Source organism: Oryza glaberrima, chromosome 9, assembly GCF_000147395.1.
Source record: "Oryza glaberrima chromosome 9, OglaRS2, whole genome shotgun sequence".
NCBI classification, from domain to species: Eukaryota; Viridiplantae; Streptophyta; class Magnoliopsida; order Poales; family Poaceae; genus Oryza; species Oryza glaberrima.
In genome coordinates, this window is record NC_068334.1 from 15,350,764 (window position 1) to 15,461,445 (window position 110,682).

The window sequence follows — 110,682 nt, forward strand, 5'->3', positions numbered from 1 at the left end:
AGGAAGAAGCGGCGGCGACCTTCGGCTTGACGACGGCGACGGTGTTCCGGCGGTCTACGGTGACGACGGAGGGGCGGACGAGGTCGGCGACGGCTTGGCGACCACGACAGCGGCCTCCCCAAGCGACGGCGACGACTGGAGCGACGGCGGCGCACGGCTGGAGCGGCGGCGACGACGGCGGCGCAAGGGCTCACGGCGCTAGGGCTCTACGGACGACGAGAGGCGAAGGCGAGGGTGGCGACGGGTAGCGAAGACACCGGGGATCCTTTTATAGGGGCAAGGACACGGCGGCGAAGGCCCACGGCGGCCGGCGACGAGAAGGAAAGTCTAGGGTTCGGAGGAGAGAGATGAATCCGATTCAAGATCGAATCCACGAATTTCCAAAGCGATTTAGATGAAGATTCCAAAAGGGAAGGTAGAGTGGATCACGGGGATCCTTTCCCCTCAATCAATTTCACCGGAACGGAAAGGGCGGCCGGATTTGGAATGGCGGCGGCGGCGCGGCGCGGCTAGGGTTTCGTCGGGAGGAAGACGACGACCCTGATAGGCGGGCCCCACCTGTCAGCGGGCGGACGCGCGCGCGAGCGGCGGCTGCGGGCCGGCTTGGGCCGAGGAGGAGAGAGAGAAGGTTTTGGGCCGACTTTCGGCCCAAAGCCAAAAGAGACTTTTTAAAACCTTTTCCAATTTAAATTATTCATGAAATGCAATTCCATTTATTAAAAATACTTCCTTAGCTCAAATAAATCCCAGAAAAATCTAGGAATTATAGAATTAAGCAAAGTATTTAATGAAATTTTATCTGGCCCCATTTTATATTGGAATTTATTATTTAAAAATTAGATCTTCTCTTCTAGGCTTTTAAAATAAATTCTAGTAGTTCCAATTAAACAACAATTTATATATTTGAGATTTTTAGGGTGTGACACCCTCCCCCTCCTCCTCCTCCTCCTCCCTCTATGCGCGCCCCAGCCTCCTCGACATGGAGCGTGGCCGTGCAGCCCGCCGCACCAACGTCGACGCGTTCCTCGCCTCTCTCGGCATCGACCCGGGCGAGCTCACCAGCCTCGAGCTCCCCGCCACCATCGATGTCATGCGCGAGAGCGTCGAGTTCCTACACTCCCTCAAGCGCGTCGAGTTCCTGCACTCCCTCGGCCTCTCCGCACGACGTGACGATGGAGGGGATATCTACCCCCGCCGGCCGCACGCCGCTCCTGCCCCCGCCGCCCGCGACTCCTCCCCCGCCGCTCCTGCCCCCGCCTCCGCGCCTCTCGGCCTTGTCAGCAGCAGTGGCATCGTCCTCCACCGTCGTTGCCCTCCTCACGAAGGCCTCGGTGGCTGACGCTGTTGAGATTATAGGCATATAATGATTTAATCTATTCCATAAATAAATCATGACATTACAGATGAAAACTAGCATGAACGCATCATTAGATCTACACATGTAAACCACACAGTATAACATGAACAGATCAAATATGCGCAACATATTGAACACGTACCGAGGTGGCGGAAAGACCGGCTGCTCGGTCGAAACTTTTCGCAGGTGTCTACGAAGGCACGTAGCACGCGAGCGAAGAGGAAGACAAGCCGTCGCGGACGAACAGGGAGCAGTCGCGCAAAGCGCTTTCCAAAAACCTTATTGCCGCCTTCTCCCGGTGTAGGACGTCGAAGGCAGAGGTTCCGGAGACCTGCTCTCCCGATCACAGGTGCACACCGGCGAGCGGGATGGAGTAATCTACGAGCAACGGCGCAGCACAGAGTAGGAGGCAAACCCTAGATTGATTTCGCGTGTGTTGCGTGAAGACGGCGGATCGGTTTATATAAAGAAGGGTCGCTTGATCAGGGCGCCCGCACGATCTCCACTGCGCGTAACCCAACCGGATAAGTCGCGCGTAACTTATCCGGACTCCACGCCGTTTGTACGCACCGGATTTTTCAGAACGTTTCCAAAACAAAAACGAATCCGAATTTGCAGCAAAACAAAACTGCAAAAGGAGGCTGCATCTGTGCAAGGTGAGGAACCAATTTTGGCGGACCATTCGACGCGTACGTCGTGCACGCGCGCCGCCTGCCTGGCCCAGCCAGGCCAGGCGAGGCGAGCGAGCACGCGCGTGTGTTCCCCCTCTTCTCTCCACCACACATGCTTCAAGTGGCTAGGAGGGCATCCTCCCTTTTAAGGAGGTCCCTCTCCTAGAATAAGCAAGGTGGTAATAAACTCCACATGCATGCCATCCCATGAGGTGGGCTTTTGTGATTTTTCAAAGAATTAATCTTCGAGTGGGCTAAGGCCCATTCATTAATTCCAACAATCCCCCACCAAATCTCAAAATCCCACTGAGATTTGCCTTTTCCAATGTACTGTTTATATACCAGCGGTTCGATGGAGACCGATTAAGGTTGAATATCCACCTAGGACTCCAAGCTAGACTTACTCACCTTGAACCATAGACTATGCCTTGAATTGCAAGTCTTGTGCAAGTAAGTTTCACTCAGAGTCTTATCTGATACTAGACCGTCTGTAGACTACCCCTCGGGTGGAGCGTATAAGTCATACTCTTAGGTCTATAGTAAGCTTCCTAGAAGATTCACCCAAAATCTCCATGGATTGCGACCAACAGTCAAGCTCACAAAGGTGAGTTCTTTCAAGAATGCTCTGCAGGACAACATCTTCGCTAATTAAAGCCAACAGAACTCATTAAGGCATAGCCAACCTGCCTTGCAGCTCACGAGAGTACATGCATCTTCACTTAGAGAGGGTATAGATTGGTACTCTCCTCTAATTTACTAATGGTTTGTTCTTCCCAGATTCTAATTCACGGGATCTCCGATCACATAGACTGGGTTACCACCATAGTATAACTCACATGGGTCTCAAACCCATCTCCTTCGGTACATTGTCTATCACATTTCGTGATAGTCCCTTCGTGAAGGGATCTGCCAGGTTTCTAGCTGTTTGGATGTAATCCAACGTTATAACTCCGGAGTTTCTTAATTTCCTGACAGACTTCAATCATCTTTTCACATGTCTAGACGATTTCATATTATCCTTAGAACTATTCACTTTGACAATTACCGTTTGATTGTCACAGTTCATAAGGATAGACGGCACCGGTTTTTCAACAATAGGCAGATCCATTAATAGATCATGCAGCCATTCTGCCTCAACAGTAGCAGTATCCAGTGCCGTCAGCTCTGCTTCCATGGTTGACCTCGTCAAAATGGTCTGTTTGCAAGACCTCCATAAAACAGCACCACCACCCAGTGTGAAGACATATTCACTAGTGGCTTTGATCTCATCCACATCAGAGATCCAGTTAGAATCACTATAACCCTCCAGTACCGCAGGATACCCAGTATAGTGAAGCCCCAATTCCACAGTACCTTTCAGATAGTGCATTACTCGCTCAAGCGCACGCCTGTGATCATCTCCCGAATTAGAGGTAAATTGGCTCAACTTGCTCACAGCAAAGGAGATATCAGGCCTAGTTGCACTAGCCAGGTACATCAACGAGCCAATAATTTGGGAGTATTCCAGTTGATTCCTAGCAATTCTCTTGTTCTTGCGAAGCAACAAGCTAGGATCATAAGGTGTTGGAGAAGGCTTACTATCAATGTAGCCAAAGCGATTCAAGATCTTCTCCACATAATGGGACTGCAAGAGTGTAATCCCATTCTCACCTCTAATTAGCTTAATGTTTAAGATAACATCAGCTACTCCCAAATCCTTCATATCAAAATTTTGAGACAAGAATGATTTAACCTCATTTATCACCTCAAAGTTTATCCCAAATATCAGTATGTCATCAACATACAAGCATAAAATAACTCCCTCACCACCACCATGGCAATAGTACACACATTTATCTGCCTCATTGAATGCGAAGCCTGCAGATGTCAATGTTTTGTCAAATTTCTCATGCCATTGCTTAGGAGCTTGTTTCAGACCATACAAAGACTTCAACAATTTGCGCACCTTGCCTTCTTGACCTTCAACTACAAACCCATCAGGCTGATCCATATAGATCTCCTCATCCAGCTCTCCATTAAGAAAAGCTGTCTTAACGTTCATTTGATGAACGAGAAGACCATGTGAAGCTGCTAGGGAAAGTAGCATACGAATTGTGGTCAATCTAGCAACAGGTGAGTAAGTGTCAAAGAAATCTTCGCCTTCTTTCTAAGTATAGCCCTTAGCAACAAGCCGAGCCTTGTACTTTTCAATAGTACCGTCAGGCCTAAGCTTCTTTTTGAACACCCACTTGCATCCCACAGGTTTACACCCATAGGGTCGCTCTGTCACCTCCCAAGTCCCGTTAGCGATAATAGAATCCATTTCACTACGGACAGCCTCCTTCCAGTAGTCTGCATCAGGAGATGCATATGCTTCTGAAATTGACTTAGGAGTGTCATCCACGAGGTACACAGTGAAATCATCACCAAAAGACTTAGCCATCCTTTGTCTCTTACTCCTTCGAGGAGCTTCACTGTCATCCTCCTCAGTGACATGTTCATGTGTATGTTCAGTTTGTTCTGGTGGTGTGATTGAACTGGGAATTATTTCAGATGGTTGGCTCGAACTACTATGTGTATCCTTCATTGGGAAAAAGCTCTCAAAGAAGGTAGCATCACGAGACTCCATAATTGTACCAACATGCATATCAGGTACCTCAGATTTAACTATTAAAAATCTATAGGCAATGCTGTGATAAGCATATCCCAGAAAGACACAGTCCATAGTCTTAGGTCCAAGTTTGCGCTTCTTCGTTATTGGTACATTGACTTTTGCCAAGCACCCCCATGTGCGCAAGTAAGAAAGTGATGGTTTTCTCCCAATCCATATCTCATATGGTGTTTTGTCCTTATTTCTGTTAGGAACTTTGTTTAACACATGATTCGAGGTCAACAATGCCTCCCCCTACCATGCCTTAGGTAGTCCCGCAGTGTCCAACATGGCATTCACCAAGTCAGTCAGTGTGCGGTTCTTCCTTTCAGCAATCCCATTAGACTCGGGAGAATAGGGAGGCGTCCTCTCATATATGATGCCATGTTCCTCATAGAATAAGTCAAACTCGTTTGAGAAAAACTCTCCACCACGATCAGACCTAAGTCTTTTTATCTTTCTGTCAAGTTGATTTTCAACTTCTGCCTTATAAATTTTAAAATAGTCTAGAGCTTCGTCTTTCGTTTTTAACAAGTACACATAGCAAAATCTAGTAGCATCATCAATCAAAGTCATGAAATATCGTTTTCCACCCTTTGTCAATACCCCATTCATTTCACAAAGATCTGAATGTAGGAGTTCTAGTGGTGCCAAGTTTCTTTCCTCGGCAGCCTTGTGAGACTTGCGAGGTTGCTTCGATTGCACACAACAATGACACTTAGAACCTTTGACAATGGAAAACTTAGGAATTAAACACATGCTAGAAAGCCGAGACATCAAGCCAAAATTAATATGACATAAACATGAGTGCCAAACATTAGCCTCATCATCCACACTGCCACAAATATGGTTCACAGACTTATTGCAGAAATCAGAAAGGGAAAAGCGGAACAGGCCTCCGCACTCATAACATTTACCAATAAAATATCCATGTTTAGACACGACTACTTTATTAGACTCAAAAACCAACTTAAATCCGTCTCTAGTCAGACGGGAGCCACTAACAAGATTCCTGTCGATAGAAGGGACATGCTGCACGTTCTTCAGCTGCACGATCTTTCCCGAAGTAAACTTCAGATCTACCGTGCCAACACCATGAACAGAAGCATGTGACCCATTCCCCATTAGGACGGTGGAACCCCGTGCGACCTGATAAGAAGAAAACAATGAGATGTCAGCACAAACATGTACATTGGCCCCAGTATCAACCCACCAATTAGTAGACTGATTAACTGAAAAAACAGTAGGTAAATTACCATACCCGCTTCCATCTCCAGTGTTACCAATGGTCACATTAGCAGACTTAGAAGTCTGCCCTGCAGGTGCCTTCATCCCCTTGCGTTGTGGACACTTCCTAGCCAGATGACCAAGTTGGCCACACACAAAGCATGTCCTCTCATCCTGATTAGGATTGTTGTTGTTGTTCTTCTGCTTCTTGAAGTTGGTGGTCTGGTGAGCTTTGTATTTCCCTTTGCTCTTGTTCTGGGCCCTATGCACAACATTAGCACTGGACTGCCCACCATCGCCCTTAGACGCGGCATCTTTTTCCCGAGCTTTCTCCTCAACATCAAGAGACACTATCAACCCCTCAACGGAATATTCCTGTCTCTTGTGTTTGAGTGCAGTACCGAAACTTTTCCAAGATGGAGGTAGTTTCGCAATAATGCACCCGACCACAAATTTGTCGGGTAAGACAGACTTAAGGAGTTCGAGTTCCTTAGCCATGGTTTGTATCTCATGAGCCTGTTCGACTACAGAACGGTTGTCAGCCATCTTGTAGTCATGAAACTGCTCCATGATAATACAGATCATTGCTAGCATCAGTAGCACTGAATTTAGTATTCAGTGCATCCCACAACTCCTTAGCGTCGGTCATATGCATATACACCTCGACCAGACGATCGCCAAGAACGCTAAGAATGCATCCCACAAAGAGAGTAGTGGCTTCCTCGAATTGCTTTTGCTGTTCAGCAGTAAGAACTCTTTCAGGTTTGCCAGTACTCACCCAAAAGCATTTCATAGCTGTCAGCCACAGAGTGACCCTGATCTGCCATCTCTTAAAATGCACACCGGTGAATTTATCCGGCCTCAGTGCATCGGCAAAACCAGCCATAGTAAAATCACAGTGCCTATAATAAGGTTTTTGGATTTTTGAGATTATAGGCATATAATGATTTAATCTATTCCATAAATAAATTATGACATTACAGATGAAAACTAGCATGAACGCATCATTAGATCTACACATGTAAACTACACAGTATAACATGAACAGATCAAATATGCGCAACATATTGAACATGTACCAAGGTGGCGGAAAGACCGGCTGCTCGGTCGAAACTTTTCACAGGCGTCTACGAAGGCACGCAGCACGCGAGCGAAGAGGAAGACGAGCCGTCGCGGACGAATAGGGAGCAGTCGCGCAAAGCGCTTCCCAAAAACCTTATTGCCGCCTTCTCCCGGTGCAGGACGTCGAAGGCAGAGGTTCCGGAGACCTGCTCTCCCGATCGCAGGTGCACGCCGGCGAGCGGGATGGAGTAATCTACGAGCGACAGCGTAGCACAGAGTAGGAGGCAAACCCTAGATTGATTTCGCGTGTGTTGCGTGAAGACGGCGGGTCGGTTTATATAGAGAAGGGTCGCTTGATCAGGGCGCCCGCACGATCTCCACTGCGCGTAACTGAACCGGATAAGTCGCGCGTAACTTATCCGGACTACACGCCGTTTGCACGCACCGGATTTTTCAGAACGTTTCCAAAACAAAAACGAATCTGAATTTGCAGCAAAACAAAACTGCAAAAGGAGGCTGCATCTGCGCAAGGTGAGGAACCAATTTTGGCGGACCATTCGACGCGTACGTCGTTCACGCGCGCCGCCTGCCCTGCCCTGCCCTGTGAGGCGAGGCGAGCGAGCGCATATGTTCCCCCTCTTCTCTCCACCACACATGCTTCAAGTGGCTAGGAGGACATCCTCCCTTTTAAGGAGGTCCCCTCTCCTAGAATAAGTAAGGTGGTACTAAACTCCACATGCATGCCATCCCATGAGGTGGGCTTTTGTGATTTTCCAAAGAATTAATCTCGAGTGGGCTAAGGCCCATTCAATAATTCCAACAGACGCTGCGGCTGGTGCCCGTCGCCACTCCGCCGGCCGCCGCCCCTTTTCCACCCGGCCTTGCACGCGTGTATCGTTGTCGGGTGCGGCGACGTAGGTGGAGGCGGAGGCTGACGTTGCGGCTGGTGCCCACCGCCCCTTCTCCGCCCAGCCTCGCGCCTGTGCGTCGTCGTCGTCGTCGTCGGGTGCGGCGGTGGAGCTTGGTCGTCGACACGCCCCGCCTCGCCAGCACAGAGAAGACAGAGAGAGGAGGAAGAGAGAGAAAGGGGGAAAAGAGAGGTGACGACGTGTCACCTGACATGTGGGTCCCACGCGGGTCCCACGCGGGTCCCACGCTTATTCAGCTGCCACCTAGATCAAAACCGGGGTCAAAACCACTGAAGAACCTCGGGTGACCGGTTTTGTATAGTTAAGGGACCCCGCATATCTGGTTTTGTGGTAACCCGATGACAAGTTGAGGGACCTTCGGTGTACTTTTTCCAAAAGAAAACGAGGGCCTGCGCCGCTGCGCGGCTGCTCGCCTGCTCCTGTGCTCCAGCCTCCACCGACTCTTCACTTACTCGTATGAGGCGCGTGTGCGTGGTCGTCGTCGAGGAAACGACCGGTAAAACGGAGCGCGTCGCGTGCGTGGGCCGTGGTGACACCCGCTGACCCGCCTGCACGAGGCGCACGTTGCGGGCACGCTATGCGCACCGCAGCCACCGCTGCTATGCGACGCCGGCCTAGGCAAGGCGCTCGCCGCCCGCCCGCAACTGAAAAAATGAAAAAAAAGAACGAGTCGCGACGGCATTGCGGCCTCCGCCAGCCCGCGCGCCTCTCCCAGCTTTTTTGCCCGGACGCGGGAGTACAAGTGTAGTACAGGTCGTGCCCCTGTACTGCCTCGGCTGCCCGCCTGATTGTACTGCTGCTGATGCTCCCGTTGATAGGGCACGCTTTGCCCGCTAATTACATGTGAGCCACGGCCCACAGCCTCGGCGTCGATGCCATCTATTAGCACTAGCACTAGTATTTTATAGTATCCATCTGGTTTGGCGTTTCTTGCCACTTGCCCATGATTCCCACTCCTACGTCCTCTTGCCAGTTGCCACAGCATGATGACCAATGCAGCAGCAGCACTCGAGGAAGGAGAGCCGGACGGGGCAATGCGCCGGCGAGCGGCCGAAAAGGAGGGGGAAGGTAAGGTACGTAAGCGTTGGATAGTGGCGGTTTTGACCCAGACTCGTTCCAAACATGACGCACGCGAGCTTGTTTGTAGGGCCTTAAGCTAGGAGGCGAAGCATCTGTCGGACAAGTCATAAACATAAAACAACCACTAAACAATCAGGTGAGTCGATCACCAACCATGATTATCAGATTATCTAGGATAAAGTGGAGTGAGTATAACTTATCTAGTAGTTTTTTTTTATGGAACTAACTCATCCGGGTTAAGTCATAAACTTGACACGAGTGCTCGTATTTATTGCTTATTAGTTTTTAGTGGTAGGCAGCGTACCCGTCGACAGTGTACCCGTCGACAGTGAGATATCAGTGGTTACTTTATCAATTTCAAGATATGTCCGTCCAATCTTTTAAAGGTGCTCATAGAGATATGGTGTGCGTATGTGTTTTCATAGAGACGAGGCTCATAAGGGTAGCGTGTGTATATGTTCGTAGAGATGAGGCTCATAAGGGTAGGGGTATGCGTGTGTGTTTATAGAGATGAGTGTACCCGTGTCATGAACGCATGCGTTTGTACTATGTTTCTAAAACAAAATTATGGGATAAAATACTATACCTACATGTTGCTTCCACCTATAAACTTTTCACTTATTCAAAGCATCATGTTTCATGCCATACGGTTGCAAATTACTAAATTAGGCAGCGGGAAGCCACCTCTTAAGCTAGTCAGACGATCACCTCAACAGAGCCAGCTCCTCTGCTTTTAGGGGCTGAAGGTAGAGGCGTAGGGTAAAATGATCCTGCTACTACAGTAGGGACAGTAATTTGTAGTTAATTACTATAGGTACAGTACAAAACACAGTAAATACAGTGTTCCCGAATATTGTTTATGATGTACCTAGTATACTGTAGTGATCGATCTCATTCATTCGCTGTAAATCGGACAACTGAGAATATCCCAAAGTAATGGCACTGTACGTCTCTCTGACTTCATTATGTGAAGTCAGTGGATCCCAATCCCTGCTCAACCGACTACCGCCGATATTTGAAAAAAAAAATAGCTAGCCAATAAAAACACTATTAATTGTTTGGACTCAATGATATCGCTGGCTCCATTACTTGAGTTATACATAATTATATAGGAATCAACATCGGATATACAGATAACTTGCTTTGACATGAATTATTGACATATGGGCTACTATCAAGTAGAAACGCATGTTAGTGATAAAAGGCCCCCTTTAAATCAAAGGAAAAATCATAGAAATTCTAAAGGATTTTATCCTATGAAAAATAATTCTATAGAGGTATCCTTTGAAACGGAGAATTATTTTTCTATCAATTTATTTGAAATTTCTATGGAATATACCTTACTAGAGCAATTTTGGAGAAAAATAAGCATGAGGTGAGTCCTCTTCATGTGTGCTAATTAAACGATGGTTTGAAGACTTTCCTTTGTTTCACAATCCCACATAAATTTAATAAATATGGCATTTTATTCCTACGTTTTTTCTATTTCTCTATTATCATAAGTAAACATGAATTTTGTGTCATGATTATTCATCTTCAAGATAGTGCTTCTCAACTCAGAAGCAGAGGACATGATAAAGCAGAATATTTAAGTTGGAATATACCGGTTATTACTATTCAGAAACTTCTAAAATAAATCTTACAAAAATACCTGCCGTGCTGGGAAACCCAACCTCCAGTCCAGTGGCGCGAACGTAAATACAACCAAACCCAGCACCCAAAATCCAAACCTCGCAACGAAGGCCGCTCCTTCAAAATCCCACCGGTCTCTTTCGCCGGAATCCTCATCCCTCCTCCCCTTCTCCGTCCAAACTACCCGCCCCCGCTCCCAATCCGGCGAGATCACCAAACCCCTCTCGCCGCCTCCGCCGCCGCCGCCGCCGCAGCAGCAGTCACTCCGCCGGAGCACCATGATGCACATGACCTTCTACTGGGGGAAGGACGTGACGATCCTGTTCGACGGCTGGCGGACGGCCACGTGGACCGGGTACCTCCTCTCCCTCGTCGCGCTCCTCCTCGCCTCCGCCTTCTACCAGTACCTCGAGGCGTTCCGGATCCGCGTCAAGCTCCTCGCGGGCGCCAAGCCGGCCTCCATCCCGCCCCCGGCGTCCTCCGACGCCGCGCGGGCCCCGCTCCTCCTCCCCTCGTCCGCCGCCGGACGCTGGCCGGCGCGGCTGGCGACGGCCGGGCTGTTCGGGGTGAACTCCGGCCTGGGCTACCTCCTCATGCTCGCCGTCATGTCGTTCAACGGCGGGGTGTTCGTCGCCGTGGTCGTCGGGCTCGCGGCGGGCTACTTGGCGTTCCGCAGCAGCGACGGCGAGGACCTCGTCGTGGTCGACAACCCCTGCGCCTGCGCCTAGGGTTTGGCTTTGCGGCTGCCCCCAGGTGTGGCTCCTCTGTTTGGTTTCCCGATCTTGTATGACAAGTAGAAATAAATCTGTGTACAAATTCAATTGCGTGACAGGGGGATTCCGGTGTTTGTGTAATTTGGGGGGAAATTGCAGAGTACAAAATGAGAAAGCTGCTACTTTTGTGTTTCCAACCAATTGATGCATTGATGCCTTTGTGAATGAGGAATGGATAAAGATGACTTAGATCAAATTGAGGAATAATCAACTCTAGAATGGACAGAGCTTTCTCTCTCTGAGCTGCAACGAATCTAAGAAGTATCATCAGTTGAAATATGATAAGCATAGGCATATCTTTTCTGAAGAACTGAAAATTGACAATATGAGGAGCCTAGATTCGATCACGGAAAGAAAATTCTCCCTTTTCTCGCTCTTCTTGAATGAAATGATGCTGTCCCTGTGACTGAATGCAGAGACAGTATGAGAATGGGTAAACTGTAGTTTGGATCATGTAAGAGCATGATCTTGCCTTGTTTATAGTTTTGCTCATGATTTATTGGCAATTTGGCCTTATGGGTTCCTTCTTGTTCAGTGATCGATATGAACTTATTAGTGAAAAGTTCAAAACACTAATGGGTACTGATCATGTAGCCATGCACTCAATTTATTCAGAGCTTGGAGTGAAAGTTAAGATATGTGCTTTTTCATGATTCATCACATTTTGGCTCGCATGGTGATATTTTAGCATAATCTTAAGCTAAGATGATGAAATGAGTAGGTCGACGCTTGATTGATCCTAGGCAGTTGGCAACCTCCAATCATGTGGACAGCGCATGTTGCTGCAGCAAGTACTTGTTCAATAGGTGTATTGTATTTCCTCATCTGTGGCATGAAGCCATGAACTATGTACAAGTAGTGGTATCGGTTGCTTTCGGTTGCCCTCGTGAGAGATGCTCAACTTTGTGACTTTGTCTTGCAACTAGACCTTTTCTAGTTGACGGTGATGTGAAGTAATAATGGGCGTCTCGCCTTATCCATTTCAGGGGAAAAAACTGTTGCATTGCCTAGATTAAGCTTTCACACACATTTTAAAGTCGCCCAAATGGTGTTGTTTGTTTGGCTGCTTGAACTTGAAGCTGCAATTGATATGTATAACTTTTTAGGTATTGTTGTTATGGATCGGACTGTGTCAAACACTTCGTTGGCAGGAATAGTCTCATGTGCTTCTTTTTTGAAGGAAGGTCTCATGTGCTTCTGTGCATGTTTGTTTATCTGTGCTGTCACTGGGCTCTGCTCTGGCTCCTAAAGCAGGTTTAACGCAAGAGCAAGTTCTTTCTTCTCTGATACTACTCCATCGTAAACTTCAGTGATAGTAGCAGCACTATTATCAATTGGATTGACACGCCCCTTGTCTCTTGCTCCAGTAGTGAGTTATACCTTTTGTTCAGATCTGACTTGTGAGAAATGGTGATCACCCTTCATATCGTCATTGCTTCTTGTAGGGTTACCGATTTGTTCACAGTTAACGCAATCTAGACTGAAGTCTCGTTCGCCAAAAGATATCGCCGTTCTGAAGGCCTGAAACTCGCATCTGTAGCTTATTTTTCCAGAGGGCGCATGTTTGGCTAGTCGCTCATGCGCAGACTCGGAACTTTGCCAAAAACTTGGTTGCAAACTTGGGCTGCTTGGTGGATGTCAGGGAAGGCGAAATTCTGTGGCTGGCCTGGCCTGGCCTTGTACTAGTCTGTTCGGCACTTCAGCCTGATAACGTTATGGGCTTTGACAGATCTGGCCTTGCAAATATAAGCCCGCACACCGGGCCTGGCGTCATTGCGTGAGTACATTCATGCGTTGCGGTTTGGTTGGTCAGTTTTGACCTTTCTTATGGTCCTTAAGTCGCAATATTAAACATTAAAATGATTGATAGTAGTAAGTACTGGACTACTAATAGTTGTTTTTTAGTGTTACTTAGCAAATGGCCGATTCATTGTGTACACTGATCCAATCGTGTTTTAGTTTACCTTTGTTTCTGCTGAACAAACACACCATAATTAGCAATTGTGCAAGTTGGCAACAAGCCAACAACGAGAGGTTGAACGGAAGAAGCAACACAGAATAAACGATAAAAGAAAAAAATGACCAAACATCAAGGAGACTAGGGGAGAGGGTTTCTTGACACATTATTTCTGCAAAACATATACAGTCACGCATTGAATTTACAAGTTTATTACTAGTTACACGGCGAGAAATGGAAGAAAAAAAAATACAATATCACGACAGATACGCGCGCAAAGCTTTCATTGCCATCAGAGCTCGAGTAGCTCAGCGGATGTAGTAGTGCGAGTTGCACCTCAGCACCGTGCGCGCCACCGCCGCGGGCACGACGGCCGCCGACCTCGCCGGCGCCGCGCCGATAGCGCCGCCCCGCGACTTCGCCGGCGCGGGCTCCAGCGCCGCCGCCTCGGCGACGAGCCGCCTCATCATCTCGGCGTAGTACTCCCTGAGCCGCGCCAGAGCGCGCCGCGACCTCAGCAGCAGCAGCCAAAGGAAGAACGTCCTGCGCCGCCGTGGCGCGCCACCGCCCGCGCCCGCGCCCGCGCCGAGCCGCGCCACCGCCATCTTCGGCCGCCACCGGCGCGCGCGGGCGCCGCGGCCGGACACTCGGAATATCATGCCGCCGCTGATGCGAAAGGGATTATCTCTCCGTGACAGGAATGTGTCGAAGAGACCGACGACGACGGTTTGATATGGTAGGTGCGCCACGCCTTAATGCAGAGATGGATCGGCTAAAACGGCGAAACGGCTTGGCAAAATAGGCAAATACCGTGTGGTTGGCAAGTTCACCAAACAGACTGGTCCGTGGAGTTGGTAGAGCGAACAGCGTCGAGCCGAACGCTGACTGCTGCAGTTGGCTGATTCAAGCGGCGGCAACTAGCACTAACAAACCTTAATTTCTTTTAATACATTAATGCTTATTACTATGCTCAACGCACACTTACCTTTTATAAAGCCACACACACATACCTAATTCCTATGAGTACTTCTGAAAGATTTGGTCAGTATATTTTTAGATCGATAAAGTTACTACGGCAAGGATATGAGCACTTTTGAAAGACTAAGCCGGCATATCTTAAGATTAACAAAACTACCATGAACGTCTCGCTACTGACGAATATATCACCTACATTGAAATATTCCCTTCAAATGTTGACAAAATACTTTAATACTTGAACTCAGGTAGACAAAATTTCACTATAACTCCATAAGAAATTCAACCAGTTAAGTTATGCTCACTTTACAACAAACCTTAACATATAGTTCAGCAGTTAAAACTTGGTAGTCGTGCAAAGTTTGCAGTAAAGCATACTCTCTTCGTCCTAAGAAAAACCAACCTAGTACTAGGATGTGACACTTCTAATACAACGAATTTGGACATACTCTTCTTTTTTTATTAAACAAAAAAGTATGCCTTGCGTCACTTTCATGAAAACATGTACAACTCTGAGTTCTGAAGGACATTGAGGAGCTTCTTTAATTTGGGATTTTGAAGAACGTGAACGTCAAACGTGTAGTTTAAATCGAGGTCATTTTATTTTTGGTTAAGGCTGACACTGGCTGATATCATGAATATGTCAGCTGTGAGCTGACACGAAACACACGTTAATGGAAGTTAGCACTTTGAAAGCGATTAGGGAAGAAAGCATTTGCATGGATCCTGTTCTGTGCGGTGACCAGCTCACACCCGCACCAATGGCAATGCATGATCGATGATCATACAGTTGAGGATCCATTATGGTGTAAAGGTGATCAGTCACTGCATAGGATCCTATCTGCGTCCACGTTTCAATAAACACTGGCTCAATGTTTTCAGGTAACTTGTTTTGATTCGACTAGAGTATGTTTACTTCCTGAATGTGTCGGCACTTGGTCGATCGCTGAGTTGAATGTTCATGAACGCTAGTAATAAATGGCTAATAGCGTAACAAATTATCCTCTGTTCATTGTGATTAGGATCAGCAGTAATCGTTACTATGAACGTTGGTACGACTACAGTGTACGAGCTACAGAAATGTGTTTCAGTGTATTGTTGTCACAGCGGAGACACAGAAATGCATCTGACTTTTGACGGTATATCTCCTTTAGTTTTTCGCAGGTCAACGTACACGACACAAATTAAAGATTGGATAGTGACATAGTGTACGACAGAGCTGAGCACCTTACACAGCAAAGCAAAGTCAGTCTTCAGATTACAACTGCAAGCAGAGGCGCAAAACTTCCATATGAAATGCCAAGTTCTTTTTTTTTTTTTAGAAACAAGTGCCGTGTTTAGTTCCCTCTAAATTCCCAACTTTCCATCATATCACGTCACATCGAAAACTTTCCTACACATATAAACCGATAATGCTATTGGTCGGTCGACCGACGGGGGAGTAAAAAATCGGGCGCTCCCCCTGCGGCCCCATCCCCACGCACAGTGATACCATTGGCCCCACCACAATATCTGTCCCCACCTACAACAAATCAACCATATATTTTGGAAACCCTATATTAAGGGAATTTAGTTTATTTTTTGTTCCACCAAAAATGTTGTACCTAGTATACTCACAATGTTTCACTATGTATAGACCTAATGTTGCAGTGAACTGAAATATTCCATTGCAACAAAAAAAACCCACATATTTTGGAACCCCCTATTAAGGGAATTCGTTTTATTTTTTGTTCCACCGAAAAATGTTTCATCTAGTGTATTTATAATGTTTCATTATGTATGAACCAAATGTTGCAGTGAACTGAAACAATCTTTCGCTATTTGCTGAAACATTGTTTTTATATAAGGTGAAACAACACCCGATTTAAACGAGTGAAACATTTTCGATCTACTTAGTGAAACAATTCCGATATACCTACTGGAACATCGTGCAACATTTAAAAATAATTCAATAATAAGCTAAAAAAATTTTCGTCGGAATATATCCATGTGTGGTCTTGTTTTGAAGATTTAATTGCTACGAATTTAATGGTGCAATCGGATCATTATTTAGATAAGTAGTTTAAGAGAAAAATCAGTTTAAAATAGTTTTTGCACGTAAATCGAGCGCTGACGTCATGCTAACATCAGCTCCCGATTTTAATCGGCTCCCATCGGGCACCCGACGGGAAGTCACGTCTGCTCTTAGGAAGTCTTCATCAGGGAAATACATTTCGCACCCTAGCGCTCAAACTTTCTTGTTCTTGCAGCATTCTCCACGCTTGTCTCGCTAGGAGGTTAAATAATTTAAATCCTTTAACCCCATCCCTCCCATTTCTTGGTTCTGGTGGTTTGCCTCCGACGGACTCATGGAATGAGTAAACGATTGAATGGGATTCGTTTCGGCAATGAAATCAAGTGCTGGACCCCTTTTCTCTCTTATTGAATTAACTAATTCATTTCCTTTTGACTTTTGTTGGATTTTTGGATATTTTTTTTGTTGATTTGGCATTATTCAACAAGAATAAAAGAAAATTTTCGATAAATTCCTTTTTTTTAATTATGAGAACCAATCCTACTACTTCTCATCCCGGGGTTTCTACAATTGAAGAAAAAAGTACAGGGCATATCGATCAAATTATTGGACCCGTGCTGGATGCCACTTTTCCCCTAAATAAGGAAAAAATGTGCTAATCTCAAAGTGACAATTCAAGCAGTTTACCTCGGCTGTTCATGGCATATCCCCTCAGGATATCATATATATCACTGTTCGAAATATCAGAGTTGTGCACGCAGAGATCCTTGCGTTTAGTAGGCTTTATCTTGCCTAACAACCAACTGCCAAACAGTTGTTTCATGAAAAAGGAACATTATCATGGCAAAGCAACGTGAATTCAGAATAACCATCGTCGCATTAATCAGAATCTTCAAAAGCAAGCTCAAAGTGATGCCCTGGCACAACGAGCCAAAAAAATTATACAACGGATTAGCAATCCGCCGCTTTAGTCCACTCAGCCATCTCTCCCCGTTCCAAATCGAAAGGTTTCCATGATATGACAGAGGCAAGAAATAACGATTGCAAAAAATCCTTCCTTTTTCTTTCAAAAGTTCAAAAAAATTATATTGCCAATTCCATGGTATCAAAAATATACCAAAAGAAAGAAGAGAAAGTCTTGATTCCAGAGGGAGACAACCGTCTCTCTGGACTGCACTCTTATACTCGACAGCTCTATGTGGACTTTCCAACCCCCCCCCCCGCCCCCCCACTCTGCACCGTGGTCTTAGCTCTCACACTGAGAAACCCACTCTTTCCCCAGAAGACTGTCTTCCTCGACTATACATTCTCCTACCCCAAACGCTCTAACCTAGATAGGGATTAGTTTTCGATAACACTAGGCAAGAACAGGTTAGAGACTTGAACTTCATCGGACAAGAAGGTGCTGGTTGTGGTTTGATTCCCAGAAAAACTACGGGTACTGGTCTCAATGGGAAAGAGCCCTAATTCGATATGTCGTTTCTAGAGTATCAGCAAGTGGTAAGCGGATTACAAGTAAGCGGAGAAGGTTTGAATTGACTAGCTTGATCCCTACTATTAACAAGGAAGAAGTAAGCAAGCAAGAAAGAAAGTAAGTTCAGTCTCTTATTTCGAAGTTCGCTGTGCTCTTATTCAATAGACATTCTGCTGGAACTCACCTTTATCTTTAGATATGATGATGAATATTATTTAGAGACTCCTCTAAAATAAAAGAAATACTTTACAAGAAAATAAAAATTATGTTTATACAGACGGAATTCGGTCTATCCTTTATTGAATATCATTGGGCCTGCCTCCTATCTATCAACTTATTACTCTCCTTTGTTCTCTGGTAAGCTCTCGCATTGCCTTAAAACAAGCATTCTTTCGTGTTCAAAGAAGGTTTGTGGCCAAAGGAAAGTTCCAGATCTTCCAGTCCCCCGGTCTGTCTAATCGTTGGGCGGCTATGTCCCAATCTCAATGTCGATTTGAGTGCACTACTACCAAGGCTTTCCAAACCAATTCCCGAATAATACACTGAGCATTGACTTTCTTGCTTTAACTAACCTGACGCCATGCCCTTTTGCTCTAGGCTCTACTCCTTGTCATTGATTTCTAGCTAGCTTTCCCACTCGCATAAAAGGAATGAATCGAGGGTATTTACTTGCATTTCTTTGTCCTACTTGGGCCCAGGTACTGCATTTCCTTAGTTGGATCCGCTCTTTCTCTCTCATGCAGTTGTTGCTTCCGGCTATTTATTCAGTCGTCAATCAGCATTGATCCGGGTAGTTAGTCTGTCTCTCTCTTTTTTCCCGTCCTTCTCTATCTATGAAATTCCTAATTAAGGGCTTTCCAATATCTAAATGTTCATGCAAAGCAACAAACGAAATGCAAGAACTGTCACGTAGAAGTCACACAGTATGCTGATCGTTCTGAAATGAGAAAAAGTATGGGATTGAATAAGAGATTCATACATAGATATCTAAACTCATGGAAGGACATATCGAATTAGGGCTCTTTCCCATTGAGACCACTACCCGTAGTTTTGAATAGATTGAATAGGAATGAATGAGAGCAATAGAAAAGCACATCAATGGAATTTCTTGAAGAAAATAGATAAAATGCAATGGAATTACAGAACAAAACAGTGATGATTGATGCATATGGTCCAGAAAAAGCTCTGGGACTTTCGGAGGAGAATGGCTTGTTAGCACGATGGTTTGAAGGACTTGTTTAAGAAACATGGAATGGATTCGGGACGAACCTAAGCTAATTGCCTTGATTACTTCGGCTCCCATCGGGCGCCCAACGGGAAGTCACGTCCCACATAAACTACCAACTTTTTCTCCAAACTACAAACTTTCTCTCAACTTTCTAACTTTTCCACCATCTAAACACAACCAAGAAAGGAACACAATCACGCATTATAGTACAGTTCTTCTGCAAAGTTAGTGTGGCAACTTGGCATGATAGATAGATCAATGATACCTACCAATCTTCAGTTTGCTGCAGCAACCAATCTCTCGCAGCTTCCTGATCAAAGAGTCCTGCTTGCTTGCATTTACTAGCAAATAATCCCTCGACACCATCAGACACTATTGACAAATCACCAAGGGAGAAAACGCAATCACGCACCAAACGAACAGCAATGGCGGCATTCAGACACGCACTGACGATCACTCCACACTCCTTCACTGGATATGCCGATATAGCGCATATCGCGCCCCTGCCTTTGCCTCCCCAACATGGCGAGTAAGAAAGTGCATCTTCCATGTCCACCTTTCGCAACAGAATCCAGCTAGCTGCCAATCCGCGGCATCGATCGCCGAGGCGTGGAGCCACGCGGTTCATCGCCCGAGAAAGTGGAGGCATGGGCGACGCAATATTAGAGAGCGCGACGATCAGATCACCACTAGGCCCGGGCGAGCGAAAAGTGTCGCACGCACGCACGCATGCACGCGATCGCTGGATCGGTCGCTCGCAGTGGCGACGCACCGCGCCCCGCGCGCGCTGACGGCCGCGGCCTCGGTGGAAAGGAAGGAGAGCTCACTCACTGCTCACGCACGCACGGGCACGCGCACCAGCGATCCACGGACGGACGGACCACGGTCCACGACTCCACCCCCCCCCCCCCCCCCCCCCCCCCCACAAATCCACCCGACCACCGATCGCGGCGGCACACGCCGCTCAAGTGCGTCGTAGTGTTACAACGAGGCAGGGCTAGGGAGAGGAGTGCTATGGGCGCCGCGACGTGCGCGGCCGCGGACCGTGCCGCTTGTAAAGGAAGGGCCAGCCAAATAATTGCGTTAAGGCTGGCCTGGAGGAGGACGTGCATCATGAACACGATCCCAGTGCTTAATGCGCTTTTTTTTTCTTTAACAGTATGCCGAAGCAGCTGGTCACCAGGGAGAAAAAAAAGTCGATGTTGACTCCAACGATTGCATGTCTGTTCGCTAGGGACGCTACACGTACGAACATCGCGTTTTCGGTGGTGATCGATCGAGACGGCACATCACCACATTACCAGCAGGACATCGAGACGACTGTACGCGCGCTGCTGTACTACCCAGGTTGATGCCATGCCACTCCTATATTTGAATCGAACGCGGCTCGCACAGACAACTCCCTCCATTCGCTAACACTGCCCAGCATGCAGCAGCCACCCTTCCTCCTCGCTCTAGCCGTCCTCGTCGTTGTCTCGTCGTGCGTGCGGCTCGTCTCCGGCGCCGGCGATGGGGCGGCGACCTACATTGTCTACCTGAACCCGGAACTCAAGCCGGCCCCGTACGCCACTCACCTACACTGGCACCACGCCCACCTGGCCTCCCTCTCCGTCGACCCCTCGCGTCATCTCCTCTACTCCTACACCTCCGCCGCGCCGTCAGCCTTCGCCGCGCGCCTCCTGCCGTCGCACGTCGCGGCGCTCCGCGGCCACCCCGCCGTCGCGTCCGTCCATGAAGACGTCATCCTCCCGCTCCACACCACGCGCTCGCCTCTGTTCCTCCACCTCCCGCCGTACGACGCCCCTGACGCCGACGGTGCGAGCACCGACGTCATCATTGGCGTGCTCGACACCGGCGTCTGGCCCGAGAGCCCCAGCTTCGGCGACGTCGGCATGGGCCCGGTGCCTTCGCGGTGGCGCGGGAGCTGCGAGACCAATGCCACCGACTTCCCGTCGTCGATGTGCAACCGCAAGCTCATCGGCGCCCGCGCCTTCTTCCGGGGATATGGGGCCGGCGGCGGCGGGAACGGTTCCCACGTCAGCCTCGAGTTCTCCTCGCCGAGGGACCACGACGGTCACGGCACGCACACGGCGTCGACGGCGGCCGGCGCCGTCGTGGCCGACGCGGGACTCCTCGGCTACGCGGAAGGCACGGCCCGCGGCATGGCGCCCGGTGCGCGCGTCGCGGCGTACAAGGTGTGCTGGAGGCAGGGGTGCTTCAGCTCCGACATACTAGCCGGCATGGAGAAGGCCATCGATGACGGCGTCGACGTTCTCTCGCTGTCTCTTGGCGGCGGCGCGTTCCCGCTCTCGCGTGACCCCATCGCGGTCGGCGCGCTCGCGGCCACTCGCCGCGGCATCGTCGTGGCGTGCTCCGCGGGGAACAGTGGTCCTTCTCCGTCGTCGCTGGTGAACACTGCTCCGTGGGTGATCACCGTCGGTGCAGGCACGCTCGACAGGAACTTCCCGGCGTACGCCGAGCTCGGGAACGGCGAGACCCACGCCGGCATGTCGCTCTACTCCGGCGACGGGCTCGGCGACGAGAAGCTCCCGGTCGTGTACAACAAAGGCATCCGCGCCGGCAGCAATGCGAGCAAGCTCTGCATGGAGGGCACGCTGGACGCGGCGGCGGTGAAGGGCAAGGTGGTCCTGTGCGACCGCGGCGGCAACTCGAGGGTGGAGAAGGGGCTGGTGGTGAAGCAGGCCGGCGGCGTCGGTATGGTGCTCGCGAACACCGCGCAGAGCGGCGAGGAGGTCGTGGCCGACAGCCACCTTCTCCCCGCGGTGGCCGTCGGCGCCAAGAGCGGCGACGCCATAAGGAGGTACGTGGAGTCGGACGCCGACGCCGAGGTGGGGCTAACCTTCGCCGGCACGGCGCTCGACGTGCGGCCGGCGCCGGTGGTGGCCGCGTTCAGCTCGCGTGGGCCAAACAGGCAGGTGGCGCAGCTGCTCAAGCCGGACGTGATCGGGCCGGGGGTGAACATCCTCGCCGGCTGGACGGGGTCCGTCGGGCCGACCGGGCTCACCGTCGACGAGCGGCGGTCGCCGTTCAACATCTTGTCAGGTCAGTGCACGCTTTGCCCCCTCCATGCAAGTAGCCCTGTACGTAGACTGTAGTATACCGACTGAAAGTATGTTGCTTACTCTAATTAGTAATTAGTGTGTTGCACCGAAAGTTCGAGCACGGACTTTACGGTCCGGCGTGCTCGAGAATAGATCAGTACCAGCTAACAGTAGCTGTTTGATGCCGTTATGATCATATTTGGTCATGATGGTGCTGTTTAGCTTTCAAGTGCTGTAGTGCAGTTCGCATGCACCCAAATGGCATGATATGCTCGACAGTCGGCATGACTTTAGTTGCACGATATTCTGACATGTGTCTGGCTATGTCTCTCTCTTTTTGCACTGAACCTTGGTAGTAGATTCGTAATTTACATTGCTGAAAGCTGCACTCTCAGCTTAATTATATATTTTGAGCCATAAAATTAACTAGCGTGATTAAAGACTCAATCGTGATATCGCAGGAACATCCATGTCATGCCCGCACATCAGCGGCCTCGCCGCCTTCGTCAAGGCGGCACACCCGGACTGGAGCCCCAGCGCAATCAAGTCGGCGCTCATGACCACCGCATACACCGTCGACAACACCGGCTCGCCGATCGTCGACGCCGCCAGCAACACCACGGCGACGCCGTGGTCCATCGGCGCCGGCCACGTGGACCCCGTCAAGGCCCTCTCCCCGGGCCTCGTCTACGACACCTCCGTCGACGACTACGTCGCCTTCCTGTGCTCCGTCGGCACGTCGCCGCCGCAGGTCCAGGCCATCACGGCGGCGCCCAACGTGACGTGCCAGCGGAAGCTGTCCAGCCCCGGGGACCTCAACTACCCGTCGTTCTCCATCGTGTTCGGCCGGCGGTCGTCGTCGTCGCGCAGCACCACCGTCAAGTACCGGCGCGAGCTGACCAACGTCGGCGACGGCAGGTCGGTGTACACCGCGAGGGTCACCGGGCCGAGCGACATAGCCGTGGCCGTGAAGCCGGCGAGGCTCGCGTTCAAGAAGGCCGGGGACAAGCTGAGGTACACCGTGACGTTCAAGTCGACGACGCCCGGTGGCCCGACGGACGCCGCGTTCGGGTGGCTGACCTGGAGCAACGGCGAGCACGACGTGCGCAGCCCGATATCGTACACGTGGGGGATGTGACACGTATCGATTATTACGGGCTTACGGCGATTAATTAACCAGCATGCTAACATGACGGGCATGATGGGAGATTGGAAGTGTTCGACCGGAGGCTGGAAGAATTCTGGCTTCGTTTATGTGTTGCTATGTTGGTTGTCCTGGCAAGCTAGCTGGGCGCGCGGTCATCGGTATGTGTTATCCGGTGATATCTTTCAGCTTTATGAGTTTCCCAAAGAGGGATTATAAAGCCGCTCTAGTTCGTCGCCGTCAGCTGGCTCCCGGTGTAGCTAATTTTACTTCACGGTGTTGTACTTCTGTTAATCACGGCGAAGCAAAGAAAATAAGAGACATGACATGTACGTCGATCCAAAAAGAGGCCTAATAAGTGCTAAAGCCGGAACGCCACCAATATGGCAGCGGGAATAAGTTCCCTCTAGGTCTCTAATTTTAAAGTATAGATCGAATTATATCATTGAACCGTAGTCCCTTAACTTACAATACCGGTATAATTAACGTCCCAGGACAATATAGTCTCTGGTTTTGGTTAACATGACGGTTGAGTTAGCATGAGACCCACGTGGGTCCCACATGTCAGTGGCCCAATCTTCTTCCACATATCTTCCCTCTCTTCCTATATCAATCTATGCCTCCAGGGCGATCAGTGCGGAGAAGCTTGATGGCAGTGAGCGGTGACTGACGGGAGAAGGGTGGCGGTCAGCAGATAGATGCTCAACGGTGGCGACCGAACCCTTCCTCTTCTCCTTGCTGCTACCAGTCCTTTCCCCTTGCTTGGTGGGGAAGTGGAGAGAGTAGGTGGCGACGAAGGTGCGGTTGAGGAAGACGTAGTCAGTGAGGAGGTGGAAGAGGGGCAAGTGACAGTCGCCAGTGTGGAGGACATGACCGAAGGAGTCTCCCTAGAAGAGGAACATTACGGTGCTGGGGAAGTGGCTGGCTTTAAAGGCGGTGACAGTGAAGTTGCTGTCAAGGTCTCGAATGACCAGGAGTGTATGTTGCTCTACCTCCATGAAGGCGTCCACACGATCAAGCTTGAATTGGGGTGGTAATTTAATTTTGTTGATGATTGAGATATCCATTTGTAGTTTTTTGTGAAGATGAGCTACCTTACATAGGGAAGATGTGGTGAACGATGAGGATGGTGAGGCAGGAGGCGTAGATAGCGACAACATTGGTGGCGGTGATGTTGCGGTGCAGACAGTGACAATGTTGGTGGCGGTGATGTCGGCGAGGTCGTCGTGTGGTGGGTGTTGGTAAGGAAATGGTGCCGCTTGATAGGGAAGAATAGTCTTCTGCGTGCCTGTTGACAGAAAACACGAGGCCTGGGAGATCTGCTTAACTCCAGTGTAGGTCCAAAGCTCGCCTTCGGATGTATGAGCGTGCCAGTTGATTTCGTACTCAGCAAGTCACGGGAATTTAGGAGTTTAATGCAAGCTTGGAAGAGAGGCAAGGTTGATTCGCAAATCCTTTGTTTGAAATCATTTTGAAATCACTAAGTGATTCACTTCTTGTTAAGTTTGGGCCGAAAAGAGTCTCGCGTCTCAAATCGACTTAAGAGATGCTTTTCAACAACTCAAATGGTAATGTACCGACCTCCCGGGTCAGATCATTACTTCTTGGCTCCCAGAGCCATTTCACTTGATTAAGCGGCTCCCAGAGCCTTTTTCATTTTCTCGGACTCCCAGAGTCCAGCTGCCTAGCAGCACAACAATCCGCTTCCACTCGGGAAGCCTAGTCTATGATGCCCGCAGACATCCCGAACCACACAGATTTGTTTCTGACCACTCAGGTCATCCATCTGCCACGTAGGCTGATTCTGGTTACGATTCCCACACCACAACAACTTTTCACAAAGCACAGGCAAACAAATCTACGCAACGGGAACCACCTCACATCCGCCCATGACCGTGGGCACGGCTGTTCGAACAGTTAGTTAACCTCTGCAGAGGGGTACACTTTACCCACAAGATACGAACTTATTCCGAACACCCGTCGGTATCGGAGGTTCGCAACAAAGCCTTTCCCAAGCCGACCCAGGGATACCTCATGCCACATAGAAGGATCAAATCCTCACATAAATATAGGCCATTTTAGTTTTCACAAATCAAACTCCAACCACCTCGATCGGTAATCAGGCAAGCTTCGCGTTCTTGCCTTACCAGGAACCCGGGTTGGCTCCAACCGACCCCGCCCCGACGTTCCCAACTATTGGCATGCGAGGCTTCCCTGAACCGACTAGTTACTTAGCTAGGGTGTCCCATACCACCTTGTGGTTGCACTTTGTTATGCTTGATGAGTTTCCCACAGGAATCAGTCCTTATATGCGAATACGGGACAGTGCCACACAGGCACAACCCCGCATCGCGAGTTTTCACAATTCATTTTATTTTCAAACACACCGACACCATATGTCGAGTTTTTGAGGCTTCACAAACCCATTTCCCAAGTTTTCGACAAACAACGGTGTATGTGGGATATTTGGTATACGCGCTCAGGGAGCACGAATACCGAGGTACCACAAGGGTGGAGCGACAAGGAATCAGGGTAGTACGACCTACAGGAATTAGTGCAACTACTGGGTTGGTCCATCGGTTTGGCACGCCAACCGAGGCCAAGCAAGTTGAGTGTGTGATTCTACTAATGCAAGTTGCAAACAAATTAATAATGATTTTCCAATTATAGGAGCAATTGGTCAAAGGGTGACTTGCCTTGCTCAAAGTCTTCACGAAGCTTCACGAATCTTCGAGAAAACCCGCGATCGACGAAAATCCGGTAACCGCAACTATACGCAAACAATCAAAAACCTAAACAAAAGACCAAAAGAGAGATTCTATTTAGACTAAATAGTAGTGCCATTAAATAGATCACAATTTTATGGAATTATTGGAAGTGGAACGGAGTCAATCGGAGTTACGGATCGAGAGATATGAATTTTGGAAGTTTAATTGGAATTTCTGGGCAAAGAAAGATATTTGTGGAACAAGGGGAAATTGATTTATGAAATTTATAGAAATAATATTCTCAAGAATATTATTGGCAGTCACGGACGTGCGGGACCAAGGGAAATGAGTCATGGAAATTTTGGAATAAGGAATTGATTTATAGAAAAGGAAATGGATGAGGGATGTATATTAGACTTTTTCGGGCGGCAAGGGCGCGGCCCGAGGGTTGAAGGAGGCTCGGCCGAGCCATTTGGGCCGGCGCGGGCGCAGGAAAGGTGGCCCATTTGGGCGCGTGGAAGGGGGAGGGAGCGGTCCGGTGGACCGAGTGCACCTCGCGGGTTCCAGTTGGGGCCCGCTTGTCGGTGACACGGCCCACGGTGGGATGGGCGCACGCGAGGTGCGGCGCAAGGGTTTCGGGTGCGCGTGGCTTAGGAGCGGTGCACCGGGTGGACGGATGGCGGCGGGCCCACGTGCAGCCGCACGGCTTGCCGTGGACCGCGCGCACGGGAGGGAAGACGGAGGGAGGGGGCGGCTGACCGGCTTGGCCCGGTCAAAGCCGAGGTGGCGCCGATGTGGCGCCTACGTGGCAGCCACGCGGGCCGGCGGGAGGAGGAAGAAGGGGAGGCCGAGATGGACGGCGGACGGCGGCCGTGTTCACCGGAGCAAGCGCGACGGATTTGGTCTTCGGGGAGCACACCGGAGTGACGAGGGCGTCGAGAAGGAGCGAGCCAACGGCTCGGATTCGCCGGAGGGAGTTCGACGGCGGTGGAATTCGACAGCGGTGGCCGGCGGCGAGAGAAAGGGGAAATCACCGAGGGGCGACGAGGACTCAATTAAAGGCGGCGGGAGCATCTCTGGTGTTCAAGGAACTCATTCCGGGGTCGGATGGGTCTGAGCGGCGCCGTGGAGGTCCAGCGACGAGAGGCAGCCTCCGGGGGTGGGCGGCAATGGCGATGGGGCCATGCCGGGTGGCGGCGGTCCTTGGGGCGGCGTCTACGCGCGTTCAGCAAGGCTACCGAGCTACCACGCAAGCTAGAGGGGACGGGGGTGAGCAGGGAAGGGGAACGGGAGGGAGGCACTACCGAGCTGGGACGGCGCGGAAGCGAGCTCTCCGTCGTCGTGCCGGGGAAGGGGAAGAAGATGGGCGCCCAGAGTACCGCGTCACGCGTCCACGCACACACCGGCTCCCCCGGTGCTCGGCGACGGACGGCGATGGCGCGAGCAGGGCGGAGGCGACATTGGCGCGGTGGCGACGAGAGCGAAAACGAGAGAGATTGGGAGATGGGGCGGCTTGGGTTTTATAGAGGTGGGGGATGTCGGTTTTGGGAGGGAGGAAACCGACCTCGTGGGCGGTCAAGGAGGGGCGGTCAAGGAGGAGCTGACGGCAGGGCGTGGTCACGGGCGGCAGAGGGGGAATGGTGCCGGTCGGGGAAAAAGCAAAAGGGGAGGTAGGAAAGGGGGCTCTGCCCATGCCATTCAGGGAGAAAGGAGGAGGGAGAGAGGGCTCTGCCTCCGGGAGTTGGACGCACGCGGCTTGGAGCGGCCGGGCACGCGTCGCAGGGGGTTGGGGTGTGAGGCCGAGCGGCGCAGGCGCGGCAGCGCGGCATGGGCGGCTGCGTGGCGCAGGCTGCCAGGGCTGACGCGGCGGCGACCGGGCAGTCGGCCACATGCGGGCGAGCGCGCGCGCGACCCGGGGGGGTGTGCGGCCGGATTTCGAACGGCGGCGGCGGGACATCGGCAACGCGGCGGTGCATAGCGCGGTGAGAGGAGAGAGAGAAAGGAAGCAGAGAGAGAGAGCGAGGAAAGAGAGAGGAAGAAGAGAGGCGCTGCCTCTCTCTCTCGGTGCGTGCAGCGCACGTGCGGGGAGGAGGAGGAACGGCCGAGAGGAGAGAATGGGCCGAGCAAGGGAGAAACGGCCCACAGCCAAGAGGGACGCAATTTAGACTTTTTCCGAGGGAGCTGATTTGGTGGTGGGGGGGTTTCAATTGGAGAGAATTTGAGAAGGATTTTTGGAATTTAAGCTTGATACTTTGACTTTAGGAACATAAGGTGAAGTCAAGGGAAGGATTCGAAGCGGGATTTGAATAATTCTGGATTCGTAGAAGTATTTGGCGAGGATTCAAAGGAAGGATTTAAATTTCAGAATTGATCTAGGAAGTTGAATCGGAATTGACATTTTAGAGATAGAGGATTTTGATGGCGACGGGAGGGGACAATGATGGATTTAAACTGAGATCCACGGCACGACTTAGACTCGCACACAAAGAACGAAATTTTCGCAATTAGGATTTTGCTGAGTTAGTTTTTAACGCCTCACGAAAAGCGGAGCGTTACACTAAGATACCATAAGTCGTTACGGCAGACTTTTGCCCAAATATATATATAAAGAAATTACATAGAATATCCTAATTAATAGATACAATTGCCTTCCCAGGACTCTATCCATACGTGGCAATCATCTTAAAGCACATCAACTTGAACCCAATGACGTACACCGAGTCATATTATGAGAATCAGCTGTATCGGCTAATCGGCTGTATCGGCTAGCCCTGTCCGACTCGAACTCTGTCGACCTGACCTTAGCCCATTTGGACTGCAGTCGATTCTTACTCTGTTTCCGCAACGATCTTCATCTTGGATTCCACTTCGATCTGATCTTCATCTCCGATGCCAATAATGATAGAATTTACGAAATTTGGTCGTTAACAGTGCCCATGATCAAGGATAGACCCCACGACCGCTCTCTGGACATGGCCCACAGTGCAACGGCGGCGACGGGCGGTGGCCGGCAGGTAGCGGCTTCTCCCCACTGGCTGCCGTCGTCGAGCTTCTCCCAGCCGTCCACCGCTCGTCGCCTTGGAGGCTTGGATTGAGATGGGAAGAGAGGGGAGAGAGGTGGAAGAAGATTGGGGCACTGACATATAGGACCACGCTGACTCAGCCATCACATCAACCAAAATTGGATTCTATACTGCTCTGGGACATCAAGTATATCAGTATTATAAGTTGAGGGACATATCATCGAAGGACGAAATTTGAATTGGACGTAAGGGACCTAGAGTGAACTTTGTTGTAAACCAAATACGCCTATTAGCGGATCACCGGATCCGTTCCCTATCCCTCTCACAGCAGTAGAGGCGTGAGATTGTGTAGAACACTCATGCCCTTCCCTTTGCCTTCAAGAACATTTCAGAAGTAGTGAACACATATGTAGGGTGAAATCTCTCTTAATTATAAATCTGATCTTGATTACAAGTTTACCATATATAGCGGTTTTAGGAGGAGATAAATCTTATCTCTACTCTAGTTGGGATTGGTTCACAAGAAAGAATCTTATCTCCCGAGGAGATAATATTCCATAACAAACTTATTCCATGGTACAGATCATGGGAAGTATTGGTATCAATGGCCCACGTACTGACATATAGATACATCAGGGCCCGGTATAGAGGTGGGCCGGCAGCTTGGGCTTAACGACGACCTCGAGCGGAACCTTCCTCGGCGTGGACAGGCCGAAGACCTCCTCCATGCTCAGCTCGCCGGCCGACACGCCGTCGGGGAGCCTCCACTCGAAGCCGTGCAGCAGGCTGGCGAGGCTCAGCTGTATCACCTTCAGCCCGAGGCTGTGGCCGGGGCACATCCGGCGGCCGGACCCGAACGGCAGCAGCTGGAAGTCCTGCCCCTTCACGTCGATCTTGCTGCCGATGAACCTCTCCGGAATGAACTCCTCCGGCGAGTCCCACAGCGCCGGGTCGCGGGCGATGGTCCACACGTTGACGAGCACCCGCGTTCCGGCGGGGATGTCGTAGCCGCCGACGGAGGCGTCCTCGCGGGCTACGTGCGGCGCCAGCAGGGGCGCCACCGGGTGCACGCGCATCGTCTCCTTCACGATGGCCTCCACGTAGGGGAGGCTGGGCATGTCCGTCTCGGTGACCAAGCGGCCGCGGCCGACGACGCGGTCCAGCTCCTCGGTTGCCTTGGCGAGGATCTCCGGCTTCCTCAGGAGCTCCGAGATGGCCCACTCCACGGTGATGGCGGAGGTGTCCGTGCCGCCGGCGATCAGGTCCTGCACCACATATGGAAGAGCTAGCTTACACCGTGTGCCATGGAAAGGACGATCACCTGAGTAAAGAAGCTGCAGTAGGATGATGAGCAGGGATCGATCACCTGAGTAAGTGCCTTGACATTATCACGCCGGAGTTGGACCTCGAGGTTAGGGTCATCGGCGAGCTGCAAGAGCACGTCGACCAAGTCCCTCGCTGCAAACCTATCACCCTGCTGCCGCCGCACCTTGTCGTGCTCGTCCAGGACGTGCTCCATGAACCGATCCAGTTTCTTGCCTACTCTCTTCATCCTCCTGATGTACCCCTGCAGGTCGAGCCAGTCTAGCCACGGGATGAAGTCGCCGATGTTGAACACGCCGCTCAGCAGGAACAGCTCGTCCATCATCATCTTGAACTCCTCCGGCGTCGCCGCCGGGCTCGTCCCCTCGCCGCCGCCGCCGTTGCCGGCAGAAGCTCCCTCAAACCCCACGTACTTCTTGCCCAGCACCATGCGCGATATCACGCCGAGCGTCGCCGTGGACAGGTAGTCCCTGAGCAGCACGGGCGCCGCCGCGCCGTGCAGGTCGCGCAGCAGCGCGCGCACCTCCTCGCCGCGGATGTGCTCGAACGACTCGAGCCGCCTCGCGCTGAAGAGCTCGGTGACGCACATCTTGCGCGCCTGGCGCCAGTAGGCGCCGTAGGGGGACCAGAGGATGTCGGTGTAGTTGTACGTGGTGTGCTTGCCGGCGGCGGTCCTCGGCCGGTCGGTGAACACAATGTCGTGGGACTTGAGGAAGAACCTGGCCATCTCCGCCGACGAGCCGACGACGACGGGGAATGACCCGAACCGGAGCTGCATCAGCGGGCCGTAGCGCTTGGAGAGCTCGTGGATGGAGCGGTGTGGCAGCGCGCCAATGAGGTTGAGGTTGCCGATGATCGGCCACGGGTTAGGCCCTGGTGGGAGCCTATACGCGCGTCGGCCATGGCGGAGAATGGTGGCGAGGAGGAAGACGACGGCGGCGAGCACAATGACCAGTACTGAGGCCCATGATGGTAGCTCCATCTCCATGGTTGCTGGTGATTCTGGTTCTAAAGTGATCTTGCTAAGTAGATTGTCGAGCTACACGTTGTGTGCAAAAGAGAGCCGGCCACCTGTGAATATAAAATGTCGAGCTGATAGGCTGATGCTTATACAGTGAACTAACTCTGTTGAAAATCTAGACATGTGTAACATATTATTTTTTTTCGCCCAGCCCGCAAAGAGACCAGACCAAGTTATTTTAAGATTTAGAGAAAAAAAAGTGGGGTTGTTGCAAACCAGCCCCTAAACAAAGCCTAATCCAAATTAGAGTAACTAGTTATAAAAAGGATAAAAGATAGATTAATAGTATATTAGTCTATAAAACATGTAAGTTTAAATTCAATTTATACCAGCTATAAAAAAAAACTTTAACTATACTCCCTTCACCGTACTAATTATGGCATGATCAAACTTGGCATGGTATTCAAAACTAATATTTGTATTTGAATTTCTCAAATATTACGATGTTTGTAGCAACACAATCACAGTTATACGAAAGTAAATTCAAATATCAATCCAATGATATTAAATAAAAATCAATTTAATTATAAAAGAATATTATTGGTCAAAGAGTTGGATCTTAAAACATGTATACGTACTCAGTGAGAAAGGGAGTACATATATTTGTATATCACACAAATTTATTATCTTAATTTATTATATCTTATAGAAATCAAAGCGCCGGCGATGCGTTAGGAGTGTGTTCCTCACCTCAAAGTCTCAAACACAATAAGCAAGTTACATGTGTAACTTTTAGAAGAGAAAATATTAACTGTCGTTTTATCTTTTGCTGTGCGGCATTACACGATAGCTAGGAGGTTTGCTCGGTGATCATGTTACTCACTCGTGATGTTTGGTCGCAATCAAGTCAGCATCTGTAGTGTTGCACGTGGTGGGTTATTTTAGTCAGTGTATAGTGTACTGCTGCTACCTTCCAAACAAGTACCATGTAACAAGCAAGGGTCCATCCAAATTGCACGGCTAAATTTAGTCTATAACTTTTAGAATTCAATAGTAATAGTAATAATAGTAATTAATAAAAAACTAAATATGGTCATATGGATGTGTCTAAGGTCTGTGAATCATGGCCACGTTTTACTATCAAGTTAACTAGGAGTTGTAAGGCAGCGAATTTTTAATGCAGATAAATAGCTAGCTAGTGAGAATTTTAAAATAAAAATATCGTAGGGAATGTTTATTATTTTTAAAAACTTTTTCATAAAATATTTTAATAATAGGTCGGGCCAAATTTTATTTTTAAATCTAAACTTTTTGATCACGCCAAGAAAACTGACGTTATAAAATAACCTTGTCACACCATAAGCATTAATTGACGTGACGAAACATGTCATGCTGAACCGACAATTTGGGAGACACATACATGAAAATGGTTCTGTAACAGTGCAACCATCTATATATTTAACAAGGAAAAAGCCATTTATCTGCGCCTTGAGTAACTTCAATGTGATACAAATCATAAGAATAAAGAGCTAGATTTCATCACAATCATTAAAAAGTACAAAATATTAATAATTATGTAATCAGTCATCACATATACACACACACATTAAACTCATTTCATAGATACGTGGGCATACCATGATCTGGATAGATGCTATGAGAGATACATCAACCAAAAAAATCTTCAGTTACGAATTAAACATAAGAAAATGATGTAGAACCCACAAACACAAGGTTCTTTTTCACAAAATAGTACTCCATCTGTTTCAAGTTATAAGACGTTTTAACTTTGTTCAAAGTCAAACTGTTTCAAATTTAACTAAGTTTATAGACAAATAAAGTAATATTTATAATACTAAATTAGTATCATCAAATTATTAATTGATAATAAATTTATCTTGGGTTGAAAATATTATTACTTTTTTTATAAACTTGGTCAAATTTAAAGCAATTTGACTTTGACCAAAGTCAAAACGTCTTGTAACCTGAAATAGAGGGAGTAGCAATACTACAGTAGTACCTCACCTTCATATTGCATTACACGTAGGCCTGCCAAGCGACGTTATGCATGTTGGCGTTGCTACATGGTTTAGCAGCGCTAGTTTAACTAGCGTGGCAGCCGTACAATGTGGCTTCTCGATCCAGCGTGACATGTTTTGTCACACCAATACTTGTGGCATTATAGGGTTATTTTGCAATACCAGCTTTCTTGGCGTGACCAAAAGATTTAGATTTAAAAATAAAATTTGCCATAGACTATTATTAAAATATTATATTAAAAATGTTTTAAAAAATAAAAATAAATCGTAGGCATGCATATTAGTTTGTTTTGGAAATAGGTCTAACAAAATAAGCCTAAATTAAAGTGAGGTATTTTTTTGTTTTTAATTGAATGTTTATTGTCTCTGTCTTTTTTCTTAAGATTGAGAAATTTTTATTGCTAAGTAAATGTATTTTATTTTACCTCTCTTTAATTGATTCATATACATGGATGTGAATTAATAAAGATAGCAAAGCTCTTTTAAAGTATTTTTTTTATTCTGAATTTAGCGAATGAGTGATTATAATTTTGAATCTGTATTGAAATCAAATTTGTAGTTTAATTATTTTTTATTCTAAATTGTCTTTTTTAGGATTTTAAATTGTGTTGTGTTGTATTTGGGTTCTTCTTTTAATACTCATTTTATTATTCCAAATTTCAGATATTTATAACTTATACCTTTACATGGACTCTTGATATTTTATATTCTACATGGACTTGTCATATTTTTATTTCTAATTTTAATGAAAATTTCGTTTTATTTTTCAATGTTTCTTTTTTATTTTTGAAATTTAATTACAAACTCCTTGTAGTAGGTCAGCATCCACTTTGCTGATCACATCTTGCAGCTCTGCCTCCTTTGGAATCTGGACCAGAGTACGCATCCCATTTCTGAGCTCTTTGCTGGAGGTAGAACCTGGACTGTGGACTCAAATATTTAAATTCATTTATTGCTTGTAAAGTATAAATTTTGCTCTCTAACTTATTAGAGTTTCACGTGTAGCTTAGTAGCATTTATAGGATATCAATGTGTCTTAAATTGTTGATCTAATTATAAATAAAATAACAGTCCAAACATATTCAAAATTGAATATACAACTTAAGAATATATGGGACCGTGAAAGGGCACGTAGCCTAGTGGTTGCAGTGACCTAAGTAGCGCCCCAAGGTCCTGAATTCAAATCTCCATAGGAGCGAATTTCAGATTGGATTATTTGAGGGCTAAGTTCCCTATTTGATAAGCTAAGTTCCTAAGTTAGAAAGACTACATATATCCGGTTGGATGTAAAGGCCGGGTAAAAAATACCCTTCTCTAAAGAAAATATGGGACCAAATTTAAATGTTGATTGTTTCTTTGTTTGAGTTAATCCTAGAAATTTGGAAGGAAAACGAGAGGCAGAGGGATCGGGATGTTTCTTTGTTTGAGTTAATCCTAGAAATTTGGAAGGGAAACAAGAGGCAGAGGGATGGGGAGGCCGGTACTTATGGGTGTTTGTAGATTCGTCGCACATATGGAGACACGGGAGGAGACCTATGGGGATAGGACACTTTCGGGCTTTTTTTTCAAGTAGATCTAATCTAATGGTCCAAATTATGGGACCATTCGATTAAGTAAAAATCAATTGTTAGATCATTTATTTATTTTCTCAGTATTATAGAAAGATTAATAGACTTTTAGTATATAATAGATAGATGTGGTCGATCACATACTTCAAGAAGGATTTTAACGTCATAACGGGAGGCTAGCAGGCAAGCGACAAGCGACCATCTCTGCGCCAGTGGCCACTACGGCCCCGGCGCCCACCGCTTGCTCGCTCGGTCCGACGCTAGCTCCTTACCTGCTTCTTGCCCACCCTCACTGTGGCTCGGCGGCACGCGGCTCATGCGCGACTTGTCTAGCGAGTGAGGGGAGGCACGCTGTTGCCCCAACGACGTGGCGTCACCCAATGAATTAAGCAACTAGGGTTGAATGACTTCAAATCACGCCATTGGTGGCGTCATGAGCCTTCTAGCGCGCCCGACATCCCCTCACGACGTCTATCCCTGCCGCCCGCAACTTCGCTAGGTTGAATCCACCTTGACGCGCTTCTTCTAGATAGAAACTCTAGGCAGGTGCTTCAACTGCCTGCGAGACCACCGAGCAGCGGCTTGCCGAGACTCGACGCGCTGCTTCCATTGCAACAGCTCCGGCCACAAATCAAGGTTCTTTCGTCGCCCCTCACCCAAGGTGTCCCGCCGACTCGTTTGCAAGAACGCCGTGAGCACCCACGATGTCTATAACTCGCTTCTAGGATTCAGCGTTGCTACAAGGATGAAGACTGAAATATCTGGCACCAAGTGTGTATGTGTCCAGGAGTAGAAAGAAGAAATCTTTGAAGCAGGCCTTCGAGCGTGACACTTTGATGCAAGACCTAAACCTTTCAACTAGCGGCATTATGTCAGTCAAGCTCCTGAAACCAGCTAGTCACCCTCTGGAGTGCCATACTTTTATGTGCTTTTAATTCTTGGTGAATGACCTAGGTGCATAGCACTAATTCAATATAAGAAATGGGTGCAAAGCCACATAAACGGGAAAAGCTTCATGGGAGGGATACAGGTCGTCTGCAGTATTGCTCAATAACTACCCACATGTCAGTGAGCAGTACTGTACATGTAGTATTACAGAGATCTTAATTAGATGGGAAGACATCTTCGGGATCTTAATTGGATGGGGGAGACATCTTCACTTAGTCTAGGAAGACGTTTTATTATTTCAACTTTTATGTTTAAAATTAGTATGTGTACACACTGTTGATGTGCATCGATCATGTTCAATTGTGAGTTTGCTACCTAAGTTCCCTCTCCATGACGTCAGATTGATTAGTGTGAGTCTCGTGCTCTACAGCGCTAACACCATGTGTTATATGCTCATGATTGAGCACTATTGGAGTTAGGTAACCAGTTTGGTAATGCGATCACAAATTGACTAGGCAGTTTGGCGGGGAGCAGCTAGTGGGCGATCGATCCGGGTACTGCTAGTGGGCGCCTAGCGATCACCCGTCCCTCCCCCTTATACACTCTTCTTCTCCCCCTTCCTCCTCTTCTTCTCTTTCTACTACAGTGCACTATAAAATTTAAAAAAAATAAAAAAACAAAGTTGGAAAAAATATGGATAGAAATACTATATATAAAAAATTTGAATTCAAATTCAAATATGAAACGGGTATGTAAACTTTTGACTTATAAACTTTGGGTCTATAAACTTTAGGTGTATAAATTTTAGATGTATAGAAATGCTATATATAAAAAATATTTAAATTCAAATAAAGTTTATAGACCCAAAGTTTATAAGTCAAAAGTTTACATACCCGTTTCATATTTGAATTTGAATTCAAATTTTTTATATATAGTATTTCTATCCATATTTTTTCCAACTTTGTTTTTTTATTTTTTTTAAATTTTATAGTGCACTGTAGTAGAAAGAGAAGAAGAGGAGGAGGAAGGGGGAGAAGAAGAGTGTATAAGGGGGAGGGACGGGTGATCGCTAGGCGCCCACTAGCAGTATTAAATTTGAATCAGATATATAAACTTTTGATTTATAAACTTTGGGTCTATAAACTTTAGGTGTATAAACTTTAGATGCATAAATTTACTAAAATAAGAAAGTAATGTGGTGCCAAAAAAGGAAACGTGGAGGGAGGGAGGGGGGAAGGGTGGCGATCGCTACCGCGATATCCGATTCAAATTTGAATTGGGTATGTAAACTTTTGACTTATAAACTTTAGGTGTATAGAAATACTATATATAAAAAATATTTAAATTTAAATTCAAATTTGAATCATATATAATTCAAATTCAAATTTGAATCGGGTATGTAAACTTTTGACTTATAAACTTTGGGTCTGCAAACTAATATTTGAATCCAAATTCAAATTTGAATCGGATATAATTCAAATTCAAATTTAAATCGGGTATGTAAACTTTTGACTTATAAACTTTGGGTCTATAAACTTTAGGTGTATAAACTTTAGATGTATAGAAATACTATACATAAAAAATATTTGAATTCAAATTCAAATTTGAATCGGATATATAAATTTTTGATTTATAAACTTTGGGTCTCTAAACTTTAGATGGGTAAACTTGAGGCATATAAACTTTAGGTGTATAAATTTACTAGAATAGGAAAATAATGCGGTGACAAAAAGGAAACCAGGTAGAGGGAGGGGGGACCCGAAACTGATTGCTAGGGGCAATCGCTCACCCCTTAGCAATCTCGAGTTTGGCGGTGGTAATGTCTAAAGTTACCAACTTCACCCTCATTTTTCACGCGTATGTTTTCAAACTATTAAATGGTGTATTTTTTTAAAAAAAATATATAGAAAAGTTGCTTTAAAATTATATTAATTTATTTTTAAAATTTTTAGGTAATATTTAATTAATAATATATGCTTCATTTTGTGTGCCAGATATGAGGGGCCCTAACCCCTCCTCTTTGAGAGCATATTCAGCAATAGCTCCTTTTAAAGTCCCTAAGGTTAAATAGGGCCAGGGTTTCACTTATCGCACGATTATCGCGGTTATCACGCTTATCGCGGGGGTACGATAGGGAAAACCGGCGATATGGTTTGGATGAATTTTGACCAAATTTAAAATTTCGGAAAAAAAAGAGAAAATCATGGATGTGGTTCTTGATTTGTAATTGCCAACAGTTGAGCTATGCACCAGTTTAGTGCCCCAAAATTAGGGCCCAAATCCATTAGTACTGTATTAATTATGAAAGCAAACTAATAGAGAAAAAAGACAACATACTTCACAAGTAAAAAAAGAAAGGCCCTACATTTTGTTTCTATTGGTATTTATCTCTTCAACTCTTCCTTTTACTTACATTATATACAAGACACAATCTTAGTTGTTTTTGTTGTACGCCGTACTTTTAAATCTTAGGGGGTCTAATTATGCGTTTCACACAGGGGTCTTCAATTTCTATCCACGACCCCTTACAAGGCTATCAAAAAAATTTAAACAATTTGATAAGATAGATCAATATATGATATCTCTACCTACATCCAAATTCAAATTCAACATATACACAATAGAAACACAAATTACAAATATAAATCAAATTAAGATATATTATTTTTTCTACTTGTATAAATCAAATTTAAATTTATATGTTTATAGATCGAAATATCACAAGTTAATCTATATTTCTATTTTTAAAGATTTTTTATGACTTTATAGTTGACATGCATCAAACGAGTCTATGTCCAATTCGATAAAAAGGAAAAAATGTTTATCTAGTCTATTTGAAAAAAAAATCTTAAAATTGTCGGATTGATTAAAAATATCAAATGTGTCATTCCTTCTTTCTATAAAACTAATGCCCACTAAACACTTAAAGCTCAACATGCAGGCATAATATTTATTATCACTCCTAAAAACCTACATACAAGTATGTCACATCAACCGATTGAGTACACAAAACACAACATACAAGCATATAATAATTATATCTAGTATTTATTTCATTCTAAAACTAAACATACACATGCTAAATCATCATTCTCAAATCATTTTCATAATATTTCAATCCAAATCATTTCATCATTTCTCCAATATCTAATATATATTCGGCTGCAACAAAGCGCGGGCCATTTATGCTGTTAATAAATCCTAACGGAGTCACCCGACTTAAAGTTTGTTCTTGCCAAAAGAAAAAGGGCAGACATCTATCTCTATCGCCCGAGCAATAGATATCTAATCCATCCGTTGTAGACTTGGCACATCATATACTATAAATCTGGACATCTCTTCATCTAGATTTATAGTGTTAAGCTGTATTACATCCCTTTATTTTAGGAAGAAAGACAGAAATAAACTATTGCTGGTCAGTCAATTGTTTCAAACAGTGTTTAAAAAACTGTAGCAGGTGCGACTTAATTATTTCTATCTATCTGCCTACTCTCTGTAAAATAACCAATCTAATATGAAAATACGACATTATCCTAACACCGTGAGATATAAAGCCAAGAAGAGACTATTTCTTGTCAATCAACCGTTTCAAACGGTCAGTCCACGTCCACTCTTCAATCTCCCTCACATGTAGCAAGCGCGACTATTTCTATCTATCTATCTATCTATCTATCTATCTATCTATCTAACCTTTTCTGTCCATACCAAAATAAACTAATATATAGTATCTTCCGTTATAAAATAAACTAATATAGTATGGGATATTCACGAATTATTAAGTATGTACGACTACTGTTGATAAATTATACTTCATCCGTCTTAAAATAAACAAATCTAATTATATCTCGTATTATGTTGATTTATTTTTAGAGCGCGGAGGGACTAGAGTTCGTCTAACGATAGTCGTACATACTTCATACTTCATGAAACAGTCAAAATAGAGATGACAACAGGGAATTCACCTTCGGGGATAACATTTTCATATCCTGATAAATTCATCCCAAGTTAAAAATCACTTTCTAAAATGAATAATATAAATTATTAAAAGTCTAAAAGAAATCTCGAACACTAAAAATATGTGCAGGAAAAATTTCGAAAGTGGCTTGGAGTACTTTTATTAAATCCTCCATGCTCTAAATGAGTCCCTAAATTTTTTGCTTGAATTTTCATAGCATAGGAAATAATTTTAAAGCAACACAAACTAAATTCAGAGTTAATTAAAATGAAAAACCTAAAAATAAATCTCTCCTTCTCCTTAGGCCGCTTCCGGTCCTAAGTCCATTTTTCCTTCCTCGACCCGCCGCTGAGGTCCCCCTTCCCCTCTTCCCAGGCCTCCTTTTCCCTCCCCTCCTCGGCCCAGACACCTTCCCTCTGTCCCTTGGGCTGCAGCCACGTCGGCCCAACCCCCATCTCCTCCCCCTCCCTCGCTCGGGCGCGGCCCAGCCGGCCCAGGAAGGCGCCGTCATCGTCTTCCTCCAGCCGCCGCTCGTTCCTCTCCCGGCCGAAGAAACTAGTGCCGCCGCCACGTCGATCCACCTCCACAAGCGTTTGCTCCTCCTCCAATTGAATGAAAAATCGGTTCTCCTACTCCCCCTCTTTATTTTCCCTATGTTTGCGCCTTCAATAGAGCTCTTAATCGCCGTTTATGCCGCCCGTTTCCCGTCCGCCATTGATGGCCGAAGCCCCACCCTCTCCGGCGTCGTTCTTCTTCCCCGGCGCCGTTCCTCCTCCCTGCATGATCCGAACCGGAGCTGAATGAGCGGGCCGTAGCGCTTGGAGAGCTCGTGGATGGAGCGGTGTGGCAGCGCGCCAATGAAGTTGAGGTTGCCGATGATCGGCCATGGCTTAGGCCCTGGCGGGAGCCTATACGCGCGTCGGCCATGGCGGAGAATGGTGGCGAGGAAGAAGACGACGGCGGCGAGCACAATGACCAGTAATGAGGGCCACGGTGGTAGCTCCATTATATTATTTTTGCCCGTAATGCTGGTTCTAATTAAGTGATCTTGCTAAAGTCGCTTAATTAACATGGTCGAGCTACACGTTGGACACAAATTAAAGAGAGCTGGCCATTTGTGATTTGTGAACATAAAATGTCGAGGTGGCATTGATGTAGTGAACTAACTCGGTTAAAAAACTAAACATTTGTAATTTTTAGATGAGAAAATATACGCACCGTCGTTTTTGTCCATTGCTTCGTGGCATTACATGATAGCTAGGAGGTTTGATCGGTGATCATGGACATGCTCGTGCTCGTGCTGTATGGTCGCAATCAAGTAGGTTGCACGTGTTGGGTTATTTTAAGGGTAATTTGAAATCATGTCATTATAATTTTGTAAAGTTTGAGATATGTCATCGGTATCTCAATGACATATAGGACCCACATGAGTTAATGACATGTGGGTCAGGATGGCATATCTCAAATTTTGCAAAATTATAATGGCATGGTTCCAATTTTCCCTTATTGGAATCGGTGTATAGTAAGTAGCACGGTTGCTACTTCGCAGATTGGTTACCGACAATGTAATTTAGGAAATATATACTCCCTCCCCTACCTTTTTAAATAAGATGTATTCCTTCCTTTTTAAACATAAGATGTTGTTAAGTTTTATCAAATGACGTTTAATCATTTATCCTATTAAAAAGTTCATGCAAATATGCAAAAAATAAGAGTCTAGTGTCTTTAATGATAAAATAAATCCATATTTTTTTTAATAAGGTGAATGATCAAATGTAAATTCCAAAATTCAATAGCTAGTGTTGTCAGTGTTAAAAGATAATACATACATCCTATACTTGGTTTCGTACTATATGGGAGTACCACATACTTAATGATATACGAGAATGTATAATTAATTAATAAAAATACAGTAAATCTAGAAAGAAATTGTTTTCTTGGGATAGAAAGTGTGAGAGTCCTATTGGTAAAAAAAAGGCCACTTGGTCCATCTCCAATCCAAGTTTTTTGAGTTCTACTTGGAGAAGAAGGTGTTCATTGCTATAAATACAAACCCGTGAAGGGGAAGACATCAAATTACAAGCCATAGCCAAAGCCGCATTGAGGGACAATCTGAAGAAAGTTGAAGCCTAGTGGCCGATAAGATTCTGTCGAGCTGTACTCGGTGGATTCTAGTCTGCAGATCATATTAGCCACTTTGCTCCTTCATTGTAATCCGTGTGATACTTTTCCTCAGATATACATATAAACTGGAGTAGGGTTGTTACTTATCTTGAAGTCTCAAACCAGTATAAACCCTTGTCTCTATCTTAGTTCCAGCGTTCCTCAAACTCTACAAATACCTTAGGCAGGCATAGTCCGTTGACAAGCGTTTTATATTAAGATAAAGGTAGTATTTTGATTTTAGAAAGTTAAACTCGAAAGAATTTGCAAATAATAATATACAATTGCACTAAGCATATAAAACATATACCATTTGGTTCAAACTTTCAAGTACTTTCACTCTATTTATAACTATTATAATTACTCATGTTTCATATTTCTTTTAACTAACTCGTGTTTCATATTTGTAACGCCCCGATTTCCGCGTGGCGTTAAAAGCTAATTCACCGAAAACCCTAATTGCGAAAATTTTGATTCTTTGAGTGATGAGTCTAAGTTGTGCCAAAGATCACAATTAAAATCCCTCCCTTGTCTCAATACCCTGTTATCAAAGATCGTCTCCACAAAATTTCCATCCTAATATAATCCCGAAGTTCGATCCCTTCTATTCTGAGTTCCGTCCTGAAACCCCACCCATGAACTTTGTCGAATGTCCGAACCCTAACCCACTCCAATGATTCACCTCCGATTCCTAAACTCTCTCATTAGTTCCTTCAAACCGATTCTCAAATCCGAATTCAATCTCTCAGGTTTTGATTCATCTATCTTTCTCTCTTTATCGGTTCGTCAATCTACCTTGTTGTCCTTCTCGAACTTCTGACCCAAGTCTAAATATGCAAATCGAGACCACTTCCACCCTTGAACTCTAAACCCCAAGGTTCAATCCCTTTCGCCTTGAGTTCTTCCCAAAAGGATATCCGTTCCGAAATAATCTCGAAGTCCAAACCCTTCTATTCAGACTTCTCTTCTAAATCCCTTACCCGCATATCCCGTTGAGTAGTCAAACTCAAGCTCCCAAGTTACAGTTTCTTTCTCTAAATTATCCATCTCCCTTTGACTCGTCTCCGAATATTGTTCCCTTCCTTGACTCCTTTCTATTCTCCCAAGACCGAGTATCAACTTCGAATTCGAATCCAGACTCCAGCCCTAAAACCTCTCCAATTAAACCTCTCTGTGAACATCTAATTTACCCCCCCCCCATGGTGCTGGATTCCCTTCTTTCATTTCCTCCCAGGTCCACCTCTTCCTGCTCTTCCGGCCCATATCTCTCTCCCTCTAAAGTCTAGACCTATCAAATCTACCTATTTATTTCGCCCCTCTCTCTACATCGATCTACCTAGCGATCTATCTATCTATCGATCGATCCATTTATCTATCTACTATACCTACCTATCTGTTTACCTATCCCTCCGTCAATCCATCTGTCTATCCGTCCCTCTACCTATCGACCTATCTCTCTGTCCATCTGTCTATCTATCTATCTATCTATCTATCTTTGAACTCTTTCCCAAACAATTGTCCCAACTCCAAGAATACGAGGTTCCTTTTGAATTCCTCTCAAATAACTCTTGAGCCGCCAAATACAGAAATATTCCAGAAATATATAATTCCCGCCTTTGAAGCCCTTCCATGACACCCCCCATATTTTGCCAGGATCATATATCCGATTGGAATCCAATTCCCGACTCAAATGCTCCTCAAATTCCTTAAAGAAATTCCCCTGAAAAAGTCTATTTCACCTCTCTCTTGGTCGTTGGGCCGTTTTTCCCTTTTACGGCCCATCTCCACCTCTCGGCCGCTCCTCCTCCCCGCACGTGCGTTGCACGCGACCGAGTCGAGAGAGAGCGCCGCTCTCTCCCTCTCTCGGTCTCTCTCTCTCTCTGTCTCTCGATCGATCGATCGATGCCGTCCCTCTCTCTATTTCTTTCTCTCTCTCACGCACCGACGCTGATTTCCCACCAACATCGCTCAAACCTCCACCACCTTCGCCTGTGCCCGCGCGCTCGCGCGTGGCCGACCGCCCGGCCGCCGCCGCGTCAGCCCTAGTCCCGCCGCTAGCCGCCAAAGCTTGGAGGTAGAGAAGCTCGCCTCGTCTGCCGCATCTCCTCAAAACGGGAAAAGCAAACCCCCCCCCATTTCCACTGTCTCGTCCTCCCTTTTTCCTTCCCAAGCTCGACCGCTCTCCCTCTGTCCTCGTCTCTTTGCACGCAGAGGCAGAGCGCCGCTGACGATGCCGCAGCAGTTCGCGCCCCCACCTTGGCCACACCGCGCAAATCCTCCCGCCCTCGTGATTTGATTCTCGTTGTCCGACCCACCGCCTCCACCGCGCCCTTTGCATCTACACCGTCGCTCGTTCTGTGAAGAATCAGAGGCGCAAAGAGGAGAGAACGTCGACGGTGCGACGGTACGTGTTGATGATTAGATTAGCGCACAAAACGGCGCAGATTACAATGAGTATATATAGCACAGATGTTAGCCAAGCTCCTAATTACAAGGGATAAGACTTCTATCTCCTAGTCTACAGCTCAGCCAACAACCTTAGCCATATATTGTTACAGGAGATAATACGAGATAATACCAAACTATTCAACACTCCCCCTCAATCTGATCGTACGAGATTCAGATTGTATTTAAATGCTTCAAATAACCGTACTGGAAGTGCTTTAGTGAATCCATCTGCCACTTGATCTCTCGAAGAAATATGCTCTATCTCTAGTAGGTTCTTAGCTACTCTCTCTCTAACAAAATGATAATCAACTTCTATGTGCTTGGTTCTTGCATGAAAAACTGGATTAGCAGATAAATATTTAGCTCCAATGTTATCACACCAAAGTTTTGCAGTCCTTGGAACCAAGACTCCAAGTTCCTACAACAAAGTTTGTATCCACATAATCTCAGCAGTTGCATTAGCCAAAGCCTTATATTCTGCTTCTGTGCTAGATCTTGAAACTGTTGCTTGTTTTCTAGCTGTCCAGGATACAAGATTTGGCCCTAGGAAGATAGCAAAACCACCAGTTGATCTTCTGTCATCTAAACTTCCTGCCCAATTTGCATCAGAGAACCCACTAACAAGCAAAGAAGTATCTCTACTAATCTTAAGTCCCAATTTAACTGTATACTTTAGATACCTTAGGATTCTCTTAACAGCTGCCCAGTGTACAGTAGTAGGTGCATGTAAGAACTGACATACCTTATTAACAGCAAAGGAAATATCAGGTCTTGTCAGGGTCAAGTACTGAAGTGCACCAACTACACTCCGATATTGTGTTGCATCATTCTGTCCAAGTGTAGTACCCTCATGCAAAGAAAGTTTCTCAGAACTAGACAATGGAGTACTCACCGGCTTACAGTCATGCATCCCCACACGGCGCAGCACATCATTGGCATATTTTTCTTGTGAGAGTAATATGCCATCAGGTTTTTTGGTCACTTCAATGCCCAAGAAATAATGAAGCTCACCTAGATCCTATAGTGCAAACTCCTTATTTAATTCTTTCAATAAGGCTGTTGTTGCATTTTGCACTGAGCTGGCTACTATTATATCATCAACATATATAAGAACAAACATGGTCACATCATTTTTACTGAAGAAAAATAGAGATGTATCTGCTTTTGATGATTGAAAACCTAGCTCATGTAATTTAGTACTCAATTTAGAGTACCAGGCTCTAGGTGCTTGTTTGAGTCCATATAGGGCTTTATCCAACTTGCATATGTAGCTAGATGTAGAGGGTTTCTCATAACCTGGTGGTTGTCTCATATAAACATCTTCTTCTAAAATGCCATGGAGAAAAGCATTTTGTACATCTAGCTAACGCAAACTCCAACCCCTAGATACAACAATAGATAGCACAATTCTAATAGTAGTTGCCTTAACAACTGGACTGAATGTATCTTCATAATCTATGCCATACCTTTGTTTGAAGCCCTTCGCAACAAGTCTTGCTTTGTATCTGTCTAGACTACCATCAGCCTTTCTCTTAACTTTATACACCCACCCATTTGCAGTCTATGACATTGATTCCCTTCTGAGGTGGAACCAAATGCCATGTCTTGTTCTTCATCAATGCCATGTATTCTGCATCCATGACTTCTTTCCATCTCTTATCCTTAAGTGCTTCTTCTAAATTTTGTGGTTCACCTGTGGATGTAAAACAACCATATTTAACTATTCCATCAGTGTATACCTTTTCTTTCCATATGCCGCTTTGAGCACATGTATGAGGTCTTGTCAAGCATTCAGGTGCACCAGCATTGGGTTGTAGATTATATCCAACCCGTGCTCCTGTTTCTGCCTGCACGTCACTTGTTGCTTCAGTAGTTGTCACATCAGCTGCAGCAATACTCTGTGCAACATTATTTCCTGGAGAAATGCTTCCAGCGCTCGGCGACGCTGCGTCCGCTGTTGGCGCATGCATGGAAACAGACGGCGACCCGGTCACTGCTGCATCTGGTTCCAACTCAGCGTTAGGATGTTCCGCCGCCACACCAGAACTAGCGCCATCATCAGAGTGCATCGGCTCGTCCGTCTCAACTTCTGCTGGCTGCACTCGATCAGCTGTACCTGAATTTTCTGCATTTGCTCCATCAGACGCATTAGTAGCATTAGCAGGTAAATTAGATATGCGATCATGCAGTAATTCTCCCCCTTGATCGAAAGTACTGTATGGCACAAGGGAGGAAGGCAGGATAGATATCTCAGAACACAAGTGAGCGCCAGCATTTGGATGGAGTTGCAAAAAGGGAAAAACTTGTTCATCAAAAATTACATCACGGGAGATATATACTCTACCGGTTGCAACATCTAGGCATTTAAATCCTTTATGAAGGTTACTATAGCCTAGAAAAACACATTGTTTTGATATAAATTGCAGCTTATGGGCATTATAGGGACGAAGATTTGGCCAACAGGCACACCCAAAAATGCGAAGAGAGGAATAATTGGGTTTTTGATGGAAGAGCCGCTCAAGAGGTGTCTCAAACTTAATGACTCGACTTGGAGTTCTATTAATGAGATATACGGTGGCTGAAAAAGCTTCGTCCCAAAACTTTAGAGGCATAGAGGCATAGGCAAGCAAGGCAAGGCCTACCTCAACAATATGACGGTGTTTCCGTTCAGCTGAACCATTTTGTTGATGGGTATGAGGACATGAGACATAATGATATATGCCTATTTGATTAAAGAAGGAATGCAGCTTTTGGTATTCACCACCCCAGTCAGTTTACATGCTTATAATTTTGCGATCAAAGAGTCTTTCAACAAGAGTTTGGAACTCATGAAATTTTTGGAATACTTCAGACTTGTGTTTGAGAAAATATATCCATGTAAACTTACTATAATCATCAATAAAGCTCACATAGTATGTTTTACCTCCAACAGAATTAGAGGCAGGACCCCAAACATCAGAAAAAATAAGTTCCAAAGGATAACTTGACAGACTCGATGACTTAGGATAAGGTAACTGATGACTCTTTGCCTTTTGACAGGCGTCACAAACAGACTCTTTATTAGACTCGGAGAGACATGGCAAATTATTCATGCTAATGACTTTAGCAACAACTGGAGTGGATGGATGGCCTAGACGACTATGCCATCTTGCGAAGGTAGGAGTGGCGACAAAAGCTTGCTTGGTTGGTGGAGATGGAAGTGGGCAGAGTCCCTTGCGGCATTGCCCCCTAAGAATTGTGTTCCTCGTTGCACGATCCTTGATCAAAAAGTATTTAGAGTAAATTTCAAGAAAGGCATAATTATCAGCAGCTAAGCGACATGCGGAAATTAGATTTTTGCTAGCTTGAGGAACATGCAGGATATTCTTTAAATATAATGGACGAGTGGGGGTTTGAACTACTGAATGACCAGCATGTCTAATTTCCATACCTGCTCCGCTTGCCGTGTGTATCTTGTCGCCTCCTCTGTACTGCTCGCGGCTGCTGAGCTTGTCTAGATCATTTGTGAGATGATCAGTAGCTCCCGTATCAATATACCAGTTGGTATCTATACCATATGCATGTGTTGCGGCAGCGGCTACATGTTTTTCTTCAGGGACATAATCCTCATCGAATCTGTGCTAGCAATCGGAAGCCACATGACCTCTCTTAAAGCATACCTGGCAGAGCGAACGATTGTCGTTGTAGTTTTGCCGCTGCTGTGCTCCTCCGCGCCCTCTTGGAGCGCTGCTGCTGCTGCTGTTCCCGCGGCCGCGATTGGCGCCGCGTCCGCGACTGAAGCTACCACGGCCGCCGCGACCACCACGATTGGCGGCGTTGGCAGATGCTTGTCCTGCTTGTCGTAGCGTCTGCCTGTTCTCAAAACTGAGAAGTTGAGAGTAGGCTTCAGCGAGGGTGAGCGGCTCAGTTTTCCCCACCAGTGTGGACATAACAGGCTCATAATCATCGTCGAGCCCATTGATGATGTAGGCGATCAGCTCCTCGTCGTCCAGCTGCTTTCCGGCGGCTGCAACTTCATCTCCAAGAGAACGCATCTTGCCAAAATAATCTGTTATAGATTGGTTACCTTTCTTGGTTGTAGTAAGTGCGAGTCGCACGTTTATAGATCGTGCACGCGAGCGAGACGCGAACATCCCTTGAATTTGCTCCCAAGCTTGCGCTGCTGTCCTTGCAGTGGCGACCTGGGTGAGGATTTCCTTCGACAGAGAAGTGAAGATGAATCCAAGAACTTGTTGATCAGATGCAAACCAAGTTTGATACTTTGGGTTTGCAATCTTCGTCATCTTGTCTCCTTCCTTGTGATCAATCTCCATCGCCGGGGGCTGGGCAGTGCCAGTGATGTGCCCCTCTAGCAGTGACCCTCGTAGGGCCGTCAGAATCTGCGCTGACCACATCGCATAATTGTTCTTCGTGAGCTTCTCTGAAACTTGGAAGCCGAAGAAAGGATTGGAGATAGTGGAGGAGGAGGATGAACTGGCCATTGTCTTGTAGGCTCTGATACCATGTAAAGAATCAGAGGCGCAAAGAGGAGAGAACGTCGACGGTGCGACGGTACGTGTTGATGATTAGATTAGCGCACAAAACGGCGCAGATTACAATGAGTATATATAGCACAGATGTTATCAAGCTCCTAATTACAAGGGATAAGACTTCTATCTCCTAGTCTACAACTCAGCCAACAACCTTAGCCATATATTGTTACAGGAGATAATACGAGATAATACCAACCTATTCAACACGTTCTCGCGCCGCTCGTGACTGCAGTCGAGCGCTCGACCACCAAGTCGGTTTCCCCCTCCCCAAACCGACCTCGCCTCCGCTATAAAAACCCGAGCCCCTCCCATCGCCCTCTCTCGTTGTCTCGCCTCCTCTGCACGCCGCACCATTGCCGCCTTGACCGCTCGTCGTCGCCGTCGTGCGTGCTGGTGAAGCCGGCGTGCGCGCGGGGAGCGGAAGAGGACTCCGGGCGCCATCCCTTCTTCCCCTTCCCCGGCCCGAGGCCGGAGAGCTCTCCCGCGCCGCCGCCGCTCGTCACGGCGCCCTGTCCCGACGCGGTAGCCCTCCGTTCCTCTTCCTCGCTCGCCCTCTCCCTCCTATAACTCGCGCAGTAGCTCGGATAGCCCTCCAGTAGTTTGTAGAAGCCGCCCTAAGCCCCGCCGCCGCCTGGCATGGCCTAACCGCCATTGCCGCCCGCTCCCGGGGGCCGCCGCCATCGCCAGCCCTCCTCGGTGCCTCTCCTCCCCATCCGGCACCTGAAACGGATTCCCCGAGCCCCATAGATACTCCCACCGCCTTGAATCGAATCCTCGTCGCCCCTCCGCCGTTTCCCCCTTTTCTCGTCGCCGGCGTGCGCCGCCGCGATTCGTCATCACTGACCCCTCTTCGAAGGATCTGATCCGTTGGCTCATCCCCTCTTGTGCTCCCCTTTGTACTGGTGAACTCCCTCTCGATCGAATCGCCGCGTCGTGCTTCGGTGAAGCCCCGTCGTCGGCTGCCGTTGGTTGGAGCTCCTGTGCATCTTCCTCCTCTCGCCCGGCCCGCGTGGCTGCCACGTAAGCGCCACGTCGGTGCCACCTCGGCAAGACCGAGTCATGGCAGCCCAGTCAGCTTCCCCCTCCCGCGTGCCCCTAATGGGCCGACCACCCGCGCCCGCGCCGGCCCAATGGCCTGACCGCGCTGCGCATGACCCCTTGGGCCACGCCTAAGCCGCCCGAGGAAGTCTAAATGACATCCCTCCTTCCTTTTCTTTTCCAAGGGATTTAATAGAACCTTTTCCCTTTGTTCCATAAATCAATTCCTTATTCCAAAATTCCATAAACCATTTCCTTTGGTCCCGCACGTCAGTGACTGTCAATAATATTCTTAAGAATATTATTTCTATAAATTCCATAAACCATTTCTCTATTCTAGAAATTCCATTTAAACTTCCGAAATTCATATTCTCTCAATCCGTAGCTTCGATTGACTCCGTTCAACTTCCAGTAATTCCGTAAAATTGAGATCTATCTAATGGCACTATTAATTAGTCTAAATAGGATCTTTCTTTTGGTCTTTTGTTTAGGTTTTCGATTGTTTGCGGATAGTTGTGGTTGCGGATTTTCGTCGATCAGGGATTTCTCGAAGATTCGTGAAGATCAAGACCCTGAGCAAGGCAAGCCACCTTGAACATCTTGAGCCTATAATTGAACTTAATTATATTGCTTGCAAAATATTATGCATTGATAGGATTGCACATAATATGTTTGCCCTGTCTGCGAGGCAGATCAGTGGGCATACCTAACTTGTTGCATTTGATCCTTCCATTGTTAAATTGTTATATCATGTTTCCTTGTAACCACCTGGTCGCGCCTCGGTATTCGTGCACTCGGTGCGAGTATTGACGGTCGCCGTCAAACTTAAAATATGGTAAACATCTTGGGTAAAGCTTGGTTTACAAAACGATTGGAAAACCCGACGCCTGGGTCGGTGCCTTGTGAAAGAAAATGAGCTTTAAAAATAAAACTCGCGACACAAGGCCATTCCTGGGCGGAATGCTTGTGCGGTCGCATTTAAGGACCGATTCCTTCGGAATCTCATCCGAACATAAGACAAGTGCGACCACATGGGTGTAATGGGACGCCCCTGGTGGAGTAATTAGCTAATCGGGGGAATCATGATGCCAAGAGACATGTGGATTCAACGGGGTGGTGCCGGGGAGAACCCCCGGGTTTCCTGTCACAGTATGGTCTGGGACCTAACCTAGTGTTGGTCTGGGACCCTTCTCGTTGGCATATGGTGAACCTGTGTCGGCTTTCGAAATGCCTTGTCGTGAAAGCCCCAAGTCACCAGACGTGTCTGATCCACACGGGCTAGGTGACCAAGGCTAGTAACGTTGTGTGGGTAAAGTGTAACCCCTCTGCAGAGGTTAACAAACTGTTCGAACAGCCGTGCCCACGGTCATGGGCAGATGTGAGGTGATTCCTTAGCGCAGTTTTCGTTTTACCCTGTTTTATGAAAAAGTGATGAGGTTTGGGAAACCTGATGTTTGGAAAGGCAAGTGGCTATCAGGGAGACAGCGGGACAGGGAGTCCCTAAAAGTGACTGGTTGTTTGGAGACAACCAAAACTCTGAAAGTTTGGAAAATTGGTTTGGTTTGGGAAACCAGCCTTGAGGCCAACTTGGGGAGTTGTGCAAATCTTGATAAAATAATATTGTTCACTTCTCACCCCCGACCAAGCTGAGACTTGTCCCGCTCTAGTCGTGGAAAGCACACACTTAGATTGTTGAAAACTTGCAAATAAAACTAATTGAAAAATAACAGCCTTCCCTTGATGCTTGCATTAACCACCTAAGCTCCCCTGGCTTGCTGAGTACGTAAGTACTCACACTTGCTATATATATATATATATATATATATATATATATATATATATATATATAGTTCTGCCAGCTGTGAAGGTGAAGCTGAAGTGAAGCAGAGATTAGGGTTTCGTCATAGTTCCCAGCCTTCGCCTGTGGTGTTGGGTGTTAGACCGTTGGTTCCGCTGCTGCTGCCGTTGTTGGTGTTTCCTCGTCCATGTCGTTGGTTGCATTCTCGGGCTGTTCTGAGCTGCAACCTAAGTTAAGGTAAATAAGTCCTCTATTTAATTTAAGGATTGCAATTATTCATATTTGTCACCGTGGGTACCAGCGCTATGTCCTAGGACTGTGTGGACCCCCGTTTTTATAACAGGTATCAATCGTGTAAACAGTACCATTTCCCTGGATCAAGTAGTCTGGTACACACGAACTCATGGCTGAAATATCAAGTGCACATACACGAGAGTCTAGTATGAATTATTACATCATAAGCCCGCAGGCACAGTCTTAAATCATCGGACCAAGCGGTCCGGAATACATTCCAAAAACAGAAGTAGGTAAGGCAGCGGAGTTAAGGCAGCGGCACGCCATTGCCACAGGCAACGACCGTAACTAAGACCTACTGAGCGCCATCGTCTTCATCTCCCTCCTGATAGTAGGCATAGGGATCCTCCGAAGCTTCATCTCCCGCTTCTGATCAATTTTATATTTGCAAGGGTGAGTACCAACCGTACTCAGCAAGCCATCACAGCAAGAATGCACATGATAGGGGTATTCAAATGATGGCTATGGTTCCTTTGCGCAAAGCCAGTTTTGTAATTCTTTTCATAGGCCTAAGACCTAGCATAGACTGATCAAATTTTAGTACCAGTGTTCATATTAAACAATGACGGTTCTGTCCACCATCCATTGTGATCCCAAGGATAGCTTCCCGCCATTGAGTCGTCATGGTTTTCTGAGGACGTCCACATTCCCGCCTCTCAGGAAGTAGCTCCATCAGCATAAAAATCATCATGCAATATCCCATCCCATACAAGTTAATGAATTTAGAGTCTAGCCAAGTGTAATACATGTCCCGGTGCTCAATAACCGCGAGCACGGCTATTCGAATAGATTTGGTTTACCCACACTGCAGTGGATGTACACTTTACCTGCAGTCCGCGACTGCCCAACACATGAGCCTCGTCCCAACACATGAGACGCGCCACGGCAAAGCTTTTCGATAACCTCGCATTGGCAGTACCCGCTCCATGAACTTAAATCCTCATGCACTCTAGGCGTCCATGTTTCTAGCAGTGAGAGGAGTTCTGGCGCTCCCAGGAAAGAGAAGTCTCACACACATATTAAATTATGGTTCAAGTTAAGTTCTCTCACACACACACTCATGGTAGTCCTACCAATGGCGACACCAATGTAGGGCACGCCTCTCGGCCCTACCTCAACGGCTGTCCCACCGTAGCGCACCTGCCTCACTCAGGGGTGAACCATCTATGCAGGGATACTGCCTCCGCTCGGCTATCTAATCCGCTAGGTCTATACCCATACGAGAAGTGCGGTTGTACGGGGGTCGTTTCATGCTTAACTTCATGGCTCGGTCCTTAATTGACCGGGGACGGTACTAGCCTTTTCCAGATACCACCCAAATCCTCCGTCCGCCCCAGTCGAAAACAGTTGTTTAATTTTATTTCTTCTTTCACAAATCATGTCATCAACATCATAGCAATGTGGCGCTCATGTCTCCACATGCCGCATCTCAATTACCTTCCCAAAGGTAATTGCCCAAGCATATAGCATTTGATAAATATGAGTATGCATGATTTCTTATAGGGATTACCCAAAAATAATCTATAATAATCTATAAGAATTCATCTATTTGTTTAGTTATTAATTACATCTACATTACTACCGCGAATTGATTTCTTATAGAAATTACCAAGAATAATCCATAATTTATATTAAATTTCGCAATTCTACGGCTATAATTAATCTATAATTAAATTCTAATTATTTTAAATTTCCTAAACTTCCCTAATCTTCCTCTAATTTCTATTTATTTTTTTTCTTTTCTTTTTCTCTCCTCTTTTCTCTCTTTTTCTTTTCTTGTACTCTCTTTTTCCCTCTTTTCTCTCCTCCCGGCTCCTTTCTTTCTTTTCCTTCTCTTCCTCTCCTCTCTCTTCTTCTTCCTCCCTACCGGCCTCTCCTTTCCTCTCTCTTTCTCGGCTCTTGCCCGTCCGGGCGGCGGCGGCAGTGGACGCGGGGGGGGGGGGGGAGGAGGGGGAGAGAGAGAGAGACGGCTCACCAGCGGCGGCGCGAGACGGCGACGCACGGCACAGCGCGGGCGCGGCGCGGCGGCTTCGAGGCGACGGCGCGGCGGCACGACGGCGGTGGCGTGTGGAGGAGGAGAGAAAAGATGGGGGAGGTGAGTGGGGTGAAGAAAGGGATGGAGGGAGGGCTTATATAGGGCACGGGAGAGGGGCGGGCGGCCTTATGGCGACGCGACGGTGGCACGCGGCGCGGTAGGTGGCGATGGCGACGGCGATGCGACGATGGCGCGGCGCGGCAGCAGCGCGGGGCGCGAGGCGGCGACGCGACGGGTGAGCGGCGTGCGGGCGCAGAGCGCGAGGCGGTGATGCGACGGGCGAGCGGCACGCGGGCGCGGGGCTCGGGGCGATGGCGACGGCGCGGCAGCGGTGGCACGGGGCGCAAGGCGACGCGACGGGTGGCAGTGGCGACGCGACGGCGGGCGACGCGGCGCGACGGGCGGCAGCGGCGACACGACGGCGGGCGGCGCGGTGCGGGGCGCGAGGCGGCGGCACGGGGCTCGAGGCGGCGACACGGGGCGCAAGGCCGACGACGACTCGGCGGCGACGACGCGATGGCGGCGCGGCGGGCGAGCGGCGCGCGGGCGACGGTGGCGACAGAGAGAGGGGGAAGAAGGAGGAGCTGGGTTAGGGCACCGCGTCGAACACCTGGCAGCCGGTGAACAGTGTAGTTTCCTATTTTTCCCGATTTTAGCCCATTTTCTATTTAAATTTGATTCCATAATTCCTAACTTTTGTACATCTGAAGTTTAATCAATATTTGTGTTATTTTAACTAATGAATTCACCCTAGAGTAATATTACTCATATTTTATTTTTATATAATTTATTTGAGTTTTAATTAGGGTTAATTCTTATTCCATCGTATTTAAATTTAATTGATCCAATTATGGTCGCGTTAATATTTTATTTATTTCTATCCACACCTAATCTTTATTTTAATTTATATTTATTTTACCAATTTGTTTTTAAGGTTTATTCCTAACTAACTATTATTTACTCACGATTACTAATCTTCGAGATCAAATCCAGATAAAATAGACGAATAAGATCGGCATGATGCAATTAATTTAAAAAGTTTTTGAAAATCCGTATTTTTTTAGAGTTTTGATTTTGTCGGTCGAATTTTTAGGGTGTTACAGACTGGTACTGAGATCGCGGTTTCGTAGGAAGCGGTTCGCGCCGTTTTTCCTACGACACGCTCCTGTCAGGTGCCGTTGTACGACAGTACCGGATTGGGGTGTGACAATATTGTAAAGTGTTTTAATTTGTCCTAGCAGCATTTCTAACACAAAACAATATACTATGAAAATATATTCAGTGGTGGAATTAATGAAACTAATTTTGTGTTTTAAATATTGCTATGTTTTTTATAAACTTGGTCAAACATAAACAAAATTGACTTAATTAGTACAAATCTAAAATACCTTATGATATGTAACAATTGTTGGAGGGATCGATACACCTAGTTTTCCTATTGAGGATCCATGTGGAGTGGAGCAGAGCGGGCGGGTCCATCTCCTCCTCCGCCTGCTTCGCGCCATCGCTCCGCTCGCCCGCCACTGCTTCTATCACTCTGCTCCGCTCCGCCGGCCGCACGCTCGCCTGTCTGCTCCGGTTGCTCGCCGCTCCCCCCTCTGCGGCATGCCGGCAAAGATAATAACAAAAAGAGGAGAAAAAAATTAAAAAGAAGAAAAGGGTGGAAAGAAGGGATGCGGACCCCACATGATTTTTTTCTTACATGTGGGCCCAGATTGCTGACAAGGATGCCACGTTAGCAAAACCATCCATATATACTGTCATTGGACCTTGATTGCACGGTTTTAAACATTTGAGGGGTGAAGATTTCAAGTATTGGGGATTAGGGACGGACTCAACGTAAACTTGAGGGATAGTAGGACAACCACCAGGCGCCCTACGCCCGCCCACAGATAGAGCAAAATTTTGCGACCCAGGCAAGCACACAAAATGACTCGGGCAAGCACCCGCACCAACTAACCACAGGTCTCCCCTCCCCCCACACCCCCCCCCCCCCCCCCCCCCCCCCCCCCCCCACGACGCGCACCTGCAAAATCGCGTGTTGCGTTGCCACCCAACGATGAGCGACGACGACGATATGAGTGTCTACTGACTACTACTACTGCCTAGTCGTCGGTCAAGGTCGGTCAAAAAATTGATATGACAAAAACCTCTCGAGAGAAACTGTGGGCGGCTGAACGCTCAACAAAGTTCTCTTCCATCTGAGGCTCTATGAGCTTGCGTCTTCTCCGAAGAGAAGACTGGTTAGCGTGTCTCTCGTGCGCTAACAGCCTAACACCATGTTAATTATATGCTTATGACTGAGCATTGGAGTTGGTATCCAGAGTTTGATAATGCAATTGCAAATCGGCTATAGCCCATCAACAGTTTCACCGGACGCCTGGTTGGTTGTGGACGAAAAGCGATAAAATTCGAATAAATTTTGTCAAAGTTTTAATTTTTACTTTTTTTTAAACTCGATCGATTTATTGAGATTCCAATGTGGACCAGCTCTGATAACCACGATAGTCGAGTGGTTATTGATGTATTTTTTAACTTTATTGATAGCACCGTTATGATCGTATGACTTTGCCTTTTTTTTATTGTTAAAAAGAAAATTAAATCCTAGCTCTTACAATCGCATGTTAATGCATTTTAAGTAGGATTAGTAAGATCGTGGATTTATTGTTTGCTCATATATCTTTTTTATGATAAATAAAGTTTTATTGATTTTAAATAATTACATTAAAAGGTGATCCTACTAATTAAAATCACTTTCGGTTATCGGTCTTTGCATAGCTAGAATGAACACCCGAAGCTATAACCTTCGTTGGACACACCACCTTTGCAAGGATAACGTCGTGAGAAGGTCAATAGGCACACATCTAAAATACATTGGGTCCAAGATGACCAGTGATAAAGACGTTGTGGCAAGGAGCAGTCGCATGCCGACAGCAGATAGACCGTTGAGGAGAGATGATGAGCTCCACGGCGACAGCCATCGACCGCACTGATTCGGACCAAATGCACGCCACGAGAGGAGGGGTTTGGACCGACGTGCAATCGACGCTATAGCAGAAGCCGCCAAAACTAGCTCGATGGTGTCAAAACCATCCCAACCACTCATCATCTTAGCTGATGCAACCAAAGCCATCCCGTCACTGAAACAATCTATAGCCACATTCCTTCACCGTCAAAGCCATCACAGTGAAGCCGTTGACGACACATCAAATCCGTTTGTCTAGGTGCCACCGCAGCTGCCCCCATCCCTGACTTCAGCCCACCTACATCTAGATTCGCACTGTTAATGTGCGTGGGAGGTAGTTGGGAGAGAAAGCAAAAAGGAAGGCACCCGACTAGCACCGATGAGAGGAGTGGACATGAAGAGTGGTTTGGTGGAATCACCTCCTGGTCCACCCAGTGTGCGAACTTGTGTTAAAGTCAGGGCCGTGCACATGGGCGTGTGGCCCGTGCGACCGTATAGGGCCTCTAAATTTCCAGGGCCTCAAAAAAATCAGCCCAACCGAAGAAGGCCCATGTATTCGTGTGAGGCGAGAGCGTCAGAACCCCGTTCAAGTCCGCGCATGTCTCCGCGCGGCGACTTCGCGTGCGTGGCGCTTCGTATTGTCAACTCTGAGCCCCAAGGCCCCACGGCGTTTTGTATTCTCTTTCGTTTTCGTATCTGTGACTTATTCAGTTCGTCTCGAGTCTCGACGTCTCGTCTCCTCCGAGCAACAGGCCGCCAACTGGCTCATCCAATTTCATATTTTCATTCAACCAGCGAATAGCAACTTAGAAAGCAACCAACAAGCAAAGCACTAGGCAGCAAGCTAGCAACAGCAACGAACATTCTCCGTTTTCAGTTTGACAATTTTTTATTATGCAAAACAAGAGTTAAAAAATATACTATTCTTAATATATCGCATTTGCTCTGCAATATATATATTATTTTAGTTATATTTGGTACTTGATTTAGGCCTTACTTAGATCCTTGTGCAGGGCCTCCAAATTTGACGGCACGGCCCTGGTTAAAGTGATTTTTTTAGATAATGGAACAAATTTCAGACTTTGTTTCAAGAAAACTACAGTCAATTATTACAATATCCGTCCAATAAATAGCATAATCAACCTTTTTCAATAGAGAGCACAAAACATTCTCTCAACAAAAAGCATAAAACATGAAACAATGCACAAACTAATATATCTTTTCAAACATATGATGTACTATGTGTTTGAGATACGTGCGTGTGGCTTCCATATAATTTCTCAAACATATGATGTATGCATTCCAATTATGTAGTTAATTAATCCTGATGGAGTCACCCGAATTCTAGAGTTACTTTGGAAAAAAAAAAAGGGACCCATCTCTATCGCCAGAGCAGCAGACACGTACTAAAAAAGAAACAAGTGGAATGTTTATTCCCAGAAGAGACTGTTGGTCTACTGCTGGTCAGTCAACCATTTCAAATAACAGTCAGTCCACGTCCACTGTTCCTCCACTATACTTTCTTACTTTCTTAGTGATGCCCGAGAAATCCCCCTCGCAATTTCAGTGGTAGACACAATTATGCAAGTCAATCAGGTCCACACGCCCCGACATGTTAGTTCACACATCTAAATCCTACTAATTGATCAAGTGCCAATTTCATTGAGAAAATGCAATTTGCTGATCTTAATTATTATTCTATCTGAACATTTTGCCGAAGACTTCTTTTCTAAAGACCTGCCTTAGATTATGAATTTATGGCATCGAGCAGAAATTTCTTCTTGCAGCACCCGTTGCTGTGGACGACGCAAGTTGCTGACGGTCGAGCATGTGGGGGTTGCCTGTTCTTAGTTTAATCAAACTCGAGCAGGTCAAGTCAAGCCTCGAGTCTCAGTTTAGTTCAGACAACCTTCCGTGTCGTTTGCTGCTAATCGCGATGCATTTGCAGGGGAAGATACAGTAACGATCCATCTCGTTGCTCTGTAGTGCGGTGAAACAGGATGCCCTGCTTCTTTTCTTTCGTGGGGAAATTACTAAATGATTTGATGGATGACACACTAGCTACCTGTTACACTAACTAAAATGATCCCCGTTTGTTGTGACTTACGTTCATATGACAGTGAAATCATCTGAGCTCAGCTGTTGAGCATCACAGGCGACGTCCAAATTGTTAGCGCTTCAACTATAAACCTCTTTTTTTTTCTTTGTTTTGGCGGTGAGCTTGAACAAAGATCTGGAGTGTGACGGTGAGGGCAAGGGCACGGGCGAGGGTGACGGCGAGGGCGAATCTGGGATGTGGAGATCGGGGCGCGCGTCTGGGAACGAGGGAGAAGCCACTCGCCCCACAACATGCCTGCCACCCCTTCTCCCAACCGCACGCGGCTTCGATATCGCCCAAGAACGCGTTGCTTCAGTTGGAAGCGTGGACTTTGTTTTGGTGGGCCCGGCTACAAACATGGCTTCGATTTCTCAGAAATTGTCGACGTATGTGGCTCAGGCTGAATGCCACGGCGTATCATTGTTTGGGCATCACCAATGTATATGGACCAAGTAGTCCATATAGGTGGGACCCACATAAGTGGTCTTTTGTTATTTCTATTTCCACAATGTATATAGATAGCAATTGACATTAAGATGGGACCCACATTCTAAAAAAAATTACTTCCAAATGCTATAGTTCTCTCATGAAAGAAGCAAAAGGAGAGAGATAGTATATTTTAATCTATATGGGTGGTCTTTATAGCTATGGGTAGCTTATTATATGGCTCTTCCTAATGCCACCTCTCACAATGGTAAAGGTACCCATATAGAGTTATAAGGACTGCTTTTTGGTCACATTGTGGATGCCCTAAAAGCCCTGATAGTGCATACACATATAAGGGAAACAGATCCCCGACTTTGTGCAGTCTGTAGTTGTGCCACTGACATGTATTCCATACCAAAGTGAGGCCCACATATCCGTGGCACAACTACAGACTGCATAACGTTAGAGGAGTCTCATCCACAGATAAGGCAGAGTGTGGCAGAACTCTGATTCATTCTGTCCACCCAGAGAAAATGGAGTGTGCTCCAAGATCTGTCAGCTTTCACGGCTCCATTTCCTTTGCCATACTGTGACACCGGTTGATGATTGGTGAGGCATGCCTATATGTGTGGTCATAAGCGTCGGATCAACATCCTGTATTCCTGTTTCGCCCACTCTCTGTCTGCTCACTGATTAGAGATAGATAATACAGTATATGCAGGCAGAGCCAAAATGATCTGTCACTGTCCATAGTACATATACTTGTGCCACTGCCAGCCACTGAAATGGAAATCCGAAACCTGATCAACCAAATTTATAGTTAGGGTGTGTTTAGTTCGAAAAAGAAAGTTTTTAGTGTCACATCGGATGTTTAACCGGATGTCGAAAGGGGTTTTCGGATACGAATAAAAACACTAATTTCATAACTCGTTTGGAAACCGCGAGATGAATCTTTTGAGTCTAATTAAACCGTCATTAGCATATGTGGGTTACTGTAACACTTATAGCTAATCATGGACTAATTAGATACAAAAGATTCATCTCGCGATTTCCATACAATCTATGCAATTAGTTTATATATATATATATATATATATATATATATACACACACACGTCCAAAGGTTCAATGTGATGTTTTTCGGAAAAAAATTAGGAACTTCTTGCCATCCCGAAAACGGAGGGCATGTACTATGATTAGCGATAGGTCAGAGTCTAAAAAGGTGACGCCATATTTTGTAGAAAAAAATATATCGATTCCTAGATAATACGATATGCGTTAAAGATTAGTGCAGTACATACAAAAACATCAAAGGAACCCAAGAGAGGAGCAGGATTGAACGCATGACCTGAGCATTACAAACCAAGACACTTACCATGCAAGCAACCACCACATTTTGTTTGACTTACATATAACTTACATACGTAAATACAAATTACAAATTACACAGACTTACATATTTTCCGCAAATTACAAATATGTAAGTTTATAAATTACATATGTAATTTTAGTGTAAATACAAATTACAAATTACACATATAAATTACATTGTTAATACACTAAAATTACATATGTAATTTATAAACTTACAATATAAATATATGCTATTTTTTCTGTTGAAAAATATGACGGCATAAATATTCTTGACTTTTTTTCGCACCTTCTGCACGTTCTTTTTTTTTTCCCCCAAGAGGGATACCTGCAACTTCACATACGCAGCAGAGCGTTGTGCTTGTGCAGCCTAGCTGAGCAGCGGTGGTTCCGTGGCCTCGGTCTCTCCCCACGTTTTTCTCGGCAAAACGACAATTTGCACAAGTGGACGCCTTGGCCCATTTCGCGGTCAAGTTTTCTTTCCAGACATCGTGAGAATCGTCTTGGATCGATTTCCCCGTCCTTTCCCACCATGTGACACCTCAACTTCCCCCACACGCTCGCGCGCTCTACTACCGCCATGGTGACACCTCCGAGCTCGTCGTCTTCTATAAGTAGCTGGCTCGAGCTCTGGTTGTCCACAACCAGCCAAGCAGCTCAGCCTATAACATAGTAACTGAATTGCAGCCAATCCACGTACTACCGACCGGTTACCGATGGAGCTGATGCTGCCGCCATGGGCGTCCTTCGTCGGCGTAGTGCTCGCCACCGTGCTGTTCCTGAAAGCGGTGCTCGGCCGTAGCCGCCGCGTGTACAACCTCCCGCCGGGGCCGAAGCCGTGGCCGGTCATCGGCAACCTCAACCTGGTGGGCACGCTCCCGCACCGCTCCATCCACAACCTCTCCAAGAAGTACGGTCCCCTGATGTACCTCAGGTTCGGGTCGTTCCCCGTCGTCGTCGGCTCGTCGGTGGAGATGGCCAAGTTCTTCCTCAAGACCCACGACGTGGTGTTCACTGACCGGCCCAAGACCGCCGCCGGCAAGCACACCACCTACAACTACAGCGACATCACGTGGTCGCCCTACGGCGCGTACTGGCGCCAGGCGCGCAAGATGTGCCTCACCGAGCTCTTCAGCGCCAAGCGGCTGGAGTCGTACGAGTACATCCGCGGCGAGGAGGTGCGCGCGCTGCTGCGCGACCTGCACGGCGCGGCCGGCGGCGTCGTGGTGCTCAAGGACTACCTGTCGACGGTGAGCCTGAACGTGATCACGCGCATGGTGCTGGGCAAGAAGTACCTGGACAAGGATGCGGGGGGGTCGGTGACGACGCCGGAGGAGTTCAAGTGGATGCTCGACGAGCTGTTCCTGCTCAACGGCGTGCTCAACATCGGCGACTCCATCCCGTGGCTCGACTGGCTGGACCTGCAGGGGTACATCAAGAGGATGAAGAAGCTCGGCAAGATGTTCGACCGGTTCCTGGAACACGTCGTGGACGAGCACAACGAGCGCCGCCGCCGCGAGGGGGAGAGCTTCGTGGCCAAGGACATGGTGGACGTGCTGCTGCAGTTCGCTGACAATCCCAACCTTGAGGTCAAGCTCAAGAGGGAAGGTGTCAAGGCATTCACTCAGGTGAGTCTTTCTGTCACTGCATTTCTGCCCCCAAAAAATGTTTTCAGATCAACTTCAAATCAAATCTACACGCTTCAATAAACTGGAAAATCACATACTAATACTGTAATTAATAGGAACAATCTTGAATGGGTGCAGTCACAAACTCTCAGAATGATAGCTGCAGGCTGCAACTATGTACTCGTAGCATTCTTGTTAGTCAACTTCTGAAACTTGACCGTGACATAAATTATTTATTTCTTAGTAGGATATTGGGATACTACGTATGGTAGGGTTGTCATTTATCATAGCCAAACCACATTATTAATTACTAGTTTCAATCAGAAAACGGACTTACATAAAAGATCGGAGTTGCCCAAATGGACGTCACTATCCATTAGGGAAATGAATGTGCTTGCCACAGAGCTAGCCCACACAACTAAGAACTGTCTGAATATCTTGTCTGCCCAAAGAGCTTGCAGATTCCGTTGCTGATAAGCATGGGACGTCAATCATTGCAAGCAGCACTGACCCCCTCCTGTGATCTAAACAGTGCAGAATAAGTTTATAACTGAACAAAAACAACATTAAAAAACAATTTTCAGACTGCAGATCAACACTCTTCATTATGTCTTAAATCTTATAACAATGCATCATATCACTGGAGTGTTACTTAGTCCATTGTTGATCACCATTACAACACCATCTAAGTAGCAACAATTCAGCAATTCACATCGATCGTTACGTGCAGGACCTCATCGCTGGCGGCACAGAGAGCTCGGCGGTGACCGTGGAGTGGGCGCTGTCGGAGCTCCTGAAGAAGCCGGAGGTGTTCGCCAAGGCCACCGAGGAGCTGGACCGCGTCGTGGGCCGCGGCCGCTGGGTCACGGAGAAGGACGTCCCGAGCCTCACCTACGTGGACGCCATCGTGAAGGAGACCATGCGGCTGCACCCGGTGGCGCCCATGCTGGTGCCCCGCCTGTCCCGCGAGGACACGTCCGTCGACGGCTACGACATCCCCGCCGGCACGCGGGTGCTCGTCAGCGTGTGGACCATCGGCCGCGACCCCAAGCTGTGGGACGCGCCGGAGGAGTTCATGCCGGAGAGGTTCATCGGCAACAAGATCGACGTGAAGGGGCAGGACTTCGAGCTGCTGCCGTTCGGGTCGGGCCGGCGGATGTGCCCCGGCTACAGCCTTGGGCTGAAGGTGATCCAGCTGAGCCTCGCCAACCTGCTGCACGGCTTCGCGTGGAGGCTGCCCGACGGCGTGACGAGGGAGCAGCTGAGCATGGAGGAGATCTTCGGCTTGTCGACGCCGCGCAAGTTCCCGCTTGAGGCTGTCGTCGAGCCCAAGCTGCCCGCTCACCTCTATGCTGCTGCCTGATCTGATATGCCTTTGATGTTGTGCGTGTGTACGTTCTGTGTCTCTTGACTGTACTGTAGGCACTGCTCCTGTCGCGGTCCAACATTAAGCTTGCAGTGTATTGCTAGCGTTGTTACTTATTATGCATCCTGTGCTGCCTTTGTAGAGCTGAATGTAATAGGGCAAGTGTGAGTCAATAATATGCTTGATAATAAGGTGTTATGCAATATTGGAGTGTCGTGCACAAAATAGATTCATCATACTGGCAGTAGATATTCCCTATGAAAAAAAACCACTGTCGCAGATATGTAGGAAGTAGGATAAGTCCATATTGCCCACCTCAACTAGTTATTTTTTACGAGCTGGCTCGGCTCGTTTGAGCTCGTTATCTTAACGAGCCTGTTAATGATCCAGAAGCTTAGCTCGGCTTGGCTCGTCTCATAAGTTGACTTATTAAGCTAGTTAGTTAGGCTTGTTAACGTATTTATTCTACCTTCATAATTTCACATTTACCATTTTATCATATATAAACATGAAAATAAAAACTAGCTAATAAATAATTCACTAAATATAAATAGTTTGGTTGTATTTAAATGACTAAATACTAGTTAAAATCACGAAGTACATGAAGATATGTTGATTTCTTGTATTAACGAGCTAAACGAGCAGTTCGCGAGCTTCATGAGCTAAAAGTCTACTTTGGCTTGACTTATTAAGACTACAAATTCGACTCAATCCGAGCCAAGCTCGCTACGAGCTTTAAGTTTTTTGTCCACCCCTAGTCCAAACTCCAAACTGTCACGCCCCGAACTAGTCCCGAGCGGAACTAGCCCGTGACGCTCCAAATTAACCTGTTATTTGATACCAGTCCCAGGAAACAGTGCTGGTATAACAGGAAGACAGAATATCACAGCAACAGAGGTCTCTTTATTATAGAGTAGGGGTACAGTCATGTTGGGCTGCGGACAGATCCCGAGCTCACAACTGCATTACAAAAGGAACGCGGAAGCCAAGACTTGGACCACACATCACAGGCGCGACTTGGGAACTAGGCCGAAACCCTAAAACTCATCGTAGCCGGCTTGCTCCTGAAGGAACTCCTCGTCAGCGGGATCCGCTTCATCTTCTTCAGCAACTGGGGGGGGGAAATTATTTATATGGAGCAAGGGTGAGTACGAGAGTACTCAGCAAGCCATGGGAAATAAGTGTTTAATGCAGGCTTCAAAGAAGGGCTGCTGTTTTTGCAATTGATTTTATTTGAACTCTTTCCTGAAACAACTAAGTGAGTGCTTCTCAAACGACACGGATGAGAAAGTGCGTCTCGTCCGGTCGGAGTTTGTGCAATGTATCAGTCTTTTGAATTGATCAAGATTGGCACCCGGCCAATAGCTTTCAAACGGCCACCCGGGCCTGGCTGGTCCCATCAGCCGCAGATTTTCCAAACATCAAACCCATTTCACAACAGCAAAATTTCACAAGGCAGTAGTCAAACAAAACTACGCTAGGAATCACCTCACATCCGCCCATGACCGTGGGCACGGCTGTTCGGACAGTTTAATAACCTCTGCAGAGGGGGTACACTTTACCCACACGACATTACTAACCCGGATCATCCAGCCCGTGCAGAACGGCCACGACTAGAGACCTTAAGGCTTTCATGACAAGGCATTTCGAAAGCCGACACAGGTTCACCATATGCCAACGAGAGGGGTCCCAGACCAACACCAGATTAGGTCCCAGACCATACTGTGCCAGGAAGCCCAGGGGTCCTCCCCGACACCACCCCGGCGAATCCACATGTCTCTTGGCATCAAGGCTCCCCCGATTAGCTAATTACTCAGCCAGGGGTGTCCCATTCCACCCATGTGGTCGTACTTGTCTTATGTTCGGATGAAATTCCAAGGAAACGGTCCTTAATTGCAAGAGCGGGAAACCGTACTCCCGGTACGTCCCCCGGTCCGCGGTTTTGGAAATTCATTTAGTTCGCAAGCACCGACCCAGGTGTCGGGTTTTCCAAGTCTTTTGTAAAAACCCAAGTTTTACCCAAGAACTTACTCAGATTTTAAGTTTGAAGGCGACCGTCGATACTCGCACAGAGTGCACGAATATCGAGGCGCAACTAGGTGGTTACAAGGGAACATGGTATAACAATTAACAGTGGAAGGATCAGATGCAACAAGTTGGGTAGGCCCACCGGTCTGCCTTGCAGACGGGGCAAACAGATTAAGTGCAATCCTATCAATGCATAATATTTTGCAAGCAAATTAATTAAGTTCAAATACAGGCTCAAGATGTTCAAAGGTGGCTTGCCTTGCTCGAGATCTTGAGCTTGATCCTCGAAATCCTCGCACTGCGGGTCTTCGGGCTCCGAAACTACACGCGAAACGGGACAACTCAACAAACGGCGAAAATAAAGCCCTATTATTGACCTCTAAGCGTGCCATTAGATAGATCTCGAGATTTGAGGAATTTTGGAAGTTGAACGGAGTCAAACGGACTTACGGTTGGGAAGATATTGAATTTCTAAGATTATTGGATTTTTGTCTAAAGGAAAAGGATTTATTTAAACCCTTTTTGAAAAAGAAAAGAAAAGAAAAAGAAAGAGGGAGGGAAATTAGACTTCCCTCGGGCGGCTAGGGCGCGGCCCGAGAGAAAGGGGCGGCTCGGCCGAGCTTAATGGGCCGGCCGGCCCAAGAGGGCGGCCCAAGGCGCGCGCGGGCGGGGAGGGGAGAGAGAGAGCCGGTGGGCCGGGTCCATCCTCGCGTGGTCCCGAGTGGGACCCGCTTGTCGGCGGCTCGGCTCACCGTGAGCGAGGTGCACGCGGGCGTGCTAGGGTTTGGGGAGGGGGGCGCGGCGCATGCGCGCGGTTCGCGGAGGACGCGGTGCGGCGGGCCCACGCGCAGCCTCACGGCTCGCGGTGGACCGCGCGCGCGAGGGGGCGGAGGGAAGCGGCGGACCGGGGTCTGCTTGACCCAGTCGCGGCCGAGGTGGCGCCGACGTGGCGCCTACGTGGCTGCCACGCGGGCCGGCGGGAGGTAGACGACGACGTCGGCCGAAACGGACGGCGGGCGGCGGCAGCGAGCGGCGAAGCGAACCACGGCGATACAGGCGAAAGCGAGCACACCGGGAGGTTGCACGGGACGAGAGGAGACGAGCCAACGGCTCGGATTCGCCGGGGGATGCTCGACGGCGGCGGATTGCGGCGGCGGCAACCGGCGCCAGGAGAAGGGGGAAACGGCGATGAGGTCACGAGGGGTCGATTCCCGGCGGTGAGAGCATCTACGCGGCTACGGGAATCCGTTGCTAGCGTCGGATTGGGCGGAGCTACGCCGAGCGAGGCCAGCGACGAGCGGCGCTTTCGAGCTCGGGCGGCGACGGCGGCGAGCACACGGCGGGCGGCGGCAACGGTCGGGGCGGCGCCAGCTAGCTACGGGGAGGCTACTCGTGCTACTACCCGAGTCTAAGGGGAGGAGAAGGAACGAGGAGGGAGAACGGAGGGCGACACTACCGTGCGGCGAAGGGCGCGGTGACGAGAGGCCGACGGCACGGGAGCGATCTCTCCGGCCTCGGGCCGGGGAAGAGGAAGAAGAGGGCGCGCCCGGAGTCCCCTTCCGCGTCCTTGCTCGTGCCGGCTCCTCCGGCACACGCGTCGGCGGCGGTCGGCAAGAGGGACGGCAATGGCGCGGGCGGAAAACGGGGAAGATTGGGAGGAAAAAAAAAAGGAGGGAGGGCGCCTGGGTTTATAGGGTGGCGATGTCGGTTTGGGGGAGGGGGACCGACATTGGACGGTCAAGCCAGCGAGCTGGCGCTCCGGCTAGCGGCCAAATCGGCGACAGGGTGGAGGGGAATGACGCCGGCGGAGGAAGAGAAAGAAAGAAAAAGGAAGGGGGAAAGGGAGCTTGTCCCTTGCCTCTTCGGGAAAAGGAGGAGGGAGCGGGGGCGACGCGGGGGGGGGGGGGGGGGGGGGCTCTGCCTCCGTCCTTTGGAGGCACGCGCGGGGAGTGGCGGGGCCGAGTCGATGACGACGGCGATAACGGCGGAGGCGGCTTGGAGCGGAGCGGCGACACGGGCGACAGGCGCGGCAGGCGCGGCAGAGGCTGACGACGGCGGCGACCAGGCGGTCGGCCACCACGGCGCGCGCGCGCGGGAAGCAACGGCGCACGGCGACGATTTGGCGGCGTCGGCGGGAATGGCAGCGGGGCAGGAGGGAGGGCTCGGCGCGGCTCGCGCGCTCGCGCGAGCAGCGCTCGGGCAGAGCGGGGGAGAGGGAGAGAGAGAGAGAGAGAGAGAGAGAGAGCGAGCCGGGGAGGGAGGGGGAGATGGGCCGAGAGGGATTCGGCCCATCGAACCCTAGGGAGGCAAAATAGACTTTTGCGGAGGGATTTGATTTGGGAAGGATTTGAATTCGGGATTGAACTCGACGATGGATCGGGGATTTGAGACCTGAGATGGCACGGGCACTAGACAACAAGCAAAGAAACGGATTTCGCAAATAGGATTTTTAAGAGCTAGTTTTCCCGCTAGGCGCCAAGACGGAACGGGCGCTACACAAACACACCCTTTAACTTTAACTTTAATATTGTATAAAGAAACATTCTCAACTCTTAAAACCATTTAAAGAATTTATTCTCATAAAAGTCCTCAATTACTCCCACCGTCATAAACAACCAATCAAAAAGCTCAAATTTCTACTTGAAATGTAGCTATATTTTTTAACAGAGGATAAATTATGTTTATTTTGCCTAGCATGGCCTTTTGAATGCATATGTTACTATAAAATCCAAGAAAGAAGTGATTGCACTCAAGCATGATTTTGAGAAGGCATTTTGGTAAAACTGAATAGAGTGTAATCCTAGAGATTCTGATATGTAAAGGGATTGGCAACTGTGGATTGATTGGGTAGAAAAAAAATCTTAAAATCTACAACTTTTTCCATTTTATTGAATGGAGTGCCCCAGGGAAAAAAATCTCAAGCCAGAAGGGGAGTGAGACAAGGAGTCTCATTCAACTCTCCTTTTTTAACCAGCAACAGACCTCCTACAATCTATTCACAATAAAGCTATGACCTATGAACAGAGGGACCTTGCAATCTTCACTGACAATTTCAACTTGTACGTGTCTTGACTTACTAGTAATACAATATGCGGATGACACGCTCCTAGTAATACATGTATGCTCTAGACAATTGTTTTGACTCAAAGCTTTTTACATACATTTTGTGGACTCGACTAGTCTAAGAATACTTCAACAAATCATTCATGGTGCCAATTAATGTGTCAGAAGAAAAGATGAAGATTCCCACAAATACTCTGCAATGACGCAACGATCCTTTCCTTTCAGTTACCTTGGATTACCTTTAAGTCTCACCAAACCACTCATACATGATTTCTTCCCAATAGTATAGAGAATTAAAAGAAGGCTCATCTCCTGTTCCATTTATCTTTCTTATGGAAATAGGCTCGATCTGGTTAACTATGTGCTTTCTGCTAACTTTCTACATGTGCCAACTGAAACTTCCAGTTAAGAGTTGTGGAGCAAATTGATAAAAACAGAAGACATCGTCTATGGAGAGGGTTAGACATGGGAAGCAAATTAAACACTCCTCTTGTTGTTTGGAATAAAGTTTGCATGTCACTGTATTCTTAAAAATGTTTATATTTTGAGATGGATGGGGTACTCTACATGGTGCATGGCTGTATGCCTACCTACTGTTGCTTACTCATTGATAGCATTGTTGCAGTTTCTTATAGCTTCTCTGTCTCAAAAGAAAATGACTACCTCAACAGGTCATACAAAAAGTACACCATTTATCAATGCAATTTGTTCTATTGTAAAATAGATACCCAATTGATCAGAGGTACATATCCTATACATACAAACTTCTCGTGCACGCTCCATGCACACCAACAAGCAAATGTCACGAAAATTTCTACGAATAATTGAACATTTACTCCTAATAGTATTAAACATATCTGTAAAGTCTCATATTCAAATTCATTATATTTTAGCCGTAACAAAAAAGTGAAAAATCTGACAATTTAAAAGTAAAAATCTGTTAGAAATTTGTTTTTTTGTTACGGCTAAAATATAATGTATTTGAATATAAGATTTCACACGTAAGTATAATACCATTGGAAGTATGTGTCTAATTTTTTCTGGATTTTTCTGTGACATTTGCCAGTTGGTGTGTCAGGAGTGTACACGGGAAATATATTCCCTTCCAGATCACGAGATTAATTAGCAACTGGGGCAATTAACCACAGTGGTTTTTTAACATGACCAGTACAAGTTGACTAATGATTGTCTTTATTTATGCCAAGTGCAAACAAAACATCGATCGAATGCCCATATGCAGCCTGAATTCAATGGTATATCTATTGCGTTAGCAAGCCACTCCCTCTTGCCATCTATAAAAGTTCGCCCGTGGTTCAGTCATCTTCACCAGCCAAGATACATTCTTCAGATGGAGTTTCTACTATGGGTATCCTACCTTACCATCACACTCGCCACCATCCTCTTATTTCTTAGAACTCTGATCTTGAGGCACAACCGCCGGGTGTACAACCTCCCTCCTGGGCCTAAGCCATGGCCAATCATCGGCAACCTCAACCTCATGGGCTCACTCCCACACCGCTCCATCCACAGCCTCTCCAAGAAGTACGGTCCCCTGATGCACCTCAGGTTCGGGTCCTTCCCCGTCGTCGTTGGCTCGTCGGTGGAGATGGCCAAGTTCTTCCTCAAGACCCACGACGTGGTGTTCGCCGACCGGCCCAAGACCGCCGCCGGCAAGCACACCACCTACAACTACAGCGACATCACGTGGTCGCCCTACGGCGCGTACTGGCGCCAGGCGCGCAAGGTGTGCCTCGCCGAGCTCTTCAGCGCCAAGCGGATCGAGTCGTACGAGCACATCCGCCGCGAGGAGGTGCGCGCGCTGCTCCGCGATCTGCACGCGGCGTCCGGGCGCGTGGTGGCGCTCAAGGACTACCTGTCCGCGGCGAGCCTGAACGTGATCTCGCGCATGGTGCTCGGCAAGAAGTACCTGGAGCGCGAGGTGGTGCACGAGGGAGAAGTGGTGACGACGCCCGAGCGGTTCAGGTGGATGATCGATGAGCTCTTCCTGCTTAACGGCGTGCTCGACATTGGGGATTCGATCCCGTGGTTGGGCTGGCTGGACCTGCAGGGGTACATTCGGAGGATGAAGAAGCTGAGCAAGATGTTTGATCAGTTCCTGGAATATGTACTGGACGAGCATGAGAACCGGATGTGTCGCGAGGGGGAGAGCTTCGTGGCGAAGGACATGGTGGATGTGCTGCTCAATGCCGCCAGCGATCCTTCGCTGGAGGTCAAGTTCAGCCGTGACAGCGTCAAGGCATTCACCCAGGTAATTAACCGAGTCAAATAGCATCTCAATATATTAATATTATTTGAGTGTAGTGTAGGGTTGGTTTCTAATCTTATAGTAGATGTGTCATCTAGATTCTTAAAGGGGCAATTGTGTTCTTACCCCTACTTTCATATGCAATTGTGATTTTACCTCTCTTTTTTAGAGTTTGTGATTTTACCCTCACCTTTTTAAAACGAAACTCTGATTTGCCCCTACTCTGTTAAAACCACCTATCGATGTCAATGAAACTAAAAAAAGACAGGTATAACCCTGTACACTTGCCCCTACTTTTCTTTTAGGGCCTATTCGGTTCACAGGATTTCCAAAACACAGGAATAGGAAAAACGTAGGAATAATGTAGGAATGCACGTGCAAAACAATGGATTGGAACACAGGAATTTTTCCTACACTGAGTTAAACAAAAGAGGTTGGAGTGGATGTTTTCATTCCTATGGAATTAGTACATTTTGGAGGATTTTTGGAGGATTGGCATAGTGTTCCTATGGAAAATTTTCCTTTGAATCCTACAAACCGAATGCATGAATAGTGCTTATTCCAAAGGAATTGAGATTTCCTTTAGGAATCCTTCAAAACGAATAAGGCCTTAGGATCTGTGTATTTTCCAAAAAAATATGATCGCACTTGGACAAATTTTGAAAGAACTTCGATATCATTGATAGGATTTCACAGAACTTTCACCAGGTACGAAAGATCCATCGCATTCACCAGTAAAAAATCACCAAACAAACAAGCTCCTCACAAAGTAGCACAAGATCGGAAAAAAGAAAAAGAAAATAAGAGGCGGCTGCAGCACGACCGGAGCCGCCGCCTTCTCGTGCGATGCCGCTGCTGCGGGCTCGCACGTGCCGCCGAAGCTGCCTCCTGCTTGCGGCTGCCGTCGGAGGCTCGGAGCCGCCGCCTATTCACTCGCTCCGCCGAAGCCGCGGCTTGCTCACTGCGCCAACACCCCCTACTAGCTTTGCTGATGTGGGCATCTGCTGCTGCTCGCTGGGCATCACAGCCTTGCCCAGCCGCCGGCCTATCTCGCCTGTGCACAGCCGCCGGCGGTGCCACTAGGGTTAGGCTAATCAAGTAATCAGAATGGGGATCGGGTGGGATGAAAAAGGCAATGCAGGGTGTTGTTCTTTGCACTGGGATATAATGGTCCATTGTTTTTCTCTTAGTAAATTTCATCTATATTTTTTACACTCTTATTTTGGGTCCACCAAACGGTCATCCAATGTAGGGGCAAACGACAGCTTCCTTCGAAAAAAATGAGGGCAAAATCATAAACCCTAGAAAAAAGAGGGGTAAAATCACAATTAGATATGAAAGTAGGGGTAAGAACACAATTGCCCTATTCTTAAACTATCAAAAGGAATTTTTGGATTCCTAAATTTGTCATGGACATGCCATATTGGTGTTGGTGGGATCCATATGTTGATAAAATTTTAAAAAGAGAGAGGAGAAAATGATTTTTTTATCTTGAAAAAATAAAATTAAAAAGAGAGGAGAGAGGATTTTTTTTTAAAAAAAAAAGTTTATATGTGTCTCACATGTGCTACTGACATGGTATGTCACATTAGCACATGAAGCAGGTTGGAGTCTGTTTGGATTTATATAATACTTAGGACAAGTTCGGAAACCAATATATTTTAGGAGTTTAGAGATTGAGAAGATACGCAAAATGAGGTGAGCCATTAGCACATGATTAATTGAGTATAAACTATTTTAAACTTTAAAAATGGATTAATATAATTTTTTAAAGTAATTTTCATATAGAATTTTTTTAAAAAACACACCGTTTAATAGTTTGAGAAACGTGCGCGCGGAAAACGAAACAAACTCACTCACAGTCTCTGCTGCCGAACGCAACAATCCACACAAATTTAAATACTGCATGTGTACTTACTTATATTCTTTTATGGGGAATAGAAAGTCAGTAGGATTATAATAGTATCATCGTACATAACCATGCACTAGCTACATCTTGACTTCGTTGACGCCCAATCGGTCCTAAATATTAACCTGATTGTCTCCGCAACTAGCTAATTAATCAGATGTTGTGCAGAGCTTTTTCTTTTCTTTTCTTAAGCAAGTGGCTGGAAGCTCTTCCCTGTATTATACTAAGAAGAGAGAAGGTGAAACACATTGTTCATGGATTACATAACATAAACTGCAACCCGAGCAACTAACACAAGATTATGAAAAGATGTGTTGTGCCGAGTGCAGTGCACGCTATTTTACCATCGATCAAAATGTTCAGTTTGTGACTGTGTTCTCGTTTCTTTACCTGATTCACCGGTCCAAACTCCAACGTTGCTCATCATCTGCACGTGCACAGGACCTCATCGCTGGCGGCACGGAGAGCTCATCGGCCACTGTGGATTGGGCCATCGCGGAGCTTCTCAGGAAGCCGGAGGTGTTCGCCAAGGCCACCGAGGAGCTGGACCGTGTCGTCGGCCGCGGCCGCTGGGTCACGGAGAAGGACATCCCGAGCCTCCCCTACATCGACGCCATCATGAAGGAGACGATGCGAATGCACCCGATTGCGCCCATGCTTGCGCCTCGCCTGTCCCGCGAAGACACGTCCGTCGACGGCTATGACATCCCCGCTGGCACGCGGGTGCTCGTCGGCGTCTGGTCCATCGGCCGCGACCCCAAGCTGTGGGACGCGCCGGAGGAGTTCATGCCGGAGAGGTTCATCGGCAGCAAGATCGACGTGAAGGGGCAGGATTTCGAGCTGCTGCCGTTCGGGTCGGGCCGGCGGATGTGCCCCGGCTACAGCCTTGGGCTGAGGGTGATCCAGGTGAGCCTCGCCAACCTGCTGCACGGCTTCGCGTGGAGGCTGCCCGACGGCATGACGAAGGAGCAGCTGAGCATGGAGGAGATCTTCGGTTTGTCGACGCCGCGCAAGTTCCCGCTCGAGGTTGTCGTCGAGCCCAAGCTCCCGGCTGACCTCTATGTGTCTGCTTGCTGATGTATATCTGTGTGTTGCATGTCTGTTGATTACAGTTGTTACTGCATCTGTCGTCGCTGCAGTCCGGTAAGCCTGCAGTATTAGTACTGGTGTTGTTACTTATGCATTATTTTCTGTCTTTGTAAGAGTGGAATAATAGGGCAAGAGTGAGTCAATAATATGCTTGATAATAAGGTTTTCTTCGTTCTTGGACTCTGATATTTGTGCACAAGACAGATTCATGGGTACTGCTAGTAGATATTCTCTATATTAAGCAAAAAAAAAAAAAACACCAGTGAACAAGTGGTCTGTATTCTCGGTTTGCAACCCCTTTAGTCCTAGGTTGCAAACCGGTACTACGAATCCAAGACTATCTTTAGTCCCGATTAAAATAACCAGGACTAAAGATCTATTTTTAAGTTCCGGTTGGTGAAGATGGTAGAGACAGGTGGCTAGTGCTCCTAATTTAGTCCTGGTATAGAGTTTCTTTTTCTTTTTTTCGTTGCTTTTAACTGCTTGAATATTGATTTCACTACATCCCCAAATCGTGAAATCCCCAAATAATCTCCAAATCACAGATCAAATACATCACAAATTCTAAAGAAAAACATTACAAATACATCACATATTCACATCACAGATCAAACATCACTAATTCTCAAAAACAAATTCATCGTAAATCCTAAAAAAAAAAATCTTCTTCCGGTCTGGTTGCAATCGCTCCACCGCCGCCGCCTCCCCTCCCGCCGGATCTGGCAGAAGGAAGGGCGAGGCCGCCGCCTCCCTAGCGAGGCCGCCACTACTTCTCCCGCCGTCGACACAGCCCGGCCGCAACTTCTTCTCCCGCCACCGGCATGGGCCTAGCCGCCACCGACCCCGCTGCGAGAGAGGAGAGGACGGAGAGAGGCGCCGCCAACCCCGCCCTACCGTGGCTTCTTGTCCTGCCACCGGCACGGACCCGGCTGCCGCCGCATCTCCCGCCACTTCTTCTCCCGCTGCCCACCCCGCACTGCTGCCGACCCCGCTGCGAGAGAGGAGAGGACAGAGAGAGAGGCGAGAGAGAAGATGAAGACGCTTGGTCGAGAGAGAGATAAGATCGTGGCCGAGTTAGGACGTGGGAGGCAGATACACCAACCGGGACTAAATATCATATAGTCTCGTTACACTTTTAAATCGGGACTAAAAATGATTTTTAGTCCCGGTTTTTAGTTGAACCGGGACTATTGTGATTTTTACCAACCCACGAAAGATAGTTTCTCCAGTAGTGGTAGTATCTTGATTTCCAGTTTAATTTTCATATATACCAGCCCGAAAGTATGCTAGTGAAATATTGTTAAGCATGGCAACTAGAAATATAGGATGGGAGAATCTCTGCCCTAACTAGGATGTACATAATCATTACACAGTTTGCACTATCATAGAATCCATCAAAAGGCCAAATACTCCTAACATGATAAACAAGAAAAAAAATCATGGTACAACAACCTAAAAACAAAATAAAAGGCTTTCTCCCATACTTATATCTCTTCATTTTTAATATAGACCTCTTTGTGAAAGGAAGTACCAAAACTAATAGAGTATGGTGTAAGTATATTTTTGACTTTCCATCTTTTTTTAAGGTATATACCTCCAGACTTACACTTTGTGGTATATATATACCTTGATGTACCTCCTAACAACAAGAGAACTCATGTCATTGCTAATCATAAACTTGTCTTCTGTTTACTTCAACTGATTTGTTTTTTTACCTTTGAAATAGGAGAGGTATATACCTCTCTAAATGTGGAAGAAAACCTAAAAGATATACCTTGTGGACCAAATGATAGGCCATTCGCATGAGTATGATAGTTGCATTAATTGCATATGCAACAAGGTTGTATTGTAGGTTCAGTCTGTAAACATTCAAACTTGGAAGGTTCATCATTCTGTCATAAAGACATGGAGGAAAGAAGGGAAGCCATGCACATCACCCTTCTCTATATTGTCTATGTTCAAGTCCTGGACTTGACATGGGTACTCGCATTTACAGTTAATTATTCTTTCAGTGGTAGACGACATACCCATTGACAAACGAGACATCTTCGGTGACTTTGTCAATCGCAAGATGTGCTGACTCAGACTTTTGGAGGTGCTCATAGGGGTAGAGAGTATGTGTTCATAAGGGTGAGTACACTCACATTGTGAGCGCCTATGTTAGAACCGTGTTTCTATAGAAAAAAGGGCCACACCTATATTGGCATGGCAGGAATGATACATGCAACTAAGATTGCCTTCATTTTTCCCGCTTCATATATATTGAGTTTAGACTAGAAATTTTCTGGAGTTGTAGATATCATTGTACTCTGTATAATCAAATATTTTAGAATCTTTCATGACTGTTTGTATCATACACATAATAGAACATCTCTTGAGGGCTTAGAATTCTTGTTCAGAAATACATATACTTTTTATGTACCAGCTACATGAGTAATGACATAGAGACATATATCAATCACCTTTGTAGAGGTGACTAGAGAGCTTGGGCTCAACAGCAACCTCTAGTGGGAACTTGCGTGGCATGGATAACCCGAATATCTCCTCCATGCTCAAATCCTCTTTTACCATGTCCTTCGGGAGCCTCCACGTGAAGCCATGAAGAAGATTGGCTATGCTCAATTGGATCACCTTAAGCCCAAGGTTGTAGCCTGGGCACATCCGTCGACCAGACCCAAATGGTAATAGCTCAAAGTCTTGCCCTTTCACATCAATTTTCTTACCCAAGAATCTCTCTGGCATGAACTCCTCCGATGCATCCCATAGCGTAGGGTCACGGGCAATGGCCCACACATTAACGAATACACGCGTGCCCGTAGGTATGTCATACCCACCCATAGACGTATCCTCACGAGAAAGGCGTGGCGCAAGCAAAGGTCCGATAGGGTGAAGGCGCATGGTCTCTTTTACAATAGCCTCAATATAGGGGAGATCAAGAATGTCCTTCTCATTGACCCAACGTCTATGGCCGACAATGCGATCCAATTCCTCTGTGGCCTTTGCAAACATCTCGGGCTTCCTGAGGAGCTCCGAGATGGCCCACTCGATTGTCTCCGATGAACTCTCCGTGCCGCCAGCAATGAGGTCCTACACATGCCGTTTTGGACTAGTTAACTGAGAAACGACTTACTAGTCTGTCCCAAAAAAATCAAACCCTGGATATGAATCTGGACATATGTATATCCAGATTCAGACCCAGGGTTTGATTTTTTTTTTTTTGGGGGGGGGCGGAAGAGGTAACATCTTAATTTGATCATATTCTTGTAATGTGTTCTCCTTGAAAAAAAATGTGCATTTTCTGCAGTTGTCCACGTATGTGATTGATTGGTTGTGAAGACAAATTGGATTAATATTTTTTGACAAAAAATGGATTAGTATTTGTCAACTATGAAAAAAAAGGGTGCACTGAAGTAAAAAATATTATGCACGGCGACCTATAGTGATATTTACTCCTATAGATAAGCCAATAATTTTTGGCGTCATGCATGTAAGAGATTCTAGTTTCATATATACTCCCTCTGTTTTTTAATAGATGACACCGTTGACTTTTTACTACATGTTTGACCATTCGTCTTATTCAAAAAATTTACGTAATTATAATTTATTTTGTTATGAGTTGTTTTATCACTCATAGTACTTTAAGTGTGATTTATATCTTATATATTTGTATAAAATTTTTGAATAAGACGAATGGTCAAACATGTGAGAAAAAGTCAACGATGTCATCTATTAAAAAACGGAGGTAGTATGTTTCAGTCATTTACACTTCACAACTCATATACTAAATTTGCACAGCATATTAGTATGAACTTTTGAACTTCCAACGTTCCAAGCCAGTTATTTGCTTGACTTATTCTTGGGGGAGAATAATTAACTTTTTTTTTGGTGGAGGAGAATAACTGATTAATTTTGCCTATCAAAAGGTTTACCGTGTAATCATTTTGCTTTTGGGATTTCATAAAATGATTCCTACAATTCTATATCTGCAGGTTTAGAAAGGTCCTGTGGTCCCACCTTTTTAAGTTTGTTATATGTGTGAGCAAAGCTAGAACCAACATTTAGCCTCACGGAAAATTCTTACTTCCTCCGTCCCAAATTACATATGTTTTTTTTAAAAATCAAACTCGGTAATTTTTTTTATTAATAATTGTACTAATTATATTATGCATGTTATATTACTAGATTCATATTTTTAAGTAATTTCATGTAATGCTAATTTCATAGTTGAGAACATAACATGTAGTAAATTAATAGTCAAAGTATGTTATTAAAGACCGTGTAAAAAATACATGCCTTATTACCTTATAATATGGGACGAAGGCAGTAATTTGGAAGTAATCTAATATGATTTAATTAGAGAACAAAAGAGTTGTCAACTTTGCCCTTATTTGTTCTTATACTTTAATTAACATCTCAGATAATTCCTGGGTGTGCTGTACCCCCCTAACATGCCCTAACATGATGTAACTACTGGCTACTGTTGTTCACCTTCTTGCATTGAGCAAGCCTGATGGGAACGAATAGATGAGACCGCTGGAGTGACTTTTCCTTTTCATTATTCCCTCTATTTTATATTACTTATCATTTTAGATTTAGTCTAATTAACTCAAACATGTCTATCTTTAACCATTAATATTTAGAAATCCGTATAATTTAACAACATGTGAATTATATATTATATTAAAGTATTCTCATGATGAATCCAAAAGTATAAATTTTATGATGTAAAACTACATGAGTTTGTAGAAATTGAAGTTAAAGATCAAAATGTTTGACTTAAAACAAATCTTGAACGTGATAGGTAAATTGAAACGGAGTATTTGAGGAAGTATGGAGGGGCTAATATACTTCACTGGGATTTTACCATAAGGTTAGGCATTAGCTTGTCCTTAATTCCTGCGCAAATCTGGAGGACTCCTTTAGACAAAATGAAAAATCAACCACCAAATTGACCTGTGGACGAAATTTGGGACAAAATTGTCTATTCCCCTTGATTGATATGTACTTCCTCCTTCCAAAAGTCTAAAACTTATTTCATTCTTTGGTTTTTCTAAAAGTCTAAGTTCTATTTTGTAGTCATTATGTGCTAAATTAAATTATTGATGAGAACCAAGAAACCATTTTAGTACTTATTAGTTACATGTTCATTTGTTTTGTCACAACGTGAGTGATTTAATTGATTCTTAGTCTTGGGGTGTGTTTAGTTCACGCCAAAATTGGAAGCTTGATTGAAATTGGAACGATGTGATGAAAAAGTTAGAAGTTTGTGGTGTGGAAAAGTTTTTATGTGATAGAAAAGTTAGAAGTTTGAAGAAAAAGTTGGAAACTAAACCATGCCTTGTTGCAAAAAGAAATAGGACTAGTGGTGACCCCGGGACTAAACTTTAATCCCTGTCACATCGGATGTTTAGACACTAATTTGGAGTATTAAACATAGACTACTTACAAAATTAATTACATAAATGAGAGCTAATTTTCCTGACAAATTTTTTAAGCCAATCAGCATATGTTTACTGTAGCATCACATAGGTTTATCATGGATTAATTAGGTTCAATATATTTGTTTTACAAATTAGTCAGGGTTATGGAATGGGTTTTGTCAATAGTCTACGTTTAATACGTTAAACATCTAATTAGTATTAAGCATCCGATCGATGTGACATGTACTGAAAATACCATCCAAACAGCCTAGACTTTTGGACGAGGGAGTACTACGATTGTACGCTATGCAGTCGCTAACCTGAGTAAATGCCTTGATGCTGTCCCGCCTAAGTTTGACCTCGAGGCTAGAATCATCGGCGAGTCGAAGGAGCACGTCCACCATGTCTCCTGCCACAAACCCGTTCCCCTCACGTTGCCTCCGCTCACTGTGCTCGTCCACGACGTGTTCGAGCAGCTGGTCTAACGCCTTGCTCACCTTCTTCATCCTCTTGACGTAGCCCTGTAGGTCCAACCACTCGAGCCACGGGATCTGGTCGCCGACATTGAAGACGCCGTTGAGAAAGAAGAGCTCTTCGAGCAACTCCTTGAACTGCGCCAGCGTCGTCCGCGCCGATCCCGGCTCCTCATGGACCACCTCGCCCTGCACGTACCTCTTGCCCATCACCATGCGAGTGATCATGTTCAGGCTCGCCGTGGACAGGTAGTCCTTAATCACGATAGCTCGTCGGCCGCCAGACGACGACGCGTAGTGCAGATCACGGAGCAGCGCGTGAACCTCCTCGCGGCGGATGTGCTCGTACGACTCGATCCGCCTGGCGCTGAAGAGCTCGGTGAGGACAACCCTGCGCGCCTGGCGCCAGTACGCGTCGCAGGGTGACCACGTGATGTCGCGGTAGTTGTAGGCGGTGTGCTTGCCGGCGGCCGTCCTGGGGCGGTCGATGAACGCCGCGTCGCGCGTCTTGAGGAAGAACCTGGCCATCTCGACTGACGAGCCGACGACGACGGGGAAGGACCCGAACCGGAGGTATACGAGTGGGCCGTATCGCCTTGAGAGCTCGTGGATGGAACGGTGTGGGAGCGCACCGACGAGGTTTAGGTTGCCGATGATCGGCCATGGCTTGGGACCCGGCGGGAGGTTATACTTTCGACGGCGGCACCTTGTCGAGATGGCTTTTAGGAAGAGCATGGTGGTTAGCAGAATGGCAACAAAGGATGCACAGAGTGCTACCTCCATTAAGGCCGGAATTAAGAGGATGTTGTCTTCTAGCTGGATGGTTTAAGACGACTGTTGGGCTGCTGAGAGGAAACTGAATGGCAAGAGCTATTTGTAGGAGGCACAAGGACACAAGGCGTGAGGTGTGGCAAAGCTTTTCTGATTCTTTTCTTTCCCTTTCTCTTTTTCTTAGAGTAAGCCTAGAAGAGTCAAAGAGTGTGGGTGAAGGTTTAATTAATTGAGTTGAGAACATTGTTAGTGACTTTATAATTGACCTCTTCATGGAAACCAATATAGTATGGTCCCTGTGAAAACTCCACCACTCCAATAAGATGGGGAATGGGTTCTAATATGATGAGGGAATATCCTTCGTGTACTTTTTTTTTTCTAAATTCAATATAAATAGTTATGGGAAATTAGCAATATAAAGTATGTTGACATCTAATACTATAAAAAAACAAGTTCAAATTCATCCTACATATTGAGAAACAAAATCAAGATAAGAGTCTCTAGCCGACAAGGGCACAGAGCTGATTCATCCCTAACAAGTTCGATGACCTTGCTGAACTATTATACCCAGCCTATTGATATAGACCCGCTAACATGTGGGCTCCATAAGCTGGCTCAGCTGGCTAGACCAATTTATCTAGCCACATCAGCGAAAACCACATTTAAAACAACCGAGGAAATTAAATTACAATGATTTTAATAGTTGATGTGTTATTGCAGTTGGAGATCCTTAAATAATACTAGATCTATAGTTTAGATTGCTTTTAAGGGACTATCCTATCCGTGGACTCGTATTAGAAGGAATCAAAGTGGACTTGTTCTCGCTTCGTTTCATCTGCCGTCATCGTCTGCCACTAGATCAGGCAGGCTCCGCTGCGAGCCCAGCTAGCCAGCACGCGGCGGCGGCCCACGGCAAGCGCGGCACCGCTGCCGACCGTGAACGTCGCACCGTGCGCGCGCCCACACACAACACAGCTAGCCCCAAACCTAGTGCCCCCCCACCGTTGCTAGCTGGAGTAGGCCGGTCCGGCCTCCGGCGCGCTGCCGCTGCGCAGGCAGAGGGAAAAGCTTGGTACTAAAGTGGGTAACAAAAGCAGCGACATATACTGGTGACAACGTGTGTTCCCGGTCCCATCGCCTGCCCGGCCGGCTGAACCTCGTATGTTGCTACTACCATCATCTCTCGGGGTGTGAGATCCCTAGACGCACGGCGGCGAGCTTTCCATCGATGGAAAGGAAACAACAGATCGAGCAAATCCGCGGGGAGTTTGACTGTTTGAGCGATGAGGAGCGTGCTGAACTAGTCCTGCAATTCATTTATCGATCAGTCCGTCTCTATCAAATGGTGATTGTGAGAGGAGACCTAACGCATGACAGCAAATTAGCCGTTCGAAAAGAAAAAAAAAAGAGAAGAGACTGTACACTAGTACAAAACCTGCGCTGGTGATTAGCGGGTGACTGGGCGTCGTCGACCGGCGAGGCCCACGAGTCCACGTGAATCCGCCACGCTAACCGCGCGCGACGTGCAGCTCCAGCTGCCGGCCCTGACCGGCGCACGTCTCTCAGTGAGCCGTTCCCGGTCGGTGGCGTCGTCGTCGCGCGCGAGACGGGCCCATTTGCACGCTCCTGTGACCAGTCCACGTCGGCGAGGGCCCAGCGAACAGACGGCTCCATCCTCGCATGGGCCCGGGAAAGCTCCAGTTGGGCCCAGATTCCCCGATGAGCGCTCAGGTGACGTTCCGGCCTGTCGCAGGCCCACGGTACAGTCGAACGTTGGCGCCCCCCGTCCTCGACTCCCTCCTGCCGTTCCTCCCGTCACACAGCTAAAATAAATCGCATATGCAGTGAATGAGACTCTGAGAGCCCAGTTTAAGGTAGGAGTAGCATCAAATTCACAAGTCCTATACACCGGCACGTCGTCGCAGTGCAATTTTATACGATCTTCATGTGTGCATCAGTGCATGCTGTTTGCAGAAGGGAAGTTGGCCGCCTGCCCGTGCTGAGCTCAACTGAACGCTGGCTGCCTGCATGGCCAGTTCGTGACTACAGTTACTACGCATACTACCCGGGGTAGCAGCGGCGCGGTATCAGCTCTACCCGGAGTAGGCAGTAGCAGCAGTGGTGGTAGTAGTAGAAAGCGCCGCAGTGGAAGGGATAGAGGAGTGCCCACATTAATAACTCGTTTCAAATCGGACGGCGTGGCTACTCTAGTACACCCATTTCAACGGGCCGTTCCACTCCACTCCACCGTAACTGCGCGCGTGGGGCGACCCCATCACGTGCCACGGTACGGGGGCGTCGCTGACCGTCTCTGGCCCACCGCAACCCTGCTCCCCCAATCCAAACCCCGCGCTGCACGTCTCGCTGGCACTGGGCATTTCGATCCATCGCGGTCGCGGCCGCGGTATCACGACTGACGCGCGGGGCCGGCCCGGCACGCGAGACCGATGTAGACGTGTCACCGGGGAAGCTTGTCCGCTCGCGGTTGCCGCTGCGCGGGGGGGAGGGGAGGGCGTCGAGCCGTACGTCGTCGTCGCATACCTCGGTCGCGTCCCTGTCAAAGCCGGCCATCGCTGCCGGCTGCTCAATTTATTCCCTTGCTGTTTCATTTCGTACGTACTCCGCGCTCGGGATGCGGCCATAGCCATATCGCCATATATCTCGGGCAGGCACCGTCACGCTCGCTCGGCAACTGTACGTGCCGTCTCAGGACGCGGCAGTCAATGCGGAGTTAGTACAAACTTGCGATGAAAGGAGTGGTACTGTGGTACCACCACTGCCCTGTCTTTGCACACATCAGTCTTCCCGGAGTTTAGCTCAAGGAACGTGGGTGGGGGGTGCTGTTTGTGTTTGTGTGTAGTTTTTGCCAATCCAAACAAATTGGCAAAGAGGGCTGGAAGAGTCCATGGTATTTCCCCTATTTGATTTGCAATTTGAACTGTGCAAAAAATAACGCGTGATTTCATCCCTGTACCACGGGACGAAGGATCGGCTTTGCATGGTCTGGGGAATCATGGCCCCATACCGGAGAAGTACCGGGCCCACGCAGCCATGATCCATCCCTCGAGCCTGCCCGGCCACAGCGGATCCAACGTAGGCTCGGGCCCACGTCGCAGTGGAACAAAGCCCACAGACACAAAACCCCACCCCCCGCTCGCTGTTGAACTCTCTCTTCCCTCTCTCTCTTTCTCTCTCCAAACCCCACGCACGCCGCGTCGCCGCCTCCTCCTCTCCATCTCCGCTGCTATTATTGCCCGCGCAGACGCAGGCCACCATCCTTCCTCTCGCTCACGCCCGCTGCTATATGGGGGTCCTCCTCATCGCATCGCATCGCATCACCTCGCACGGGCGCGCGCGCCGTGCCGTGCCGCTAGCTCGATCCGCCTCGTACGCCAGCTCGCTCGCTCGCTTCGCTCCCCCACCCCGCTGCTGCACGGCTGCGCCCGCGCTGTCCCCTGTCCCCCCGCTCGCCGCGGCGATTTATACCCACCACGCCCCCTGCTGCTGCTATAATGCCCATGAGTGAAGGCGGCGAGGGGTGGTTCTGAGTTGGCCGTTGGCGTGCTGCGTGTGGAGATGGGGGAGGAGGCGGTGGTGATGGAGGCGCCGAGGCCCAAGTCGCCGCCGAGGTACCCGGACCTGTGCGGCCGGCGGCGGATGCAGCTGGAGGTGCAGATCCTGAGCCGCGAGATCACGTTCCTCAAGGTGAGCGCCCCGCGGCGGCGGCGGCTGCGTTTTTCTCTATAGGTTTCTCTTTCACACTCGCTCGCTCGAAATTCTCGGGGCCCGAGCTCTACTTGCTTCGTCTTCCTTTGACTTTACCGATTAATTTAAAAAAAAAGGAGATCCGATTCGCCGCGCATTTTTCAAAACCCAAGCGGCCGAGTACGGAGCTACCCGCTACTGCAAGTAGGATGCTGTGAAGTGTACAGTAATGGCGTTGTTAATTGCGGTAGCTAGTGCTATTCTAGTACTTGTAGTACTGTTTCTAGGCGGAGGTGAATCACAGCGCCATCAATCCGAGGTTGGCGAGACAAGCTTGGCCCTCTTTGGGCGTGGCGCCATGGCTGTACTACCTTTGTCGTCGTTTGGTTGGGCTCCTCGTTGGAGAAAAGAAGAGCGTGGGCATGGACAACTGACCTGAGTGGCCTTGTCAGGGAGAGCCATAGCAGTGGACGTGTCTGTCTCTGCCATTGCTTCGTCGACACTGGACGTGCAGACGGCATGGCATGAGGGCTTTGCACGATGGGTGGTGCCGTGTTGGTGTTATGGGCTGCCACCATGGTTTGAGGCTTTTGATGTTGCTAGATTTTGTGTTTAACGAGGGAGGGAAGAATGTGTTGTTCTTGACACCGTGCTGTGCTTTTAAGGAGCAGAGATTTCAGAAGCTCTTCAGATATCAGAGAACTTCTTTGTAGTAGTAATCAAATGCGCTTTAGACATCTTTTTATCGTTTCTTGCAAGGTCAGTCCCTGCTTTGGTACCCGATCTCGCTTTTGTGCAACATCAAAGTTACACTTACACAGTAAAGCAGGAATCTTTATGGGTCCGTTCGTACTGGTCAATTACTCCAGGCTTTGATTAATGGGTTTTAAGTTTTAACCGCAGATTTGGTACAAGTAACAACCTTTATTTACTTTTTATTTCTGCAACTGTGTCTTTTAACATGAAAGAATCCAGCTCCATTCAAAAGTTTAGTTTTTATTTTCCATTGTGGTGCATGGTCACTCAGCCTGCAGTACTGAATTATCAAAATTTTCTTTTGTCATTTCTCTCATGTTAAGTGCATAGTCTATTTTACTTCAACAGGTAGAAAAACTTTTGTGGGTTTGTTTCTAGCTCAAGGAGGAAATTCATGGGTTTGCATCTAGCACATGAGAGAACAATATTGGTCTAACACAAAGCTCCTTTTGTAGGATGAGCTTCACTTCCTTGAAGGAGCTCAGCCCGTTTCTCGTTCTGGATGCATTAAAGAGTATGTACTACTGCCCTTCATGCATTACAGATATTTTGTTTTTAAGTTTTTAGAAATTTGAAGAGCTTATGTCAAGTATGAAATGTCAGCTTAATTTTATTGCTGTCCTTATCTAATGTCTTATGCTCTGTTTTATAAAATTTGGTTGCATTTTCTCCTCCAGGGAAAAATCTTGTATAAGTGTGTTATGTACTTATGTGTATAAAATCTTGTTGCACTTGTATGTCACACTTAGGCCCTGTTTAGATCCTCCAAAATGGCAAAAGTTTTGTCATTTTGAAGCACTTTTTGCTATTTTGGATCTAAACACTAGTAACAAAACTTGGCAATTTGGCATTTGGCATTTACTAGTCTATAGTAGCAAATTGTGCCAAAAAGTGCTTTGGGACCACTCCCTCTTTCTTTCTCTCTCTCACTTTAGTGCTAGAATGGCAAAAGTTTAGAATGCATCTAAACATCAACTAGTACTTTTGCAATACCAAAACTTTTGCCACCAAAACTTTTGCCATTTGCCATTTGCTATTTCAAATGGATCTAAACAGGGCCTTAGCAAATCACCATATGTTAAAATTACCTTGGGATGAAAAAGAAAAAGGAAACCAACATTGAAGTCTTGTTTGAAATGCATATGTACTTGTACCATTACAGAAATTCTTAAAACTGCTGTCTTGACAGCTACTTATCAAACAGCCCCACCTGCATCATAACGTTCCTAGTGGTGCCTATAACTCTGCCTCAGTTATTATTTTGTGGCCCACTGGTCCAACAATTTGAAAAAAATTATATTGAACTAAATATATTGAACAGTAGTATGACGTCCTCTTTGCTTGAGTTCCATATTACAGCTCATAGTCCTGAGATTTGTTTCACCGATTCTTTCCATGCGATGTGCACATATTCTTATTCAATTTAAAAAATGAAAGCAGATTATTTTTAACAACCTATCACGTTAGCTTAACATTGTATATTTGTGGTGGAATTATGTAATATTCCGATATCGCATTTGAAGTTTTGAACATGTGTGCTCAAATTGAGGGACACATGACTGTAGTGAAAGCAAATATAAATGTCTGAGCAATGGACTATACTTTGTATTCATTACTACAAGTTATGTCCTTTTGCAGGTTGCTAATGTCCTCTTACATTACTTGTCAGGATAAATGAGTTTGTTGGTACAAAACATGACCCACTAATACCAACGTATGGCCTCTAAACTTTCAGTTCCCCCATTTTAAGCATGTTCGCTGTTTATTTACGAGTTTTGACATTGTTTTTTCCTTTTCCAGAAAGAGAAGGAGGCACAGATCTTGCCGTCTTTTTCGGTGGATCGGGTATGTTTTGATCCAATATAGTTTGCTCGCAGGTTCTGAGGGGCAAGAACATTCAAATATCTATAATGTTTTCTGTTGGATTCAACATTTATCACTATTTCCCTCGAAAAAAAAACATTCATCACTATTGGAATTGAAAGTCTGAAAGTGCCTCTAGTCCCTTTGTATGTTAAAAGTCAATAAACAAGCAGTAGTTTTCTATATGCCACATTAATATTATTGACGCATTTTAAAAAGCAAACTAGTCCAGGGATGTAATCATCTTTGTTATCTAAAACTAAAAAAGGAAAAACTAGTGCTTTTTTACATTAACATTGATTTTTTTGCGGCTGAAATTACATGTAGAAACTTTGGCATAATAATCTGTACTACTGCCAAACTGAGCTTTTACATGGTGAAAATATTTTCCCTGCAGATCAAAATTGTGTATCTGCATTTCATGTCTTTGCTGCTGTTGCAAGTGCTCACCCAAGTGCAAAAGACCAAGGTGCCTCAATTGTTCTTGCAGCTCATGCTGCGACGAGCCATGCTGTAAGCCAAACTGCAGTGCGTGCTGCGCTGGGTCATGCTGTAGTCCAGACTGCTGTTCATGCTGTAAACCTAACTGCAGTTGCTGCAAGACCCCTTCTTGCTGCAAACCGAACTGCTCGTGCTCCTGTCCAAGCTGCAGCTCATGCTGCGATACATCGTGCTGCAAACCGAGCTGCACCTGCTTCAACATCTTTTCATGCTTCAAATCCCTGTACAGTTGCTTCAAGATCCCTTCATGCTTCAAGTCCCAGTGCAACTGCTCTAGCCCCAATTGCTGCACTTGCACCCTTCCAAGCTGTAGCTGCAAGGGCTGTGCCTGTCCAAGCTGTGGATGCAACGGCTGTGGCTGTCCAAGCTGCGGATGCAACGGCTGTGGCTGTCCAAGCTGCGGTTGCAACGGCTGTGGCCTTCCAAGCTGCGGTTGCAACGGCTGCGGCTCGTGCTCTTGCGCCCAATGCAAACCCAATTGTGGCTCGTGCTCTACCAATTGCTGTAGCTGCAAGCCAAGCTGCAACGGCTGCTGCGGCGAGCAGTGCTGCCGCTGCGCGGACTGCTTCTCCTGCTCGTGCCCTCGTTGCTCCAGCTGCTTCAACATCTTCAAATGCTCCTGCGCTGGCTGCTGCTCGAGCCTGTGCAAGTGCCCCTGCACGACGCAGTGCTTCAGCTGCCAGTCGTCATGCTGCAAGCGGCAGCCTTCGTGCTGCAAGTGCCAGTCGTCTTGCTGCGAGGGGCAGCCTTCCTGCTGCGAGGGACACTGCTGCAGCCTCCCGAAACCGTCGTGCCCTGAATGTTCCTGTGGGTGTGTCTGGTCTTGCAAGAATTGTACAGAGGGTTGTCGATGCCCACGGTGTCGTAACCCATGCTGTCTCAGTGGTTGCTTATGTTGATCTAGATCCTTTTTTGGTTGTTGTTTTTCTTGTATTTTTTAGTTGTTAGGCCTTTGATTAAGTTCGAACTTTCATAAATATATGGTGTTTATCCTGTAAAGAAATGATGATTTCAAGGATTTTTCATAGCTATGAGACGAGGTTGAACCATTGAAGCGCCAATAGACCGTGAAGATATGGAGCCATATACGCTGAATAATTTTTCTGACAGGGTGAGGTCGAATTGGCTGCCGTTTCGCGAGGACTTTTGCTGCGCGACGGCGAGGACAGCCGGGGTCCCACCTGTCAGCCAGCTTTGCGAGCTCAATGCTTTTATTTCCGCCGTTGCTTCACCACGCCGCCCGGCAAATTCGGCCCGTCAACGACGGTAGGCCTATATCTCTAATATTGAAATCCATGCAAATTATCGAACGATTAGCGATGCCACGTGACATGGCGTGGTTCAGCACTCCCACACTTAAAAAGGACTAAAATATAAAAAAACAATTTTACGTTGGAGTAAAATGAAAAACTGCAAAGCCACCCGATGTCTCCGGAAGGGACACGAATCTTCTTACGTTGGAGTAAATATGGAACTTGATGTGGCCAGTACCTCTGCGGCGAGCACGTCCTGCACCGCGAGGACGAGGTCAATGCATGACCTGCAATCACATGTATTAGTGATATAAAATGATGAAGAAAAAAACACTGACTACGGCTTCATTCAGATAAAGGATAAAAAGAAGCGTTTTACTTAATAACTTCTCCAATCAAGATAGCCTACTTTTACTATTTAGAGTTCAAGATGGACACTTGTTATCTTCCCATCTACAAGCCAATTTACTTTTGGTGTATCTAGCACTGACAAGAACTTGGACTCATTTACTCGCCAATTACTCTATTGCAAAATTGACATGGAGCTTTATTAAAATCTTCCATTATTTAAGCTCTAGATCAAATGTCTATAATATGTCACATAAGGCTGGTTTGGTTTAAGGCCTAAATTAGGCTTACCAATATTTGACAATTTCAATAGTGTTTAGTGTCTATTTGGTTTGAAGCCAAATTTTGGCATGCCTAAGAAAATAGGCCATTTCAATAGTGAACTTAGACTATTTTGGCTTCAATCCAAACACAACTTTACCTTACCAAAATTAGTCATGCAAAACTTGCCAAAATTTGGCATTGTCAAATTTTGGTAAGGCCTATTTAGGCCTCAAACCAAACCAACCCATACTCTTCAAATGAGTGTTACAAACTTCCAGTTCTTATGTTAAGTAATCTTTGTATATAAATAGCCACAGTGTTTTGTTCTGTAGTTTCATAAATTAATCTTTTAAATTTAGTACTCTGCTACAATAAGAAACGCCTAGGGGTCTTTCGGCTAGCTCCACAAGGTGGTGGGCTAGCTGATCTGGGTTCTAAGCCTCACCCCTTCTATTTATTTAGTATTAGACAATTTCCTAATATTCACGTTTTTTACTCTGCTACAATAATCATGATTGTGCAATATAGTATTTTGCTATAACTTGCAGTGTACTGATCATTATGTCTCAATAGGGTCAAATAGCGTGGCCCACCAAGTGTTGCACGTGGCAACGCCGCGTGTTATTTTCTAGTATATGGACCGAAAGTACGATGCCAAGAAGCGCCGGCTGTTGATTCGGCCCTGATACAGACAGGAAGTGGATAGGAATAAATCTATTTGCATCCCTTATGTCTTCCCTCGGTCAATCACATCCCTCAGGCTTCAACCACAGAACAGATATAACGTCTCCCAACTTTAAAAGCTGATGCAAATTGACTTATCCAGTGATTTTGAAAGCGGTTTTGCCGATGTGGCAGGTTGCCTTTGGTCCAAGTATACTGACGTGGTAATCCAATCATCATAGGAATTGAAAATAAAAGCGAGTCCTGTAAAACCGGGAAACAGAATCGGATACGGTTTCCCAATCATCATATCAAATAAAAAGGCAGCAACAGGCTAATCCCAGGGATTAACTAAAATAATATTTTGTGAGTCGACCAATTGTATAGTACGGAGATAGTACTCGTCAGGCTGAAGATAAAATTCGTCATGAGTCCTTTAGAGATAATATTCCGAGGATTAAATGACATGCCGAATTGATGAAACGAACAGAGGGGACAAAAGCACCACTAGTCTAGTGAATTACTCCATCAAATTCGACCACTGAAGCACCGTATCTATAGTTGCGAAATCATGGTGGATTCGTTCAATAGTACCTAAATGAGCGGTAACCTTGAAGTTGCAGAAGCGACGGGTATGCTTGGAGTCATCATTTTTGCTGACAGAGTGACAGCCACCGCCGCACCCACCGGCGTAATCTTGAAATCCAGAATTAGCACAGTGCGTAGGGGTGCGGCAACCACAAAGTCACCGAGATATGATGCTTTAGCAACGATGCCATCGAAGAGCTTGATTTCCTCGGGTATTTGGTGGACTAAGCAAGAGAGGGATAGGTGTATGCCACCATTTATTAGCCTCAGAATCCTGACTTGTATAGTGCCTTCCTTCCCATCACGGATAAGTGCTAAGCTGATATCTATGGCGCCATGGATACTATGGATCCGTCGGCTATACACCCCGTGGAATGGTGTAAGGTCGCTAAAGCTGGTCACCCCGTCGATGAGCTGCAAGTCATCCTTTTCCTCCTCCCCTTTCTTGATCTTGAGGTCGTACTCGATCAATGCAGGGTTTTGCAGCGAGATGCCTCGCTTAGGACCCGACATTTTTATGAGCGAATCAGGACCGGAGTAGCGGCCGGGCAGAACGAAGGGATCATCCCGGCTGCGGTTGAAGACGTAGTTACGCAGGGGTTCGTATAGGTCCCTTGCAGCCATGAAGCCGTAGATCTGAACCGGAGCGCCGCCGTTGTCATCGGCGGCCGCGGCGGCGGACAGAGCTGCTATCTTGACGGAGAAGATTTGCATCATGCGGCAGCCGACATGCACCTCGCAAGCGTTCCAGCATGGGCGGCAACGATCGGTCGGACTCGTCAGCCTTCTGGCCCGCAGGCGAGTCTCGCGGGTGTCGTCGAGGCGGTAGTGGCGGTGTAATGGGTGGGAGTCGGGCCTGTAGATGGATCCGTCGCTGTGCTTGCAGCCCATGAAGCCGTAGGTTTCCGGCACATAGTGGTCATCATCGATATCGTATAAGAATTCCTCTTGCTCTTCTTCCTCGTCCTCCGAGTTGCTTTCCTCTTGGTGTTCATCCTCCGTGTTGTTTGGATCGAGGGAGCGAGGAACCTGTGACTTCTCTTCGTTCCCCTGCGACTCCGGCCACCGCTGATCGCTGGCGTCGCCTCCGCTCTCCATGGATGGATCTGTCGATCGACTAACTAATAATCCCTGTGACTGGGAAACCGTATCCGATCCCAACCAGCGAGCCGCGACTCCGTCGTCCCTTTCCCGGAGTCCAGCCGCGACTCCGGCCCACGACTCGAGGCCGACGGGAATTGGATCCAGTCTGGGCCATCAGTACTGGGCCTAAAGTATCGCGTGGGCAGCTGGGCTGCTCTTCTCTACTAGGCCTCTACATCCTGCAATGTTCGTCACGTGCGTCCCTCCCCACGCTTCCCCGAGTCTCCGTCCCAGTCAAAACGCGGTGGGTTTCTCTCCTCCTCAATCTGCGACGGCGAACCGGCCATCGCGCCGGAGAGGAGCGGGAGATCGCGGCGGCGTGCCCCTCGCCGGCGATCCCCTGGAGTCGTGCTTCCCCGCCTCCGTGCAGGACGAGCACCTCATCGGTGTCTGGGCTGTCTTCGCAATGGAATCAAGCAGATGAAGGTGACCAATCGGCAATCTGTCCCTTTTCAGAATTGGATAGAAGGTAATTTATTTTTGTTTTTCGCTAACTAGCACGGTGACCCGTATAGATTGAGCGGCTATCGTCGTTATATTTTTTTTCACATGATAGCATATATATGTTCACGAAAATATATTAAATAGCAACATAATTTTAAATTCTATTCTAACTTGACCAAACTAATCACAATGTGTAATATTCATATTGTATTGTATATACGTGATGGTTATTAATTATTATAATTTAAACTTTAATTATTTTTAAATTATATTCTTATATGGACTCTGAACCCTTATTTAAATATTGATTTTTAATAATATATTCCTTATTTTTAAATCATAAATTTTATTTATTTCTAAATTATATTCCAATATGCACTCTAAACCCTCTTCCAATATTTTTTTCTTTATTCCGAATTTCTGTTATTTATAAATAAGATTTCTATATGTACTCTACCATCTTCTTTCAATATTCCATTTTTAATTCGAGTTTTAGGTATTTTTTTAAATTGTATTACTACATGAACTCTACGCTCTTCTTCTAATATTTCTTTTTTTTAATTCTAAATTTCAGTTAATTCTAAATTGTATTCTTATGTACACTCTATACTCTTCTCCCAATATTTCTTTTTTATTTCAAATTTTAATTCTTTAACTTGTATCTCTATGTGAACTCTAAACTTTACTTTTAATTTTATTTACAATTAATTCTAAATTCCTATACAGACTATAGATTTTTCTTTTAATATTCTTTTTTTTATTCAGAATTTTTATTATTTTGTCTTTCTATATATGGACTCTAAACTCATATTTCAATATTTCTTTTTTTTAATTATGAATTTTAGTTATTTTTAAATTGTATTCATATATGGAGTTATGGACTCTTGACACTTTTTTATTATTTATTTTTTTTAATTTATAATTTTAGTTATTTCAAAGTTGTATTTCTATATGGATTCTAACATCTAGTTTTAGTTTTCTTTTTTTTAATTTTGAATTTTAATTAGCTTTAAATTGTACACTATATGACTCTAGTATCCCCTTCCAATATTCCTTATTTTTAAATTCCGAATTTATACTGTTTGAAATTTTATTTCTATATGGGCACTATTTGTTTTTCTTTTTCTTCGATTAATATAGGAGTTTCTAGATCACGAGAGTGAATGTGGAGGCTTATTTTTCTATTACTTTAATAAATTACTTATACGGACTTTAGTTTGCTCTTCCAATATTTCTTATTTTCTAATTCCGAATTTATACTACTTTTAAATTTTATTTCTATATGAACTTTATTTTTTTCCTTTTCTTCGATTAATATAAGAATTTCTACATCATGAGAGCGAATATGGATGCTTCTTCTTCTATTAATTTAATATAAGTTAATAGAAGCTTCTTTCCACTGATATTACCGATCTGTATATGATTCGAAGTATCGAACAAATTAATTAGTTTAGACTGAACTGGGTTCAGTGTAGATAAATGATGATGTAACAGTATGATTAATCGTTGATGTGTCAGCCCTCGGCCCCGGCCTAGATAGGTTATTGACGATGGGTAATTGGGGTCATGTGAGGCCGTCGTTAATCCGCTCATCAACATCAACTTATGTCTTGTGAAAATGTCTTCATCAAAGAAAAGAACTTTTGACAGTGTCAATTTTATCACATTTTATAGTTTGCTGTCTTTCTTTTATATTTTCGGATTCTCAGTTTCAATTGCAAACACTTGCCAATATAAACCGAAAACGAAAAGGGGCAAAAAAAAAAAATAGAAGCATGGGGCATCCTTTTAACTAGACCATTTGATTGCGTACAACATCCAACAATCCTTGCAAATCCAAGCCTAACTTTTCATCACACTATTTTGCATTCCTGTATTATCTTACACCCACCCACTGTCACCATCAAGAAGAAAGCTAAAAAATGACAACACCAAAAACTAAACCCAATCAAATGTGGCATTCTGCCACACCCTCACCAGCATATGTACATGCATGACCTTTTTCTCCTACTCTGTTCCCCACCTCTATTCCTATGCTCCCCTCTCCTTGTTGTAGCTCGCCGTCCTCCGGTGTCGTCGCAGCGCACCGGTGTACCCTCCTCCGATGACACCATCACGGTCATGCAGCACAATGCCAGCGTGAATCGCCGAGTCTGGGTACTTCTGTCGATGCCTGTCCTGATGGTTTTGGTGAGTGTTTTTCTTCTCCTCAACCTCAACCTTCATGTCCACCTTCATGTTAACCACCTTCTCGTCCTCCACAATGACAGTGAAGACAAATGGGCCAACTGGGAAGAAGTCATCCATGCCAAGCACAGGCTCCAGGGCCTTGACAACCTCCCTCATTGTGGGCCTGGACTTAGGGTTCTCACTCAGACACTTGTACGCCACCAATGCCGCTACCTCAGCACCCTGGCACGAGTACTGGCACTCGAGAGCAGGGTCCATAACCTTGTACAATTTATCGGCCCACTTGAGGTATGGTCTAGCCCAATCCACCAGGCTTTGTTCTCTCGGGCGTCGAGAGCGGTCCACTGACTTTCGCCCCGAGAGAAGTTCCAACAGTACCACTCCAAAACTATACACATCGCTCTTAGCTGTTAAATGCCCCGTCATGATGTACTCAGGAGCTGCATATCCATGTGTTCCCATGACACGTGTCGTTACGTGCGTAGCGTCACCCTGGGGCCCATCCTTAGCTAGGCCAAAGTCGGACAGCTTGGTATTGTAATCCTGAAAACACACAAGTTGAGATTTAGTAATGTGAATGGAAGTGGGATATCAAGATATCACTTGCAAAGCTATTCATGTATTAATAATCCGTGGGCTACTTGGGTGAGGTGGATAATGACGGCTAGATATTTTTGATTAGGTGAATGATGTGAAGGCAGGATTGCTAGGATTTCTGAAGTTTGGCATGCATCTTCCAAAGTTCTAATTAGCCAGGTCAAGGCTTTTGCCCATAACGAACTGGGCCACTGCAAGCATAGTTCAGAAACGTGTGGCGCAGCTGGATATTTTTGCACGGTCATTGGGATGATTCAATTGGTCAAAAAGTTCAAATTCTCGATCAAAAAATGAAGTCATTTTTTGCGAAGGTTGTTTGTGGCAACCTTGAATTTGGGCCCCAAACATTTACTAATTTCGCATTCATCCAGAAGTGACGTGTGCTGCCTGACTGACCCCATTTGTTGGTAACTGAACTTACTGTTCCCAAATGAAAGGGACATTTCAGAAACCGTGTCATTTCTTGACAATGTGGTGTTTGAACTTTGAACTGTAAGTTCTAATCTACCATTGGAATAAATGAATAACAATTACACTACATTGGAACTGAATTGTAGGGTGGCTCACCAGGTCAAGTAAGATGTTGGATGCCTTGAAATCGCGGTAGATCACCGGCGGATCGGCATCATGGAGGAATGCGAGGCCTTTCGCCGCGCCGAGGGCAATCTTCATCCTTGTCATCCATGGAAGAGAACCATTGACAGCTGCAGGAGATAAATATGTTTCAAGTCAGTTTCCTCCTCCACATTGTTCAACAAGCTGTTTTTTTTTTTTGACAAAATGTGACCACCTAATAAAAACACATGAGTTTTTTTTTTTTGAAAAGAAACATGAGTTTTTATATTTGTTGAGTCATATAACAGCTCACCTAGAGACCTTGACTTTGAGAAAAGGGAGAAAAAAGGGAGGAACTAAAGGCAGGGAGACAGGAACAGCTCATCGTAAGTGGACGACCATATGTCACCCATACGTGCTCAAATTTCTAAGTTGCGTACTCCCTCTTTCTTTATTTACGAAAAGATGTGGAATTGGGTATTCCTTTTTTTTAACTTTTTGGTCTCAAAAAACTACTGTACCAATTTTACTCTCAAATTCGACCAAATCAACCTGATTCAAGTTGAAAGACAAGGACTCACTTTTGAAGAGATGCTTCTCCAAGCTCTCGCCGCTCATGTACTCGTACACCAGCATCCGATGCTCGGCTTCATAGCAGTAACCAATCAATTTCACCAGGTTCTTGTGCCTCAGCTGCCCAAGGAAGAACACCTCGGCCTACATGAACAAACCCAAATCAATTAGCTGAATTGTGTTCGATTATCATCTGATCGATCGAGCTGGTGCATTGCCAAGAACGCTCTGTTTCGCACTCACCAGCCACTCCTTGTGGCCCTGCGTGCCGCAGTCCAGGTCGAGGTACTTGACGGCGACGTCCTGCGCGGCGAGGCCCGGGCGGAGGCCGTCGTCGACGGCGCCCTTGTAGACGGGGCCGAACCCGCCGCAGCCGAGGTAGTTGGCGCGGGAGAAGCTGCCCGTCGCGGCGCGGAGCTCGGCGTAGGTGAAGGCGTACAGGTTCGAGCCGGACAGCGTCAGCGACAGGTCCTCCGGCGACAGCGTCCCCGACGAGCTGAGGCTCGTGAACGACATCCTCGACGACGACCTCGGGCTGTCCCCCCTGCGCGCGATCCTCCGCCGCCTCGGTGCCGAGTCGTCGTCGTCGTGGACGGCAGCGCCGCCGCCGCAGCACATGAAGGACCTCCAAGATTGCGCGGCCATGGCAATTGAACCAAAGAAAATTTCAAACAACCCGAGAGAGATCAGAACCAAGAAATGTGGCTAGGATCCGGGAAGAGCAGCTCGAGCTAGCAGAGGAGCTGAGAGATGGAGATGCCGGAGAGGGAAGAGGAGGAGGTGAGCCTTGAGGAGGGAAAGCTGGAGAGGCAGGGCCCTTTTATAAGTGTGGGCGACGCCATGGCTGCCGCACGGGCGGATTGCGGTTCGCGGCAAAAACCGCGGGTTGATGTGATAGCCGCAAACAGGGGAAGTAGGGGGGACATGGAACAAGACAATACTGGTCTATTAGACTAGTACGATAGAGGGTTGTTGGTGGGGTGGCAATCCTCAAACCAGGGTTGTTTGTTTACATTTCTGATCAAATTGACCCAAATTTTTAAAACTATGGAATTAGGACTGTGAGGGGCTTATCCGAACTTGAATGAATCTATCCACTATTATACTATTACGTTATTACTTGTTGAACCTAGTTTTTTCTTTATTTGTATGTGGAATCAATATTTATAGTAACTTGTCTACACATACTTCAAAGCAATAGTTGAGGGCAAGAAGAAAGAGAAAATATTGGTACTTCACTTAATATAAAAATATATAAATATTTGATAGTTAGTTGAGCCGCTCCATAAAAACCGCCGCGCCGTGATATCTTATCAGCGGTCGTGCGTAGTATGTGCTGTGGATTTGTTCGATGAGTGGCTGGTAGTCGGTAGGAGAAATATTATGGTTAAAACGAGCCCTTCTATGCGAATGGACTGATGACAGTTGCTGATGAATGGCACCAATAATAACTTAAATATTAAAAAGGATTGTTCTTATTTTGTTACCGGTGGTTTTCACGACGACATCAGCCGTGGATTTGATCTCTCCTTAGTAAAGGCACCTTTATTTGGTTATTCAAGTAGCTTTATGGTTAACCATCCATACGTCCTACGAGACTCCAACTTTTGGTGCTTGCTGCTTGGTGTGCACAACCGCATATGATACTCTCCAACTTGCCTTTGTGGATACTAACCGAGGTGGCTTATAAGTTAAAACGAGAGAGGTGGGGCCCCATCCAACAAGACGATGACACGTGGCGATGTAGTGTTAACATCACAATAATCTCACAAGCAATCTCAGTCATCCACGCCCTTCAGTTGCAAAATGGTCCAAGGCTAATCCCTAGGTGAATTTAGGAGGCTAATTAGCTTACTAGAAGCTAGGACAAGTACTACTAATAGCTCTAGTTTGGGTGTAAAAAAAAAAAGAAGCTCTAGTTTGCTGCTTAATACTAGTTGCAGCGCAGAGGAATTTGATTCCAGCAGATCTTTGGCTCCTTTCCCATGGGCTTCAGCCAAAACTATCAAGTACAGAAGAGTTGCATTTGCAAGTACAGAAGTATATCGTCCACGTGCAGTATACTATCAGTCAATCTGTGACTCTGTGTCGTCTGCTTGCTACTTGCTACTAGAACCTGATGCTTCTGCTTTGGTTGCTTCCAGGATCTTTCTAATTTTATATCCTTCTCTGAACGAAAGGGACTGAAAATTGTTCATCTGTTCTGTTCCCAAAGACATTGCATCTGAGTGCCCAATACCGTATCTGAACTACCCCACAAACAAATTCTCTGATGAATTATAGGCCAAAGGGAGGAGAACATGCTGTCGATCGCTACAGAGACAATTGAATTATGGGGCCATCCCAAACAGTCTGCGTTTAGGTGTCGGAGCTGTCTTGTCCGTCCATTTGATCAATTCAATTTTCTCCAAAGATCTTCAGGCGGTTGCATCCTTACACGTTTGCAAATGAAGTGTGCACATCGGACCAGATTATTCTAATCGGTGCTATCCTCTTCCTGATACAGAGGATTATTTAGTTTATTCCTGAAACTTCTTGGGGAAAACTGAAGGAAACGGGACAGAAACCACAAGGTTTTTCTTGCCCAAGTGATGAAAGAAACGTCCTGACGTGGAATTCAGTCTCTTGGTTGCACAACTCATCTGGTGTCCTAATTAAAATAGAAATGATTATCACCATGAGGTTGAGATCACGCCATGAAGGATTGGATTGTACGTTGTTCGTGTCATTTACTCATTTCTGTGTATATATCCACTTCTAGATGCTTCTTCTACTTCCCTCATATATAACGTGTAAATACATATATTTCTTTTTTTTCCAAAAAGTTAACCCTTCATATATAGTGCAATTAATGGGAATTTTACGTTTGGTTGGTGACATGTTTTGCCTTTTTTTTTTTTGTTTTCCTGCAACAGTAAAGCATACCATGCTTGGTTACACTCCAAAAGATTATGATAAACGTTAGCCACGATCATCACGCACGCTGGACTTTGCACTGTACAGTTCGTCATGCATGGGACCAGATTTGTTGATGGATTTGTACGTCAACCTTTGCACTCTCACCAACAATGGATATGACGGATAGATGGATGCACCGGCCAAACGGAAGAAACACAAATGCTGACGCCTGACAAAGGATCCAGGAAACGGCAGATCACAATAATTCAGAGGGATTCAACTCTTCCCAAAGAAGCAAGAGCTCGCCACGTACGTACCCACGCCCACCTGTAACGCGCCCCCCTCCAGCCACCGCGGTTCACCGAATCCCTCAAGCGGCCGACGGCGTCGTCGGCGTCGCATCGCACGAGCAACGCAGCGACACCGGCCGCCGACGAGGATCGGGTCAACCATCCGGAAAAGAAAACGAAACCACACATGTCGCGGTGCGGGACAACGTTGTACTACGTACTAACGCGGTCGTCGGTTCGGGCGTCGCTGCCACTGCCGCGGCGACGTGGCCGCGGACGCGCGATCGAGTTTGAGGCGAGCGAGTGGAGACACGTGTGGTGGGCGGGGCGCTGTGGGCGCCGGCGTAAAAGGGCAGGCAAAAAAAAGCCGCAGCCGCATCAACACCGGCGCGTACGTACGTGCGCGCGCGCGTGCGCTGCGGCAGCAGCGGCAACAGGTGTGAGAGCGTGAGACCTCGACGCGGTTCCCAATTCGCTCTTGCGATATCTCGGTGGATGCGTCATCCGCTCGCGGCGCGCGCGCCGAACGGGGGCGCGTCACGTGGAACGGTGGAAGCGGCCGGGGTCTCGCTGTTGGGCGACGTGGCCTCCGTGGCGCCGTCCGGCCCGCCGTCCGAGCGATGTCGTCGTCGCTGTCGGGTCGGGCGGTCGGCCCAGGGGTGTGGTCGTGCGGTGCAGCTAGCGAACGTGCATGAGGGCGCGCGCACAAACACAAAAAGCGCGCAGATTTTGCGCGTGGGTCAGTTGGGCTCTAGGGCGAGTGCCACAGAGGCTTTTAAATTTGGGACGAATTTCCTTGAGAAATTTTGAAATTTGAACAGATCTCCGCTAAATTCACAACAAAATCTGAAAGTTTTATTACCAGGATCCACCGCTAGGCCCCATTTAAGATAACTGAAATTGACGAATATGCTTATTTTTATAGCTATTTGAAACTATAAACAGATGAATTAACTAGTAATATGTTGAACAGTTGCTTTAGAAAAAATATTTTATAAAACGTATTATTTAGGAGCTTGGGAAGTGTGAAAAAGAATCTAACATCTAGAATCACTGTTCAGTTGTTCATGGACCTTAAATCCAATATTTTTTTTATTTACAATATCTCGTTTTGGAATTTTTCAAAACAGGGTTGTAAATTAATAGTTCTCTAGATAAAGATATGGCTCGCCAGGTGGATGCATCAGGGACGAGGCACCTGGACGTGCAGGGTGTGGTTGATGATAGGCGATGACCGACACGGTTGCTCAGTATAAATTTCATTTTCTTTCCTTCTTTCCATTTGCTCGGACTTTTTATGCACGCATGAGTTTCAGCGACTATCCGAGAGTCGATCAACTCCTTCACGAAATCATCATCAGTTAATTAATTTTTCCGGAAGAACATCATTAGTGAATAATTAATTAGCAACGTGTTTTTCTCCACCCATGGTAGTCTATTTCTGACGTTGGGTGGTGCACCGAGATCAAAGTCATCAACCAATGCGGTGGACAAACTTGCAGCTACCTCTGTACCGCGATATGTACTGCATGTCTGCCTCGCCGATCCTCCAAGTTGCCGATCAGTCCATTACTTATTCAGATCTCACACTGCGATTAACATCATCGCTTATATCAACCTAGTCGCCGTCGTCCTTACTAATTTCTGTCAATTCTTCAAGATAATCGCCCAAAAATATCCCCAAAATCCATACCTATGTACAGTAGTTAACAGTATATCCTAACCCAAATATCTTGGACATCCTTTTCGATCTCGTTCATTTATTAGGGTTTATTGGCCATGCCTTGCGTTAGGTAATCGATCGACTTCCTCGCAAATCATCATCAATCTTATTATCCTCTATACTCAACTTATTCCCAATCTGAGATACGTGCATCAGGAGAACTTCCAAGAGTGGTAATATTCTCAGCACAGTTCACGTAGTATGTGCGTGACATCCAATTTTCAGAAGAGTCTTCAGAAGAGAAGCCGATCGATGCATATGCTCCTCTCATCTGCAGATTAATCTTACGTGTAAGTACAAATCGTCGTACGACGTCTGGATAACGTCTTTGTCGCGTCAGATTGGGTACTGAAATATCTGTATCTGTGGAGACCAAAAAATCGCCGTGGAGAAAGAAATCTCTTTCATGGCGTGAAATTTAAGGCTTTGAGTAGTGGATCATTAAGAAATACTGGTAGTGATAATAAAAAGAGAGTACTGTATATGTGCAGACTTCGTTGAGTTTTTCTTGGAGAGGGTAAATCACATCAGAAGTTTACGAAAGGATGGCATCACCAGTTCATCATCTTGAAAATGATTTTACGAGTAATTAGGAGGAATTAACGCAGGAGAAATGGTACGGAGACTTGGAATATATCATGCATGATGCATATGCATTCACCATCTTGACCAGCCGCATTCTAACTTGCCTGCATACGTAAGATAGATGTAACAGAGGCTCAAGGAGTGAGAGGCTTAAGAAATTAATTATTAGGCCGTCTACTTCTTCTAGAGATCAATTAATGTTCTTTTTTCCCATACTGCATATGGAGTATTACTGATGTAGTATTTCGTTGTTGTTAACAACTACTGGATGTATGGATTCATTATGTATGCATTGCGTTGCTACCTTGTAGGCTGATAAGTTGACAAAAAAAATTAGCCTATTTGATTGATGGGGAGTTGACTAAAAACATTCCCAGGAACACATCAAATCCATAAAACTAATCAACCTGAGGTGCTTCAGCTGATATTGATATCAGGATGAACTGTGTTTCTGAAGATGTGTGGATAAAAAGGACTGGATATATTCCTGTCGCCCACGTACTCTCGCCCTGTTTCGAGTTGAGGCGGTTTTGATTTGATTCTTTCTTATCTAGCTAGTACAATATGTTTTATATATCTAGGGGTTCGCTAGTACATACATGCATGCAGCATACGCTTTTCTGATTGGTAGTTTATTAAGTTTTAGCACCAATATATATGCATCATTGTCAACCGACCATCAGCTGCTAGATACCTCATAAAATAGACAGATATTTTTCCTACCAACTCTGGTGACGTGTACATGCTGACTGGCCCGCCAAATGGCTTCTTACGATGGAAAAAAGAAGAAATAAAATATTATCTTTCAGACTTTTATGTTCATCAAAGTGTGCACTACTACTCTTGCAACTGTGCTGGTGAAATCACCCACACGTATGTATGCACATCACATAGTTCCTCTATTGTCAAAATATTTGTCACCGGATACTGTTATCTTCAAACTTTAACCGCCTTTTTTTAAAAAAAAATTGTATAAAATAATTAAAAGTTAAAAGTATATCATATTAACAAGGAGTGTTACATCTTAAAATATAGTCATGAAACAATCGCACATCATGATCTATTCATTTTAAAAACACGTCATGATCTATTCATTCAAAAGAATTATGGTTAAAGTTAAAACTGTACTGATCAATAGTGACAGTTATTTATAACTGTGGAGGGACTATATATATGTTTCTTGTGTGTGACGGACACACATATATATGTTTCTTCTGTGATGAACACACATACAGTAGCATAGCCAGTCTCCTTGCTCGGAACGAAACGAGCTAATTAATCGCGTTGCTTTCTCGTAATAATTTAGCACGTTTGGCACTGTGGTGACACGACACGAGGTCCATAGCAAAAAAGCAAGATGATCAAGGGGGGATCAACCATTCGACCAGATGCTACATCATGCTTTCATGAGCTGGGCAATCCCTCTTTAATCACCCAGCTCGCCGTTCTTAATGGAGTCAGCTATCCAGACTGCTTCTCCAGTCGAGATAACTTTTTAGGGCATGCAGAACCACAGAAATGCGAAATCAGTGCGCAAAAAAGATGTCAACTTGGCCACAGTATATGGTCCCTCTATCTTTTTTCGCACCTTTCTAATTAATCAGAGACTAATCAGCTTACCCAAGTGGTGATGCTGCTTAATTTGTTATATACGATTTATCACGTGCTCATGATGCAACCGTACTTGTTATGGTTAATTAACCCTGAAACCAGCTTGATTAGCCTCACGATATTTACGAGCATTGCCGTGCGTGTAGTTGGGCGACCAGATGATATACAAATAAAAAAGAATATCCGATGCAAGAGCCATTTTTTTTTAGTCAGCTCAGAACACGCGACTTGTGCAAAAGTTTCATAGTCCACAACGAAAACCACAGCAGATCGCCGGCCTGTGGTGAACGAACTGACCAAGTTGCAGCTGCAGGTAGATGGATAGGTGTCTCTCCCTGCGCCCAAATTGACAAAAGAAAAGAATATATACGAGATCGTCTCTGTCCTTGCAGCAGTTTTCCGGCTCGATTTGCACGCGCCGCTGGTTGCGATCGGGGGCGTGACAGCATGCTGAGTTTACTCCCAGGTCAGCCGTCTTTGCTTGATCGCGTCTGTTGCTTTTAGCGGATTAGTGGAGCCGGAAGCATATGAACTAGCTAGTTGTGCAAATGGAGCGTGCAAGTCAGAGCTAGTGATTAGGAGCTCATAACTCATTGACGAATTCAGTCGTCGAGCGCCCGGCCTCCTGCAAATTTGTCAATTTTTAAACGTTCTCACTGTCAATCGATTCAATTTCCTCCTGTGCCTCGTGCTGATTTTTTTTTCAATTAAATGTTGTCACTGTTGATTCATTTCCTCTTCTTCCAAATGATCTGAGCTGTACTGCTGTGCCTAGTGGTTACAGTGACCTGAGTAGCACCATAAGATCCTGAGTTCAAATCTCCATAGGAGCGAATTTCAGATTTAATTATTTGAGGGCTAAGTAGTCCTAAGTTTAAATCTTCATATGAACGAATTTCAGATTGGGTTATTTGAGAGCTAAGTTATCTGTTTGCTAGAAAAAAATGATCTGATCAGCAGGAAACCACTGTGCTGTACCGCTGTGACTGGTAAATTTCACGAGTGACGGATCATTTGGCAAAAACTGAAACCAACTGATGAAGGATTACGCGAGTTCTGAAGATAGAATGACGCCAATGATCGATCGCGCAGCCATACAAGGAGAACACGAAACTGATGACCTTCACAAAACGCATACTTTAGCAACCTATGGACTGGACTTTCACGGTCAATCTTTGTCCGGTCTGAACTCTGAAGCAGCAGTATTAGGTTAGGTGAGACGAAAACGACGGAAACCTCTGCGTCTCACACGCCGTAAAAACTCAAACGGATACGTGGATCGTGAAAGGGATTGGTAAGGTTTTCGATTAATCTTACCATACCAAGCATGGACGGCGGATTCAGTCATTCAGAGATTGGATGCAATTCTTTTGCTTCTGAATTTTATTATTAATTTTTTTGGACGCCTTCACCTGCAAATAGAAGAAGTTCAGACTTCAGAGCATGGGGAGAAAAATGTTCTTGCACATGGGAAATGAGATAGTTATGCATTGAGCTTTAAATTTATGACTGATGGGCGAGTTTTTTCTTGCGATTAATGAAATCATTAAGCTCAATTTGGAGAATGTGACACGCTTGCTTACATGATGCTTATGGATGAACGGAAGAAACGAGTGACCGACAGTTAACACACGCACGGACACGGGCGTGTCTGAACCACAAGGTAAGCATGGCCTCCAGTGACTAAACTGACAGCGTAACCTATCTGCAAGGACATGGACCGCAAGTACGGTACACGATCCAGCACAGGGGGTTGACTTACAGGATCGCGAGTTCGCAACCGATGGTTGCGATGCATCAAACGGGCCTGGGCCATACAGGTCGCAACAGTAGTTGGGCCGAAATTTACTGGCCCACATAGGCTTCCTCGCTAGCCCGCTCTGCTCGGCCGATGGCTACGGCCCTGTCGCCTTCGTTCGGTATAATAGGTGGGCCGCAGCACAAGGAACTGAGAGAGGATTTCCGTTCTTTTGTGGGCCCAATCCTTCAGTTAGTCTTACATGGGCCGTGAATTGGGATGTGGGTAGGCTAGGCCGACCAACCGACCCAGCCGACAAAGTATGGGGCAAAAGCCCAAAGCTGCATGGGTTAACCTACAAAATTTAGGGTTAATTCGATCATGCCATAAATATGTCATTTCAGATAAATGATATTATAATTCATCATTCGTAGCTGTAGCAATAATATTTTACAAAATTAGAAGAATGATGAATTAGCTAGTAGGGCTAATGTCATGCAGGTTTACTGGAGAAAGTAAAATAGTGTTCTCTATTGATATCTGACATTTTCTTGATGTACCAGTACCAACCGAGATGGAATCTCCTACATTTGTCGACACACGTGAATACATATTCTAAGAAGGCTTGCTATTGCAAATCAAATCAAATCCGGTAGCTGTGATCAATGTCATAAGGCATTAGCCTGTCCACATCTCGTGCGTAAGCACACAACATTATCTTTTTTTTTTTTGGTCCCGCATGTGATACTTTAGGTGTTTTTCCTTCTCAAGAAAACACACATTGAATTTTCTTTTCTGGCAAATAAATAATAGGCTGATTTTTTTTTCGGGGAATAATAGGTTGATGTTGACACTTGACACTCCGAAGGCAACAATATTTTGCCTTGCAAGTCTCTCTCCGTTTCGCTGTCTAATTGTTATTGCAGCCATCGTCTCCAGATGCTGAGTGATGGTGTGCTGCCAGTTGCTACACGATAAATATCTCTGTGCTGATGAATCCATTTTATTATTTGAGTTATGCCAACTAACTTATTCAAAACTTAAGCTGATCAATTCATTTGTTCCAGCGTCTTTGTAAGTAACTTATCTAAACATATAGCTAGAAATTTCCTATCTTTTCAAACGGAGGCAGTATATAAGTAAAGATCTCTTGAGGCACTTGTCATATGAATATTCACCGAAAGAATCTGAATCTCTCGTCCTGTCCTCTCAAGAAGGAAACAGCTGCAGGGGCAGACTTCTCAAGAAGGATACAGGAGGGACGGACACACCTATTGATTGGGTAGCGTGGGTTTGCCAGTCCGGCTACAATCAGTGCCACTTCACATACCTAGATTAACACATTAGTCATCATCCCACTATCAAACCATCCGATACATCAAGTATTTCAATTAGGGATAAAATTATTTATGAAATTCACGACCGAATGAGTATTAAGGTACCATTTTGATCCTTTCTGATTCAGGCCTTATATAAAATTTGATTTTATTTTTATTTATTTTAGTACCATATTAAAGTCTAAATTAAATAGCTAATTGGTAAATACACATTAAAAAAGTCTACTTTACTCACTCAAACTATTTTAACAGAGCACTTAACCCCTTAAATAATTTTTAGCTCATTTTACACCTCTGAACTATTGAAGGCGGTTCACCTTACTCCCTAACAATATTTCTCATTTTCTCTCTCTATATATAACCCGTATCTAAACTAAATTTGGTAGGATTGGTAGATCTATTATAACCTACCTCTTTAATATTTTGTTAAGAATTTTGAAAATATTCTGACACTTTGATAATGGTGTCATTTATGACTTAAAAAAATTATACTTAATGTTGGCGGATGGCATGAGGCCCTTCGACCAAATCTGCCGAAACCCATGGCGAAGGCTATGGAGCAAGAACGGCGCGAGGCGAAGAGTCGTACGAGTGCCTTGCCAGGCCAGAGGCGTCTCAGGCGAAGGGTGCAAGGCGAAGACTATCTGCCGAAGGAAGACGACTTCGCCTTGGCAAGTTCGCCCCCGCGAGGGCCGAAGAAGCCTTTCCGGCCCATCAAGCCTAGGGGCAATAGGGCAGGTGATCGCCAGACGGCCCATCAGGAGCCCATGAGCCCCTATATCATTATGTACCCCTGTAAATGTCCCTTTCGTAAGGATAATCATGTAAATTCCCTTGTATAACCTAAACCCTAGTAGTAAGAACCTGTAATAGGGCTATAAATAGCCCCCTAGGGCCATGTAACGGGGGGATCCCGGGTGAAATTCAAATTTTAATACACTTCGTTTTTCCAACCACTGTTGAGTAACCACGTCTTTCGACGTATGCGGTTGTCGTTTCGACAACACTTAACATACAAGTAGTATAAAGAGAAACCAAGAAGAGAAATACTATTAAGCATTAAAGAAAACCATTTTTTAATAGTTTAGGGGGGAAGTAAAATGAGAACAAAATATTTCAGGGGTTTAGTTATCCAACGAAATACTCCGGGAGAATAAAATGGACATTCTAGATATAAAAATTTTGTAAATCATATTTAAATTAATAATGTTGGGTTCTACCATTTTCATACCTGATTCCTGACAAGAGGCCTCCATCGCCGTCTCATCTTTATGACTATACTCATTGCCTCGTCTATGTGACTCTGGCATTTGTTCAACTGTTAAATCTTCGTTGTTAACTTGCTTGATGTTCGTGCCATTCTCCATCTTGCCGGTGCCATGAGCCGGTGACTATGGTTTATGTGTGTTGCACCATCATCCAACTAGGGCTATCCAGATTAGCCTCTTACTAGATGCCACCCCATCTATATTTTAAAATTACATCTATCACTGGGTTACAGTGAGTTTTGAGGTATGCACCGTCCAGTACTAAAGACACGGCCATGCTTACAGCCATATTGTTTCGCTTATGTTTATGCTTATTCATACGGCTTATTAGCAACTAATAAATAATTTATCGGTAAAATTTTTATATACATGTTCTTAGAGATTCGAAAGCAAATGCTATAAAATAAACTACGATGAAAAAACCCATAAAATGAACTCTAAAATTAAATTTTTAGCTTATCAGCATATATAGAAGCGAAATAATGAGGTTGTTTTCGTGAACGCGTAAAAGGATTGCACGTCAATATATTAGAAGAAAAGAGTTTTAGTTACACAATGCAATCAGCCAGATCGACTTATGCTAGCGGAAGGAAGAAAAATCAAAATAAAAAGCTGAAGCTTAGAAAACTACGGTGGCTAAACACAAACTCTAAACAGCGGAAAGGGAAACAATGAGGTTATTGATGTCTTCATACAGATTAATTAGTGCACTGCTGTTCATGATAGCTAGTACTTGCACAGTTTTACTGCTAGGTAGCAATGTTTCAACATACTCTATCTCGTAAATCAAACACAAAGACGTTCAAAAAAAAAAAGGAAACAGAAATTTACTATACTACAATTCTCGTACTACATATATCCACGTCCACTAGAAAACATGAGCCCACTTAAGATTTTTTGGCTAGGTAACTCAGACCTTTTTTAATTTTGCTAATTAATTTGTTCTGAAGAACGGTGACACTTTTGCCTCTGTTCTGAAGAACGGCCACAACGAAATCATATATACCGTCACCTACAAACAAAAGTGATCCGCATGCTTTCAAAAACTCTTGAGAAAAAGACCAAACGGCTATGCAGCCGATCCAATGAACCGTTAGTCTGCATGAATTCAGGGTCCATACTGTCCACATATGCACACAGACAAAGGCATATACACCGTCCATCCTAAAATAAGTTTATTTATAGGTTTTTGTGTTCGACATCTAACCGTTCATCTTATTAAATCTTTTTCATGATTAATATTTTTGTTGTTATTAGATAATAAAACATGAATAATACTTTATACTGATTTTTTTATATTTTATATTTTTTTAAATAAAATGGACAATCAAATATCGAAGAAACCACAAATAAACTTATTTTGGGATGGAGCTGCAATCTTGGACACTTGCAGATCGAAGTGAAGTGCCCGAGACGGATCTCCATGACTCCATGCATACTGCTGTCGTATCGGGGACTGCCAGCCATTCTTCTTCTTCCAACCGCATCTGCATCTCATCTGCTCAGCCAATCACGACGCGATGGGTTCCCGTCTCGCTCTGGCATCGGCTACTCACTCAGCTCAGCTTCAGAACGAAAATATCAGAGCAGAGAGCACTGCATTGGTGCATGGTCTGCGCCGTGTTTGTCTGAAGCTTCCGCTGGACGCTGGAGGCCAATCAGCGAGCGCCGGCGGAGCGTGCGTCTCGATCGATCGATCGGCGTCACCCGTGGCGTCATGGCCCATGGGTACCTTTCCTTTCCTCCGCTGCAGATTTGGATGTTCACCTATACAGATGCAGAACGCTAGCAGTAGTACTGCAGTTTAATACTTCTAATTAGTGTCCAAACATCTGATGTGATATAGACTAAAATTTAAGTCCCTGATCCAAACAGCCCATGGAAACTTGAAAAGCAAACAAGTTTCTGGCCGAGTTCGGGAGCCTCCCTGCACGAAAAATAGCGTTACCTATTAATACGTGATTAATTAAATATTAGTCTAAAAGTTTTAAAAATAAATTATTATGATTTTCTAAAACAACTTTTCTATAGAAAACTTTTTTTGTAAAAAACAAATTGTTTATCAGCGTGAAAAGCATGCACGTAAGAAAAGATGAAGATGAGTTAGAAAAGAAAGGGAATAACACAACCTTACTCCCTCCGTCCTACAAAAATCTGGATTGGATATGATTTGTTGTACTATGATATGTCGCATTTAATTTTAAGTTTGTTTTTTCGACGGAGGTAGTATGCATGAACATGACTTTCCAACACCAATTTTATTTGCCTTTATTATATATCAGAGAGAATTTTCAGTTCCAAAGTTGTTGGATCATTTTTTTTCGACAGATACGTACTTCCTTCCTCTTATTCTCTGTTTCAAAAATTGATTTTACTGGTGGGTCACTCTTACTTACTTACAGTGGCGAACACGACAATACTCCCTCCATCCAAAAAAACGAACCTAGTAATGAATGTGACATATTCTATAGTACTAGAATGTGTTACATCCAGTACTAGGTTGGTTTTTTATGGGACGAATGGAGTATTTATTAGGTGGGTATAGAGATATCTGGTACACTAGTGTTAGGAGATTTGAGACAGTTGGTTACTAGAAGTGCAGGAGTGAATTTGTTGAGGAAAAAGAAGTATTAGGCACATTCGAATATAAATATATACAGTATAATATACTTACATATATTATGTTTTTTCATGAAAATTTTGGGGAATATCCACGGGTTCCCCCATTGCTTACTTAGCACGTGCCTGTTGCATACTTGTGCACTGTATATTTTTCTATCGCAGTCATGTGATATACCCTTCAGTAAAAAAAAATCAATCCTAACTACGAATCTGGACATACATACATACATACATACATATATATATATATACATATATATATATATATATATATATGTCTAGATTAATAGCTAGGAATTGTTTTTTA

At 46.0% G+C, this 110,682-nt stretch overlaps 10 protein-coding genes and 1 non-coding gene across 11 annotated transcripts; 5 read left to right on the top strand and 6 right to left on the bottom strand.

Moving 5' to 3' along the window:
• Positions 1-10,687: 10,687 nt before the first annotated feature.
• Positions 10,688-11,554, top strand: LOC127784027 (copper transporter 5.1). Its single transcript, XM_052311204.1, has one exon. It carries the CDS (start codon positions 10,866-10,868, stop codon positions 11,313-11,315), a length of 450 nt encoding a protein of 149 aa, XP_052167164.1. The 5' UTR covers positions 10,688-10,865; the 3' UTR covers positions 11,316-11,554.
• An 8,780-nt stretch (positions 11,555-20,334) lies between these two features.
• Positions 20,335-23,659, top strand: LOC127785384 (subtilisin-like protease SBT1.8). The gene is made up of 2 exons (XM_052312820.1): positions 20,335-22,071; positions 22,532-23,659. The coding sequence occupies exons 1-2, from the start codon at positions 20,436-20,438 to the stop codon at positions 23,206-23,208; spliced, it is 2,313 nt and encodes a 770-aa protein (XP_052168780.1). The 5' UTR covers positions 20,335-20,435; the 3' UTR covers positions 23,209-23,659.
• Positions 23,660-29,365: 5,706 nt separating this feature from the next.
• LOC127784935 (trimethyltridecatetraene synthase-like) lies at positions 29,366-31,299 on the bottom strand. Its single transcript, XM_052312361.1, has 2 exons — positions 30,312-31,299; positions 29,366-30,210 (listed from the first exon to the last, which is right to left on the bottom strand). Exons 1-2 carry the CDS (start codon positions 31,254-31,256, stop codon positions 29,578-29,580), a joined length of 1,578 nt encoding a protein of 525 aa, XP_052168321.1. The 5' UTR covers positions 31,257-31,299; the 3' UTR covers positions 29,366-29,577.
• A 9,068-nt stretch (positions 31,300-40,367) lies between these two features.
• On the bottom strand, positions 40,368-40,685 carry LOC127783789 (cytochrome P450 750A1-like). The gene has a single exon (XM_052310953.1). The coding sequence runs from the start codon at positions 40,683-40,685 to the stop codon at positions 40,368-40,370; it is 318 nt and encodes a 105-aa protein (XP_052166913.1).
• Positions 40,686-48,146: 7,461 nt separating this feature from the next.
• LOC127785516 (small nucleolar RNA Z247) lies at positions 48,147-48,285 on the bottom strand. Its single transcript, XR_008019767.1, has one exon. It is a non-coding gene; the product is annotated as a small nucleolar RNA Z247 (small nucleolar RNA).
• Positions 48,286-61,373: 13,088 nt separating this feature from the next.
• On the top strand, positions 61,374-64,044 carry LOC127784927 (trimethyltridecatetraene synthase-like). Its single transcript, XM_052312350.1, has 2 exons — positions 61,374-62,475; positions 63,206-64,044. The coding sequence occupies exons 1-2, from the start codon at positions 61,564-61,566 to the stop codon at positions 63,836-63,838; spliced, it is 1,545 nt and encodes a 514-aa protein (XP_052168310.1). The 5' UTR covers positions 61,374-61,563; the 3' UTR covers positions 63,839-64,044.
• A 6,236-nt stretch (positions 64,045-70,280) lies between these two features.
• Positions 70,281-74,184, top strand: LOC127784929 (trimethyltridecatetraene synthase-like). Its single transcript, XM_052312351.1, has 2 exons — positions 70,281-71,201; positions 73,549-74,184. The coding sequence occupies exons 1-2, from the start codon at positions 70,281-70,283 to the stop codon at positions 74,182-74,184; spliced, it is 1,557 nt and encodes a 518-aa protein (XP_052168311.1).
• Positions 74,185-76,508: 2,324 nt separating this feature from the next.
• On the bottom strand, positions 76,509-80,927 carry LOC127784026 (trimethyltridecatetraene synthase-like). Its single transcript, XM_052311203.1, has 2 exons — positions 79,937-80,927; positions 76,509-77,283 (listed from the first exon to the last, which is right to left on the bottom strand). The coding sequence occupies exons 1-2, from the start codon at positions 80,870-80,872 to the stop codon at positions 76,651-76,653; spliced, it is 1,569 nt and encodes a 522-aa protein (XP_052167163.1). The 5' UTR covers positions 80,873-80,927; the 3' UTR covers positions 76,509-76,650.
• Positions 80,928-84,063: 3,136 nt separating this feature from the next.
• Positions 84,064-88,764, top strand: LOC127784966 (guanine nucleotide-binding protein subunit gamma 4). The gene is made up of 5 exons (XM_052312394.1): positions 84,064-84,565; positions 85,777-85,835; positions 86,991-87,035; positions 87,122-87,166; positions 87,582-88,764. The coding sequence occupies exons 1-5, from the start codon at positions 84,437-84,439 to the stop codon at positions 88,582-88,584; spliced, it is 1,281 nt and encodes a 426-aa protein (XP_052168354.1). The 5' UTR covers positions 84,064-84,436; the 3' UTR covers positions 88,585-88,764.
• Positions 88,765-90,733: 1,969 nt separating this feature from the next.
• LOC127783791 (uncharacterized) lies at positions 90,734-91,899 on the bottom strand. The gene is made up of 2 exons (XM_052310954.1): positions 90,883-91,899; positions 90,734-90,850 (listed from the first exon to the last, which is right to left on the bottom strand). The coding sequence occupies exons 1-2, from the start codon at positions 91,897-91,899 to the stop codon at positions 90,734-90,736; spliced, it is 1,134 nt and encodes a 377-aa protein (XP_052166914.1).
• Positions 91,900-94,156: 2,257 nt separating this feature from the next.
• Positions 94,157-97,104, bottom strand: LOC127783556 (serine/threonine-protein kinase RIPK-like). Its single transcript, XM_052310748.1, has 4 exons — positions 96,547-97,104; positions 96,312-96,447; positions 95,743-95,879; positions 94,157-95,121 (listed from the first exon to the last, which is right to left on the bottom strand). The coding sequence occupies exons 1-4, from the start codon at positions 96,946-96,948 to the stop codon at positions 94,420-94,422; spliced, it is 1,377 nt and encodes a 458-aa protein (XP_052166708.1). The 5' UTR covers positions 96,949-97,104; the 3' UTR covers positions 94,157-94,419.
• Between the last annotated feature and the right edge of the window lie 13,578 nt (positions 97,105-110,682).

Bases quoted from the DNA above. Each gene is read 5' to 3' on its own strand.
- LOC127784929 (XM_052312351.1), top strand. From the start codon at position 70,281: ATGGAGTTTCTACTATGGGTATCCTACCTTACCATCACACTCGCCACC. The intron at 71,202-73,548 runs GTAATTAACCGA...GCACGTGCACAG, and splicing joins GCGTCAAGGCATTCACCCAG to GACCTCATCGCTGGCGGCAC.
- LOC127785384 (XM_052312820.1), top strand. From the start codon at position 20,436: ATGCAGCAGCCACCCTTCCTCCTCGCTCTAGCCGTCCTCGTCGTTGTC. The intron at 22,072-22,531 runs GTCAGTGCACGC...GTGATATCGCAG, and splicing joins GCCGTTCAACATCTTGTCAG to GAACATCCATGTCATGCCCG.
- LOC127784966 (XM_052312394.1), top strand. From the start codon at position 84,437: ATGGGGGAGGAGGCGGTGGTGATGGAGGCGCCGAGGCCCAAGTCGCCG. The intron at 84,566-85,776 runs GTGAGCGCCCCG...CTCCTTTTGTAG, and splicing joins GCGAGATCACGTTCCTCAAG to GATGAGCTTCACTTCCTTGA. The intron at 87,167-87,581 runs GTATGTTTTGAT...TTTTCCCTGCAG, and splicing joins CGTCTTTTTCGGTGGATCGG to ATCAAAATTGTGTATCTGCA.
- LOC127784027 (XM_052311204.1), top strand. From the start codon at position 10,866: ATGATGCACATGACCTTCTACTGGGGGAAGGACGTGACGATCCTGTTC.
- LOC127784026 (XM_052311203.1), bottom strand. From the start codon at position 80,872: ATGGAGGTAGCACTCTGTGCATCCTTTGTTGCCATTCTGCTAACCACC. The intron at 77,284-79,936 runs GTTAGCGACTGC...CGGCATGTGTAG, and splicing joins GCATCAAGGCATTTACTCAG to GACCTCATTGCTGGCGGCAC.
- LOC127783556 (XM_052310748.1), bottom strand. From the start codon at position 96,948: ATGGCCGCGCAATCTTGGAGGTCCTTCATGTGCTGCGGCGGCGGCGCT. The intron at 96,448-96,546 runs GTGAGTGCGAAA...TTGTTCATGTAG, and splicing joins AGGGCCACAAGGAGTGGCTG to GCCGAGGTGTTCTTCCTTGG. The intron at 95,122-95,742 runs GTGAGCCACCCT...GTGTGTTTTCAG, and splicing joins CCAACATCTTACTTGACCTG to GATTACAATACCAAGCTGTC.
- LOC127784927 (XM_052312350.1), top strand. From the start codon at position 61,564: ATGGAGCTGATGCTGCCGCCATGGGCGTCCTTCGTCGGCGTAGTGCTC. The intron at 62,476-63,205 runs GTGAGTCTTTCT...CGTTACGTGCAG, and splicing joins GTGTCAAGGCATTCACTCAG to GACCTCATCGCTGGCGGCAC.
- LOC127783791 (XM_052310954.1), bottom strand. From the start codon at position 91,899: ATGGAGAGCGGAGGCGACGCCAGCGATCAGCGGTGGCCGGAGTCGCAG. The intron at 90,851-90,882 runs GTCACTCTGTCA...GATGACTCCAAG, and splicing joins CGGTGGGTGCGGCGGTGGCT to CATACCCGTCGCTTCTGCAA.
- LOC127784935 (XM_052312361.1), bottom strand. From the start codon at position 31,256: ATGGAGATGGAGCTACCATCATGGGCCTCAGTACTGGTCATTGTGCTC. The intron at 30,211-30,311 runs GTGATCGATCCC...TATGTGGTGCAG, and splicing joins ATGTCAAGGCACTTACTCAG to GACCTGATCGCCGGCGGCAC.
- LOC127783789 (XM_052310953.1), bottom strand. From the start codon at position 40,685: ATGGAGCTACCACCGTGGCCCTCATTACTGGTCATTGTGCTCGCCGCC.